The sequence below is a fragment of the Mobula birostris genome, chromosome 8, assembly GCF_030028105.1.
Source record: "Mobula birostris isolate sMobBir1 chromosome 8, sMobBir1.hap1, whole genome shotgun sequence".
Classification (NCBI taxonomy): domain Eukaryota; kingdom Metazoa; phylum Chordata; class Chondrichthyes; order Myliobatiformes; family Myliobatidae; genus Mobula; species Mobula birostris.
In genome coordinates this window covers 170100-305998 of record NC_092377.1, presented here as the reverse complement: position 1 = coordinate 305998, position 135899 = coordinate 170100, and the positions used below count along the sequence as shown (strand labels likewise).

At 45.2% G+C, this 135899-nt stretch overlaps 2 protein-coding genes and 1 non-coding gene across 5 annotated transcripts; all 3 read right to left on the bottom strand.

The window, feature by feature from the left end:
- Positions 1–20123: 20123 nt before the first annotated feature.
- Positions 20124–89435, bottom strand: preb (prolactin regulatory element binding). 2 transcript variants are annotated; one of them, XM_072264671.1, is made up of 10 exons: positions 89026–89435; positions 64045–64249; positions 63659–63873; positions 62392–62472; positions 53701–53825; positions 45634–45738; positions 36314–36487; positions 34020–34092; positions 21189–21348; positions 20124–20814 (listed from the first exon to the last, which is right to left on the bottom strand). In XM_072264671.1, the coding sequence occupies exons 1-10, from the start codon at positions 89155–89157 to the stop codon at positions 20720–20722; spliced, it is 1365 nt and encodes a 454-aa protein (XP_072120772.1). In that variant the 5' UTR covers positions 89158–89435; the 3' UTR covers positions 20124–20719. The 2 variants fall into 2 exon arrangements, with proteins under 2 accessions (XP_072120772.1, XP_072120773.1); XM_072264672.1 differs by lacking the exon at positions 45634–45738 and having other exon boundaries at positions 89026–89432.
- A 15461-nt stretch (positions 89436–104896) lies between these two features.
- On the bottom strand, positions 104897–129807 carry rpl7l1 (ribosomal protein L7-like 1). Of its 2 annotated transcripts, XM_072264669.1 has the most exons (7): positions 129759–129807; positions 124300–124408; positions 123086–123249; positions 122849–122986; positions 118237–118346; positions 114070–114280; positions 104897–105640 (listed from the first exon to the last, which is right to left on the bottom strand). In XM_072264669.1, exons 1-6 carry the CDS (start codon positions 129770–129772, stop codon positions 114072–114074), a joined length of 744 nt encoding a protein of 247 aa, XP_072120770.1. In that variant the 5' UTR covers positions 129773–129807; the 3' UTR covers positions 104897–105640; positions 114070–114071. The 2 variants fall into 2 exon arrangements, with proteins under 2 accessions (XP_072120770.1, XP_072120771.1); XM_072264670.1 differs by lacking the exon at positions 122849–122986.
- trnal-caa (transfer RNA leucine (anticodon CAA)) lies at positions 116914–116995 on the bottom strand. The gene has a single exon. It is a non-coding gene; the product is annotated as a tRNA-Leu (tRNA).
- Positions 129808–135899: the final 6092 nt, after the last annotated feature.

Genomic DNA, 135899 nt, shown 5'->3' with positions numbered 1-135899 from the left:
TGGAAATACCATAGGAAAATTTGGACTAGGGGAAAGAAATAAAGAGGTGAGAAATGGGTAGAATGGTGCAAGATGAATAATCAGGTCATTATGAACACCTACTTGAAAAACCATCCAAAACTCTTGTGGACCTGGAAAAGTCCAGGTGATAACACTAGAAATCAAATTGACTTTATTACTATAAACCAAAGATTTAGAAACTCAGTGACTCAATGCAAAACATATCCAGGTGCAGACTGTAATAGTGACTATAACCCAGTAGTATGTCATGTAAAAGTAAAACTAAAGAAGCAAAAACCTGAACAATCCCTTGACTACTTGCAATAAATTAAAGAAGATACTTCAGACAAGAATTCACAATTGAAGTAAGGAATAGATTTCAAAGTCTAGAAATAGAATCTGTTGAAGATGATAGCAATCATGTAGAAATGAAATTTAACTCTCTAAAGGATGCCTTGGTAGAATCAGTAAAGTCAGTGATTCCTAAAAAAAAGGAAGAAGCACAAAGAATTAATGGATGACAGATGAAATCAAAAATCTAATGGAAGAAAGGAGACAAAAGAAAGCAAATCTTATAGAATATAAGTCCTTAGATTAAAAAGTTAAAAGCTTATGTCAAAAAGCTAAACAAGAATGGTTAAACCAGGAATGTGAGCAAATAGAAAGAATCCTTATTATTGATCCAAAAAGGTTACATCAACAAATCAAGAATATCACTGGTAAAAAGCTCCCCTGTTCTTCAGGTGGATGTTTGAAAGCAAAGGACGATACCATTATCATGGAAAAAGATGAGATTATGAACAGATGGACTGAGTATATTCAGGAATTGTTTGAAGACGATCAAGGTGAAAAACCAGAAATTAAGAAAAACATTGAAGGTCCAAGTATTTTAAAATCTGAAGTTTGTAATGCAATAAATAAGATAAAGAAAGGAAAGGCAGCAAGTCCCGATGAATTAGTAATAGAACAAATTATTGCCCTTGAAGATTATGGAATTGAAAAACTTACTGATTTAATCAATGACATTTATGAGACCGGAATAATACCAGAAGAGATGAAAAAATCAGTGTTTATCACTCTTCCTAAGAAACCTGGAGCAAAAGAATATGTATTACATAGGACCGTAAGTTTAATGAGTCATATCACCAAAATACATCTAAGAATTTTGGTGACAAGAGCTAAAAGTAAGATACAAGCTGAAATAGGCAAAGAACAATGTGGTTTTGTGAAAGACAAAAGTACAAGAAACACAAGATTGATGTTAGGGATACTATCAGAATGAGCTACTCAAGTGCAAAAAAATGTGTTTGTTTTATTGACTGCACAAAAGCATTTGATAAAGTGATGTACAATAAGTTATTTGAAATATTACAGAAAACTCTAGATCTAGATTCAAAAGACCTCTGTCAATACTGGGAACAAACTGCCACTGTAAGAATAGATGGAGAAGTAGGCCAGTTTAAGAAAATCAAGAGAGGCATTAGACAAGGGTGTGTTTTCTCCCCTGATTTATTTAATGTGTACGAGACATCACGGGAATCAAAGTTGGCGGTGAAAACATCAATAATTTCAGATATGCAGATGACACTGTGTTAATTGCAAGAATGGAGGAAGAGCTACAAAACTTAATTGATATAATTGTTGAAGAACGTGCAAAAATGGATCTATATCAATTACAAAAAGACAGAATGTATGGTGATATCCAAAAAGAAGGAGAACCCTATCTGCAGGCAGAGAATAAACAGGGAAGACATAAAACAAGTACAGAACTTTTGCTACTTAGGAAGCTGGGTGACATCAGATGGCAGATGCGACTTGGACATCAAAAGAAGAATAGGGATGGCAAAAGACACCTTTATGAGAATGAAGAGTATACTGACCAACATTAAACTAGGCATGATAACCCGCCTCAGAGTACTGATATGTTATGTTTATCCAGTTATGTTATATGGCTCAGGATGTTGGACAATATCTAGTAACATGAGGAAATGAATTAAAGCAGCAGAGATGTGGCTTTTGAGGAGGATGGAAAGAATATCATGGACGAAATGAATATCTGACGAGGATGTCATGAACAGAGCAAGCACAAAAAGAGAAATAATGTATAAGATCATGAAAAGGCAACGTAAACTTCATTGGACATGTGATTAGGAAAGAGGAGTTAGAATGCATGGTAATTATGGGAAGAAAGCAAGAGGAAGACAAAGACAAATGACAGCAGCCAGAGAACTGGAAATGAATACCAATGGATTGATCTACTTGACCCAAAACAGAGTGTGTGGGCCATGGCAGTCAAAGATCAAACTGGGCGCGGCACCTGATGACGATGATGATGGTGATTTCCCTGAGAACATCTGTTCCCAATTTATGCTTCCAAGTTCCTGCCTGAGAGCTTCATATTTCCCCTTACTCCAATTAAACACTTTCCTAACATGTCTGTTCCTATCTCTCTCCAATGCTATGGTAAAGTGAGAGAATTATGATCACTATCTACAAAATGCTCTCCCACTGAGAGACCTGACACCTGACCAGGTTCATTTCCCAACACCAGATCAAGTACAGCCTCTCCTCTTGTAGGCTTATCTACATATTGTGTCAAGAAACCTTCCTGAACACACCTAACAAACTCCACCCCATCTAAACCCCTTGTTCCAGGGGCAATCAATATTTGGGCAGTTAAAATCTCCCACCACAACACCCTGTTATTATTACATCTTTCCAGAATCTGTCTCCCTATCTGCTCCTTAATGTCACCTTTCCTGCCAATCAGCCAACGCTCTATCCACATATGTAACTTTCCTGTAATTCCATGGGCTCTTATTAACCACCTGGATGTGGGGGTAGAAGGGTGGGTTGGCAAGTTTGCAGACGACACAAAGGTTGGTGGTATTGTAGATAGTGTAGAGGATTGTCAAAGATTGCAGAGAGACATTGATAGGATGCAGAAGTAGGCTGAGAAGTGGCAGATGGAGTTCAACCCAGAGAAGTGTGAGGTGGTACACTTTGGAAGGACAAACTCCAAAGCAGAGTATAAAGTATATGGCAGGATACTTGGTAGTGTGGAGGAGCAGAGGGATCTCAGGGTACATGTCCACAGATCCCTGAAAGTTGCCTCACAGGTGGATAGGGTAGTTAAGAAAGCTTATGGGGTGTTAGCTTTCATAAGTCGAGGGATAGAGTTTAAGAGTCGCGATGTAATGATGCAGCTTTATAAAACTCTGGTTAGGCCACACTTGCAGTACTGTGTCCAGTTCTGGTCACCTCACTATAGGAAGGATGTGGGAGCATTGGAAAAGGTACAGAGGAGATTTACCAGGATGCTGCCTGGTTTAGAGGGTATGCATTATGATCAGAGATTAAGGGAGCTAGGGCTTTACTCTTCGGAGAGAAGGAGGATGAGAGGAGACATGATAGAGGTGTACAAGATAATAAGAGGAATAGATAGAGTGGATAGCCAGTGCCTCTTCCACAGGACACCACTGCTCAATACAAGAGGACATGGCTTTAAGGTAAGGGATGGGAAGTTCAAGGGGGATATTAGAGGAAGGTTTTTTACTCAGAGAGTGGTTGGTGCATGGAATGCACTGCCTGAGTCAGTGGTGGAGGCAGATACACTAGTGAAGTTTAAGAGACTACTAGACAGGTATATGGAGGAATCTAAGGTGGGGTCTTATATGGGAGGCAGGGTTTGAGGGTCGGCACAACATTGTGGGCCGAAGGGCCTGTACTGTGCTGTACTATTCTATGTTCTATGTTCTTATCTTGTTTAGCAGCCTCACTTGTAGCACCTTGTCAAAGGCCTTCTGAAAATCCAAATACACCACATCCACTGCATCTTCCTTGTCTAGCCTACTGGTAATTTCCTCAAAAAATTGCAATAGGTTTGTCAGGCAGGATTTTCCTTTAAGGAATCCATGCTGAGTTCTGCCTATCTTGTCATATGCCTCCAGGTACTCCGTAACCTCATCCTTCACAACGGACTCCAACAACTTCCCAACCACTGATGTCAAGCTAACAAGTCTATAATTTCCTTTTGGCTTCCTTGCCCCCTTCTTAAAAAGCAAAGTGACATTTGCAATATTCCAGTCCTCTGGAACCATGCAGAATCTATTGACTTTTGAAAGATCATTGCTAATGCCTCCGCAATCTCCACAGCTACTTCCTTCAGAACACGAGGGTGCATTCCATCCAGTCTGGGAGATTTATCTACCCTTCCACTATTCAGCTTCCTGAGTACTTTCTCTGTCGTAATTGTGACTACGCACACTTCTCTTCCCTGACACCCTTGAGTATTTGGTATACTGCTGATGTCTTCCTCAGTGAAAACTGATGCAAAACACTCGTTCAGTTCCTCCACCATCTCCTTATCTCCCATTACAATTTCTCCAGCATTATTTTCTATCGGTCCTATATCTACTCTCACCTGCCTTTTACTCTTTATATACTTGATAAAGCTTTTAGTATCCTCTTCGATATTATTTGCTAGCTTCCTTTCATAGTTCATCTTTTCCCTCTTAATGACCTTCTTAGTTTCCTTTTGTAAGCTTTTAAAAACTTCCCAATCCTGTCTTCCCACTAATTTTTGCTTCCTTGTATGCCCTCTCCTTTTCTTTAACTTTGACTTCTCTTGTCAGCCACAGTTACATCCTTTTTCCACTGGAAAATTTCTTCTTTTTTGGAATATACCTGTTTTGCACATTCCTCATTTCTCGCATATGTTCCAGCCACTGTTGCTCTGCCGTCTTTCCCACCAGTGTTCCTTTCCAGTCAACTTTGGCCAGTTCCTCTCTCATGCTACTGTAATTTCCTTTACTCCACTGAAATACTGACACATCAGATTTCGGCTTCTCTTTCTCAAATTTCACAGTGAACTCAATCATGTTATGATCACTGCCTCCTAAGGGTTCCTTCACCTCAATCTCTCTAATCACCTACGGTTCATTACACAATACCCAATCCAGTACAGCCGATCCCCCAGTGGGCTCAACAACAAAAAGCCATCTCGCAGACATTCTACAAATTCTCTCTCTTGAGATCCAGTGCCGACCTGATTTTCCCAATCCACTCGCATGATAAAATCCCCCACAATTATCATAACACTGCCCTTCTGACAAGCCTTATCTATATCCTGTTGTAATTTGTAGTCCATATCACTGCAGCTGTTTGGAGGCCTGTATATAACTGCCATCAGGGTCCTTTTACCCCTGCGATTTCTTAGTTCAACCCATAAAGATTCTGCACCTTCCGATCCTATGTCACCTCTTTCTAATGATTTAATATCATTTCTTACCAATAAAGTCACGCCTCCCCCTCTGCCTACCTTCCTATCCTTCCGATACACTGTGTATCCTTAGACGTTCGGCTCCCAGAGACATGCATCCTTTAGCCAGGTCTCAGTGATGGTCACAATATCATACCTGCCAATCTGTAGCTGTACAACAAGATCATCCACCTTATTCCTTATGCTGTGTGCATTTAAATACACCTTAAGATCAGTATTTGATACTTTTTGCTTTCATTGCACTGCAACTTTATTGCACTGCAACTCATCCCAATGGCTGCAAATTTGCCCCATCACCTGCCTGTCCTTCCTGTCATCTTTACTGCTCACTATCTTAGATCTATTTCTGTTTTCCCCTTCCTCCGCTCTATCATTCCAGTTCCCATCCCCCTGCCAAATTAGTTTAAAACCTCCCTAACAGCTCTATTAAACCTTCCCGCCAGGATATTGGTCCCCTTCGGGTTCAGGTGTAACCTGTCCTTTTTGAACAGATCATACTTCCCCCAGAAGAGATCCCAATGATCCAAGAATCTGAAGCCCTGCCCCCTGCACCAGTCTCTCAGCCACGCATTCATCTGCCTGATCCTACTATTCTTGCCCTCGCTAGCACATGGCACAGGTAGTAATCCCGAAATTACTACCCTGGAGGTCCTGCTTCTCAGCTTCCTTCCTAACTCCTGGAAATCTCTCTTCAGGACCTCCTTCCTTGTCCTATCTATGTCATTGGTACCAACATGTACCAAGACAACTGACTGCTCACCCTCCCCCTTCAGAATATTCTGGACCCGATCTGAGACATCCCGTACCCTGGCACCTGGGAGGCAACACTCCATGCGGATATCTCTATAAGGCTCACAGAATCTCCTGTCTGTTCCCCTGACTATGGAATCCCCTACGACTACCGCATTCCTCTTCTCCCTCCTTCTCTCCTACACAACAGCACCAGGCTCAGTGCCAGAGACCCGGTCACCATGGCTGTCCCCTGTCAGGTCATCCCTCTCAACAGCATCCAGGACAAGATATTTGTTGCTGAGGGGGACAGCCACAGGTGTGCTCTCCACTATCCGGGCATTTCCCTTCCCTCTCCTGACAGTCACCCAGTTTTCTGACCCCTGTAGCCTAGGGATGACTACCTCCCTGTAGCTCCTGTTGATCACCTCTTCACTTTCCCTGATAAGCAGTAGGTCATCAAGCTGCAGCTCCAGATCCCTAACACGGTCTCTGAAGAGCTGCAACTCGGTGCACCTGGCACAGATCAGGGAGGCTGGAGGTCTCCCAGGATTCCCACATCTGACACCCTGAACAAAGCACTAACCCTGCAGGCATGCTATCTAATACTACAGGAATGAAACAGGAAAAATAAGTCTAGTCACCCACTTACCTCGCCAAACAGACAAACTTTTTAAAATGTTAGCTCATACCATTAGCTGTGTGAGTCCTGCTGTTCCTCTGTCTGTTCGGGCCGATTTGCCAAGGGGGAAAAAAAAGACTTCCTCCTTTTCTGCAGCCATGACATTATCCCTGATCAGCAGTGCCTCGTCCCCCCCCCCCCCTTTTGCCTCCCTCCCTCTCCTTTCTGAAACATCTAAGGCCCGGCAGTCTTATCCCTCTCAGCCACATTCTACTGCCTTCTCCCCATAACCTTTGACGTCCTGACTAATCAAGATCCTGTCCAACTCTGCTTTAAATTTGGTACATGGCACTTTGAAAAATAGAGGGCTATGTGCTGGGGAATTCTAGGCAGTTTCGAGAGTAGGTTACATTGTGGGCCAAAGAGCCTGTAATGTGCTGCAGTTTTCTATGTTCTGAGTTAAATATGACTAATGATAGCCTCTACAGCCATCTGTGGCAATAACTTCCACAGATTCTCCACCCTCTAGCTAAAGAAATTCCTCCTTGTCTCTGTTCTAAAAGGACATCCTGGTAGTCTAAGGCTGTGCTCTGCAGTCCTCAACTCTCCCACTATAGGAAACATCCTCTCCACATCCACTCCACATCTAGGCCTTCCAGAATTCGATAGGCTTCAATGAGATCCCCTCTCATTTTTCTACACTCCAGCGAGTACAGGCCCAGACCCATTAAATGCCCCTCATGTATTAACTCTTTCATTCCCAGAATCATTTTTGTGAGCTCTCTCTGAACTCCAGCACTGGCCTCTCTTCAATGCTAGTACATCTTTTCTTAAGTAAGGGGCCCAAAACTGCTCACAATATGCCAAAAGCATGCTGGGCAATGACTTATGAAGCCTCAGCATCACATCCTTGCTCTTAAATTCCAGTCCTCTTGAAATGAGTGCTAGGTTTGTACTTGCTTCATTACCACCAACTCAACTTGCAAGATAACCCTTATGGAAGGGGTTCCCAACCTGGGATCCACGGACCCCTCAGTTAATAGTAGGGGTTCAAGGCATAAAAACCACTGGGAATCCCACAAACTGACTCCCAAGTCCCATTGTACCTCTGATTTCTGAGTTTTTTCCCATTTTAGAAAATAGTCTGAGCCTTTATTCCTTCTACCAATGTGTAATACCATAAATTTGCCAACACTATCTTCCATCTGTTACTTCTTTGGCCTTTCTCCTAATCTGTCTAAGTCTTTTGTAGATTCCCTGGTAACACCCACTTATCTTCATATCATACGCTAACTTGGCCACAAAGCCATCAATTACATCATCCAAATCATTGACATATACTGTAACATGAAAAGAAGCGGTCCAAACTCCGACCCCTATGGAACACCACTAGTCACCAACAACCAAGCAGAAATGACTCCCTTTATTCCCATTCTTTGCCTCCTGTCCGTTAGCCAAATTTCTACCAGTTTCTGCTCAAGATAGCCAGCTCATTCTCTACTGTAATGTGAACCGTTCCCAAGATCTCCACATGACATTTCCTTCACTTTGATGTCTTGAAGTCCTCCATGGTAAAATCAAAATATTCATTGAGGACCTCCCCCATTTCCTGTGGCCCCATATATAAAATATCCGCGTTGGTCATCGCTGGACCCTCTACTCTCTCTAGTTACTATTTTTCCCTTAATATCAAATCTCTTTGGATTCTCCTTAATGGTCACTGTCAAAGCTATCTCAGGTCCCTCTTTACATTCCTGACTTTTCTTGAGTACACCTCTGTATTCCCTCTCCCCTCCAGGGATTCATTTCATCCCAGTTGTCTGTACCCGACTATTCCCTAGAACCTTGAGGGAAGTTAGTGTAGAAATAGCAGGGGCTCTGACAGAAATATTTCAAATGTCATTAGAAACAGGGATGGTGCCAGAGGATTGGCGTATTGCTCATGTTGTTCCATTGTTTAAAAAGGGTTCTAAGAGTAAACTTGGCAATTATCGGCCTGTGAGTTTGACATCAGTGGTGGGTAAATCAATGGAAAGTATTCTTAGAGATGGTATATATAATTATCTGGATAGACAGGGTCTGATTAGGAACAGTCAACATGGATTTGTACATGGGAAGTCATGTTTGACAAATCTTATTGAATTTTTTGAAGAGGTTACTAGGAAAGTTGAAGAGGGTAAAGTGGTGGATGATGTCTATGTGGACTTCAGTAAAGCCTTTGACAAGGTTCCACATGGAAGGTTAGTTAGGAAGGTTCAATCAGTGGGTATTAATATTAATTGTTGGGTATTAATATTAAAAGTATCCTTTTAACAGGTCAATTTTTGTAAGGTATTTAGTCTTCCCCTGCTGTATCAATACAGTCATTCATTCTCTTTCCTTGTTCCTTCTTGTTTCCAATTTCTTGTTTAACCATTTTACTTTCCTCTAAATTCATTCTATAAGGATGCTCATTGATGGGTCAGGCTGAATTTACAATGACTTCATGCATTTTAGCTGTACACTTTCTTGGAATGTCAGGGAATAAATCTTTATGCTTGCTAATTAATTTCTTCACTTGTTTTTGCAGTGTAGGTTCCAACTGATGGACCTTATCAGTAATATTTTTCAAAGGGTCAGTGCTGGGACCCCAGTTGTTTACAATATATATTAATGACTTGGATGAGGGAATTAAATGCAGCATCTCCAAGTTTGCGGATGACACAAAGCTGGGTGGCAGTGTTAGCTGTGAGGAGGATGCTAAGAGGATGCAGAGTGACTTGGATAGGTTGGGTGAGTGGGCAAATTCATGGCAGATGCAATTTAATGTGGATAAATGAGAAGTTATCCACTTTGGTGGCAAAAATAGGAAAACAGATTATTATCTGAATGGTGGCCAATTAGGAAAAGGGGAGGTGCAACGAGACCTGGGTGTCATTATACACCAGTCATTGAAAGTGAGCATGCAGGTACAGCAGGCGGTGAAAAAGGCGAATGGTATGCTGGCATTTATAGCGAGAGGATTCGAGTACAGGAGCAGGGAGGTACTACTGCAGTTGTACAAGGCCTTGGTGAGACCACACCTGGAGTATTGTGTGCAGTTTTGGTCCCCTAATCTGAGGAAAGACATCCTTGCCATAGAGGGAGTACAAAGAAGGTTCACCAGATTGATTCCTGGGATGGCAGGACTTTCATATGAAGAAAGACTGGATGAACTGGGCTTGTACTCGTTGGAATTTAGAAGATTGAGGGGGATCTGACTGAAACGTATAAAATCCTAAAGGGATTGGACAGGCTAGATACAGGAAGATTGTTCCCGATGTTGGGGAAGTCCAGAACGAGGGGTCACAGTTTGAGGATAAAGGGGAAGCCTTTTAGGACCGAGATTAGGAAAAACTTCTTCACACAGAGAGAGGTGAATCTGTGGAATTCTCTGCCACAGGAAACAGTTGAGGCCAGTTCATTGGCTATATTTAAGAGGGAGTTAGATATGGCCCTTGTGGCTACGGGGATCAGGGGGTATGGAGGGAAGGCTGGGGCAGGGTTCTGAGTTGGATGGTCAGTCATGATCATAATAAATGGCGGTGCAGGTTCGAAGGGCCGAATGGCCTACTCCTGCACCTATTTTCTATGTTTCTATAACAATGGAATTCTTAAATCTTGTTGATACTAGTTTCAGCGGGTTAAAATGATTTTTCACGTCATTTCCAGCCTTCACGACTCCATTTGTTTTCATAACAGTACCCATCCTATCAAACAAGTGTTTTATTTTAACTTGAACATTCTGCAAACTTTCCTTTGCAAGGTCACAAGCATTGTCAAGTCTCTCCCGCACATTGACCCATATTTCCAAATCAGACCACAATTCTCTGAGTAGGGTCAAAGGTCCTTTGGGCCTATGGCTGAAAATGAATTAAAATGGACTGAACCCCAGGGATTCTTGAATTAAGTTTCTAACAGTAAATAAGACTAGGGGAATCCCCTCATCCCAGTTTTTCCCATTTTCCATACAATGTGCTTTAATTACGGTCTTAATAATGGAGTTGAACCATTTCAAGGCTCCCTTGGACTCTGTGTGATATGCAGATGACCCAATGTACTTAGCTCCCAGTTCTCCAACTATCCCCTGGAATGTTCTCAAAGTAAAGTTACTACCCTGGTCAAATTGAATTTCTTTAGGCAGTGTGAAAAACTTACTGAATGCTTTTACCACAGTCTTGGCCTTGATGTTTCCGAGAGGCACGGCTTCAGGGAACCTGGACACAGTACACATAATTGTTAACACATACTGATGACCAGCTTCAGTCTTTGGCAATGGGCCAACACAATCCACTATGACCCTAGAAAAAGGTTCACCAAAAGCAGGTATTGGTTTAAGTGGTGCTACTTGAATGTCCTCATTAAGTTTCCCCTCAACCTGGCAGGTATGGCAAGTCCTGCAAAAATTTACAACATCTTTTCTTAAATTAGGCCAGTAGAATTCCTTCATAATTCTGTTCACTGTCTTTCTCACTCCAAAATGTCCACCTAAAGGCATACTGTAAGCCATGTTTAAAATTTCAGCCCTGTAAACTTTCAGAACCACTACCTGATGTTCAGTGGCCCAATCCTCACTTGCAGGCACAGTGGCTGGTCTCCACTTCCTCATCAACATCCCATCTTTAAGGTAATATCCCACTGACTCTCTCTGAACCTTCTCTTCTGTGAGAGCTGTTTCCTTTAAAGCCACTATTACTAAATCTCGCTTCTGTTGCTCTATAAGTTCCTTCTTTGATAAGGACAAGTCTTTCTCATGCACGTTACTCTCTTCAGCTTTACTACCCTCCAAGTCCTGCTGGAATATGGAAGTTAGAAAAGTCTGTGACACATCATCTTGGAGAGGTGTCAACCTCCCCCCATTGTTTACTAAACTTATCATTATCACTAGACTTATAAAAACCATGTGTCTATTGTGGAAGAGGCCAGACAATCCATTTATCTCATTCGTACGACCTTTCTTCTGACATGTCTCCATAGCAACATCTATGATAGTCCCTCCTGGTCACAACAACATTTCAAGTTTTGTTTCTCCACACCCCAAACTTGAACAACATCATAACCTTGAAGGTGTTTACTTCCAAATGTCAAAACAAAATTCAACAGACTGGCACATACTTCATCAGCAGGCCTTTGTCCTGCAAGCAGGGTCAAAGGTCGCAAAACCAATCCAACCTTCAAAAGTACTTTATTCAAAAGTCCAACACTTTTCTCAATACCTCCAGTAACACTTACCTCACTAATTTTTATCTCATCACTAACTTTTAAAACACTGTCTAATATAAATGACTGAGAATTCTCAATTTCCACTGGTACCAAGGTTAACCCCTTATTTAGTGAATCAAAACCATCTGACACAAAAGAACTGTAATCCTTTCCAACCAAGTCAGACACCTCAGACCTTAACTGAGCACAACACAAGGTTCAGTATCCTGTGAATCCACAGGTACTTCAACAATCTGAACACCGGCAATCAAGACAGCTGCCTCTTCTGGGTTTTCATCACTTGTCCCAGTTTCAAAATTCAAGGTCACCCCGAACCTCCCAGCTACTTTCTGGGTAACTCTCATCTGGAGTAAACTCAACCTCGTGGGTTAAAATAACTTTGTCTGCTGTCTTAGGTATCCTCTTCATTTAGGTATGCCCATACATCATAGGGGACACAACTTCTAAATTCTTCAATCAACACAAGCTCTTTCAAGCTGTAGAAAAACAGCAGGGTCTAACACTAAACCTCTCAGCTGCCACATCTCCCTCTTGAACTGTCTCTGTTTTGCTGCCTCTCCTCTCTGTCTTTCTGCCTCTTCTCTCTGCTTTGCTGCCTCTCCTCTCTGTTTTTCTGCCTCTTCTCTCTCGAGCTGTTTCAGTTGCAACTCATGCTCCATTTTTAATTTTTCCAACTGAAGCTGCAGCTCAGCCTCAGTAAGTACTTTATCTTCAGCAAACATTTTCAACACATCCTCAGTAAATTGCTTCGTCGAAATATAATGTTCAACTATTTTTCTTTGAATTTCTACCTTAGTTTACTGTCTTAACCTTTTTTTTGTTTACCCTTCTTTACTGTCTTAAGTTCCAGTTCCTCAACGATTTTCTGCAACTCATCCTTTTTAGCTCACTTCAAAACCACAGGGTTTGGCGATGTCAGAAATTTCCTAAATTCCATTTCTGCTGTTTTTCCAAATCAAAAGAGATTTTCCTCAATCAATTCAAACAAGCCTCCAGACAATTTTTAGAATGGCTCCCACCAATTTGTTCATATCTTGGACGCAGGCCCCAATTTTGATAGGGACCCAGGACAGGTTAAAGATCCAGCAGAAATGGAAAATACTTTGGAGTCCAGTATTGCTATTAACTAATGGTATTTATTAGTAACTATGCAATACAGTAATATAAATGCAGATATATCAAACAGGTTAGCAATGATTATATATAAGTAAGTTTTCTATGTTTCTATGTCTAAGTGTGGAAATATATGAAAACCAAGCTTCTTCGAGTCTAGGGGTAAATAGATAGTCTCATGATGATGAGTAAAGTTCAGTTCATGGCATTGAGTTGAGTAATGATGGATGGAGAGAGAGAGGGAGAGATTTGAGTCTTCAGGTGAGCTGACGCCGTCGATCTTCCTGTAGTCCTCCGAAATCCATTTGTAGTCACTAACTGTGACCACAACAAAGAGGACCATTCTTCTGTGGTAGAATTATCAACCCAGGCGAGGGTTGGAACACCAATAACTTCCCACCGGTCACACCCTTTTCACACTGCAAGAGCCACTGATCGATCCACCTGATCAATCCTCCAAAACCCACTTTTTCTGTGGGCACAAAAAAGCTCATTCAGTGTCCAAAACCATGTGCCTCCAGGTCTAACAGCTGACCGTCTATTTATCTCACCGTGCTGAATACCAACTGTCCATCAAGCAGCTCCTCCCTTCTCTCTCTGTAAGAACTTGGAAACTGCTAGTGTCCTTGTAGAAAGCATAAACATGCTGCTGAAAAGCCATAACACCATCTCAAAGCTGTCTTCGCCTCTCTCTCTCTTTCTTTCTCTCTCTTTTTAACAAAGTGTTTGTGTTCCACAACTCTCTCTCTCTCTCTTTTCAAAAGCACAATTCATAGGGGTAATTCAGGACCCCGTCACAATTGGGTCCCACTGGATTGAAGGTAATTAGGTCACACTGGGCTGAAGCTCATTTGGGTCTCACTGTGCCGAAACTAATGGGGTCCCACTGCACTGAAGATCATTGAGTCCCACTGGGCTGAAGCTCACTGGATCCCACTAGGCTGACGCTCATTGGGTTCCACAGGGCAGAAGCTAACTGGGTGTCACTGGGCTGAAACTCATTTGGGCCTCACTGGCTGAAGCTTATTTGGGCCTCACTGGACTGAAGCTAATGAGGTCCCACTGAGCTGAAACTAATGGGATCCCACTGAGCTGAAACTAATGGGATCCCACTGAGCTGAGGCTCACTGGGTCCCACTGGGCTGAGGCTCAATGGGTCTCACGGGCTGAAGCTCATTTGTTCCCACTGTACTGAGGCTCATTGGGGCCCACTGGACTGACACTCATTGGGTCTCGCCGGAATGATACTCATTGTGTGCTGCTGGGCTGAAGCTCACAGGATCTCACTGGGCTGAAGCACATTGGATTCCATCGGTTCTCAGTGGACTGAAGCTCATTGGGTCACACAGGGTCCCACTGGAATGAAGTTCATTGGATTCCACTGGGTCTTAATGGTCTGAAACTCATTGGGTTCCATTTGGGTCCCACTGGCTGAAGCTCATTGGGTCTCACTGGGCTGAAATTAATGCAGTCCCACTTGGCTGAAACTCTGGGTCTCACTGGGCCGAAGCTCATTAAGTGTCACAGGGCTGGAGCTCACTGGGTCCCACTGGGCTGATGCTGATCGGGATTCATTGGATCTGGTTGGGAGAATCTCATTGGGCCTCGCTGGGCTGAAGCTCATTGTGACCCGTTGGACTGCAGTTCGTTGGGTCCCACTGTACCTCACTGTGCCAAAGCACTTTGGATTCCATTGGGTATCGCCAGGCTGAAGCTCATTGGGTTCCACTGGGTCTCACTGGTCTGAAGCTCATTGGCAGTGTGGAGGATCAGAGGGATCTTGAGGTCCAAGTCCATAGGACACTCAAAGATGCTATGCAGGTTGACTCTGTGGTTAAGAAGGCATACAGTGCATTGGCCTTCATCAATCGTGGGATTGAGTATAAGAGTGGAGAGGTAATGTTGCAGCTGTATAGGACCCTGGTCAGACTCCACTTGGAGTACTGTGCTCAGTTCTGGTCACCTCACTACAGGAAGGATGTGGAAACCATAGAAATGGTGCAGGGATTTACAAGGATGTTGCCTGGATTGGGGAGCATGCCTTATGAGAATAGGTTGAGTGAACGCGGCCTTTTCTCCTTGGAGCAACGGAGGATGAGAGGTGACTTGATAAGGGGTGTACAAGATAATGAGAGGCATTGATCGTGTGGATAGTCAGAGGCTTTTCCCCAGGCCTGAATTGGCTAGCACGAGAGGGCATAGTTTTAAGGTGCTTGGAAGTAGGTACAGAGGAGATGTCAGGGTAAGTTTTTTACACGGAGAGTGGTGAGTGTGTGGAATGGGCTGCCGACAGCGGTGGCGGAAGTGGAAACGATAGAGTCTTTTAAGAGACTCCTGGATGGCTAAATGGAGCTTAGAAAAATAGAGGGCTATGGGTAAAGCCTAGGTAGTTCTAAGGTAGGGACATGTTCGACACACCTTTGTGGGCTGAAGGGCCTGTATTTTGCTGTATGTTTTCTATGTTTCTATGTTCTATGGGTCCCTCTGGATCTCAACAGACTGAACCTCATTGGGTCCTACTGGGTTCCACTGGGCTGAAGCTCACTGGGTCCATCCGGGCCGAAGCACACTGAGTACCATCAGGTCTCACTGGTCTGAAACTCATTGGGTCCCAGAGGACTGAAACTCATTGGGTTCCACTGGGTCTAACTGGGCTTAAACGGATTGGGTCCCACTGTATCTCACTGTGCCAAAACATATTGTGTTCCATTGGGCTGAAGCTGATGGTGCCTCAATGGACTGAAGCTCATTGGGTCTCACTGAGCCGAAGCCAATTGGGTCCTACTGGGCTGAAGCTTGTTAGATTCCACTAGGTCTCCCTGGACTGAAACTCATTGGCTCCCACTGGGCCGAAGCTCATTGGGTCCCACTAGATCTTATTGGGCTGAACGTCACTGGATCTCACTGTGCCAAAACTAATGTGGTCCCACTGGGTCTCGCTGGGCCGAAGCACACCGGGTCTCACTAGGCTAAAGCTCATTACGTCCCACTGGTCACGAGCACCTTGGGTCCCACTGGGACATCCTGGAATTAAGCTCATTGGGTCTCACTGTGCCGACGCTCATTAGGTCCCACAGTGTCTCTGGACTGAAGCTCATTGGGTCCCTCTGGGCCGAAGCTCACTGGGTTTCACTGGACTGAAGTTCATGGAGCCTCGCTGTGCCAAAACTCATTGGGTCCACAGGTCCCCACTGGACTGAAGCTCATTGTGTCCCACAGGCTTCCACTGGACTGAAGCTTGTTAGGTCCCACTGGGATGAAGCTGATTGGGTCTCACTGGTCTGAAGCTCATTGGGTCGCTCTGGATCTCAATAGGCTGAAACTCATTGGGTGTCACTGGCTGAAGCTTATTGGGTCCCACTGGGCTGATGTTCACTGTGTCTCGCTGCACTGAAGCTAATTGGATCCCGTTGGGCTGGAGCTCATTGGGCCCTACTTGTCTGAAGCTCATTGGGTCCCATAGCACTGAAGCTCATTAGGTTCCACTGGGTCTCACTGGTCTGAAGCTCATTGGGTCCAACTAGATCTCACTGGGTTGCACTATTCTGAAGCTCATTGGGTCCTACTGGTCGATGCACCTTGGGTCCACAGGGCTGAATCTCATTGGGTCCCACAGGATTGAAGCTCATTGGGTTCCACTCGGTCTCACTAGTCTGAAGCTCATTGGGTCTCTCTGGATCTCAATGGGCTGAAACTCATTGAGTCCTACTGGGTCTTACCAATCTGAAGCTCCTTGGCTCCCACTGGGCTGAAGCTCATTGGGTCCCACGAGGTCTTCCTGGACTGAAACCCATTGGGTCTCACTGTACCGAAACTAACAGGGTCCCACTTGGCTGAAGATCATTGGGTCCCACTGGGCTGAAGCTCTTTGGGTCCCACTGGATCTAATTGGGCTGAGGCTCACTGGATCCCACTGAACTGAAGATCATTAGGTCCCACTGTGCTGAAGATCATTGGGTCTCAGTGGGTTTCACTGGACTGAAGCTCAATGGGTCCCACTGGACTGATGATCATCCGGTCTCACAGGACTGAAGATCATTGGGTCTCACTGGACTGAAGCTCATTAGGTCCCACTGCATCTCACTGGATTGATGATCATCGGGTCTCACTGGACCGAAGATCATTGGGTCTCACTGGACTGAAGCTCATTAGGTCCCACTGCATCTCACTGGACTGAAGGTCATTGGGCCGAAGCTCATTGGGTTCCACAGTACAAAGCTAACTGCAAAGTGTTACATTTTGAAATGAGAAAAAGAATGTTGGCATTCAAAATTGAATGGAATGGCAGTGGGTACTTTTGTGGAACAGAGGGACCTTGGAGTACAGGTGTATAGTTCCTTTAAAATGGAGTCATGGGAAAACAGGGCAGTGAAGAAGTTTTTTGGCTTGCTGGCCTTCACCAGTCAGACCTTGAATATAGAAGAATGTAAGGTTATGTTGCGATTGTACAAGACGTTGGTAAACTAACAAACATGTCTGTGACCCAATGAGCAGCAGGCTTTCTCTGTACATCCTGCACACTTGGATTATTTTGTCAGTTTTGGTCCCACTGTTATAGAAGGGATGTGATTAAACTGAAAATGGATGTACAAGGATGTTGCTGGTTCTCAAGGGACTGAGCTATCGTGGGAGGTTAGGAAAGCTGAGCTTTTGTAGCTTGGCATGGAGGAGGCTGAGGAGTGATCTCATGGAGTTACACAAAATCAGGAGGGGTATAGACAGCATGAGCAGTTTTGGGGAATTGAAAACTACAGGGAGATGGTTTGATGGAAAGAGGTGAAAGGTTTAATAAGAACCTTAAGGGAATTGATATATTTTTTTAAACACACACACACACACAGCGAGTGTTAGATATCTGGAACCAGCTGCTAGAAGTGGCAGGCACATTCGATACATTTACGAAGTATGTGGCCAGGTCTATGGACGGTAAGAATTGAGAGCGAGGTTGACCAAGGGGACATGCCTCTACTTACCAAGTTAAGAGCTCGTGGTATTACATGAAAGTTACTAACATGGTTATAGCATTGGCTGATTGGCAGAAGCAGCAAGTAGGAATAAATAACCCTACTTGGAGAAGATGGTGCGACGGCAGCGCTCGTGGCCACTTCGGTGGTGATGTCTGTTATTTGTCAAGTAGGGGACCGTGCACAATTCTGATTTGATGGAAAGACGGACGTGAGAGTACGGAGGAACATCTGTAAACTTCTGAAATGCCCGCTTCGCTGCCGCTGCTACTGTGTGGTAACCGGAATCTCTGGAGCTGAAGACCCCGAAATCCTCGGCTTTGTGTGTTTCAGCAGCCAGGACGAGGTCGAAGGTGCTCAGCAGAGGATGGCGCTCGCGAGGCTGTATCGGAGGGTTGGTCGGAAGCTCGAAGTTTTCGGATGGATGGACTCAGTGTCGGCTGTGGTCGGCTGCTTCCAAGGCATCGGCAAGTTGACGGTGCCTGGAGGTTTATGGCAGGGAGTTTCTCCCTTTTGCCGCCTGATATCGGGGACTCGGGAGTCGATCGTCTCGGGGACTTTTGAGACTTTATTTACCGTGCCCATGGTTTATTCTTCATCAAATTATGGCATTGCTTTGCACTGCTGTAACTATACGTTATAATTATGTGGTTCTGTCAGTGTTAGTCTTTGGTTTGTCCTGTTTTCTGTGATATCACTCCGGAGAAACATTGTATCATTTCTTAATACATGTATGCATTTCTAAATGACAATAAAAGAGGACTGAGTGTTCTCATAATCTAAAAGGATCCTTTTCTGCTTGGCTGCCAGTGACTGGTGTTGTTCCGCAGGGGCCCACTTCTTTTTATGCTGTATATAAATGATTTAGATGATGGAATAGATGGTTTTGCTGGCAAATTTGAAGATGATGAGAAGATTGGTGGAGCAGCAAGTAGTTGAGGAAACAGGTAGGCTGCAAGTTTGGAAAATGGGCAAGAAAGTGGCAAATGAAATACAATGTTGGAAAATGCATGGTCATATACTTTGGTGGTAGAAATAAATATATAGACTATTTTCCAAACAGGGAGAAGATCCAAAAATCTGGGATGTAAAGGTATTTGGGAGTCCTTGTGCTGAAGAGCCTAAAGGTTAACTTGCAGGTGGAGTTGGTAGTGAGGAAGGCAAATGTTATGTTAGCATTCATTTCAAGAGGTCTAGAATACAAGAGCAGGGATGTGATGCTGAGGCTTTATAAGGCATTGGTAAGGCCTCACCTTGACTATTGTGAACAGTTTTGGGCTCCTTATCTAAGAAAAGATGTGCTGGCATTGGAGAGGGTCTAGAGGAGGTCACAAAGATGATTACGGGAATGAAAGGCCTTCAATAAGAGGAACACTTGAAGCTCTGGGTCTGTACTGACTGGAAATAAGAAGGATGGGGAGGATCTCTTTGAAACCTTTCAAATGTTGAGGGGTGGGGGAGTCTTGGATAAGAGGGCACAGCTTAAAACAGAGATGTGGAGAAATTTCTTTAGCCAGTGACTGGTGAATTTGTGGAATATATTACCACAGGCAGCTGTGGAGGCCAAGTCATTGGGTGTATTTAAGGCAGAGGTTGATAGGTCCTTGATTTGACATGGCATCAAAGGTTACAGGGAGAAGGCCGGGATGTGGGGTTGAGGAGGGGGAATAAAAGGATCAGCCACGATTGAATGGCGGAGCGGACTCGATGGGCCAAATTGCCTATATCTGCTCCTATGTCTTATGGTGTTAAGTTCTAAAAAATGAGACTACCTTGGATATACTTACTGGTTAGCATGGACACATATGGACTGAAGGGCTGTTTCCATTTTGTACAGTTTAACTGATTTTAACAGGTTTTTTAGATTTTCAGGCCACCTGCACTTTCAGTGCATATCAATTTGTATATAAAATGACAGCCCCCTTTGCACATTTTAAAGAGCTGTTCCTGTTCGGATTATGCCTCAGAGCCACACTGTTGATTTTTGAACAGCCAAGCTTGTTAAGGGACCTTCTGGTCAGTTTGGTCCTGGGCCTGAACAAAATGTCCAATCATCTCAATCTTGCCCCTCATTCAAGGTTACTTCCTTGCCCAGGTGCCCCTGGAGAAAGACATTAACTCCATAACTTGTGGTTGCCATGGGTGCTGAAGAGGAATTCAGACGAAGAAGAAATAGCATTTTAAGTTTTGTACTTTGTTGCATTTGTTGAAGTTATTTAAAGGAGGAATTCCAGCTCCTCATACTTTTTGCCATTAGTAGTTACATACTGGGGGAAGTAAAATGGACAGGATAAAGGGGACAGAAGGTGGGGGTAAGTGAATACAGTCTGTTCTGTGAACACTGCAATTCCACCTATATTAGTCAGATCAGTGGCTGCTGATGATCCAATACAACTCAGGACTTGCATGGAATTTCTCAACATATTTGCAAATGTGTCAGAATTCCAATGGCTCCATCAATGAATCCAAAATCTAGGACCGATTTAATGAGATTGAGAAAAATAAACAGAAATGATTATGGGGGGATTAACTGGTGAACAGATGCACAATATCAGAGGAAATGTAGTTACTGGTATCTGGAATTCACTGCCTGAGGAGCTATTGCGAATAGAAGGTCCTTGTGCATAGTGTGAAACATATCCCTGCACTATCTCACAGACATTTCATTTTACACAAGGAGTGTTGAGAAGCCCACAACATGGCTGTTCATTTCAGTCCAGTTCTACTAGGATCACGTTAACTGAACTAGCATCTTCCTGAGGAAGAAGATTACAGAAGTCCAGGAAACAGGTGCTGCAAAAGGACGATTGTGAGCACGATGATCAATCCGCACAGCAGCATCACCACCCAGACAGGGAACAGTTCTGTAAAACAAATTATTGTTGTTATCGGCCATCATTACAGTACAGTGCAATACATTCCCCACAATCATCACTCTTGAGCCCCCACTACAGGAATGCAGAGCCAACATGGGGCTAGGTGGCAGGCAGAGCGTGAAATGGCGACAGCTGAGACAATAAGACTCAGCATCATGCTTTAACTGATGTGGTGTTGTTAGGTAAACCAATACATGATGGGAAGTAAGCACACCTGAGACAGAAGAACAGCCTGGTGTCTGATGTTCTGTCTAAACCAGCTTTCTACATTAACATATGAGTTATAAACTTGGAGAAGAAAGCATCAATCAAACAGCTTGTTCTGAGGACGGATTAGAAAATTCCATAAATCTGGGACTTACGCCTGCTGGGAACCAGATGCAATTTACATCGGCTGTCTACAGCCACACTCAACAATGCAGCCTCACTCTCCCCAGTCATCTCCCTGGCTCGACGGACATCAGGTAGGAAGGCCAAGTCAGTCACCACAATCCCATGTGTTTCTCTCATGTAGTAAACTTGCTGTGTTCAGCAAAACAAAAAGGAACAGAGTAATTCAATTTTGTTTCCTCTTTACTTCATCAAAATACCATCAGTCTCTCCCATCTCCTCTCCACCACTTCAAAATTTCCCAGGTAACTCATCCCTCCTGCTTAGTATTACCAGTGACTCTTTCCAGCATCCTCCTGGACTTCACAATCTTTTTAAAGCACTTTGTGTGATTTTAAATCCTCCTTCAGCTAAGACCAACTGACCACCTGGTTCCCTGCTTCTTTCCAAAGGCCTTCTCAATGAACTTTGCCACATTCAAAGATTTTCACACTGAGGTCTCTCCTTTCATGCACGACTGATGACGTACTACCTAGGAGAGTTACAACCAGAAGGCAGGGGTGAGGACCTCTGACCAGAAATGAGGCAGTTGAGAAGTAGGGGACAAATGCTGTGAGTTTAGAAGTCAGGTCAGCCAAGAACACAGCAAAGAGAGAGTAAAGACTGGTGGCCTAAACTGCATCTTTTTCAAAGTAAGAGGCTTAAGGTGAACAATTCAGCCTGTGGTTTGGCTCAGGAACTGAAACATTACAGCATGAACAGGAATGTGGTTAAAGAAGAGATGGACTGGCAACCCCAAGTTCCAGGGCACAAATGCTACAGGTGCAATAGAAATACAGGTAACAGAGGAGGTGAAAATGTAAGGTTGTGGTGACCCACTTTCTGGCACCCACGAACCGGCTCACAACAGCGCGTGCAGGCAGAGGGCCGGCCCCAAAAAGGGCGCCAGGCCATCTTCACCAGCAGGGGGACAATCCCGCGCGCAGAAAGGGTCTGGGAATATGCATTCCCTACAGCAGTGCCGCCCCAGGGAGGGCGGGAATGGGAAGGCTTTAAAGCAGGCTGCGAAGTTTGAATAAATCTCTTTCATCGCAACTCTAACTCACCGACTCCGTGTGGTTATCCTAGTGCTGTGTGTAGCACACTGCTACAATTGGTGACCCCAACGGCCCAAACGATATTTGGACCAGAGATGACCGACGCTGCATCTGTTCACGCAGTTTCGTTAAAACTGCCAAGCTTCTGGACGCTGCGACCCCAATTATGGTTCGAACAAGCAGAAGCACAATTCCACATTCGGCAGGTAACCTCGGAGTCCACTCGCTACTACTACGTGCTGAGCTCACTCGACCAGGAGACAGCTGCACAAGTTGAGGAGTTTATACAGTCGCCCCCGGAGGACGGCAAATACACAGCATTCAAAGCCCTGCTCATAAGAACTTTCGGACTCTCACGGCGCAAACCAGCACGCCGCTTAATGCACCTGGACGGTTTGGGAGACAGGCCGCCGTCAGCATTAATGAACGAGATGCTGGCCCTGGCTGAAGGACACAAACCCTGCCTCATGTTTCAGCAGGCGTTCCTAGAGCAACTGCCCGAGGACATATGCCTGCTGCTGTCTGATGCAGATTTCAGCAACCCCCGGGAGGTGGCAGCCCGAGCAGATGTGCTGTGGAATGCCAGGAAAGAGAGAGGGGCATCCGTCACACAGATCACCAAGCCGCATGCCCAGCGGCAGACCAGACCAGGCCCGGCAACAGAGCCTACAAAACCCAGCGACGGGAGTGAGGAGCCCAACGAACAATGGTGTTTCTACCACCAGCGGTGGGGCACAGAGGCCCGCCGCTGCAGACCACCCTGCAAATTCCCGGGAAACGCCAGGGCCAGCCGCCGCTGATGGCTACGGCGGCTGGCCATCAGGACAGCCTCCTGTACGTCTGGGACAAGCAGTCGGGACACCGCTTTTTGGTCGACACCGGAGCGGAGATCAGCGTCTTACCTCCAACGAGTTATGACACCCGCAACAGAGAACCGGGCTGCAAATGGCAGCACAATACAAACCTACGGCACCCGCACGGTGCAGCTACAGTTCAGCTCCAGCCGGTTCACGTGGGACTTCACACTGGCCGCCGTGGCCCAACCACTCCTGGGGGCGGATTTTCTACGAGCCCACAGCCTGCTGGTCGACCTGCAAGGGAAGCGATTAGTCCACGCCAAGACTTTTCAAACGTTCTCCCTGGGTGAAGCACAGTTGCCAGCCCCACACCTGGACTCCATCACGTTGTCGGACGACGAATTCACCAGGGTCCTGGCGGATTTCCCATCAGTACTGACACCGCAGTTCACGGCAGCCATGCCCAGACACGGAGTACAGCACCACATCCTGACCCAGGGACCACCCCTCCACTCGAAGGCTTCCCCCGGACAAGCTCCGACTGGCGAAGGAGGAGTTCAAGAAGATGGAGGAATTTGGGATCATACAACGGTCTGACAGCCCATGGGCCTCCCACCTTCACATGGTGCCCAAGGCAACGGGGGGCTGGAGACCATGCGGTGACTACCGCAGACTGAACGAGGCTACAACGCCAGACCGCTACCCTGTGCCGCACATTCAAGACTTCGCAGCAAACCTACACGGCGCAAGGATCTTTTCCAAGATAGACCTCGTCCGGGGATACCATCAAATCCCTGTACATCCGGACGACATCCCCAAAACAGCACTTATCACCCCGTTCGGACTTTTCGAATTCCTCCGAATGCCGTTTGGTCTAAAGAATGCTGCACAGACTTTCCAGCAGTTAATGGACGCAGTGGGACGCGACCTGGACTTTACATTCATCTATTTGGACGACATCCTCATAGCCAGCAGTAGTCGGCAAGAGCATCTGTCCCACCTCCGCCAGCTCTACTCCCGCCTGAGCAAATTTGGCCTTACAATCAACCCAGCCAAATACCAGTTCGGACTCGACACCATCGACTTCCTGGGCCACAGGATTACTAAAGACGGGGCAACCCCGCTGCCCGCCAAGGTAGACGCGATCCGCAACTTCCCCCGATCCAACACAATCAAAGGCCTGCAGGAATTCGTGGGTATGGTGAATTTCTACCACCGTTTCCTCCCCTCAGCAGCCCGAACCATACGACCCCTGTTCACTCTAATGTTGGGTAAGGGCAAGGACATTACCTGGGACGAAGAGGCCGCAACCGCTTTCGTTAAAACCAAAGAAGCCTTGGCAAACGCCGCGATGCTAGCGCACCCCAGAACGGACGTTCCTACTGCCCTCACGGTGGACGCATCCAACACAGCGGTCGGTGGAGTGCTGGAACAACTCATCGAGGGCCGCTGGCAACCCCTGGCATTCTTCAGCAAACACCTACGACCACCTGAACTCAAATACAGTGCTTTCGACCGGGAGCTATTGGCACTATACCTGGCAATCCGGCATTTCAGGTACTTCTTAGAAGGTAGGCCCCTCACCGCGTTCACAGACCACAAACCGCTTACCTTTGCGTTCATGAAGGTGTCCGACCCCTGGTCGTCCCGCCAGCAGCGACATCTGTCCTACATCTCCGAGTACACGACGGACATCCGGCATGTCTCTGGAAAGGACAACGTTGTGGCGGACGCACTTTCCAGACCTACCATACAGGCCCTGTCCCGGGGGGGGGGGACTATGCAGCGCTGGCAGAGGCACAGCAGGCAGACGCTGAGATCCCCAGTTACAGGACTGCAGTCTCCAGTTTGCAGCTCCAAGACCTCCCCATAGGCCCAGGTGAGAGGACCCTACTATGTGACGTAGCTACCGTCCATCCCCGCCCCGTCGTCCCAGCAGCCTGGCGCCGGCAGGTTTTCGAGTCCATTCACAACTTAGCGCACCCCTCCATCAGGACAACCGTTCGGCTGGTCGCCAACAGGTTCGTGTGGCATGGACTGCGTAAACAGGTCACTGAATGGGCCAAAACGTGCATGCAGTGCCAAACGGCCAAGGTGCAGCGGCATACCAAGGCTCCGCCGCAGTGGTTCGAACCCACCCGCCGGAGGTTCGACCACATCCATGTGGATATCGTGGGGCCCCTGCCAGTGTCACGAGGAGCGCGGTACCTCCTAACTATGATAGACCGGTTCACCAGATGGCCAGAGGCAGTCCCGCTCACCGACACCACCTCCGAATCCTGCGCCCGAGCACTGATCGCAACCTGGGTAGCCCGCTTCGGGGTACCAGCCCACATTACCTCCAACAGGGGCGCCCAGTTCACCTCCAGCCTGTGGTCGGCTATGGCCAACCTTTTAGGATCTCAGCGACACCACACAACAGCCTACCACCCACAGTCGAACGGACTAGTGGAGCGCTTCCACCGTCACCTGAAATCGGCTCTCATGGCCCGCCTGGAGGGGCCTAACTGGGTGGACGAGTTTCCCTGGGTCCTGCTCGGAATCCGCACGAGGCCCAAAAGAGGATCTGCACACCTCGTCGGCTGAGTTGGTGTACGGCGCACCCCTGGTGGTCCCAGGAGAGTTCATACCAGCCCCAAGGGGGCAAGAGGAAGAACCCACAGCAGTCCTGGACAGACTACAGGAGAGGCTCAGTAACCTGGCTCCCATCCCCACTTCACAGCACGGACTGAGCCCGACCTGCGTACCCAAAGACCTGCAGAACTGTAAGTTTCTTTTTGTACGACGGGGCAGACACCGGGCACCACTACAGCGGCCCTACGAGGGGCCGTTTAAGGTGATCAGGAACAACGGGTCCACATTCGTGCTGGACATTGGGGGGAGAGAGGAGGTTTTCACAGTGGACCGACTCAAACCGGCCCATGTGGACTTGGCGCAGCCGGTCCAGGCTCAGGCACCGCGGCGCAGGGGCAGACCACCCAAACAGAGGCTGATCCAGACTGTGGACATTGGTGGAGGTATCACTGGTTCTGGGGGGGGGGGTTATGTGGCGACCCACTTTCTGGCACCCACGAACCGGCTCACAACAGCACGCGCAGGCAGAGGGCCGGCCCCAAAAAGGGCGCCAGGCCATCTTCACCAGCAGGGGGACAATCCCGCACGCAGAAAGGGTCTGGGAATATGCATCCCCCACAGCAGTCCCGCCCCAGGGAGGGCGGGAACGGGAAGGCTTTAAAGCAGGCCGCGAAGTTTGAATAAATCTCTTTCATCATAACTCTAACTCATCAACTCCGTGTGGTTATTCTAGCGCTGTGTGTAGCACACCGCTACAAGGTGTTACATTTTAGAAGGTCTAATGCAAGGGGTAAGTATACAGTTAATGGCAACACCTTAACAGTTTTCATGTGCAGAGAAATCTTGGGGTCTAAGACCATTGCTCACTAAAAGTAGCCACACAAGTAGATAGTGTACTAAAGAAGTAGTCAGAAAGTCATTTTGCAGCTGTATAAAACTTTGGCTAGGCTACACTTAGTATAAAGTAGGATCACCACAATGCTCCCTAGACTAGGGGACATAAGACACAGGGGCAGAATTAGGCCATTCAGCCCATCAAGTCTGCTCTGCTATTCCATCATGGCTGACTTACTATCCCTCTCAACCCCATTTTCCTGCATTCTCCCCATAACCCTTGATGCCCTCACCATTATGTGCAGTTTTGGGCTCCTTATTTTAGAGAGAATGTGCTGACATTGGAGACGGTTCAGAGAAGATTCACAAGAATGATTCCAGGAATGAAAGGGTTACCGTATGAGGAACCTCTGGCAGCTCTTGGGCTGTGTTCCCTGGAGTTCAGGAGGATGAGGGGAATCTCACAGAAACATTCTGAATGTTAAAAGGCCTGAACAGATTAGATATGGCCAAGTTATTTTCCATGGTAGGGGTCTAGGACAAGAGGGCACGACTTGGATTGAAGGACGTCCATTTAGAACAGAGATGCGGAGAAATTACTTTAGTCAGAGAGTGGTAAATCTGTGGAATTTGTTGTCATGAGCAGCTGTGGAGGCCATGTCTTCAGTGTATTTAAGGCATAAATAGATGGGTTCTTGATTAGCCAAGGCATCAAAGGGTATGGGGAGAAGGCAGGGGAGTGAGGATGACTGGAAGAATTGGATTAGCCCATGATTGAATGGCGGAGCAGACTCAATGGGCCGAATGGCCTACTTCTGCTCCTATATCTTATGGTCAGTCAAGAACCTATCAACCTCCGCTTTGAGCTATAATGAGAGGTTGGACGAACTTGAGTTATCTTCTCTGGAGCAGTGGAGACTGAGAGGAGATCCGAAGGGTATATAAGATTATGAGAAGTATAGATAGGGAAGACAAACTATCTTTTTCCTGGGGTAGAAGTATCAAGTACTAGAGAGCATACATTGAAAGTGAGAGGGAGTAGTTTGAAGAGATGTGTTGGACAAGTTTTGTTGTTTACACAGAGTGTGGTAGGTGCCTGGAATGTACCGCTGGCGAGCGGTGCAGCAAGATACAACAGTGCTATTTATAAGCTGTTGATAGACACATGAATATACCGGGAATAGAATAAGATGGATCACGCACAGGTGAAGAGAATTAGTTTCATCTGAGCTTGTTCAGGCACAAATGAGATTGAGGGTAACCTTACAGCAGTGTATAAAGTAAATCATGACATGAGAGTGGTGCGGACAGCCCAGCGCATCTGTAGTTGTGAACTTACCATGATTCAGGACATTTACAAGGACAGGTTGTAAAAAGGGCCAATAGAACTATTGGGGACCTGAGTCACCCCAACCACAATCTATTCCAGCTACTACCATCCAGGAAACGGTACCACAGCATAAAAGCCAGGACCAACAGGCTCCAGGATAGTTTCTTCCACCAGGCCATCAGACTGATGAACTCACGCTGATTTCAGTGTAGTCTATATTAGATTGACTGTTCTATTTATTATGAATTACTATGATTGCACATTGAGATGAAGACATAACGTAAAGATCCTCATGTCTGTGACGGATGTAAGAAATAAAGTCAATTCAATGTGGGCTGAAGGGCCTGTTCCTCTTCTGTATTGTTCTACGTTCTGTGGGGGTGATGGGGAAGGGGCTTTTCCCCTTCTGATGAGTGAGGATATAACAGCAGTGCTTAGAGGGGATTTTCTGGGGGATTGTTCCATGAGGACATGTGGACAGAAGGAAGAGTTAAACACTTTGATGGGTCTGTACTACAGGCCCGCAATAATCAGTGGGAATTAAGAGCCGAGATGGAGGGAGACTGTAGATAGCAGGAAGCAGAATAGGGTAGTGAGTGGGAGATTTTAACTTAACTACCCTAATATGGATCACGCATCATGCAAAGGGTTTGGATGGGGTGGAACTTGTTAAATGTGCCCAAAAAATCTTCCTTAATCAGGAAGATGGGCTGAAGACAACAACAACTGGCACAGCTGTTGTGTACAGCTTTGGTTAGAGGAAAGATGTGATCAAACTGGAAAGGGTGCAAAGAAGATTTACGAGAGTATTGTCAGGACTCCAGAACATGAACTATAAGGAGGGGTTAGGCAAGCAAATACTTTATTCTTTGGAAAGATGACCTTATAGAGGTGTATAAAATCACGAGGGGCGGCGAAGGACACAGCTTCAGAAAACAAAGACATCCCTTGAAGACCATGTTAGGGATCTGGAGCAGCAGCTGGATGATATTCGGCTTGTACGGGAGAGTGAGGAGATAATTGATAAGTTACAGAAGTAGTCACACCAAAGTTGCAGGAGGTGAGTAGCTGGGTGACTGTCAGGAGAAATGGAAATGTGAACAGGCCATTCGTGCAGGGCACCCCTGTGGCCATTCCCCTCAATAGGAAATCTCTAGAACTTACTAAAATCTCTGGTCATCTGTCCATATAAGAAAAACACTGAACAAGAATGGTGTTCATGGAAAGACACCACAGAGAAAACCACTGCTTTCCAAAAAAAAAACATTGCTGCACATCTCAAGTTTGCAGAAGACAACTAGGATGTTCTAAAACATTTCTGGGACAATGTTCTATGGCCTGATGAGAAAAACCTTCATCCCAACCGTGAAGCATGGTGGAAGGAACATCATGGTTTGGGGCTGTTTCACTGCCTCAGGGCCAAGAAAGCTTGCAACTATTGAGGGAACAATTCATTCAAAGTTCTATCAACACATTTTACAAGAGGATGTTAGGGTAGCAGTCCGTTACCTAGAGCTTAATAGAAGTTGGATAATGCAATAAGATAATGATCTGAAAGACAAGAGTAAATCAACAACAGAATGGTTTAAAAAGAAGAAAATTCGTGGTTTGGAGTGGCTGAGTCAAAGTCCTGACCCTAATCCTATTGAAATGTTGTGGAAGGACCTGAAGCAAGCAGTTCGTGCGAGGAAGCCCCCCAATTCCCAGAGTTGAAGCAGTTTTGTAAGGAGGAACGGCCCTCATCCTCCAAGGACTGATCAACAGTTACCGGAAATGTTTGGTTGAAGTGATTTCTGTACATGAGGGTCACACCAGTTACTGAAAGCAAAGGTTCACATAACTTTCCCAACAAATACATGTAATAGAAAACCTACAGCACAATACAGGCCCTCTGGCCCACAAAGCTGTGCTGAATATTAGATCATTTTTTTAAATAAATAAATGAACAAGTATAATGTTTTTGTGTTATTTATTTAATTGGTTTCTCTTAATCTAGTTTTAGGACGTGAGGATCTGATCACCTTTTTGGTTATACTTATGCAGAAAAAGAGAAAATTCTACAGGTTCACAGACTTTCTAGCACCACTGTATGCTGCAGTTCAAGGATAGATGGCTTTGTTGCCAAGTTTGAAGATGATACAAAGGTTGGTGGAGGGGGAAGTAATGTTGAAGAAACAGGTAGGCTGCAGAAGGACATAGACAAATTAGAAGAACGGGCAAGAAAGTGGCAAACGAAGTATATTGTTGGAAAATGCATGATCATGCACTTTGGTAGTAGAAATAAATGTGTGGACTATTTCCTAAGCGGGGAGAAAATCCAAAAATCTGAGATGCAAAGGGACTCGGGAGTCCTAGTGCAGAACACCCTAAAGGTTAACTTGCAGATTAAGTCAGTGTTGAGGAAGGCAAATGCAATGTTCGCTTCATTTCAAGAGGTCTGGAATAGAAGAGCAGGGATGTGATGCTGAGGCTTTATAAAGCACTGGTGAGGCCTCACCTTGAGTATTGTGAACAGTTTTGGGCTCCTCATCTTAAAAAAGATGTGCTGGCATTGGAAGGTGTCCAGAGGAGGTTCATAAGGATGATTCCAGGAATGAAAGGGTTTCATATGAGGAACATCTGACGGCTCTGGGGCTGTACTTGCTGGAATTTAGGATGAGGGGGAATTTCATTGAAACCTTTTGAATGTTGAAAGGCCTAGACAGAGTAGATGTGGAAATTATGTTTCCCATGGTGGGAGAGTCTAAGACAAGAGGACGCAGCCTCAGCATAGAGGGGTGTCCACTCAAAACAGAGATGCGGAGAAATTTCTTTAGCCAGAGTATGGTGAATCTGTGAAATTTGTTGCCACGTGCAACTGTGGAGACCAGATCTTTGGGTGCACTTAAGACAGAGATTGATAGTTTCTTTATTGGACATGGCATCAAGGGTTACGGTGAGATGGCCCGGAAATGGGGTTGAGGAAGGGAAAAAAGGATCAGCCATGACTGAATGATGGAGCAGACTCGATGGGCCAAAAGGCCTAATTCTGCTCCTATGTCTTATGGACTTACGGAAACCTTCCAGAACACACTTAACAAGCTCCACTACATAAAGGGCCCAAACCTGCTCACAATACTTCAAGTGAGGCTTCAGCAGTGTCTCAACATTACACTCTGCTTTTATATTCTAGTCCTCTTGAAATGAATGCTAATAATGCATTTGCCTACCTTACCACAGTATTTTCTCTCCATTTAGAAAATAATCAACGCTTTCATTTCTTCTACCGAAGTGCATGACCAAACACTTCCCGACAGTGTATTCCATCTGCCTCTTCTTTGCCCATTCTCCTCATCTGTCTAATTCCTTCTATAGCCTCTCTATGTCCTCAAGACGATATGCCCCTCCGCCTACCTTCATATTGTCTGCAAACTTTGCAACAAAGCAACATCATCCAAATCATTGACATATAACGTAAAGTGGTTCATTAAAGTGGCTATAGCGAGGGGTGGTAATGGCGACAAGTTCCCACTACCAATTAAATGTTCCCAATTGTATGTGCCTCAAATAGCCTCTGACAAGCAAGTCCAGCTCCTGGCCTTCATATGTGACTTAGCTACTAAGTCTGGTGGAACTGTTTCTACAGAGCCCTGTGAAACACCACTAATCACCAGCAGCCAACCAGAAGAGGCTCGCTTTCTTCCCACTCTTTGCCTCCAGCCAATCAGCCACTGCTTTATCCGTGCTAGAATCTTTCCCTAATACCATGGGCTCGTAGCTTGCTAAGCAGTCTCATGTGTGGCACCTTGTCAAAAGCCTTCTAAAAATCCAAGTACACATATCAACCAATTCTCCTTTGTCTATCCTGCTTGTTATTTCTTCAGGGAACTACAACAGATTTGTCAGCCAAGAGTTTCCCTTGAGGAACCATGATGTTTACGGCATATTTTATCATGTATCTTGAAACTACATCCTTATCAATCAACTCCAACCTCTTCCCAACCATTGAGGTCAGACTAACTGGTCTACAGTTTCCTCTTTTCTGCCTCGCCCTCTTCTTGGAGAGTGGAGTGACATTTGCAATTTTCCAGTTTTCAGGAGCCATTCCAGAATCTAGTGATCATTGAAAGTCATTACTAATGCCTCCACAATCTCTTCAGCCACCTCTTTCAGAACTCCGTGGTGCGCACCATCTGGTCCAGATGACTTATCTATCTTCAGACCTTTCAGTTTCCCAATAATCTTCTCTCTAGTTATGGTAACTTCTACACTTTATTACCCCTGACACCTGGAACTTCCACCGTGTCTGTTAGTGTCTAAGATACTGTTAATATCTTCCACCATGAAGACTGATGCAAAATTCTTATTCTATATGTCTGCCATTTCCTTGCCCCACTTATAACCTCTGCAGCTTCATCATTTTTCAGTGGTCCATATCCACTCTCGCCTGTCTTTTACACTTTATGTAGCTGAAGAAACATAGAAACATAGAAAACCTACAGCACAATACAGGCCTTTCGGCCCACAAAGTTGTGCCGAACATGTCCCTACCTTAGAAATTACTAGGCTTACCCATAGCCCTCTATTTTTCTAAGCTCCACGTACCTATCCAAAAGTCTCTTAAAAGACCCTATTGTATCCGCCTCCTTCACCGTTGCTGGCAGCGCATTCCACGCACTCACCACTCTCTCCATAAAATACTTACCCCTGACATCTCCTCTGTACTGACTCCCCAGCACCTTCAACCTGTGCTCTCTTGTGGCAGCCATTTCAGCCCTGAGAAAAAGCCTCTGACTATCCATACGATCAATGCCTCTCATTATCTTATACACCTCTATCAGGTCACCTCTCATCCTCCGTTGCTCCAAGGAGAAAAGGCCGAGTTCACTCAACCTGTCTTTATAAGGCATGCTCCCCAATCCAGGCAACATCCTTGTAAATCTCCTCTGCACCCTTTCTTTGGCTTCCACATCCTTCTCGTAGTGAGGCAACCAGAAATGAGCACAGTATTCCAAGTGGGGTCTGACCAGGGTCCTATATAGCTGCAACATTACCTCTCGGCTCCTAAGTTCAATTCCATGATTAATGAAGGCCAATACACCGTATGCCTTCTTAACCACAGAGTCAACCTGCACAGCTGCTTTGAGCGCCCTATGGACTCAGACCCCAAGATCCCTCTGATCCTCCACACTGCCAAGAGTTTTACCATTAATACTATATTCTGCCATCATATTTGACCTACCAAAATGAACCACTTCACACTTATCTGGGTTGAACTCCATCTGCCACTTCTCAGCCCATTTTTGCATCCTATCAATGTCCTGTTGTAACCTCTGACAGCCCTCCACACTATCCACAACACCCCCAACTTTTGTGTCATCAGCAAATTTACTAACCCATCCCTCCACTTCCTCATCCAGGTCATTTATAAAAATCACGAAGAGTAAAGGTCCCTTTTAATATAATATTGGATACTTTTAGTATTATTGGCAAGCTTACTTTCATATTCCACATTAATCTTCTTAATGACTTCTTAGTTGCCTTCTGTTGGTGCTTAAAAGCTCCCCAATCCTCTAACTTCCCACTAGCTTTTGCTCTATTACATGCCTTCTCTTTGACTTTTATGTTGGCTTTGACTTTCCTTGTTAGCCATGGCTGTGTCATCTTGCCTTTAGAATATGTCTTCATATTTGGGATGTGTATATCCTATGCATTCAGAAGTAATTCCAGAAATTCTAGCCTTTGCTGCTCTGTCCTCATCCTTGCCAGTGTACTTTCCAGTCAATTCTGGCCAACTCCTCTCTCATGTTGCTGTAATTTGCTTTACTCCACTGTAATACTGATACATCTGACTTTAGTTTCTCCTCAAATTTCAGGGTGAATTCGATCATATTATGATCACATGTTGCTAAGGTTCTTTAACCCAAAGGTCTCTGATCAATTCTGGTTCACTGCACAACACCCAATCTAGAATAGCTGATCCCCTAGTGGGCTCAACCATAGGCATCTCATAGGTATTCTAGAAAATGCCCCTCTTGGAATCCAGCACCAACCTGATTTTCCCAATCTACCTGCATACTGAGATCCCCGTGACTATTGTAACATTATCCTTCAATTTCTTGTGAAATCATTTATCTTTATTCTTTCCACCATTCTTGGTGGAAGCAAGTCTCACAGAATTCTATCAGAAGTCCAAAAGGGATCAAAAACAAAAGTGACAAGTATAGGCAAAAAAGAAGGTTGTTTTATTACCTGGAGAGAGAAGGCAATGTAGATAGCTACAGAGCCAGTCACAGTCCCAAGTCCTAGAAATGTTCCCAAATCACTGGAAGAAAAAGAGAGCATCTTACAAACAGCATGAGAGAGAGTATGATCAGAATGCTGTCACATTGAACAATGAATGGCAAATAACCTGTTCAATCTTTTACTTCACAAATGCATTGACTTTCTCTGGGTCAATATGCATTGTGATACAGGCTCCACAGATTTGGAATTTCATTGCAGAATGCGCCCCATACAATTTTCTCCCAACCGGGCAAAGACAATAAAAATATTAATTAAGCAACACATACAAAATGCTGGACGAACTCAGCAGGCCAGGCAGCATCTATGGTAAAAAGTACAGTCAATGTTTCGGGCCCAGAAGATTGACTCTACTCTTTTCCATAGAGGCTGCCTGGCCTGCTGAATTCCACCAGCATTTTGTTTGTGTTGCTTGGATTTCCAGCATTTTCTCTTGTTTTTAAAGATATTAACTACTACTGAGGTACAAGTCCTACAAACACTCTCACTGAGGTGTGGGTTCTCCAGACACTGACCTTCATTGGGGAATTGGTTTTACGCATACAGTACTGTGCAAAAGTCTTAGGCACATATATATATAGTTAGGGTGTCCAAGATTTTTGCACAGTAGTACAGTAATTGTGCCGGCTGGTGGCGCAGTGACATCAGCGCCGGACTCTGGAACGAAGGTTCCCGAGTTCGATTCCAGTCCGGCCGCTCCCCGGCACGCTTTCCATCCGTGCTGGGTTGAGTGTCGAGCTCGCAACTCGGCCTCGTAAAAAAAACTGCGCTGTGAGAAGGACGTGGGGGACCACTCACAGAACCTTTCCTCCAAGACAACCACTTTAAAAAGTGATCGCCGAGGCTCTAACAGAGTGTGGCACTTAAAAGAAAACAGTAATTGTATGTATTGCACTGTACAGCAACAAAAAACACATTTCATGACATGTGAGTGATGATAAACCTGATTCTGATATAGTGGAATGAGATGGGTTTGCTCTGACTGTGCACAGATGTACAGGTCAGTATTGAGTGTATTTGGGCTCGTTGGGTCAGAAGGGCCTGTTATTGTGCTATATCTCAAAATAATAAAAATAAATAACCACAAATGACCAAGAAAACCATTTCTCAGTGACATCCAGGTCCACACATACTGGGGAGTCTGTTTTTAATCACAGAGGAAGTGAACTCCTCAGACACAGACTCTCATAGGCACCAATCTTGCCTATGTTTAATAGGCACAAACACATAGTAATTTGGTGGGAATTTTTAATTCATTTTTTGGACTGTTGGATATCACTGACAAAGCTTCACGCTAGCCATCATCAAAAGGACACTGAAAGCCAATGGCAAAGACTTATACTAGAATACAGGGTCTACAGATGCCAGCCCTTATTGAGAATAATTCCTCACTGATTCGCACTGGGGTACCATTCCAGGCACCAATTCTCAGCTGGGTGCAGTTCTGAAGACAATGACATTCATAGAATCATAGAAACATATGGCAGTGACATGGGTTCGTTCAGCCCACCTTGGCCAAACCAGTTGTGATGCTTACCTACTCTAAACCTACCCACTTCCTGTCAGAGCTGCTTTTAGTATATAACTGCTAAGGTTCCTTAAGGTTGCTATAGCTTGAGTGGTAATGGGGACAAGCTCCCACTACCTATTAATGCTCCCAACGGCATGTGCCTCAAATAGCGTCTGACAACCAAGTCCAGCTCCTGGCCCTCACGTGTGGCTTAGCTACGAAGCCCAGTGGAACCATTTCTACTGACAGGAGAAGGGGCAAAGGTGGGTTACTGGCACCTTAAAACCAGCTGCTTCGGGCAGATGGGACTCGTCAGCTGTAGATGGCAGCTCATCTAGGAGAAGGAAAACTCTGATCTCAAACCTCCGCTGCCTTGTGGTCATATCTACTTATGGGGAAGACTTCAGGAGTAAACCCCAAGCTGGAGTCCCTAAGACAGTTGTATGTTGAGTTCACTGTTGTCTGACAACTCCTAAAATGCTGCTGGTACCAAACTGTACTGGTCTCGACGTTTCTTTGGATTCATCAGATGTGTGGAGATGGGGAGTTTGCTACACGGGCAACAGCTTGCTCTCCATATCATACCACCCAGGCTTGCGTATCTAGAGAGCAGGAATGCAATATCCGTGGTCAATTCTGCCCAATGAAGGCCTTCACCTCACTGTGGAATTGCTGAAAATCAAGGCTAGCTACTGAACTCAAAATAAACCACCATTCCCGAAAAAAGGTATACCTGACTGCCATTGCAGAGATCACCTCATTGCCACAGGGCCGAGTAAGAAGCGGCAGGAAATTATTCCCATCCCACTTGCTGACGTAGCACTGAAGGGGTTTCCGCTCTCGCTTATGTGGAATCTGCACAGTGTAGAGACGGAGAGCTTCCTTATTATCCTCAACCTTCCCAAACCTGCAAAACAATGACCCAGTGAGTAGCAATAAAGATGTGACAGAGACAGATAAACAACCAGAGAAAAATGAATATATCAGAGAGCTACTAATGTTCTGCCTTCCAGTCTCATGTGTCATTCCAGTCAGATTCTCTTGGGGCTGGAGCTCGAGTGATAGAGCACGGAAACAGGCCCTTCAGACCATTCATCAGTGCTTTCCTCAGTCAGCCCCATGTGCCTGCATTTGGCCCATATCTCTCTAAACCCTTGAAAGAACTCAGTGAGTTAAGCATCTGAGGAGTGGAAGACTTGTCCCAGGCAGCTCTTTCCATATACCTTCCCACCAGACCCCCAACTCTGGGTGAAAGAGTTTGCCCTTCACCTTGCCTTACTCCATCTGCCACTTCTCCACTGAACTCTGCATCCTATCTATCTCCCATTGTAACGCGGAAATTTACTAGAATGAATGCAAATGTGAAGGACTGGATATGTGCAGAGGATGCAGAGGTTTAAATTATTCTAGGAGCAGAGAAAGTCCTGAAATTACCAATGTTATGTTGTGGTTTTGAGATTAGATTAGATTCAACTTTATTGTCATTGTGCCGAGTACAGATACAAAGCCAATGAAGTACAGTTAGCATCTAATCAGAAATGCAAAGAATAGTGTTATTTACAAAATAACTGCAAATAAAAAGTAAGTGCTACAGCACACAAATATAAAAGTACTGAGACAGTACAATATGGGCGCAATACTGCTTAGCGCTGTGATGAGGTTCAGCAGGGTCACAGCCTCAGGGAAGATGATCTTCCTGTGCCTGCTGGTGCGGGAGCAGAGGCTCATGTAGCACCTACCGATGGGAGGAGAATAAAAAGTCTATGGTTAGGGTGAGATGCATCCTTGATAATGCTTTTCGCCCTGCCCACGCAGCGTTTATGGTAGATGTTCTCAATGGTGGGCAAGATCCAGAAAAACTTGGCTGTATGAATTCAGAATTGGTTTGCTCACAATAGGCAGACGGTGATAGAAGATGGAATGCATTTTGCATGGAGGTCAGTGACCTCCAGAGATTTCTTCTGGGACCCTGCCTTTTGTGATTTTTTTGTAAGTGACTTGGATGTGGAAATGAAAGAGTGGGTTAATAAGTTTGCAAATGACATAAAGATTAGTGGAGTTGTACAGAGCGTAGAAAGTTGTCATAGGTTACAATGACGCACTGCCAGGGTGAATACAGAAGTGGCAAATGGAGTTAAATCAAGAAAAGTGTGAAGTAATAAACTTTGGAAAGTTGAGTTCAAAGGCAGAGTCCAAGAGTTCAGGATCAATGGCAGGATTCTTAGCAGTTTTGAGGAACAGAAGGATCTTGGAGTTCACGTTCAAAGATTCCCTCGACGTTGCCAATCAAGAGGTGGTGTTATGGCACTACTAATCAGAGATAGTGTCACAGTTGCATAAGTTGTGGGTGCAAGTTAGAAACAGGAAGGGGGTCAATAATTCTACTGGGTGTTTTTTATAGACCACCCAACAGTAACAGAGACATCGAGGAGCAGATAGGGAGAAGGATTCTGGAACGGTGTAATAATAACAGGGTTGTGTTGGGAGACTTTAATTTTCCCCAATATTGATTGGCATCTCCCTAGAGAAAGGGGTTTAGGTGGAGTGGAGTTTGTTAGGTGTGTTCAGGAAGGTTTCCTGACACAATATGTTGATAAGCCTCGAGCAGAGGCTGTACTTGATTTGGTATTGGGAAATGAATCTGGTCAGGTGACAGGTCTCTCAGTGGGAGAGCATTTTGGAGATAGTGATCACAATTCTATCTCCTTTACCATAGCATTGGAGAGGGACAGGAGCATACAAGTCAGGAAAACGTTTAATTGGAGTAAGGGAAAACATGAAGCTATCACGCAGGAACTTAGAAGCATAAATTGGGAGCAGATGTTCTCAGGAAAATGTACAGCAGAAATGTGGCAAATGTTCAGGGGATATTTGCATGGCATTCTGCATAGGTACGTTCCAATGAGACAGGGAAAGGATGGTAGGGGACAGAAACCATGGTGTACAAAGGCTGTAGAAAATCTAGTGAAGAAGAAAAGCTTACAAAAGGTTCAAAAAACTAGGTAATGATAGAGAGCTAGAAAATTATAAGGCTAGCAGGAAGGAGCTTAAGAATGAAATTAGGAGAGCCAGAAGGGGCCATGAGAAAGCCTTGGTGAGCAGGATTAAGGAAAACCCCAAGGCATTCTACAAGTATGTGAAGAGTAAGAGGATAAGATGTGACAGAATAGGACTAATCAAGTGTGACAGTGGAAAAGTGTGTATGGAACCAGAGAAGGTAGTTGAGGTACTTAATGAATACTTTGCTTAGTATTCACTACAGAAAAGGATCTTGGCGATTGTAGGGATGACTTACAGTGGACTGAAAAGCTTGAGCATATAGACATTAAGAAAGAGGATGTGTTGGAGCTTTTGGAAAGCATCAAGTTGGATAAATCACCAGGACCAGACGTGATATACCCCAGGCTACTGTGGGAGGCAAGGGAGATTGATGAGCCTCTGGCAATGATCTTTGCATCATCAATAGGGATAGCGGAGGTTTCGGAGGATTGGAGGATTGCAGATGTTGTTCCCTTATTCGAGAAAGGGTGTAGAGATAGCCCAGGAAATTATAGACCAATGATTCTTACCTCAATGGCTGGTAAGTTGATGGAGAAGATCCTGACAGGCAGTATTTATGATTATTTGGAGAGGCATAATATGATTAGGAATAGTCAGCATGGCTTTGTCAAAGGCAGGTCGTGCCTTAAGAACCTGATTGAATTTTTTGAGGATGTGACTGAACACATTGATGAAGGAAGAGCAGTAGATGTAGTGTATATGGATTTCAGCGAGACATTTGACAAGGTACCCCATGCAAGGCTTATTGAGAAAGTAAGGAGGCATGGGATCCAAGGGGACCTTGTTTTGTGGAACCAGAATTCATTTGTATGAAACTCAGAACTAGGAAGGGTGCACTGATTGCCCACCGGGACATTGAGGAACAGATATGTAATCAGATTAAGGAAATGTGTAAAAATAATAGGGTATTGTCATGGGGGATTTCAGCATTCCTAATATAAAACGGGACCTGCTTAGTGTAAGGGGGAAAGAGATCAGTACCGAGAGTACATTACAACACTTAGAGATCAAGGAGTAGGAAGTTTTGGGTCTCCTAATGAGTATTAGGGTGGATAAGTCCCTAGGGCCTGATGGGATTTACCCCAAGTTATTAAAGGAGACAAGAGATGAGATTGCTGGGCCATTCACCAGTATCGTCATGTCCTCTCTAGACAGGGGCGATGTTCCAGAGGAATGGCAAGTGACTAATGTTGCATCTGTATTTAAGAAGGGAACAAGCAAAAATCCCGGGAACTATAGGAATCCCTGAATCTCACGTCAATTGTAGGGAAGTTGCTGGAGAAAATTCTTAAGAGCTAGAATATATGAGCTTTGGAAACCCATGGCTTAATTAGGGAAATTTAGTCTGGCTTTCTGCGTGGCAGGTTGTTCGAGTGATTTTTGGGTTTAGGTCATTTACATTTAGCAAATGGCTTTGGCCACCAGTCTTTTGTTCCTTGACAATGTACTTTGGATTTAGTTTGTAACAATGCTTTTCCTAAAAGCTGTGAATCCCAGTCCAGATGCTGATGGCACCGGTGGGATGGATGTAATCAGAAGGTGTGAAGTTTGTATGTAGCTTCAAAAGAAAGCATTGTCTATACTTTGTAAATATGGATTGCCCTTTGTATTTAGCGAATATCGAGCCCCACACTGAGCCAGCACACCTTTCCACCGAAAGCGTCTCCGTAAGATGCCTGCTATACCTTGTTTTGTTGAATAAAGAAGCGGCTTTGTATCTACCAGTAACTCTCTCTCCGGTGATTTCATTCACGCAACAACATTTGGTGTCAGAAGTGGGACACCTTCGTGACCCATCGTGTGGCCAGCGATCTTAGCAGTCTAAGTGGGTGAGTATTTTCTAAAATAGCACTCACACTTGGATCTGTTCAGGTCAGTGGTACATGGGAACACGAGGTACTACGAACGCGGAGAGCTGAACTGATAGATATAAAAGTGGTGTGTGTGCGTGCATGTGTGTTTATGTAAGTGAGGAAACTTGGCGTGTTAACTTAGTGAGACGGAGCCACCAGTTGCGAAGGGTGGTTACCGACGTTTCGGAATGCCAGAGCTGGGGCGTGTATACTCGTTCGGGGAGCTGCATTTTAGTGTATGTTTTGCAAGTGTGATGCAAAGGAATACAGCAGGCATCATGAGTTCAGGTGCTCAAAAGTGGCAGATTGTGGAGTACATACTTTGTGGTTTTAAGTATGTGCTGTTTAACTGGTACCCACCTTTTATATTTTGCATAGTATGGAAACTGGTGTGGAGATATCTCAGGGAGAAGTTTTACCCAGATATGTCTGCCAGGATGGCACCTATTGAGGTCAGGCAACGTCAGGCTGAGAACCCCGATGATCCAAGCCAGCCTTTGACAATGGTTACGACCATTCATAAGCCCTTCACCCCCAGGGAGAAATAGAGAATTTTGTCAGAGTTGCACTCAATTAAAGTCGCCTGTGGGAATTCAGAATTCTGCCATAAGCTTGAGGAAATGGTTGAAATTCACCAGATGCACCCTAAAGGTATACACGTGTTAGTAAAAGCGAAGTGCCTGAGGAATACGTGGGACAGGATGGCCCAGGGGGTGCAGGAAGGTACATGGGCAACTATCGGGAACGCCGGCAAAGAAAGATATCACTTTTTTAAAGGGGAAGTGAGGCAGTGACTGAGGGGAGGTGAGAGTAACTGGGGAACGATAATGGCAGTAAATCAAGAAGCTGATGAGACGGCCATGGATTATGCATAACGTAAATATCGAGCATACGAGGAGTATTCAGGGTTGGATAATCCAGGGAGGGACGACCCAGTCTTCCTGAAAATGCTGAAGGAAGGCCTGAGCTCAGCCCACCAGGAAGTTTTAGATTAAGGCATAATGGTGGGGTCGACCTACTCTGCGATAGTTTCCTGGGCCAGTGAGATAGACAGAAGAAAGTGCAAGAGAGATCGTAAAGTGGCTATAGTGGATGCAACTGCTGTGATGTCCCAGAGAGATTGTTTTGTTTGCCGGCAGCCAGAGCACGAAGTGAGGAATTACTGGAATAGACCTGGGAGGGTAAAGGAGTTGATATACTACAGGTGTGGCCTATTGGGAGATGGTTGGAGGCAGTGTCCAAAACAGAGGAAAGAAAAACAGGTGAATATCACAGCAGACACACAATCTCTCACCCCATCGGTGCCCAGTCTGACCAATCTGACTATCGATCAGATCAAAGAGCTAGTAAAGATGGCTCCTAGGTCAGAAAAAGATGTGGCGGCGGGCCTCACTGTCAGCACTGGTGACCCGTGGATGTACACAACAGCAACGTTAGGGGACAGCAATGCAATATGTTAGTGGACACAAGGGCATTGGTATCAATAACAGACCTACCCTTGCCAACAACCGGACAGGTAATTTATATTTGAAAGAAGTGAGTCACAAATACCAGAAATCGGGGGAGTGCAGCTTCCAGTGTATTTCTGGGTATGTCCAAATATCGAGGGCACTATCCTTGGAATAGACATCCTAAGGGAAGCAGGAATTGTACCAGATTCGGGAAAGGAAGAAGTAATATGGACGAGTCAGGGGCAGCGAACGCATACAACAAACAGTATACACAACCTGGCTAGCAAAGTCGCAGCTGCCCTGATCAGTCTCCAGAGACTGGAGCCAGGATGGTGCCCATGGGTTACTTTGTCAGCAGTTCCCAGCAGTGTAGGCTAGCCACAAGCCAGATTGTGGTCGAGTAAAGATAAACCCAGTTAAAATAAAGGAGAGTCTGTGTAAACCCCAGATGCAGTACCCTATAAAATCTGACGCACTGACCGCTGTGCAGGGTATAGCGAAGGAACAAAAACACCAGGGGATACTCAGAGAGACTGCGGCCACTACTAAATTGCCTGTATGGCCAGTGAAGCCCAGTGGATCATATCCATCAACAACAGGCTATACCACCCTTAAGACCAGGTCAAGATTGCATCCCACAGTGGCGGGCCCTGTAACAATCCTGAATGGCTTGTCTCCAGAACAAAGTTTTTCCAGTTGGAGTGAGCACCGCTGCATGGATCCTAATTCAGGAAATCCTCCCAAGGTGGGGAACCCCAGTTCAGGTGGACTCGGATCAGGGAGCACATTTCACGGGGAAAATGATGAAGGAAATGTGCCGACTGCTAGGGATTCGACAACGGTTCCACGTACCCTACCACCCCAGAGTTCAGGGATGGTAGAAAGGATGAACCGAACAATCAAGAATGCGTTAGCCAAAGCTATAACTGAGACAGGAAAGACACGGTTTAATGTATGACCAGGAATCCTGATGAGATTGCACGCAGCCCTGAACTGCACATTGGGTCTCAGCCCCTACGAATTATTGATGTGGCGAGCAATTCAACTTCTTTATGGGGTAATAACAGGTTGCAGGGAGCCTGGGGTTTACAGTGATAGAATAACAGAATATGTGAAAGACCTTTGTAACCAACTTAAAGTGTTTAAGGACCGAGCGAAACAACAGCAGTGAATCGCTGATCAGAGAGAGCCAGAGGGAAAGGAGATAGTCCTTCCACAGCCAGGCGACCAAGTTACGGTGAGGGTGCTGCTGGAAAGGCCAGGGTTTGTCCCCAGGAGGATTGGACCACAGATGGTACTCTTAACCAATGATACTTGTGTCTGTGTACAGACTCGGCGAGGTAGCCAATGGAAACACTGGACTCGGGTTAAAGCATATGACTCACCCTCTTGTTGCTCCCATAGACAGGACGGGGGACCAAGTGTACCCAGTAACCATGTAATTACAGAGAACCTAAGAGAGGAACACCAGCCGGCCATGCCAGACCTGACCACAGCTGATGAAAACATACCCAGAGGAAACGCAAAGGCAGAAAATGCCGAGAGCGTGGCTGAAGACACTGAGAGCGTGTTGGAAAACCATGAATAGCCTGTTAAAGTGTGATGATGATGGTACTCTGTAAAGAAGGCTGGTTGCTGAAGGTAGATGATTAGTTTAATAGCAGAAAACAGGAAAAGATATTGGAAAATAGATAGGGAGAGATTCTTAAGTTAAAGCAGAGACAGCAAGTTCCACAACTTTGATGGCATTTCAGACTGCACATGACATCTGAAGGCAGTTACCCTCAGTCTGAATGAAGAGCCTGGGCCCTTTCAGCAGCCGGGCCAGTGATCGACTGGACAATTCAGAAGGGGGTGCCACCGGGGAGAGGGTCTGTGGGTGCTCCTGGAAAGAGAGTTTCAGCGACCAGAGAATGAAGGGGTGAAGACACAGGAAATGTGATTAAGCTGCAATCAGCTTGCAGGGAAAGAGCCCACAGGCACATGAAAGAAATCACATTTCCAAAGACTTTTCAAATTTCTGGAACAGCCTCTCTGCTTAACATTTGGTAGGTAGCGATTAGGGAATGCTAAGGTAGATATTGAGGCACACAAAAATTGGGGGGGTGGGGGTTTTTCGAGGCAGGGGGCTTTTGCTGCCCTATTTGAGTAGATCCTCTTGGGTTGGCCTTTCCTGGTACAAATTTAAGAGTGATTAAGAGTGATTTTTGGGTTTAGGTCCTTGACATTTAGCAAATGGCTTTGGCCGCCAGTCTTCTGTTCCTTGACAATGTACTGTGGATTTAGTTTGTAACAATGCCTTTTTGACAAGGTGATGAGAGAGGTTGATGAGGGTCGGGCATAAACAGAGGGACAGAGGGATAAAAAGGAGAGAGAGAGAAAGAATGTGTGTATGAATGGGAATGGGATGTGGATTTACAGTAGAGGAGGCCATGGACAGACATATCAGAATGGGAATGGGATGTGGATTTATAGTAGAGGAGGCCGTGGATAGACATATCAGAATGGGAATGGGATGTGGATTTACAGTAGAGGAGACCGTGGATAGACATATCAGAATGGAATGGGCTGCGTCCGGTGCTCCCGATGTAGCCTTCTATATATTGGCAAGACCCAACGCAGACTGGAAGATCGTTTTGCTGAAACCTCCCCCCCTCCTCCATTCTCTCTGCTTTCTGCAGGGATCGCTCCCTACGCGACTCCCTTGTCAATTCATCCCCCCCCATCCCTTCCCACCGATCTCCCTCCTGGCACTTATCCTTGTAAGCAGAACAAGTGCTACACACGCCCTTACACTTCCTCCCTTACCACCATTCAGGGCCCCAGACAGTCCTTCCAGGTGAGGCGACACTTCACCTGTGAGTCGGCTGGGGTGATATACTGTGTCCGGTGCTCCCGATGTGGCCTTCTATATATTGGCTAGACCCGACACAGACTGGGAGATCGTTTTGCTGAACACCTACGCTCTGCCTGCCAGAGAAAGCAGGATCTCCCAGTGGCCACACATTTTAATTTGACATCCCATCCCCATTCTGATATGTCTATCCACGGCCTCCTCTACTGTAAAGATGAAGCCACACTCAGGTTGGAGGAACAACACCTTATATTCCATCTGGGTAGCCTCCAACCTGATGGCATGAACATTGACTTCTCTAACTTCCGCTAATGCCCCACCTCCCCCTCATACCCCATCCGTTATTTATTTATATACACACATTCTTTCTCTCTCTCTCTCTCTCTCTCTCTCCCTCTCTCTCTCCTTTTTCTCCCTCTGTCCCTCTGACTATACCCCTTGCCCATCCTCTGGGTTCACCCCCCTCGTCTTTCTCCCTGGGCTTACTGTCCCATGATCCTCTCATATCCCTTTTGCCTATCACCTGTCCAGCTCTTGGCTCTATCCCTCCCCCTCCTGTCTTCTCCTATCATTTTGGATCTCCCCCTCCCCCTCCCACTTTCAAATCCCTTACTCACTCTTCCTTCAGTTAGTCCTGACGAAGGGTCTCGGCCTGAAACGTCGACTGTACCTCTTCCTAGAGATGCTGCCTGGCCTGCTGCGTTCACCAGCAACTTTGATGTGTGTTGCTTGAATTTCCAGCATCTGCAGAATTCCTGTTGTTTGCTATTAAATTGGTCGCCTCTTTCGTTATCGTTAAATGATTGAATTACCTCTATCAAAATGAATATATTACCTAAATTTATATATCTTTTTCAGGCATTGCCAGTTTTCACTCCTAAATCCTTTTTTGATTCTCTTGACTCTATTGTATCTTCTTATATATGGAAGAATAAGCATTCTAGATAAAATAAAATTCATCTTCAGAAAGATAAGCAGAACGGTAGATCAGCCTTACCAAATTTTAAATTTTACTACTGGGCAGTTAATATAAGAAATCTTACATTTTGATTATATTATATAAATCGCGAGGATTGCCCGATGTGGGTTTTCTTAGAAGCTAATTCTGTTAATAAGTTCTCTATTATTTCTCTTCTTGGATCCTCACTTCATTTCTCTTTGGGTAATTTGGTAGTTGAACACACTATGAGGATTTGGATACAATTCTGAAAATATTTTGGCTTATTGAGATTTTCTCTTTCGAGTCGCAATTTTTCTAATTATTTTTTTAAACCCTCTATGATTGATGTGGCTTTTAAAGAATGGGATAGATTAGGTATTAAATGCTTTCAGGACTTGCCTGTAGAGGGAAGTCTTTTTTGTTTGAACAATTGCCAACTAAATATAGTTTGCCCAAAACTCTTTTTTTTCTCGATATCTACAAATAAGAGATTTTTTACGGTCTCAAATAAGTACATTTCCTAAAAGTCCTGATAAGAATCTACTGGATGTAATTTTTAATCTAAAACCTTTTATAATGGATCTATACCTAATATTTATAATATACTGTTGGGAATGAGAAGTGTTCCTTCAGGTAAAATTAAAAATCTTTGGGAACAAGATTTACAGACTTCAATTTCTGAGGAAACTTGGAATCAAATTTTTAAATTGGTCAACACTTCATCATTATATGCCCGTCACCCTCTCCTTCAATTTAAAGTGGTCCATAGGGCCCATGTGACTAAGGATAAGTTGTCTCATTTTTATTTACATATATCTCTGTACTGTGATCAATGTAGTAATGGAGAAGCTTCAATCATTCATAATTTTTTGGACATGTCCAAGTCTTGGAAAATATTGGAAAGAAGTATTTCAAAACTTTTCCATACTTTTTAAAGTAAATTTCAAGCCTAATCCTTTTACTGCTTTATTTGGTATTGTTGGAGGAAAGGATATTATTTTGGAGCCTTCTGATTTGCACATTTTGGCTTTTATGTCTCTTATGGCCAGAAGGACACTTTTGCTTAAATGGAAAGATGCGGCCCCTCCTATTCACACCCAATGGTTAGGTGATGTGATAGAAACATAGAAACATAGAAAATAGGTGCAGGAGTAGGTCATTCAGCCCTTCGAGCCTGCTATTCAGTATGATCATGGCTGATCACCCAACTCAGGACCCTGTATCTGCATTCTCTCCATACCCCCTGATTCCTTTAGCCACAAGGGCCATATCTAACTCCCTCTTAAATATAGCCAATGAACTGGCCTCAACTGTTCCCTGTGGCAGAGAATTCCACAGATTCACCACCCTGTGTGAAGAAGTTTTTCCTCATCTCGGTCCTAAAAGGTTTCCCCTTTATCCTCAAACTGTGGCCCCTCGTTCTGGACTTCCCCAACATCAGGAACTTCTAGCCTGTCCAATCCCTTTAGAATTTTATACGTTTCAATAAGATCCCCCCTCAATCTTCGAAATTCCAGACAGTATAAGCCTAGTCGATCCAGTCTTTCATTATATGAAAGCCCTGCCATCCCAAGAATCAATCTGGTGAACCTTCTTTGTACTCTCTCTATGGCAAGAATGTCTTTTCTCAAATTAGGGGACCAAAACTGCACACAATATTCCAGGTATGGTTATCATGGAAAAGGATAGAATCAGAGAGGACAAGAACATTTTTATTTGGGGAAGGGCAAATTATGAGGCTATCAGGCTAGAACTTGCGGTTGTGAATTGGGATGATGGTTTTGCAGGGAAATGTACTATAGACATGTGGTTGATGTTTAGAAATCTCCTGCAGGATGTTAGGGATAAATTTGTGCTGGTGAGGAAGATAAAGAATGGTAGGGTGAAGGAACCATGGGTGACAAGTGAGGTGGAAAATCTGGTCAGGTGGAAGAAGGCAGCATACATGAGGTTTAGGAAGCAGGGATCAGATGGGTCTATTGAGGAATATAGGGAAGCAAGAAAGGAGCTTAAGAAGGGGCTGAGAAGAGCAAGAAGGGGGCATGAGAAGGCCTTGGCGAGTAGGGTAAAGGAAAACCCGAAGGCATACTTCAATTATGTGAAGAAAAAAAGGATGACAGGAGTGAAGGTAGGACCGATCAGAGATAAAGGTGGGAAGATGTGCCTGGAGGCTGTGGAAGTGAGGGAGGTCCTCAATGAATACCTCTCTTCGGTATTCACCAATGAGAGGGAACTTGATGATGGTGAGGACAATATGAGTGAGGTTGATGTTCTGGAGCATGTTGATATTAAGGGAGAGGGGGTGTTGGAGTTGTTAAAATATATTAGGACGGATAAGTCCCCGGGGCCTGATGGAATATTCCCCAGGCTGCTCCACGAGGCGAGGGAAGAGATTGCTGATCCTCTGGCTAGAATCTTTATGTCCTCGTTGTCCACGGGAGTGGTACCAGAGGATTGGAGGGAGGCAAATGTTGTCCCCTTGTTCAAGAAAGGTAGTAGGGATAGTCCGGGTAATTATACACCAGTGAGCCTTACATCTGTGGTGGGAAAGCTGTTGGAAAAGATTCTTAGAGATAGGATCTCTGGGCATTTAGAGAATCGTGGTCTGATCAGGGACAGTCAGCATGGCTTTGTGAAGGGCAGATCCTGTCTAACAAGCCTGATAGAGCTCTTTGAGGAGGTGACCAGACATATAGATGAGGGTAGTGCAGTGGATGTGATCTATATGGATTTTAGTAAGGCACTTGACAAGGTTCCACATGGTAGGCTTATTCAGAAAGTCAGAAGGCATGGAATCCAGGGAAGTTTGGCCAGGTGGATTCAGAATTGGCTTGCCTGCAGAAGGCAGAGGGTGGTGGTGGAGGGAGCACATTCAGATTGGAGGATTGTGACTAGTGGTGTCCCACAAGGATCTGTTCTGGGACCTCTACTTTTTGTGATTTTTATTAAGAACCTGGATGTGGGGGTAGAAGGGTGGTTTGGCAAGTTTGCAGATGACACAAAGGTTGGTGGTGTTGTAGATAGTGTAGAGGATTGTCAAAGATTGCAGAGAGACATTGATAGGATGCAGAAGTGGGCTGAGAAGTGGCAGATGGCGTTCAACCCAGAGAAGTGTGAGGTGGTACATTTTGGAAGGACAAACTGCAAGGCAGAGTACAAAGTAAATGGCAGGATACTTGGTAGTGTGGAGGAGCAGAGGGATCTGGGGGTACATGTCCACACATCTCTGAAAGTTGCTTCACAGGTAGATAGGGTAGTTAAGAAAGCTTATGAAGTGTTAGCTTTCATAAGTTGAGGGACAGAGTTTAAGAGTCACAATGTAATGATGCAGCTCTATAAAACTCTGGTTAGGCCACACTTGGAGTACTGTGTCCAGTTCTGGTCGCCTCACTATAGGAAGCATGTGGAAGCATTAGAAAGGGTACAGGGGAGATTTACCAGGATGCTGCCTAGTTTAGAGAGTATGCATTATGATCAGAGATTAAGGGAGCTAGGGCTTTACTCTTTGGAGAGAACGAGGATGAGAGGAGACACAATAGAGGTGTACAAGTTAATAAGAGGAATAGATAGAGTGGATAGCCAGCGCCTCTTCCCCAGGGCAGCACTGCTCAATACAAGAGGACGTGGCTTTAAGGTAAGGGGTGGGAAGTTCAAGGGGGATATTAGAGGAAGGTTTTTTATTCAGAGAGTGGTCGGTGCATGGAATGCACTCCCTGAGTCAGTGGTGGAGGCAGATACACTAGTGAAGTTTAAGAGACTGCTAGACAGGTATATGGAGGAGTTTAAGGTGGGGGCTTATATGGAAGGCAGGGTTTGAGGGTCGGCACAACATTGTGGGCCGAAGCGCCTGTACTGTGCTGTACTATTCTATGTTCACCAAGGCCTTGTACAACTGCAGTAGTACCTCCCTGCTCCTGTACTTGAATCCTCTTGCTATATGAATGCCAGCATACCATTCACCTTTTTCACCACCTGCTGTACCTGCATGCCCACTTTCAATGACTGGTATACAATGTCACCCAGGTCTCGTTGCACCTCCCTTTTTCCAAATCGGCCACCATTCAGATAATAATCTGTTTTCCTGTTCTTGCCACCAAAGTGGATAACCTCACATTTATCCACATTAAATTGCATCTGCCATGAAATTGCCCACTCACTTAACCTATCCAAGTCACCCTGCACCCTCTCAGCATCCTCCTCACAGCTAACACTGCTGCCCAGCTTCGTGTCATCCGCAAGCTTGGAGATGCTGCATTTAATTCCCTCGTCTAAGTCAATAATATATATTGTAAACAACTGGGGTCCCAGCACTGAGCCTTGCGGTACCCCACTAGTCACTGCCTGCCATTCTGAAAAGGTCCCGTTTATTCCCACTCTTTTCTTCCTGTCTGCCAACCAATTCTCTATCCACATCAATACCATACCTCCAATACCGTGTGCTTTAAGTTTGCACTAATCTCCTGTGTGATGTCATTTTTAAATTTAGAGAAGATTCGATGTTCAATCTTTGAATCTAATCAAGACTGTCAAACATTGTGGGGACCTTTTCTGAATTATTTTAAAAACCTTGATTTGCTGTTAAAGCACAGATGATGACTAACAATCTTTTTTCTTTTTTATCTGCTAATCAGTTTCCGTCTTGGTAGTGGGTTAGATGTTTTTTATATAATAAAATTATCATTTTTCAATGGTACGAACTAATTGACTTGTACGAATATAGGGTAAGGAGTCTTTCTATGCAATTTAGCTTAACATATTGACATATATATTTTTTTCCTGTACTCTGTATTCTTATATATATATACATAAATTAATTAAAAATATTGAAAGAGACAGATTACAACAGGAAATAGAAAAGGTGAGTCAAAAGGGCAATGTCATGATAGTCATGGGAGATTTTAACATGCTGGTCGATTGGGAAATTCAGGATGGTAATGGATCTCAAGAGAGTGAGTTTGTTGAATGCCTAGGAGATGGCTCTTTAGAGAAGTTTGTTGTTAAGCCTACTAGGGGATCAGCTATACTGGATTGGGTGGTATGAGAGGAGTTGGCCAAAGTAAATTGGAAGGAGCTGTTGGCAGGGATGTCAGCAGAGCAGCAATAGCGCAAGTTTCTGGGGAAAATGAGGAAGGTGCAGGACAGATGTATTCCAAAAATGAAGAAATACTCAAATGGCAAAACAGCACAACTGTGGCTGACAAGGGAAATGAAAGCTATTGTAAAAACAGAAGAGGGAGGACATTCAACAAAGCAAAAATTAGCAGGAAGATAGAGGATTTGGTAGCTTTTAAAAACCTACAGAGAGTAACTAAAAGAATCATTAGAAGGGAAAAGATGAATTATGAAAGCAAGCTAGTAAACAATATCAAAGTGGATAGTAAAAGTTTTTTCCAGTAGGTTAAGAATAAGAGAAATGAGAGTGTATAATCGGACTGCTCGAAAATGAGGCAGGAGATATAATAACAAGGGACAAGGAGATGGCAGATGAGTATTTTGCATCAGTCTTCACTGTGGAAGACACTAGCAGTGTGGCAGATGTTGCAGTGAAGAAAGAGAAGTGGGTGCAGTTACTATTACAAGGGAGAAGGTGCTCAAAAAGCTGTAAGTCCTAGGGGTACATAAGTCACCTGGACCACATGAACTGCACCCGAGGGTTCTGAAAGAGGTAGTGTGAGAGATTGTGGAGGCCTTAGCAATGATATTTCAAAAATCACTGGATTCCAGCATGGTGCCAGAGGACTGGAAAATTGCAAATGTCACTCCACTCTTTAAAATCTGAGTTGCATAGGGACTTGGGAGTCCTTGTGCAGAACACCGTAAAGGTTAACTTGCAGGTAGAGTCAGTGGTGAGGAAAGCAAATGCTCTAGATTATCAAGAGCAGGTGATGCTGAGGCTTTATAAGGCACTGATGAGGCCTCACCTTGAGTATTCTATATAGTTTTGGATTCCTCATCTCAGAAAAGATGTGCTGGCATTGGAGAGGGTCCAGGGGAGGGTCAGAGGATGAATCTGACAATGAAAGGGTTATCATGTGAGGGACATATGATAGCTCTGAGTCCCTACTCGCTGGAATTCAGTAGGATGAGGGGGATCTCACTGAAACCTTTCAAATGTTGAAAGGCCTAGACAGAGTAGATGTGGAAAGAATGTTTACCATGGTGAAGGAGTCTAGGACAAGAGGTCACGGTCTCAGGATAGAGGGGCGTTCATTTAAAATCAAGATGTGAAGAAATTTCAAGTGACGAATTTGTACAATTTCTTACCACAGGCAGCTGCGAAGGCCAAGTCGTTGGCTGTATTTAAGGCGAGATGGATAAGTTCTTGATTAGACATGGCATCAAAGTTATGTGGAGAAGGCCGGTAAATTGGGGTTGAGGAGGGGAAAAGAGGATCAGCCATGATTGAATGGTGGAGCAGATTCGATGGACCAAATGGCCTAATTCTGCTGCTATGTCTAATATCAGAAAAGTTGAGGGTAATGAGTTGTGTAGGAGAGAATGGTTAGATTGATGGTGGAGTAATCAAGGCCAAGGAACCTATATTGTTCAATGCTGTATTTTATGCAAAGCCTGAACATTCCCTCCAAAATAAGCTCTCCACCGCTACAAACAGACGAAGGCCATTCTAGTCATAGTCACGAAACACTACAGCACAGAAGCAGGCAATTCAACCCATCTAATCTATGCCAAACTATCATTCTGCTTGGTACCATAGCCCTCCATACCCCTCCCATCAATGAACCTATCCAAACTTCTCTTAAACATTGAAATCGAACCTGCATCCACTTCCGCTGGTAGCTCATTGCACCACCACCACCTGCCTTGTTCCCCTTGAACTATAAGGCCATAAAATATAGGAGTAGAATTGGGCCACTTGGCCCATCAAGTCTGCTCCATCCTAATCTTGAGGCTATGTCCCCTAGTTCTAGTCTCAGCTACCAGTGGAACCAACTTTCCTGCCTCGATCTTATCTATCCCTTTCATAATTTTATATGTTACTATAAAATATCCTCTCATTCTCACACTTGTCTGCATTAAATTCCATTTGCCAGTATTCAGCACATTTCACAAGCTAGTCCAGATCCTGCTGTAAGCTTTGATAATCTTCCTACATCCCCAATTTTGCTGTCATCTGCAAATTTGCTGATCTGGTTTGCTACATTATCATCCAGATCATTGACAGATGACAAGCAACCACAGTCAGCACTGATCCCTACAGCACACAACTGATCTCAGGCCTCCAGTCAGAAGCAACCATCTAGGACCACTATTCGGCTTCTCCCACAAAGCCAATGTCAAATCCAATTAACCACCTCATCTTAAATGTCAAACGACTGATAATTCTTGACCAACCTCCAAGACATCACCACTAATGCTAGTATATACCTCAGTATCCACCAATGGCAATATTTACAATACCAATTACATTATTTACCCCAGTACCCACGAATGACAGTATTTACCCCAGTTCCCACCAATCAGAATATTTACCCCACTACCTACTGATGACAATATTTACCCCAGTACCCACCAATGACAATATTTAACCCAGTACCCCCAATGACAATATTTAACCCACTGATAACAGTATTTACCCCAGTATTCACCGACAACAGTATATGCCCCAGTACCCAATGACAATATTTACCCCAGTATCCACCGATGACAGTATATACCCCAGTACCCACCAATCACAATAGTTACCCCAGAATCCACCAATGACAACATTTAACCCGATGACAGTACTTACCCCAGTATCCACCAACAACAGTATATACCCCAGTACCCATCAATGACAATTTTTAACCCACCAATGACAGTATTTACCCCAGTAACCCAGCAATGGCAGTATTTACCCCACCAATGACATCATTTACCTGATCAATGACTGCATTTACCCCATCAATGCCAGTTTTTACTTTTTATGCAAAGGGATATAAAGTGCAAAGTAGAAATACAAACCTGCATGCTTGATATCGGTACATCTTGTCTGTAATCTGAGGCATGTTTTCATTCCAGCATAGTTCTGTCACTAACTGGTCATTTTTCCAAACGCAACACTTAAAGTCTCGTCCCACAGTCACTATCTGTCCAGAGAAATATCATTACCATCATTAATATTCACATAATAGTTATCTGATGCTGTCAGGTAAATGAATTGCACAATTCGGACCAAATGATGATGAAGAAATGGTGATTATTTTTACCCATCGGGTCACGAAAGTGGAGTCTGGTATCTCCTGTGGACACCTTCCCTTCCGGTTTAAGATGGTGCTACTGAACACAAGCGACAGCTCACTGGTAGTTCAAAAGGCAAGAAATCCAACTGAAAGCATTACTAATAACACCTTATTTGAAGTGAATTGTGGGAAACTATCACTGCAATGAAGAGGCGAGCGAAGGAGAAACCAGTTCAAGGGGTGAGTTGTGCAGAATCGATGCAGACAGAGTGAGCCATTCAGAGAGGAGAAGCTGAGGCTGGGGAGTCCTGATGTCCGTACAACTTGAACACATGTGAAGTTAGATCGTTCTGTTTGCCAAAACGATTTCAAGAATTTCAGAGCAGCTCTAGTCTGGGTGCTGAAACCGGGGCCCAGAGCAAGTCGCTGGGAGGTGTGGTCTAGCCCCAGAGCTTTGTACTGCAACAGTGCCCAGGTCCTAATAGATAGAAACATAGAAAACCTATAGCACAACACAGGCCCTTCGGCCCACAAAGCTGTGCCAAACAAGTCCTTACCTGAGAAATTACCTAGGGTTACCCATAGCCCTCTATTTTTCTAAACTCCATGTACCTATCCAGGAGTCTCTGGAAAGACCCTATCGTATCCACCTCTGCCACCATCGCCAGCAGCCCATTCCATGCATTCACCACTGACTGCATAAAAAATTACCCCTGATATCTCCTCCGTACCTACTTCTAAGCACCTTAAAACTGTGCCTTCTCATGATAGCCATTTCAGCCCTGGGAAAAAGCCTCTGACTATCCACATGATCAATGCCTCTCATCATCTTATACAACTCTATCAGGTTACCCCTCATCCTCTGTCGCACCAAGGAAAAAAAGCCGAGTTCACTCAACCTGTTTTCATAAGGCATGCTCCCCAATCCAGGCAACATCCTTGTAAATCTCCTCTGCACCCTTTCTATGGCTTCCACATCCTTCCTATAGTGAGGTGACCAGAACTGAGCACAGTACTCCAAGTGGGGTCTCGGCTCTTAAACTCAATCCCATGACTGATGAAGGCCAATGCGCCGTATGCTTTCTTAACCACAGTTCTTAAATTCTTAACAACTTTCTTAACCGACTGTACCTCTTCCTATAGATGCTGCCTGGCCTGCTGCGTTCACCAGCTTTTTTTGTGTGTTGCTTGAAATTCCAGCATCTGCAGGTTTCCTCGTGTTTGCGTTTTCACTTCACACTTATCTGGGTTGAACTCCATCTGCCACTTCTCAGCCCATTTTTGCATCCTATCCTGTAACCTCTGACAGCCCTCCATACTATCCACAACACCTCCAACCTTTGTGTCATCAGCAAGTTTACTAACCCATCCCTCCACTTCTTCATCCAGGTCACTTATAAAAATCACAAAGAATAGGTATCCTAGAACAGATCCCTGAGGCACACCACTGGTGACCGACCTCCATGCAGAATATGACCTGTCTACAACCACTCTTTGCCTTCTGTGGGCAAGCCAGTTCTGGATCCACAAAGCAATATCCCCTTGGATCTCATGCCTCCTTACTTTCTCAATAAGCCTGGCATGGGGTACCTGATCAAATTTGCTGAAAGCCATATACACTACATCTACTGCTCTTCCTTCATCAATGTGTTTAGTCACATCCTCAAAAAATTCAATCAGGCTCGTAAGGCATGACCTGTCTTTTAAAAAGCCATGCTGACTATTTCTAATCATATTATGCCTCTTCAAATGTTCATAAATCCTGCCTCTCAGGATCTTCTCCATCAACTTACCAACCACTGAAGTAAGATTCACTGGTCTATAATTTCCTGGGGCTACCTCTACTCCCTTTCTTGAATAAGGGAACAACATCTGCAACCCTCCAATCCTCCGGAACCTCCTCCGTCCCCATTGATGATGCAAGGATCATCGCCAGAGGCTCAGCAATCTCCTCCCTTGCCTCCCACAGTAGCCTGGGGTACACCTCACAAAATGCTGGAGGAATTCAGCGGTTAGACACCATCTATGGAAATGAAACATAGAAACATAGAAAACCTACTGAATATAGCATTTTTTGTGTGTTACAGCAGAAAATTGATCAGTTACAGATATGGGCAGAGAAATGGCAGAATTCTATCAAGTGTGCAGATCCAATATAAAGGGAGTACAGTTAACAGTATAACGAGCAGAGGTACTTTGAGGTCCACGTACCTAGCTCCCTGAAAGTGGCCTAATAGGGGGTAATGAAGGCATATGGCATGCTTACTTTTAATAATTGAGGCTAGTCTGAGTTGAAGAATCAGGAAATTATGTTGCAGCTTTATAAAACTCTGGTTAGACTACACTTGGAGTACTGTGTTCAGTTCTGGTCTCCTCATTACAGTATGTTGTGGGGGCTGGCACAGCACTGGCAGGGCCACTAACTCGGGTATTAGTGGGGAAGCACTTTGGAAACAGTGACCACAATTCCACTAGTTTTAAATAAGTAAAACACAAGACAGGATTGTTCAAATAAGATCTTAAATTGGGATGGCACAATCTTGGAAATATTAGAAGGGTACTTGCAAAGGTTGTTTGGGCGAGCCTGTTTGCAAAGAAACGGACATTTTATAAGTAGGAGGTTTTTAAAAGTGTGATAATTGGGAATTATCAAGTGAGATTCCAGGATTGAATGACTTGTCATGTGAAGAGCTTGTGATGGGTTTGGGCCTGTATTCGCTGGAATTCAAAAGAATAAAGGGTGACCTCATTGAATCCTATTGAAGGTGAAAGGCCTCGATAGAGTGGATGTGGAAAGGAGGCTTTATATGGTGGGAGAGTCTAAGACCAGAGGACACAACCTCAGAATAGAGGGGCTTCATTTTAGAACGGGACTGAGGAGGTATTTCTTTAGCCAGAGATTGGTGAATATGTGGAATTATTTGCCACAGGCAGCTGTGGAGACCAAGTCTTTGTGTATATTTAAGGTGGAGGCTGATCAATTCTTGATTGGTGAGGGCATGAAGGGATACGGGAAGAAAGCAGGAAATTGGGGCCCAAGAGGAAAATGCGACCAGCTGTGATGAAATGTCGGAGCAGACCCGATGGGCCAAATGGCCTAATTTGGTCCTATATCTTATTGTCTGAAGGGAAATCAGGAAGGCATAGAAGTGGGCCTGAGATACATCTAGCAGTCAGGGTTAAAGAAAATCCCAAGAGATTCTATAAAGATCTTCAGAATGAAAGAGAGAGAGAAGTTCTCCTTAAATATCAGCATGGCTGTTGGTGTGTGGGGCCACAGTGAGGTTTGAATGAATATTTCATATCAGTCTTTATTGTAGGGAAGATGACATAAGCTAAGGAATGGATGCAAATGAGTTATGATGACTTGGACCACATACAAATGACCAATGAAGAGGAATTAGTGGTCTTAAGCAACATTAAGGAAGATAAATCCCCGGGTCTTGACCAAGTATATCCGAAGACCTTGTGGGAAACTAGGGAAGAAATTAAATGGTCTTGCCTGAGACATTTTAATTATCGGTGAAACGCTGGAAAATTGGAGACTGGCTAGTGTTGTAGTGTTATCGAGAAGAACAGCAAAGACACGTCAGGGAATTACAGGCTATTGAGTCTGACATCAGTGGTGGGCAAGTTACTGGAGACAATTCTGAAGGTTAGAACCTGCTAGCATTTAGGTTCAAGTTCAAAGTAAAAGTTATTATCAGAGTATATATATGTTACCACATACAACCCTGAGATTGTTTTTCCTGTGGGGATTTTCAGCAAATCTATAGAATAGTAACTTTAACAGGATCAATGAAAGATCAACCAGAGTGCAGAAGACAACAAAATGTGCAATATAAGTACATAGCAATGAATAAAGAGATAAAGAGTCCTTAGTTATCTCCTTTAGGTCAACAGCCTGATGGTTGAGGGGTAGAAACTGTTCTTAAACCTGGTGCTGTGCATCCTGAGGCTCCTGTACATTCTACCTGATGGCAGCAGCAAGAGAAGAGCATTCTTCTTCTATATTATTGAAACACCTTGGCTTCTTGCATAACTCTAGGGAAGAAACTCTCAAGTCCCCCCAGACTTGGGAGATTGAGATGGCTCATCCCACCTCAAACCCCAGTTTGTGTGAATACTGTGTAATTTGCTACCCTGTTACAAATTAGTGACACGAAATAACAGACAGCACACTGCATACGATTAAAGGAAATATATTAATGAATCTAACTTAACTAAAGGGTTAGTAAAGAAAATCAAAAAGAACAGGGCCCAACAGTCAAATGTGCACAAGTTGGAGCTCATCTTGAACTTCACTGTCACGCACACGCTGGGCCCTTGGTCAGCGTGAAAGCACACACCACTTTCTGAGTGTCACCCGCAATCCGTCTCAGACAAACCAGTCTCCCACCAGGTCGTGTCCTACGACTGGTTCTCCCCAGTGTCTCCTCTTTTCATCTCTCGACAAACACAAGCCCAAGACTAACCTATTGTCCCTCACCAAGAAAAACCTCCCGCTAATTGGATGGCACACATTGCACATCATCCCTCATCTTCAACGATAACCCAAACAGGCTGAAAGCAGAGCAAATCACTCCCACAGAGCTGCCAGATCAAACGCCTACACCATAACAGTACAGATGTGAACCAGCGCATTACACTATGCATTGCATGGAACAGCTGCTGCTAAGTTAATAAATTTCACGACACATGCTGGTGATAATAAACCTGATTCTGATTCTGCCTGGGTGGTGGGGATCTCTGATAATGGATGCTGCTTTCCTATGACAGAGTTTCATGTAGGTGTGCTCAATGGTTGGGAGGGCTTTTCCCATAATGTACTGGGCTGAATCCACTACCTTTTGTAGAATTTTCCATTGAAATGTAGCGTGACAGTCAAGACCATAGACCATTCAGAGGAGCAGAATTAGGCCATTCAGCCCACTCAGTCTGCAATGCCATTCCATCATGGTTGATCCCCAATCCCACTCATACATCTGGCTTCTAGTCATATCCTTTGAGGTCCTGACCAATCAGGAATCTATCAACTTGATTGTTGATTAGAGTGCTGTACAGACGCAGCAGAATCATTCCCGTGCAGGTCCAGCGAACAGTTTTAAAAACCCAGTTTTCATAAAAGAGGGGTACCGAATAGCAGAGTGATTACTGTTAGAGCGGTCCGGGTCAGAATGGTAAGGCTTTGGCCTAACAGGGCTTCAGCGAGAACATGCAGAGGTTATCCCTTATTTCTTATTTAACTATTCAGAAAATATGGAATATATCTGCAGGGCCAGTGTTCTGTTCTGGGTCAAATGTGGGATTTCTGGGGGATCACCAGCCTCCCCAATGGCCACATCTGCACCAGATGCATCGAGATGCAGCTCCTTGAGACGGTGTTAAGGAACTGGAGCTGCAGCTCGATGACCTTTAGTTTGTTAGGGAAAGTGAAGAGGTGATAGACAGGAGCTACAGGGAGGTAGTCACCCCAAGGCTACAGGAGACAGATAAATGGGTGACTGTCAGGAGAGGAAATGAGGAATGTCAGATAGTGGAGAGCACCCCTGCGGCCGTCGGCTCAACAATAACAAAACACAGGTGTAAGGAGTGTTGTCATTCATCAACCATTGGAGTGAGTTCAAGAGCCATGAGGTAATGTTACGGCTATACAAGACCCTGGTCTTAAAATGGAGCACTTAAGTACGTACTGTTGAGGGGTGTAACCTACCTGGGGGAAGGGACAGTGGTCGTGTCTCTGGCACTGAGTCTGGCCCGATGGCTCAGAAGGGGAGGGAACTGAAGAGGAGGGCAGCATTAATAGGGACTCTATAACTAGAGGGACACATAGGTGATTCTGTGAACGTGGAAAAGAAACACGGATGGTAGTTTGCCTCCCAGGTGCCAGGGTCCGCAATAATTCTGTGCGTGTCCACAATATCCTGAAAAGGGAGGGTGAGCAGCCAGAAGTTATGGTACATATTGGTATCAACAACTTAGATAGAAAAAGGGAGGAGGGCCTGAGAGAAGAACACAGGGAGCCAGGAAGGAAGCTGAGAAGCACGACCTCAAGGGTAGTAATCTCAGGACTGCTGCCTGTGCCATGCAACAGTGAGGATAGGAATAGAATGAGGTAGCAGATAAGTACGTGGCTGAAGAATTGGAGCACAGGGCAGGGATTCAAATTTCTGGAAAATTGGGACCTGTACAAAAGGGAAGAGTTGCACTTGAATTTGAAGGGGCCTGAAATTCTTGCGAGCAGGTTTACAAGAGCTGTTAGGAGTGGTTCAAACTAATATGGAAGAGGGATGGGTATCAGGGCCCCAAACAGTCCTTCCAGGTGAGGCAACACTTCACTTGTGAGTCTGTTGGGGTCATCTATTGAATCCGTGCTCCCGGTGCGGCCTCCTCTACATCGGTGAAACCCGACGCAGATTGGGGGACCGCTTCGTTGAGCACCTCCGCTCCATCCGCCACAACAAACAGGATCTCCCGGTAACCACCCACTTCAACTCTGCTTCCCACTCCCATTCAGATATGTCCATACATGGCCTCCTCTACTGCCATGATGAGGCTAAACTCAGGTTGGAGGAGCAACACCTCATATACCGTCTGGATAGTCTGCAGCCCCTTGGTATGAACATTGAATTCTCCAACTTCCAGTAATTCCCTGCCCCTCCCTTCCTCTATTCCTGTGTCACTCTGCCCCCTCCCCCAGCTGCCTATCACTTCCCTCATGGTTCCGCCTCCTTCTACTACCCATTGTTCTTTCCTCTATTCTTTCTTCACCTTTCCTGCCTATCACCTCCCTGCTTCCCCTCCCCCACCCCTTTATCTTTCCCCTTACTGGCTTTTCACCTGGAACCTACCAGCCTTCTCCTTCCCACCCTCCTCCACCTTCTTTATAGGGCATCTGCCCCTTCCCTCTACAGTCCTGACAAAGGGTTCCAGCCCGAAACGTCGACCGATCTTTTCCACTGATGCTGCCCGACCTGCTGAGTTCCTCCAGCGTGTTGTGAGTGATGGGAACCAGAAAGATAGAGCTGAGGATGAGCCAGCAGGTTTACAAGTTGATGATGGGTGTAACATGAATGCAAGGAAGGACAAGACCATATGACATGGAGTAGAACCCTTGGACTGGATTTAAAGTAATTTGGCAGGGGGTGGGAACCGGAGTGAAGGGACTCAGAATAGGACGGATGGTAAAAAAGCAAAGATAGTGTGCAGTCATCTGTCAGGAAGGGCAGGCAGATGATAGGACAAAATTGCAGCCAGCAGGGTGAGTGTCAGTGCATTAGGGATGCAGAATCAAAAACGGTAGCAAATACAGTACTCAAAGTGTTATATCTCAATGCACAGAGTATAAGAAATAAGGTGGATGATGTTGCTCCAATATTACAGATTGTCAGGTATGATGTTGTGGCCATCACTGAATCATGGCTGAAGGATGGTTGTAGTTGGGAGCTGAATGTCCAAGGTTACATGTTGTATCAGAGAGATAGGAAGGTAGGCAGAGGGGATGGTATGGTTCTACTGGTAAAGAATGGCATCAAATCAGTAGAAAGATGTGACATAGGATCAGAAGACATTGAATCCTTGTGGGTTGAGTGAAGAAACTGCAAGGGTAAAAGGATGTTGATGGCAGTTACATACAGGCCTCCCAATAGTGGCTGGGATATGACCACAGATTACAACAGGAAATACAAAAAGTGGGTCAAAAGTGCAATGTTATGATAGTCATGGGAGATTTCAACATTGGGAAAATCAGGTTGGTAATGGATCTCAAGAGAGTGAGTCTGTTGAATGCCTAAGGTTTTACTGCTGTGTAACATGCTGCAAGGTTTCACTGATAATGTATTGGTTTCTCTGTAGCAACAATGTTTGGGTTATGACTAGAGATAACAGGGTTTGGAATGCTGTTGTTCTTTCTTATGAGTTTGGAAGAGATTTTCGTGGTCTTTTGCCGGGGAGAGATGAGGAGAGAAGAAGCGAATGGAAAGAGTTGGTAGACCACTGGACCAAGTGGACTTGGAGCAAGGGTCCGAAGGGCAGTGACGATCGGAAGAGGTTGATGGTGGATGACCGGCTTATCAGTGAGCTCCAACATTGCACAATAGACTGTTTCATAAGAATGGGCCCTTTTTTTTTACATTTTCTTTACTAACCATATTGTCAAAGTAAGAATTATAAAGCTTAATCGTTTAATCGCATATTGTGTACTGTTTGTTATTTCGGAGTACTGATTTGTAATAGGGGACAGATCGTGCAGCATCCACCCAAACGAGATTTCTTAAGTTTGGCCGGGCTGGCGGCTATCATCCCCTAGATTAAGCTGCTTCCCAAAGCGAGAGTTACATGTTGAACTGCACTGCTGTATGTCCTAACCCTTGGTCTCTTATTTCTAACTGACAAAGCAGCAAACCACATTAGACTCTTCCACTACCACACTTCAGTAAATTAACAAAATAGTGGAATCTATGGGAAATCAAACCTTATTGTCAGGGCTAATGTCCAAATCTTCAACCTCTCCTTCATGAGCTTGGAAGTCAAAACATTTCTTCATACTTGGGAACTGGAAGTAGAAATATACATGGTTCACATTGAAATCCCATTAACTAGTTTTTTTTAAAGTCCTATTCCTTGTTTAGACACTCCCTCAAAGCAAAACAGTCATTGAAGTCCACCCTGAGAGCTAGATGCATATCTGTGGGTATAATCTTCCACATGTGCAACATCTGCTCAGCTCACTGGCACCTTGGTGAATAGTCAGCTTTCAAATGAGGCCACAGATTGGTGACCAGCAACAGGGAACAAGGGATCCAGGAAATCAGTCAGAGAAACTCAGCTCACTGCTGCCTTGGTGAACAACCAGCTTTCAAATGAAGCCACAGAACGGTGACCAGCAGCAGGGAACCATTTTGATTTCACTTGAGTCAGGATACTAACTTGGTCTAATCCATACTTACCCCATTTGGCATCAATCCAGGGTAACCCAACGTTACTGAGATGTGGGGGCAAAGGGGAGAAATAGGTTGAGACAGGACTCTGGTACAAAGGGACACCTGTTTGGAGTTGATGTTCGGGCCCTTTGTGGTGCTGGAACTTTAAGACCTTGTTCCATGGAGGGAGGAGGAAGAGGCCACTGCAGTGGACCTGATCCGAGTTGTAAGAATGCAGAATGGAGGAAGTGAAACAGCGATGCCCTGATTTGAATCTGCCAGGAGATTTGATGACAGTCAGTGCTGTGTGCGGTTTGTAATTTTGAGTGGCACTGGACTTACTCTAGTTGTTACAGTCAGAGACAGCAGGCAGAAGCTCTCAGTGTAGGGGCTAGACTCTGACACACGTTGCGCACAAGCTAGTTAGAACACTTGCACTTAATTTACTGACGCAGGCACCACAACCACAATATTTTTTTTAGGCATCCGTTAGTCTCATGAGACCATGGATTTGCACCTTGGAAGGTTTCCAGGGCGCAGGCCTGGGCAAGGTTGTATGAACGACCAGCAGTTGCCCATGCTGCAAGTCTCCCCTCTCCACGCCACCAATGTTGTCCAAGGGAAGGGCACTAGGGCCAATACAGCTTGGCACCGGTGCCGTTGCAGAGCAATGTGTGATTAAGTGCCTTGCTCAAGGACACAACACGCTGCCTCAGCTGAGGCTCGAACTAGCGACCTTCAGATCACTAGACCAACACCTTAACCACTTGGCCACGTGCCAACAACAACCACAAATTAACACACACAAAATCTTTGTACCTCCCATAGCCGAATACATCCATCCACACCACCGGTTACGAGAATGGAGTGCTCCTGGTTAAAACGAACACTTTTCTGAAGGGCGTCTGAACTGAAGTCAGTGTGGACAACGTGAAGTGGTTCCACCACAATCTCCGCGCTCTCATTCCGCATGTCCCCACTTGCATTACTTGTTTTAGTGGCTTGTCTTCGCTTCTTTGTTTCCATCTTCTTCACTGCCCAGAGAAAACCAAACAGGAACTGAGACTGGAGACAGACAGACTGACCACAGTAGAAGGGGTAGAGCAGGGTGGATGGGTTGAAGGGAAGGAGGGGTGGGTGGGGAGGGGGTCAACAAGGGTTGATCAGGGTGGAGGTTCCAGCTGAAATCAGACTCTCATTGTTACCTGTTTCCTCTTTTTTGCTGTTTTTTGGCTCAACAGGTTTCCGTTTCTCTTCATGGATTTGGAGGATGTGACAAGTGGAGTCTTGTCCAATTGCCAGAATATCTCCGGCCACGGCCATGTTCATGGGGGCTCGGGTCTCCGTGTCATGGGAATGGAGGAGCGTTGCTGACAAGTTGCCAGCCACACGCTCCAATCGCAGGAAATGCTGCAGGAACATCAAACAAGGGAGAAGTCAAATCAGTGAATGTACGAAGCAAATGGATTTGGATGGAAAACTGTAGAATCACGTCATTCAGCTTAGGAGGAAGCCCTTCAGTCCATGGTGTACATAGAACATAGCCTTGTCGTGTTTAGAGTGGGTCATCGGAATACAGAGTTCAATCCCAGTATCATCTTTGAGGAGCCTGTCAGTCCTTTCCATAGCGTGTGGGTTTCCTCTGGGTGCTCCGTTTCCCTTCCACAGTCCAAAGACGTACCGGTTAATAGGTCAATAGGTCATTGCAAACTGTCCAGTGGTTAGGCTAGGGTTAAATAGGGGGATGCTGTGTGGCGCCGCTCAAAGTGCCACAAGTGCCTAATTGTTGCTGTAGCTCAATAAAATAAATAAATAAAAGTACAGCTCATTACAGGCCCTCAGCCCACAACGTTGTGCCAACCTTTTAACCTACTTCAAGATCAATCTAACCCTTCCCACCTACACACCCTATTATCCTCAATGTTTCTTCCACTAATGTGCCTATCTATGAGTCTCTGAAATGTCCCTAATATATCTGCCTTGACCATCACCTCTGGCAGAGCATTCCAAGCACCCAACCCTCTGTGTTAGAAAAAAAATATCTCTGACATCCCCTCTACACTTTCCTCCAATCACTGTAAAAGGATGTCCTCTAGAATTGGCGAGTGTTACCCTGGGAAAAAGGAGTTTGCTGTCCACTCTTTCTACACTTCTCATAATCTTATACACCTCTATCATCACTTCTTATCCTCTTTGCTCCAGAAAGAAAAGCCCTAGCTCAGTTGGCATATCCTCCTAAGACATGCTCTTCAATCCAGACAGGCATCCTGGCATATTTCCTCTACACCCTCTCTAAAGCTCCCATACCCTTCCAATAATGAAGTGACCAGAACAGAATACAATACTGTGAGTGTGGCCTAACCAGGGTTTTTTAGAGTTATAGAGACATAGAATAGTTCAGCATAGAAACAGACCCTTCAGCCCATCTAGTACATGCCAAAACCATTTAAACTGCCTACTTCCATTGACCTACACTGGGACCATAGCCCTCCATACCCCTACCATCCACGTACCTATCCAAACATCACTTAAACATTGAAATCGAGCTCGCACTTGTGCTGGCAGCTCATTCCATGCTCTCACAACCCTCTGACCAAAGAAGCGTCCCCCTCATGTTCCTCTTAAACTTCTCATCCTTCACCCTTAACCCATGACGACTGGTTGTAGTCCCATCTAACCTCAGTAGAAAAAGCCTGCTTGGATTTACCCTGCCTATAGCACTCACAATTGTGTATACCTCTATCAAATCTCCTTTCAACCTTCTATGTTCCAAGGAATAAAGTCTTAACCTATTCAATCTTTCCTTATAACTCAGGTCCTCCAGACCCAGCAACATCCTTGTAAATCTTCTCTGCACTCTTAAGATTTTGTTTACATCTTTCCTATAGATAGGTGACTAAAACTGTCCACAATACTCAAAATTAGGCCTCACCAACATCTTATACAACTTCAATGTAACATCCCATCTCCTGTGCTCAATAGTTTGATTTATGAAGGCCAATGTGCCAAAAGTTTTCTTTATGATCCTATCTACCTGTGATGCCACTTTCAATGAATTATGGGCCTGTATTCCCAGATCCCCTTGTTCTACCATACTGCTTAGTGCCCTACCATTCACTGTGCAAGACCTACCCTGACAGGTCCTACCAAAGGGTAATACTTTGCAATTGTCTGCATTAAATTCCATCTGCCATTTTCTAGCTGATCCAAATCCCTCTGCAAGCCATGATAACCTTCTTTGCTGTCCCTTTGGCCCAGTATATCACGGGTAAAATCTTCCCAACCATTTAGCACATCTACATGAAATGTTGCCGTAGAAAAACAGCATCAATCATCAAAGATCCTCACCACCCAGGCCATGCTCTTTTCTCACTGCTATTATAAAGCAGAAGGTACAGGTGCTTCATGATTCGCACCACCAGGTTCAGCTTCTACCATCAGGCTCTTGACAAAAGGGGACAGCTACATTCATTTAGGGACTCTGTTATATTCCTATTTCATGCTCATTATTTATTGCTATTTATTTCCATCTGCATTTACACAGTTTGCTTACAGTTAACAGTTCCTAATGGTGACAGTTACTGTTCTATAGATTTGCTAAGTTTGGCCTGCAGAAAAAGAATCTCAGGGTTGCATGTGGTAACTCTATGTACCCTGATAATAAATGTAATTTTAAACTTTGTCCACTACACCCCCATTCTTGGCGTCATCTGCAAATTTGCTGATCCAGTTAACCACATTGTCATCTTTATCAACGATCTGGATGGTAAACCACAATGGACCCAGTACTGATCCCTGTGGCACTCCGCTAGTGGCAACCATCTACTCCCACTCTCTGGCTTCTCCCACAAAGCCAATGTCTAATCCAATTTCCAACCTCAGCTTGAATGCTGAGCAACTGAACCTTCTTGACTAACCTCGTCAAATCCTTACTAAAGTCCATGTAGACAACATCCACTGCCTTGCCTTCATCCATTTTCCTGGTATCTTCCTCAAAAAACTTCAAAAGACTGGTTAGTCAGAGATTGCTGAGCCTCTGGCTAGGATCTTTATGTCCTCGTTGTCAAAGGGAATGGTACCAGAGGACTGGAGGGAGGCGAATGTTGTCCCTTTGTTCAAAAAAGGTAGTAGGAATAGTCCGGGTAATTATACACCAGTGAGCCTTACATCTGTGGTGGGAAAGCTGTTCGAAAAGATTCTTAGAGATAGGATCTATAGGCATTTAGAGAATCATGGTCTGATCAGGGACTGTCAGCATGGCTTTGTGAAGGGCAGATCCTGTCTAACAAGCCTGATAGAGTTCTTTGAGGAGGTGACCAGGCATATAGATGAGGGTAGTACAGTGGATGTGATCTATATGGATTTTAGTAAGGCATTTGACAAGGTTCCACACGGTAGGCTTATTCAGAAAGTTAGAAGGCATGGAATCCAGGGAAGTTTGGCGAGGTGGATTCAGAATTGGCTTACCTGCAGAAGGCAGAGGGTGGTGGTGGAGGGAGTACATTCAGATTGGAGGATTGTGACTAGTGGTGCCCCACAAGGATCTGTTCTGGGACCTCTACTTTTCGTGATTTTAATTAACGACCTGGATGTGGGGGTAGAAGGGTGGGTTAGCAAGTTTGCAGACAACACAAAGGTTGGTGGTGTTGTAGAGAGTGTAGAGGATTGTCAAAGATTGCAGAGAGACATTGATAGGATGCAGAAGTGGGCTGAGAAGTGGCAGATGGAGTTCAACCCAGAGAAGGTGAGGTGGTACACTTTGGAAGAACAAACTCCAAAGCAGGGTACAAAGTAAAAGGCAGGATACTTAGTAGTGTGGAGGAGCAGAGGGATCTCGGGGTACATGTCTACAGATCCCTGAAAGTTGCCTCACAGATGGATAGGGTAGTTAAGAAAGCTTATGGGGTGTTAGCTTTCACAAGTCGAGGGATAGAATTTAAGAGTCGCAATGTAATGATGCAGCTCTATAAAACTCTGGTTAGGCCACACTTGGAGTACTGTGTCCAGTTCTGGTCATCTCACTATAGGAAGGATGTGGAAGCATTGGAAAGGATACAGAGGAGATTTACCAGGATGCTGCCTGGTTTAGAAAGTATGCATTATGATCAGAGATTAAGGGAGCTAGGGCTTTACTCTTTGGAGAGAAGGAGGATGAGAGGAGACATGATAGAGGTGTACAAGATAATAAGAGGAATAGATAGAGTGGATAGACAGCGCCTCTTCCCCAGGGCACCACTGCTCAATACAAGAGGACATGGCTTTAAGGTAAGGGGTGGGAAGTTCAAGGGGGATATTAGAGGAAGGTCTTTTTTACTCAGAGAGTGGTTGGTGCGTGGAACGCACTGCCTGAGTCAGTGGTGGAGGCAGACACACTAGTGAAGTTTAAGAGAATACTAGACAGGTATATGGAGGAATTTAAGGTGGGGGGCTTATATGGGAGGCAGGGTTTGAGGGTTGACACAACATTGTGGGCCGAAGGGCCTGTACTGTGCTGTACTATTCTATGTCTATGTCTATTTTAGACATGACCTACCACACACAAAGCCATGCTGACTATCCTTAATCAGTCCAAGTCTATCCAAATACTCATATATTTGGTCCCTTAGAATATTTTCTAATAACTTTCCCACTACTGATGTCAGACTCACTGGCCTTTAATTTTTTTAACAGTGGAAGAACATTGGCTATCCTCCAACCCTCTGGTACTTCTCCTATTGCCAAGGATGATTCAAATGTCTCTGCCAGGGCCCCAGTAATTTCTGCACTTGCCTCCCATAGAGGCAGAGAGAACACCTTGTCAGCCCTTGGGGATATATTCACCCTGATTTGCCTCAGGATATCAAATACCTTCTCCTCTGTAATCTGTACAGGTTCCATGAAAGTTGATGCCACTTACCTCACTTTGATAGACTCCGTGTCCATCTTCTCAGTAAATACAGATGCAAAAAAATGCATTTAAAACCTCTTTTGTCTCCAAACATGGATTATCATTCTGATCTTCCAGAGTTGCAACATTATCTTGCAGCTCTTAAACTCAACTACCCAACTAATGAAGGCCAACAAGTCATACGTCTTCTTAACAATCCTATAACCTGCACAGAAACTTTGAAGAATCTATGGATCTGGACCCCAAGATCCCTCTGTTCCTCCACACTGCTAAGAGTCCTGTAATTGTCCCTATACTCTGCCTTTGGTTTGATCTTCTAAAGTGTGACTCATTTTCCGGATTGAACTCCATCTGGCATTTCTCTATCCTACCTGGAGCCTATCAATGCCCTGTTATAATCTACAACAACCTTCTATGCGATCCACAACACCACCAACCATCTGCAAACCGAGACATCCAAGATATTTATCAGGAGTGCTGCATACGCAGGGCCCTTAGCACTGTCAATGATCCCTCCCATCGGTCCAACAATCTCTGACTCCATACCATCATGCAGGAAGTACCGTAGCATTAGGAGAAGGACTGTTAGAATGGAAAACAGCTTCTTCCCCCAGGCCATATACTACTGAACTCCTTGTCACCACCCAAATCTCATAACACCATAGGACACAGGAGCAGGATTAGACCATTTGGCCCATTGAGTCTGCTCCAACATTCAATCATGGCTGATTGTTTCTCCCCCTCCGCAAACCAATTCCTCAGCCTTCTCCCTGTGACCTTTGATGCTGTGTCCAATCAAGAACATATCAATCTCCGCCTTAAGTACACCCAATGACCTGGCCTCCACAACTGTCTGTGGTAATAAATTCTGCAAATTTGCCACCCTCTGGCTAAAGAAATTTCTCCGCATCTGTTTTAAACAAGACATCCCTCTACCCTGAGGCTGTGCCCTGTTATCCTAGACTCCAGTAGGCATTGGCGGCAGACCAACTGATTCGGGGGGGGGGGGGGAGAGGGAGAGGGAGAGGGAGAGGGAGAGGGAGAGGGAGAGGGAGAGGGAGAGGGAGAGGGAGAGGGAGAGGGAGAGGGAGAGGGAGAGGGAGAGGGAGAGGGAGAGGGAGAGGGAGAGGGAGAGGGAGAGATTGATTCACACACATCGGGGAGAAGAGTTTAAAAAAGGAGCATATTAGTGGCGGACCAATCGATTTGCGATTCATTAGCAGGAGCAAATAAAAGTAAAGCAGGGTCAAAGCAAAGCGGCCATTGTGTGAGTGGACCAATGCAGGAGTGGGAACTTGAGGCTTTGGTGAGGAGACTCAGGCAAGTAGCAGGTAAGGTTTTTGTAGTGGTTGAATAAAAAGTCACTAAATCACAACTAATTAAATTAGGGGATGATTCAAGATCAGGTGATGTGCTGTAGCTGCATGATATGGGACCTGGTGGACCCCATTATGGTTTCTGGTGACCACATCTGCAGCAAGTGTTGGCTGCTCGAGGAACTCGGGCTCAAAGTTGATGACCTGGAATCTAAGCCTCAAACACTGCGACACATCAGGGAGGGGCAGAGTTACCTAGATTGTCTGTTTCAGGAGGTAGTCACACCTATTACATTAGCTGCCTCAAATTCGTTCTGTGGTCAGGGACAAGAGAGTGAGACTGTGAGTGAGGTGGGTAGTGGGATCCAAGAGATAGTGCTGGAGGCAGTGCTTGTCCAACAGGTCTGAGATTCTCACTCCCTGTGTTGCTGTAGGAAGGATGAGCAACATAACGGTGGCACTGTAGTTCAGCGAACCATTTGGGGGGGGGGGGAGAAAGAAGAGAAATCTAGAGATAACTGGGGATAGTACAGTCAGGGGAATAGTCAGAGTTCTCCCAGATGCTGTGTTACCTGCCTAGTGCCCAGGTTCGGGATATCTTATCTGACCTGCAGAGGAATTTGTAGTGGAAGGGGAAAGATCCAGTTGTCGTGGTCCATGTGGTACCAACGACATGGGTAGAATGAGGGAAGAGGTTCTGCTGAGGGAATTTGAGCAGCTAGGGACTAAATTAAAAAGCAGAACCAAAAAGGTTGTAATCTCTGGATTACTACCCGAGTGGCAATTTGGCATAGGATCAAGAAGATTAGAGAGTTAAATGTGTGGCTCAGAGATTGGTGTGGGAGAAGTGGGTTTGAGTTCATGGGAAACTGGCACCTGTATTGGGAAGGAGGGAGCTGTACCAATGGGACGGGCTCCACCTGAACTGTGATGGGACCTGGATCCTGGTGAATCACATTACTAGGGCTGTGGATAGGGCTTTAAACTAAATAGTAGGGGGGTCAGTTCAACAGATTGGAGAAGTATGGATAAAATAAAAAAGAGAAGTGTGGATAAAGGGTGGATAAAGTGTGGAAAAAGCAAAAGATAAAAAAAGAAAAGTAACAGTGGAGTGAAGAAAAGTCAAGTGCAAAAGAGTAAAAAATTACAACATTTTAAAAGCCCAATGAGTGAAAGGCAACTTTATCTTAATGCCCATAGTATTCAAAATAAGGTCAGTGAACTCGTGGCACAAATCAGTATAAAGGAGCATGACGCAAACACGAGGAAATCTGCAGATGCTGGAAATTCAAGCAACACACATCAAAGTTGCTGGTGAATGCAGCAGGAAAGGCAGCATCTCTACGAAGAGGTACAGTCGACGTTTCGGGCCGAGACCATTCATCAGGACTAACTGAAAGAAGAGCTAGTAAGAGATTTGAAAGTGGCAGGGGGAGGGGGAGATCTTTGGGATTATTCCAATCCCTGCTTCCGCTCCACGCACGATAGCTTTCTCAATTTTATTGGCTAGGAGAGCTATTCTATTGTACTGGAAGGATCCCAATCCACCTGTTTTTTTTTTGGCTTTCCTCCATTATGTCTTGTTTAAGTTTGGAGAAAATAAGGAGTTGGATGTTTGATAGATCTTTTAAATTTGAGCAAACTTGGCGACCTTTTATTCAATATTTTCATATGATCTAATTCCTTTCACTTTTCCAGTTATTTCTTTTTTCTTCTCCGCGAAGTTTTAGATTTGACCAGAAGGATTTTCCCTTTTTTTTTTAAACTGTATCCTCAAAATGGACTGCCCAGTCCCCCCTTTTATTTGTTTTAGGTTAGTTTAGTGGGGTTTTTTTTTCCTCAATAACAGGTAATATTGAGTCTTTTTTCCATGAACTGTTAAGAGGAGAAGTGGTTCTTTTCTCTCCTTATATTAGCTTAATACTATGTATGTTCCTTTCTTTGTTTGTACTATTATTTAAATATGTATTTGAGACAACCTCTCCTCTGGTTTGTATTTATCCTTATTCTTTTAAATCAATAAAAAAAAAGATTGAAAGAGAGATAGCTAGGGTATCAAAGGTTACAGAGAGAAGGCAACAGAGTGGGGTTGAGAGGGATAATAAATCAGCCATGATGGATTGGACACAATGGGCTGAATGCCCTAATTCTGTTCCTCTGTCTAAAGGTGTTATAACATTTAGAACATAGAACATAGAAATCTACAGCACAGTACAGGCCCTTCGGCCCACAATGTTGTGCTGACCATGTAACCTACTCTAGAAGCTGCCTAGAATTTCCTTACCACATAACCCTCTCTTTTTCTAAGCAAAATGTACCTATCGAAGAGTCTCTTAAAATACTCTATTGTATCCGCCTCAATCACTGTTGCTGGCAGTGCCTCCCACGCACCCACCACTCAGTGTGAAAAACTTAACTCTGACATCCCCCCTGTACCTTCTTCCAAACACCTTAAAACCACGCCCCCTTGTGTTAGCCGTTTCAGCCCTGGGGAAAGTCCACTCGATCAATGTCCCTCATCATCTTAGGCTAGGTCCACACTAGATCGGATAATTTTGAAAACGCCGGTTTCGCGTAAAAACGATAGGCGTCCACACCAGGCATTACTGAAAATACCTCCGTCCACATTAAAATGGGTATTTGGGCAAATCCTCTCCTACAGGGCATGCGCAGGACACATCTACAGAAAACAAGCAACATGTTTGCTGTCAAATCTCACTGTGAAAGTGCGCGTTTGTGCAGTTACAGACTAGAAAAACTTAAAAGGAAATTGCCAAACGAGGGACAGCTGTTGGCTCTCATGCAGCAGGACTCAAAACTAAAAAAAAACAAATACTGGAGCGTATGGAGGCAACCAACAGGGAGTTCACGGACAGTATGACCCAGCTGACGACGAACACTGAAAAACTGACTAACTCTGTTGCATTAATAAAGCACCTTGTTAAATGTATAAAACATGTCTGCATCAGTGTTATCTTGTATTTCCATACAATGTTACATTAGGCTGTTACACATCTACTGTCAGAGAAGTACTTGCATAAATAGGTAAACCACCTTCATACAAGCAAGGACAGAAAACAGGGCAAAGTGAGTATACTTATTTATTCAGTAAGTTATGGGTCAAAGTATTTGGTGAGTACATTTCTAACTCTTCTGGCTTCAGTCTCGTTGCTGTCTGTTCTGAAATTGTTAGGTTGTGTGGGGAGTTGTGTTCAAGAAAACAATGAAATGCCGCGCTGCCGCCACCATCTGTTCCGGCAAGTCATGACAGCGTTTTTAGAAATCTGTGGCTACCCCATCGACACTGGTCTGAACAATCAGCGTTTTCAAATTTACACACTCTGGAGGGCGTTTTAGAAAAGCTCCGTTTTCAGGGGATGAAAATGTTGTTTCAGTGTAGACAGAGGGTCAAAACGAAGAGAAAAAGCTTCGGTTACTGATTAATCCGGTCTAGTGTGGATGTAGCCTTATACACCTCCATCAGATCAGCTCTCATCCTCCGTCGCTCCAAGGAGAAAAGGCAAAGTTCCCTCAACCTATTCTTAAAAGGCACGCTCTCCAATCCAGGCAAGATCCTGATAAATCTCCTCTGCACTCTCTCTGTAATATTCACATCCTTCCTGTAGTGATATGACAAAGAACTGAACACTCCAAACGGGGTCTAACTAAAGTCTTATATCACTGTAACATTACCTCATGGCTCTTGAACTCAATCACTCTGTTGATGAAGACCATCACACCATGCACCTTCTTAACAACACTGTCAATCTGCGCAGCAGCTTTGAGTGATCTCTCTGATCCTCTACATTGCCAAGAATGTTATATTAATATTATATTCTGTCTTCAAATTTGACCTTCCAAAATGAACCACCTCACACTTACCTGGGTTGAACTCAATCTGCCACTTCTCAGCCCAGTTCTACATCCTATCGATGTCGCACTGTAACCTCTGACAACCCTCCACATGATCCAGAACACCCCAAACATTTGAGTCATCAACAAACTTACTAACCCCACCCTTCTACTTCCTCATTCAGGTCACTTATAAAAATCACAAAGAGGAGGGGTCCCAGAACAGATCCCTACGGAACACCACTGGTCACTGACCTCCGTGCAGAATACGAACCATCTACAACCACCCTTTGCCTTCTGTGGGCAAGCCAATTCTGGATCCACAAAGCAAGGTCCCCTTGGATCACATGCTTCAGTGCTTTCTGAATGAACTTTGCATGGGGAACCTTATTAAATCTTACTGAAATCCAGTGCTATGATGAAAGAGGTAAAGGTGTGGTCACTACCTCCAAAATGCTCTCCCACCGAGAGATCCGACACCTGACCAGATTCATTTCCCAATACCAGATCAAGTACAGCCTCTGCTCTAGTTGGCTTGTCTACATATTACGTCAGGAAACACTGAATCCTTGAGGGTTGAGTTAAGAAACTGCAAGGGTAAAAGTATCCTGATGGCAGTGGCTGAGAGGTGGACCACAGATTACAACAGGAAATAGGAAAGGGTAATGTTATAGTGGTCATGGGAGAGATTGCATCAGGAAACCTTCCTGAACACACTTAGCAAACTCCACCCCATCAAAACCCCTTGCTCCAAGGAGATGCCAGTCAATATTAGGAAAGTTAAAATCACCCATCACAACAACCCTATTATTATTGCACTGTTCCAGAATCTGCCTCCCTGTCTGCTCCTCGATATCTTTGTTACTACTTGGGGGGGTCTATAAAAAAACACTCAGTAGAGTTACTGTCCCCTTCCTGTTTTTGACTTCCATCCAATCTGATTCAGTAGACAACCCCTCCATGACTTCCTCCTTTTCTGCTGCTGCGATACTATCCCTGATTAGCAGTGCCACGCCCCCAAGGTTCTTTTAAGTCGTCCCTACAATTGCCACTCCCCCCACCTCTTTTGCCTCTCTGCCTGTCCCTTTTGACACATCTGAAGCCCAGCACACTCAGCAGCCTTTCCTGCCCCTGGGACGTCCAAGTCTCTATAATGACCACAATGTCATAATTCCCCGTATTGATCCACGCTCTAAGTTCGTCCGCTTTGCTTATGATACTTCTTGCCTTAAAATGGACACATCTCACACAATCAGGCTGAGTGCCTCCTTGCTCTACCATCTGTCTATCCTCCCTCACAAACTCCCTACAAACTGTCTCTACTTGTGCGCCAACTGCCCCATCCTCTGCCTCTTCAATTCAGTTCCCACCCCTCTGTAAATCTAGTTTAAACTTTCTGTGAACCTTTTCTCACCACGTATGTAGCCAAATATCTTTTAAGTGTGGTTTTTGCACTGTGTGAGCATGATGCCAACTTACACTAATCCCATCTGACTCAGCGTGATGCATGTCTCTCCAATCCTTGCTTAGAACATAAGACCACAAGACACCAGAGCAGAATGAAGCCTTTGGCCCATTGCGTCTGCTCTGCCATTTAATCATGGCTGATCTTTTTTTTCCTCTCATCTGCCCCACTCCCCAGCATTCTCCCCATAACCTTTGATGCCATGTCCAATCAAAAACCCATCAAGCTCTGCCTTAAATACCCCCAGTGACCTCCACAAATGCCTGTGGTAATAAATTCTAAAAATTCACCACACTCTGGCAAATGAAAGTTCTCTGAATCTCTGTTTTAACTAGACACCTCTCTGTCCTGAGGCTGTGCCCTCTTGACTCCCCCACCATGGGAAACATCCTTTCCACATCTACTCTGTCTAGGCCTTTCAACATTCGAAAGGTTTCAATGAGATTCCCTGACTCCATCCTTCTAAATTCCAGTGAGTACAAACCCAGAGCTATCAAACATGCATGTTGAAACCTCCCGTGACTATCACAACATTGTTCTTTCGACACACCTTTTCTATTTCCTATGGTAACCTGTGGTCCACATATGGAGGTTGAGGCCTGTATATAACTGCCATCAGGGTCCTTTTACCTTTGCAGTTTCTTAACTCAACCCATAAGGATTCAACATCTTACGATCCCACTCACATCTTTCTACCGATTTGACACCACCCCCTCTGCCTACCTTCCTCCTCCTCCTATACAACGTGTACCCTGGACATTCAGCTCCCAACTACAACCATCCTTCAGCCACGATTCAGTGATGGCCACAATATCATACCCGACAATCTGTAATAGTGCAACAAGATCATCCACCTCATTTCTGATCCTCTGTGCATTGAAACATAACATATTTGCTACCCTTTTTGATTTTACATCCTTAATGCACTGGTACTCACCCTGCTGGCTGCAATTATTCCCCATCATTTACCTGACAGTCTGACTGCATGCTTTCATTGCTTTTTTACCACCAGTCCTATCCTGAGTCTCTTCACTCAGGATCCTACCCCCCTGCCAAATTAGTTTAAACCCTCCCCAACATTTCTAACAAACCCACAAGAATATTAGTCCTTAAACACAAGGAATTCTGCAGATGCTGGAAATTCAAGCAATACACATCAAAGTTGCTGGTGAACGCAGCAGGCCAGGCAGCATCTCTAGGAAGAGGTACAGTCGACGTTTTGGGCTGAGACCCTTTGTCAGGACTAAGTCCAAAACGTCGACTGTACCTCTTCCTAGACATGCTGCCTGGCCTGCTGCGTTCACCAGCAACTTTGAAGATATTAGTCCTGCTTGGGTTCAGGTGCACCCCATCACTTTTGAGTAGGTCATACCTCATCCAGAAGAGATCCCAATGATCCAAAAACCTGAAGCCCTGCCCCCTGCTCCAGCTTCTCAACCACACATTAATTTACCAAATCATCTTGTTTCTACCCTCCCTGATGTGTGGCACATTGCTTGTTCATGTACCTGTCTAAATGCTTCTTAAAAATCTCGTGTTTGTTTCCACCAGCAATGCATTCCAGGTACCTTCCAATTTTTCCATTAAAAAATCCTTTGAAATTTCCTTAACCCTAAGTCCTCTAGCATTTGACATTTCCACCCTGGGAAAAAGACTTCAGCTGTCAAGTCTGTCTATAGTTCTCAACATTTTACAAATTTCTGTCAGTTGTCCTCTCACCCTTCAATGCACCAAACTCTCCTTAGGGTTAATAGTCTTTAAACAGGACCTGTCTGGTATAAAACAAGCTGCTGGAGGAAGGCTGCAGCCCTGGAGGGTCCACAGTGGCCACCATTCTGTGCCACTGGACTCCAACCCCATTCTGTCAAAGACCGTGCGTCAGCCTCCCCATGTTAAACAAAGTCACGCAAGGGCACTCTCCAGACAGGAAATAATCCCTCAGAAGAACATCATACTCGACTCGAGTGATCACATTACTACTGGAGGAATTCAGAGGGTCAGTTAGCATCTGTAAAGAAAATCAACAGACAATATTTCGGGTCATGACCCTTCATCCGGACGGAATCTCAACCCATTAAACCAATTACAAACAAGACAAAATATGCATATGAAACATATAGAAAAATAGAAAACATACAGCACAATACAGGCTTTTCAGCCCACAAAGCTGTGCCGAACATGTCCCTACCTTAGAACTACCTAGGCTTTACCCATAGCCCTCTATTTTTCTAAGCTCCATGTAGCCATCCAGGAGTCTCTTAAAAGACCCTATCATTTCCGCCTCCACCACTGCCATGGGCAGCCCATTCCACGCACTCACCACTCTCTGCGTTAAAAAAAACTTACCCCTGACATCTCCTCTGTACCTACTTCCAAGCACCTTAAAACTACTGTCGCATGCCCCGTCACGGGGATAAAGAAACCAGCAGAAATAGAAAACACTTTGGATGTCCAGTATTGCTATAAAGTACTAATATTTATTAGTAACTATGCAATACAGTAATATCAATGTAAATAAATCACACAGGTTAGCAATGATTATATGTAAAAGTAACTGTGGAATATATATGTATGAAAAAACAAGCTTCTTTAAGTCTAGGGGTAAAAAGATACAGTCTTACGATGTTGAGTAAAGTTCAGTTCAGTTCGTGGTACTTAGTTGAGTAGTGATGGGGAGAGAGAGCGAGAGAGAGCGAGAGCGAGAGCGAGAGAGAGAGAGAGAGAGAGAGAGAGAGAGAGAGAGAGAGAGAGAGAGAGAGAGTTAGTTGAGTCTTCAGGTGAGCTGTTGCCATCGATCTTCTCGTCGTCCTCCGAAATCCTTTACAAGTCACCGACTGTGACTTTAACCAGGGGGACCAGTTTTCCTGTGGTGGAGCTATCACCCAGGCGAGGGTGGACACATAGACAACTCCCCACCAGTCAACCCCTTCTTCACCGTTGGAATAGCAATTTGGATCGATCCTCCAAAACCCACTTTCTCTGCGGGCACAACAATGCTCATTCAGTGTCCAGATCATGTGTCTGAGGTCTGTGTCATCTGTGCTGTCATCTATTTCTCTGTGCTGAGCATCACTTGTCATTCAAAGAGCCCCTCCTTCTTTTGTCTGTAAAGGAGTGCACAAGCAGGCAACAAGTCCTTGAAGAAATATCAACAACCTGCTGAAAATCATAACATCGAGTGTCCATTAAATAACATCGCCTTCGGTCACCATAGCAACTTACGAGCTGCTTGGTGCTGTCTCCAACTCCAAACTCAGTAAAAATCCAAAGTTACTTCCAATGCCTTAAAGTGACAGTCCAACCGTTGATCTTCGTCTCTCTCTCTCTCTTTTCAAAAGCAACCTATCGGTGGTAAATAACTCTGTCTCTCTCTGCTTTCCAAACAAACCATCAATGATAAATGTCTCTCTCTGTCTCTCTTCAAACAGTTAATAGGGGCACTCCTGGATCCCCTCACACTCCCCTTCCTCAGAGGAAAAAAATTGTCAAAGACGAATTTTTTAAAATGTCCATCACAGGGTTTTAAACAATACAGGGGAAGACATCAGATGACAAAGCAAAAACGGTTACAGTTTTCAACTTAACATCTGGATAACTAATCAGCTATAACATTGTCAGTACCTTTCACATGTTTGATTTTTAAGTCACCTTCCTGCAATATTGGACTCCAATTGAACAACCTTCTATTCTTATCCTTCATCTTAGTTAGAAACATCAAAGGGTTACAACCCATGTAAACCACAAGTGGTCTCTGAGCAACAGAAAGGTTTTGAGGTCTCTGATCATAGGACTCAAAATGTTGTAAAGCCAGAATAAGTACTAGTAATTCCTTTTCAACAGTTGAATAATTTTTCTGGTTCACATTAAATTTCTTTGAGAAATAAGCTACTGGATGTTCAATGTTATCCACTCCCTTCTGTAACAGTACTGCCCCAGCAGCTTCGTCACTAACACCAGTTGTTATAGAAAATGGCTTTGAAAAATCAAGTGCGTTGAGCACAGGATGATAACACAGGATGGTTTCCAGACGTTCAAATGCCTCCTGGCAAAGGTCACTCCATTCAAATCTTTCACTCTTCCCGAGGAGTTTTGTTAGGGGGAGAGTGATGTCAGCAAAGTTCTTATGTAACTTTCTATAATACCCAACCATTCCTAAAACCCTTCTTAAAGCTTTTTTGTCGGTTAGAACAGGAACTTCAGCAATAGCTTGAACCTTGGCCTGTACAGGAGCCAGTTGGCCTTGGCCCACCACATAACTCAGATATGTGACAGTAGCATGGCCAAATTCACTTTTAGCAAGGTTCACCGTAAGAGTGGCCTTGGAAGGTCTGTCAAACCGTTTTCCCACAGCTGCAATATGCTCTTCCCACGTGTCATTCCAGACCACTAAATCATTGATATAAACCCCTGTGCTTTCTAACCCTCCAATCACAGAATTGATTATTCTTTGAAATGTTTAGACCATAAGACAAAGGAGAAGTAGGCCATTTGGCCCATCGAGTCTGCTCTGCCATTTTATCATGAGCTGATCCATTCTCCTACTTAGTCCCACTCCACCACCTTCTCACCATAACCTTTGATGCCCTGCCTACTCAGATACCTATCAATCTCTGCCTTAGATACACCCAATGACTTGGCCTCCACTGCTGCCCGTGGCAACAAATTCCATAGATTCACCACCCTCTGACTAAAAAATTTCTTCGCATTTCTGTTCTGAATGGGCGCCCTTCAATCCTTAAGTCATGTCCTCTTGTACTAGACTCCCCCATCATGGGAAACAACTTTGCTACATCCACTCTGTCCATGCCTTTTAACATTCAAAATGTTTCTATGAGGTCTCCCATTCTTCTAAACTCCAAGGAATACAGTCCAAGAGCGGACAAACGTTCCTCATATGTTAACCCCCTCATTCCTGGAATCATTCTAGTGAATCTTCTCTGTACCCTCTCCAATGTCAGCACATCCTTTCTTAAATAAGGAGATGAAAACTGCCCACAGTACTCCAAGTGAGGTCTCACCAGCGCCTTATAGAGCCTCAACATCACATCCCTGCTCCTATACTCTATTCCTCTAGAAATGAATGCCAACATTGCATTCACCTTCTTCACTACTGACTCAACCTGGAGGTTAACTTTAAGGGTATCCTGTATGAGGACTCCCAAGTCCCGTTGCATCTCAGAACTTCGAATTCTTTCCCCATTTAAATAATAGTCTGCCCGTTTATTTTTTCTGCCAAAGTGCATAACCATACACTTTCCAACATTGTACTTCATTTGCCACTTCTCTGCCCATTCTTCCAATCTATCCAAGTCTCTCTGCAGACTCTCCATTTCCTCAGCACTACCGGCCCCTCCACCTATCTTCGTATTGTCAGCAAACTTAGCCACAAAGCCATCTATTCCATAATCCAAATCATTGATGTACAATGTAAAAAGAAGCAGCCCCAACACTGATCCCTGTGGAACACCACTGGTAACTGGCAGCCAACCAGAATAGGATCCCTTTATTCCCACTCTCTGTTTCCTGCCAATCAGCCAACGCTCTATCCATGTATGTAACTTTTCTGTAATTCCATGGGCTCTTATCTTGTTAAGTAGCCTCATGTGTGGCACCTTGTCAAAGGCCTTCTGAAAATCCAAATATACAACATCCACTGCATCTCCCTTGTCTAGCCTACTGGTAATTTCCTCAAAAAATTGTAATAGGTTTGTCAGGCAGGATTTTCCTTTAAGGAATCCATGCTGAGTTCTGCCTATATAATCATATGCCTCCAGGTACTCTGTAACCTCATCCTTGACAATCAACTCCAACAACTTCCCAACCACTGATGTCAAGCTAACAGGTCTATAATTTCCTTTATGCTTCCTTGCCCCCTTCTTAAATAGCGGAGTGACATTTGCAATCTTCCAGTCTTCCGGGACCATGCCAGAATCTACCGACTTTTGAAAGATCATCGCTAATGCCTCCGCAATCTCCACAGCTACTTCCTTTAGAACACGAGGGTGCATTACATCTGGTCCAGAAGATTTATCTACCTTTAGCCTATTCAGCTTCCTGAGTACTTTCTCTGTCGTAATTGTGACTGCACACACTTCTCTTCCCTGCCACCCTTGAGTGTCCGGTATACTGCTGATGTCTTCCTCAGTGAAGACTGATGCAAAATACTCGTTCAGTTCCTCTGCCATCTCCTTATCTCCCATTACAATTTCTCCAGCATCATTTTCTATTGGTCCTATATCTACTCTCACCTGTCTTTTACTCTTTATATACTTGACAAAGCTTTTAGTATCCTCTTTGATATTATTTGCTAGCTTCCTTTCATAGTTAATCTTTTCTCTCTTAATGACCTTCTTGGTTTCCTTTTGTAAGCTTTCAAAAACTTCCCAATCCTCTGTCTTCCCACTAATTTTTGCTTCCTTGTATGCCCTCTCCTTTGTTTTAACTTTGGCTTTGACTTCTCTTGGCAACCACTATTGCATCCTTTTTCCACTCAAAAATTTCTTCTTTTTTGGAATATACCTGTCTTGCATATTCCTCATTTCTCACATAAACTCTAGCCACTGCTGCTCTGCTGTCTTTCCCGCCAGTGTCCCTTTCCAGTCAACTTTGGCCAGTTCCTCTCTCATGCCACTGTAATTTCCTTTACTCCACTGAAATACCGACACATCAGATTTCAACTTCTCTTTTTCAAATTTCACAGTGAACTCAATCATGTTATGATCACTGCCTCCTAACGGTTCCTTCACCTCAATCTCTCTAATCACCTCTGGTTCATTACACAATACCCAATCCAGTACAGCCGATCCCCTAGTGGGCTCAACAACAAGCTGTTCTAAAAAGCCATCTCGCAGACATTCTACAAATTCTCTCTCTTGAGATCCAGTGCTGACCTGATTTTCCCAATCCACTCGCATGTTAAAATCCCCCACAATTATCATAACACTGCCCTTCTGACAAGCCTTTTCTATTTCCAGTTGTAATTTGTAGTCCACATCCCTGCAGCTGTTTGGAGGCCTATAAATAACTGCCATCAGGGTCCTTTTACCCCTGCTATTTCTTAGCTCAACCCATGAAGATTCTGCACCTTCCGATCCTATATCACCTCTTTCTAATGATTTAATATCATTTCTTACCAATAAAGCCACGCCTCCCCCTCTGCCTACCTTCCTATCCTTCCGATACACTGTGTATCCTTCGATGTTCAGCTCCCAGAGACATGCATCCTTTAGCCAGGTCTCAGTGATGGCCACAATATCATACCTGCCAATCTGTAGCTGTACAACAAGATCATCCACCTTATTCCTTATGCTGCATGCATTTAAGTAAAACACCTTAAGACCAGTATTTGATACTTTTTGCTTTGATTTCACTGCAACTTTATTGCACTGCAACTCATCCCAATGGCTACAAATTTGCCCCATCACCCGCCTGTCCTTCCTGACATCTTTACTGCTCACTATCTTAGATTTATTTCTGTTTTCCCCTTCCTCCGCTCTATCATTCCGGTTCCCATCCCCCTGCCAAATTAGTTCAAACCCTCCCTAACAGTTCTATTAAACTTTCCCGCCAGGATATTGGTCCCCTTCGGGTTCAGGTGTAACCTGTCCTTTTTGAACAGATCATACTTCCCCCAGAAGAGATCCCAATTATCCAAGAATCTGAAGCCCTGCCCCCTACACCGGTCTCTCAGCCACGCATTCATCTGCCTGATCCAACTATTCTTGCCCTCGCTAGCACGTGGCACAGGTAGCAATCCTGAGATTACTACCCTGGAGGTCCTGCTTCTCAGCTTCCTTCCTAACTCCTGGAAATCTCTCTTCAGGACCTCCTCCTTTGTCCTATCTACGTCATTGGTACCAACCTGCACCAAGACAACTGGCTGCTCACCCTCCCCCTTTAGAATATTCAGGACCCGATCCGAGACATCCCATACCCTGGCACCTGGGAGGCAACACACCATGCGGGTATCTTTGTCAGGCTCACAGAATCTACTGTCCGTTCCCCTGACTATGGAATCCCCTACGACTACCGCATTTCTCTTCTCCCTCCTTCTCTCCTGCACAACAGCGCCAGGCTCAGTGCCAGAGACCCGGTCACCGTGGGCGTCCCCTGTCAGGTCATCCCCCTCAACAGCATCCAGAACAAGATATTTGTTGCTGAAGAGGACAGCCACAGGTGTGCTCTCCACTATCTGGGCATTTCCCTTCCCTCTCTTGACAGTGACCCAGTTTTCGGACCCCTGTAGCCTAGGGATGACTATTTCCCTGTAGCTCCTGTCGATCACCTCTTCACTTTCCCTGATAAGCAGTAGGTCATCAAGCTGCAGCTGCAGATCCCTAACACGGTCTCTGAGGAGCTGCAACTCGGTGCACCTGGCGCAGATGTGGCCATCAGGGAGGCTGGAGGTCTCCCAGGATTCCCACATCTGACACTCTGAACAAAGCACTAACCCTGCAGGCATGCTACCTAATTCTACAGGAATGAAACAGGAAAAATAAGTCTGCTCACCCACTTACCTCGCCAAAGAGACAAACTTTTTAAATCGTTAGCTCGTACCGTTAGCTGTGAGAGCCCTGCTGTTCCTGTCTGTCCGGGCTGATTCGCGAAAGGGGTGGGGGGGGGGGAGAAAAAAGGAGTTGGTGCCTCGCTCTTGCCTCTTCCCGTTTACCGCCGAAGCCCGTTGAAGCCAAAGTTCTACACTCTGCTCCCACTCACTCCACTGCCCGCTGTATAGGGTGGTCTTTTTAAACTCTCCGCGCGGTCCTGTTGATGTCACGTGCCTGCGCAGTCTCGTCCTTCTTGCACTCGAAGAAGTTTTAAAAAAAACTGCCTTCCTTCAGAATTCAGCTCCCACGACGTTTCTAAAGGATTTTTCATCCCGAAGTGTGAAACATTGTATTCATACAGTCGAGACGGTGTCACAAATGCTGATATCTCTTTAAAGGAACACCCTGGTATCCTGTTAACAAGTCAATCTTAAAAAGGTATTTAGCCTTCCCCACTCTATCAATACAGTCATCCATTCTCTTTCTTTGTTCTTTCTTGTTTCTAATTTCTTCTTCACCCATTTTACTTTCCTCAAAGCTCAATCTGCAAGGATACCATTTCGTAAGCTGGACTAAATTCATAATGACCCGTTGCACTGCACCTGTGCACCGTTTCAAAACACCAATTAGTCCTTTTACTTGTTTTTTCCACTTTGGGTCCAACTGGTGGACCTTATCAGTAATATTTTTCAAAATAATGGAATTCTGACATCTTGGTGAGTCTAGATTCAGTGGGTAAACATGCCTTTCCAGTCCATTATCAGATTTCACGATTCCATTTTGTTCTACAGCCATTCTCCCAGCTGCAATTCTAGTAAACAAGTGTCTTATTTTGACTCAACCATTTTGTAAACTTTCCTTGGCAAAGTCACGAAGCTTACTAAATCCCTTCCAGAGTTCTCTGAGTAGGGTCAAAGGTCCTTTTGGCCTGTAACTGAACACAGGTTCCAACAAATTACCCTTCACTGCCTTCTGAATCGAATCTCCACCACTAAATAAGAAGAGAGGAACCCCCTCATTCCCATTTTCCTCATTTCTCACACAATGGCATCCACCTAAAGGCATACTGTAAGCCATGTTTAAAATTTCAGCCTTGTAACCTTCCAGAACCACCACGTGACTTGCCGGCACTGTGGCTGGTTTCCATTTCCTCATCAACACCTCATCTTTAAGGTAACATCCCATTGACTCTCTCTGAACCTCCTCTCCTGTGACAGCCATCTCCCTTAAAGCCACCATTCCAGAATCTTGCTCTGTTCCTCTGTAAAATCCTTCCTCAATAAAGACAAACCTTTCTTATACACCTTACCCTTATCAATTGTACTACCCTCTAAGTCCTGCTGAAATCTGGAAGGTAGAAAAGTCTGTGACACCTCATAATTTAAACCTTTGGTTTTTCTATTGTAGGTCTCAATAGCAACTTTGCTCATTAGCTGAATTGCTGAAACACTCTTATCTTGGAGAGCTGTCAACATGCCTCCATTGTTTATTAAACTCAGTACCACCATCAGGCTGATCAGAATATAAAAGAGGCCAAACAATCTCTTTATCAACTTTCTCCGACCTTCACTACGCCTTGCCTCCATCACAGTACTCTGAATAACAGCATGACCTTGCAGGTGCTCACTTCCACATGTCCAAACAAAATCCAACAAACTAGCGCATCCTGTCTCAGCAGGCCTTTGTCCTGCAAGCAGGGTCAAAGGTCACACAACCAATCCAACCTTTTCCAGCACTTTATCCAAAAGTCCAGGAACAGCACTTTTCCCATTACTTCCAGCAACATTGACCTCACCAGTTTTTAAAACACGGTCTACTACAAATGACTGAGAATCCTCACATTCCACTGGTACTATATAATATTCAACTATTTTCCTTTTAATTTCTACCTTTGTCATACCTCTCTTTACCTCAACTTTCAATTCTTTAGCAATGTCCCGTAACTCATACTTTTTAGTTAACTTCAAAGTCACCAGGTCTGGTGATTTCAGAAAGTTCCTAACATCTATTTCTGCTGTTTTTCCACACAACCAAATCAAAAGGGATTTTCCCCAATCAATCAAACCAGCCTCCTGACCAATTTGTTCATATCGCGGACGCAGGCCCCAATTATGTCACCTACCCCGTGACGAGGATAAAGAAGCCAGCAGAAATAGAAACCACTTTGGAGTCTCGTATTGCTATAAACTACTAATATTTATTAGTAACTACCCAATACAGTAAATATAAATGTAGATAAATCAAACAGGTTAGCAATGATTATATATAAAAGTAAGTGTGGAATATATATGTATGAAAAACCAAGCTTCTTTAAGTCTAGGGGTAAAAAGATACAGCCTTACGATGTTGAGTAAAGTTCAGTTCAGTTCAGTTCGTGGTATTTAGTTGAGTAGTGATGGAGAGAGAAAGAGAGAGGGAGAGAGAGAGAGTGAGTTGAGTCTTCAGGTGAGCTGATGCCGTCGATCTTCTCGTCGTCCTCCGAAATCCTTTACAAGTCACCGACTGTGACTTTAACTGGGGGACCGGTCTTCCTGTGGTGGAGCTATCACCCAGGCGAGGGTGGACACATAGACAACTCCCCACCAGTCAACCCCTTCCTCACCGATAGAATAGCAATTTGGATCAATCCGCCTGATCGATCCTGCAAAAACCCACTTTCTCTGCGCGCACAACAATGCTCATTCAGTATCCAGATCATGTGTCTGAGGTCTGTATCATCTGACCTATTTATTTCTCTGTGCTGAGCATCACCTGTCATTCAAAGAGTTCCTCCTCCCTTTGTCTGTGAAGAAATGCACAAGCAGGCAACATGTCCTTGAAAGTAACATCAACAATCTGCCTTCAGTCACCATAGCAACCTTCAAGCTGCTCGGTGCTGTCTCCAAACCCAATTCAGTAGAAATCCAAAGTTACTTCCAATGCATCAAAGTGACAGTCCAACCGTTAATCTTTGTCTCTCTCTCTCTTCAACACAACATATCGGTGGTAAATAACTCTGTCTCTCTTCAAACAGTTAATAGGGGCACTCCTGGATCCCCTCACACTATGCCCTCTCATGCTAGCCATTTCAGCCCTGGGAAAAGCCTCTGAATATCCACACAATCAATGCCTCTCATTATCTTGTACACCTCTATCAGGTCACCTCTCATCCTCCGTCGCTCCAAGGAGAAAAGGCCGAGTTCACTCAACCTATTCTCATAAGGCATGCTCTCCAATCCAGGCAACATCCTTGTAGATCTCCTCTGCACCCTTTCTATGGTTTCCACGTTCCTTCTTGTAGTGAGGCAACCAGAATTGAGCACAGTACTCCAATTGGGGTCTGACCAGTGTCCTATATAGCTGCAACATTACCTCTCGGCTCTTAAACTCAATCCCACGATTGATAAAGGCCAATGCACCATGTCTTCTTAACCACAAAGTCAACCTGCATAGCAGCTTTGAGTGTCCTATGGATTCGGACCCCAAGATCCCTCTGATCCTCCACATTGCCAAGAGTCTTACCATTAATGCTATACTCTGCCATCATATTTGACCTACCAAAATGAACCACCTCACACTTATCTAGGTTAAACTCCATCTGCCACTTCTCAGCCCAGTTTTGTATCCTATCAATGCCCCGTTGTAACATCTGACAGTCCTCCACATTATCCACAACACCCCAACCTTCGTGTCATCAGCAAACTGACTAACCCATCCTTCCACTTCCTCATCTATTCTAGGTCATTTATAAAAATCACAAAGAGTAGGGGTCCCAAAACAGATCCCTGAGGCACACCACTGGTCACCGGTCTCCATGCAGAATATGACCTGTCTAAAACCACTCTTTGCTTTCTGTGGGCAAGCCAGTTCAAGATCCACAAAGCAATGTCTCCTTGGATCCCATGCCTCCTTACTTTCTCAATAAGTCTTGCATGGGGTACCTTATCATATGCTGGAAATCCAAAGCAACAGGCACAAAACGCTGGAGGAACTCAGCAGGCTAGGCAGCATCTATGGAAAAGAGTACAGTTGACGTTTCGGGTCAAGACCCTTCAGCAGGACTGCAGAATAAAAGATGAGGAGTCAGGATTAGAAGGTGGGGGGGGGGAGAAACACAGGGTGATAAGTGAAACTTGGGGGAGGGGTATAGTAAAGAGTTGGGAAGCTTATTGGTGAAAGATATAGAGGTGTCCACTTGCCTTCACGAGTGCTACCGAACTTACTGAGTTCCTTCAGCAGTTCGTTCATTTCCCTGCCACATCAGTTTCTGCAGAATCTTGTGTCTCCTTAATGATATTTAATCACTGGGATCACTTGTTCAAGGCATCAACTTGCTCATACATAAAATTACATGGAGATACACTTTATAATAGTAAACATTTTTGGGAGGGAGAAATAGGTAAAAGGTGAGATACGCGAGGCTTAGAGCTATTTTTGGAGTTATTTTTTCTCCACACAGAGCACATTTCAAATTTGGAACACAATTCTGAAGGAGGTGATGGAGGCAAGACTTTCATGCTATTTAAGAAGCATTTACACATGCATTTCAATTTCCAAGGTATAGACAGCTGTCATTCCCAGGACATCCAGACAACAAAGGTACCTAAAACAGACTATTATTTATTGACTTAGGCTCTGACTTCCAATACCATAATTCCAAACAAACTCATCTCCTTCATACTTCTTATTTTCTGTGCTGAACATTTAGTTGCCTTCGGTTCGTTTTTACAATCTTCCCACTATTTTTTGCCATATTGTATACTATCTCTTTTGATTTTAATGCTTTCGCTGACTCCCCTTTTCCCACATCATCCCTTTGGAATAGCTTCTTCTTTCCATAAACCCATCCTGCGCCTTCCGAATTACTCCGAGAAACTCTAGCCATTGCTGCTTTACTGCCATCTATGTTCGTGTCCCCTGTCAATCAAGTTTGGCCAGCTCCTCTCTCTTGCCTCTGTAATCACCTGAGCTATGACTATCCAAAAGTGCAGATATTCTCTGTTCGAGTGTTCCTGGCCATGGAGATCGTTCGGCCCATTAAGTACATGGCAGCTAGAGACGCGCCCGCCGTTTGGGCCAGACGGATGTCCCTTGGCCTGGGTCGTTCAGGGCTTGGAGCCGCTGAGCCTCGCTTCACTTACCACTCCATTGCTGATGCCGGTCTTAGAGGCGCCTCCTCCTCCCGCGGTCACCACCAGGTCGGCCCGCGGAACACTGACCGTGTAGAGCGGGAAAGGAGCGCGATACAACTCAGCGGCACCTCGGCGGCCCATTGCCGCCGGAGAGAAGCAGGCCCTGCCTCCGCCTCGTGGTCCTAGGCCTGCAGCTTCAACACTCGGGCTTCCTTCAAACCGGACAGCAGACACATCAGCATCGAGCGACAAAGGTGACAACCGGGAGGCGGAGTTCTTACCTGCTCCGCCTCAAAGGGCCACAGGGACGGGTGCCATGCTTGTGCGGGGCAGTGGGGAGGGGGTAATTCGATGCCATATCTAATCAGGGCACATGACTAGTACCATGACTGCGCGGGGCAGTGCGGAAGGGAGGAGATCGGGACCATGGCTAATCGGGGCACGTGACTGGTACCGTGATTTGCGGGGCAGTGGGGAGGAGGGAGATCGATGCCATGTCTAATCGGGGCACAGGACAGGTGCCATGATTGTGCGGGGCAGTGGGGAAGCGGGGAGATCGATGCCATGTCTAATCGGGGCACAAGGACGGGTGCCATGATTGTGCGGGGCAGTGGGGAATGGGGAGATCGATGCCATGTCTAATCGGGGCACATCACTGGTACCATGATTGTGCGGGGCAATGGGGAAGCGAGAGATCGATGCCATGTCTAATCGGGGCACATGACTGGTACCATGATTGTGCGGGGCAGTGGGGAAGGGGGGGATCGATGCCATGTCTAATCGGGGCACATGACTGGTACCATGATTGTGCGGGGCAGTGGGGAAGGGGGAGATCGATGCCATGTCTAATCGGGGCACATGACTGGTACCATGATTGTGCGGGGCAGTGGGGAAGGGGGAGATCGATGCCATGTCTAATCGGGGCACATGACTGGTACCATGATTGTGCGGGGCAGTGGGGAAGGGGGAGATCGATGCCATGTCTAATCGGGGCACATGACTGGTATCATGATTGTGCGGGGCAGTGGAGAACAGATGCCATGTCTGTGTGGGGTAGTGTCGGTGGGCATATGGCAGGAAATCAACAGGTCAGGCAGCATCTTTGGATAGGAATCATCAATCGATCTTTTGGGTCCGGACCCCATCAGGACTTAAAAAAAAAGGCAGAAACCAGCATCTCCAGATGCTGGAAATCCGAGCAACACACACAGCTCTGCCGAAGCGTCGAACCGACGCGAAACGTCGTCTTTTTTTCCCCACAGATGCTGTCTGGCCTGCTGAGTTCCTCCAGCATTTTGTGTGTGTTGCTTAGATTTTCTTTTATTTGTGATCTTGTGTCCATCTGTGCGAGGCGGGTGGGGTGGAATTGGTGACTGACACAGAGTAAGAGACTCGCCATAGATGCATGATATTGCAAACACGAAATTATTAGAAGAAAACAAAAAAAAATCACGCAGGAGGACCTGATGTATTTCTCCACTGCACAGGGAACTGGCGCCATGTTTGTGAGGGGAATAGCGGAAACGATCGCCATGTCTTTCCGGGGCACAGGGTCTGGGCGTAACGGGATGTCTGTGCCGAGTACGGGCAGGTCTGGTGCCACCAGGTCTGATACCCAAACTGGTAAAACGACCTCAGCAGGTCCGGTAGCATCAAAAGAGGGGAATAAACAGTCGAGGTTTCGGGCCAAGACCGTCATCAGCAGACTGAAAACATGTACCACCAGGCTTAAAGACAGCTTTTTTTTTCCCCACAGTCAAGAAAGCTCACCAATGCATCTATTTTCTAAGGATATCCAGATCATTCGACAGATACGTCGTGGAGAGCATCCTAAAGAGCTGTAACACTGCTTAGTATAGAAACTGCATTGTGGTGGACAGCAGGGTTCTGCAATGGGTAGTCAAAACTGCCCAACTCGTCATCTGCACCAACCTACCCACCATTGAGGACATTTATACAGAACGGTGCTGGGAAAAGACCAGCACCATCATGGAGGATCCCACCCACCCTGCTCATGGACTGTTTGTCTCACTCACTCCCATCTTTGAGGACACTATGCACCAGGACCACTAGGCTCCCCCAAGCCATCAGACTGGTCAACACCTCCATCAATGAATCCACCCCAATGAAATCCCCCATGACAAGCATAACATTGCCCTTTTTAACATGCCTTTTCTATCTGTCTCTATCATTTGTAGCCCACATCCTCACTTCTGTCTGGCAGCCTGTATACAACTCCCATCAGGGTCTTTTTACTCTTGCAGTTTTTTAACTCTACCCAAAAGAAATTCAGTATCTATAAATCCCATGTTACCTTTTCCTTTTGACTTCATTTTTTTAACCAACGGAGCCACTGTGCCCCTTCTGCCTACTTGCCTGTCTTTTTGATACAAAGTGTGTCATAGAAACATGGAAACCTACAGCACAATAAAGGCCCTTCGGCTCACAAAGCTGTGCCAAATATGTCCTTACCTGAGAAATTACCTAGGGTTACCCATAGCCCTCTATTTTTGTAAGCTTCATGTAATTACCCAGGAGTCTTTTAAAAGACCCTATTGTATCCGCCTCCACCACTGTCGCCGGCAGCCCATTCCCTGCACTCACCACTCTCTGCATAACAAAACTTACCCCTGCAATTTCCTCTGTATCTACTTCCAAGCACCTTAAAACTGTGCCCTCTCGTGCTAGCCATTTCAGCCCTGGGGAAAAGCCTCTGACTATCCACACGATCAATGCCTCTCATTATCTTGTACACCACTATCAGGTCACCTCTCATCCTCTGTCGCTCCAAGGAGAAAAGGCCGAGTTCACTCAACCTACCCTCATAAAGCATGCTCCCCAATCCAAGCAACATCCTTGTAAATCTCCTCTGCACCCTTTCTATGGTTTCCACATCCTTCCTGTAGTGAGGCAACCAGAACTGAGCACAGTACTCCAAGTGCAGTCTGACCAGGGTCCTATATAGCTGCAACATTACCTCTGGGTTCCTAAACTCAATCCCACAATTGATAAAGGCCAATTCACCGTATGCTTTCTTAACCACAGAGTCAACCTGCGCAGCAGCTTTGAGTGTCCTATGGACTCAGACGCTAAGATCCCTCTGATCTTCCACACTGCCAAGAGTCTCACCATTAATACTATATTCTGCCATCATATTTGACCTACCAAAATGAACCACCTCACATTTAACTGGGTTGAACTCCATCTGCCTCTTCTTAGCCCAGTTTTGTATCCTATCAATGCCCCGTTGTAACATCTGACAGTCCTCCACACTATCCACAACAAACCCAACCTTTGTGTCATCAGCAAACTTACTAACCCATCCCTCCACTTCCTCATCCAGGTCATTTATAAAAATCACAAAGAGTAGGAGGTCACAGAATAGATCCCTGAGGCACACCACTGGTCACTGATCTCCATGCAGAATATGACCCATCTAAAACTACTTTTTGTCTTCTGTGGACAAGACAGTTCTGGATCCACAAGCAATGTCCCCTCGGATCCCATGCCTCCTTACTTTCTCAATAACCCTTGCATGGGGTACCTTGTCAAAAGACTTGCTGAAATAAATATACACTACATCTACTGCTCTACCTTCATCAATGTGTTTAGTCACATCCTCAAAAAATTCAATCAGTCTCATAAGGCATGACCTGCTCTTGACAAAGCCATGCTGACTATTCCAATCATATTTTGCCTCTCCAAATATTCATGAATCCTACCTCTCAGAATCTTCTCCATCAATTTACTAACCATTGAAGTAAGACTCACTGGTCTATAATTCCCTGGGCTATCCCTTTCTTGAAAAATGGAACAACATCTGCAACCCTCCAATCCTCTGGAACCTCTCCTGTTCCCATTGATAATGCAAAGATCATAGCCAGAGGCTCAGCAATCTCCTCCCTCGCCTCCCACAGTAGCCTGGGGTACATCTTGTCCAGTCCTGGTGACTTATCCAACTTGATGCCTTCCAAAAGCTCCAGCACATCCTCTTTCTTAATATCTACATGATCAAGCTTTTCAGTCCGCTGTAAGTCATCCCCACAATTGCCAAGATCCTTTTCCATAGTGAATACTGAAGCAAAGCACTCAATAAGTACCTCTGCTATCTCCTCCAGTTCCATATACACCAGCGGTCCCCAACCACCGGTCCGCGGACCAGTACCGGGCCGCTAGGAAACGATATGATTTGGCGATAGGAGTCAGCTGCACCTTTCCTCATTCCCCACTGTTGAGTTTGAACGCACGCGAGGTCATGACCCGCGCGTCATCCATGTCAGCGCGGGAAGGAGATCAACTCCATGAGCTTGCAAATGACGACGGGCTGAAAGGTATGTTTGACATAACATCTCTGCCGGCATTCCGGATCCAAGTCAAGGCTAAATATCCTGAGATAGTCAGGAAAGCACTGAAAACGTTGCTTCCATTTCCAACATATCTCTGCAATCAATGCAACGAAAACTAAATTACGGAATAGACTGGACATAAGGAACCCCCTTCGAGTATCGCTGTCTCCCATCACATCTCGATAGGACCGTCTTGTTGCAGGAAAACAAGCCCAGGGCTCCCACTGATTCAGCGATATTGGTGCGTTGCAATGATTTTATATGTTCATACGAGGAAAATATGCGCTGTGTTTGATATCCAAACGTTACTTAAAATGTTATGATGCTATTATAAGTGACTTATATAACCATGTAACAATTACGGCATGGAAACAGGCGATCTCGCCCCTTCTAGTCCGTGCCGAACGCTACTCTCACCTACTCCCACCGACCTGCACTCAGCCCATAACCCTCCATTCCTTTCCTGTCCATATACCCTTCCAATTTTTCTTTGAATGATAATATCGAACCTGCCTCTACCACTTCTACTGAAAGTTCGTTCAACACTTCAAGCTTCCCCGTCCTCCCTTGATAATTGCCTTATCGCTATATTCATGCTAGGAAAATATGCGCTGTGTGTTTAATATTAAATTCGTTAGATAAACCCTTTTAGAAACGAAATTGAGTGTATAAGCCACTTATCACCTATATTCCGGTCGTGATTAACACACCCCACCACCCACCCCACCCCCCCGCCGCCGCCGCCGCCGCCAACTCGGCAAAAACAACTTTAAAAAAAATCGGCACGTATTACGCATGCGCACTGGTGCCCGCGCAAGGCTTCATGGTCATTGTAGTCTTTTTCGGGGTAAACCCAACGTATTTGACTGCTACTCTTGCACGTTGGCAACCCTACCCCCCCCCACCCCGCCGGTCCGCAAGAATATTGTCAATATGAAACCGGTCCGCAGTACGAAAAAGGTTGCGGACCCCTGATACACATTTCCACTGTCACACTTGTTTGGTCCTATTCTCTCATATCTTATCCTCTGGCTCTTCACATATTTGTAGAATGCCTTGTGGTTTCCCTTAATCCTGTCTGCCAAGGCCTTCTCATGCCCCTTCTGGCTCTCCTAATTTCATTCTTAAGCTCCTTCCTGCTAGCCTTATAATCTTCTAGATCTCTATCATTGCCTAATTTTTTGAACCTTTCATAAGGTCTTCTTTTCTTCTTGACTAGATGTACAACTGCCTTTGTACCCTACCATACCTTCCCTGTCTCATTGGAACACACCTGTGCAGAACAAATATCCCCTGAACATTTCCCTGAGAACATCTGTTCCCAATTCCCAAATGTGCTAGAAGTTCATCTACATTATTCCACAGAAATCTTCAGTCTTGTAGTCATCTCCCTTTTAAATTTTGCCCTATTTTACACTTCAAGAAAATGAATCTCAGGGTCGTAAATGGTGACATGTATGTACTTTGATGTACTTATCCCAGTAACTGCTATTTTGCCTTTTCATCTGCCTGTCCTTCCTCAAAGTCTCACGACACAGTCCGTCAAGTTGTATACCAACTACCCCGTTCTCAGCACTGTCAGTCTGGTTTCCATCCCACTACCAAATTAATTTCACCCCTCCCCAACTGTTCTCACAACCTGCCCACAAGGATAATGGCCCCCCTTGGGTTCATACCTTCCCCAGAAGTGATCCCAATGTTCCAGAAATCAAAAACCCTGCTCCTTGCACCAATTTCTCTGCCACATATTCACCTGCCAAAGCATCCTATTCTTACCCTCACTGGTGTGTGGCACAGGCAGCAATCCAGAGATTACCATCCTGGAGGTCCTGCTTTTCAGCTTCCTACCCAGATCCCAGACCCTGGCACTTGAGAATCAAAATACCACCTGGGTGTCTTTTTCACATCCACAGAATCTCCCATCACTGTTGCAGTCTTCTTCTCTTCCCATCCCTTCTGAATGATAGAATTAGACAGTGCCAAAAACCTCCTCATTTCAGCTTCTGGCAGGTCACCCCATCCCCACCCACCAGTAGTAACCAAAACAGTATTATTCAGGGGAACAGCCACAGGTGTGAGCTGTCTGCCTATTCCCTTCCATCTCCTGTCAGTCACCTACGTACCTGCCTCCTGCAACTTAGGGTGACGATCTCCCTGTAGCTCATATCTATCAGCTCCTCATTATCTGTCAAATATAACATCTTGTCCTATATATTTGACAGATAATATACCCTCCATCAGCGGGAGGAGGAGAAGATGGCGCAGCGCGACGCAGCGCACAGCGGCCACTCCGGTGATGAATATCTGTTATCTGTCAAATAGGGTCCATGCACAATCCTTAATGGTAATCTTACTTAATTAATGTATGTTCAAGTTATGTAAGCATTTTAACAAGATACTGAGCAGTTGATAAGCAGAAGGATCTCGGGGTGCACGTTTATCGTTCCCTGAAACTGACTACACAGGTTGGTGGGGTGGTTAGGAAAGCACATGACATGCTTGTTGTTATTAGTCAAGGCATTGAATTCAAGCCCATAAGATATAGTAGCAGAAGTAGGCCATTCGGCCCATCTAGTCTGTTCCGCCATTCAATCACGGCTGATCCAATTCTTCCAGTCATCCCAACTCCCTTGCCTTCTCCCCATACCCTTTGATACCCTGGCTAATCAAGAACCTATCTATCTCTGCCTTAAATGCACCCAATGACTTGGCCTCTACAGCCGCTCATGGCAACAAATTCCACAGATTTACCACCCTCTGACGAAAGTAATTTCTCTGCATCTCCATTTTAAATGGACGTCCTTTAATCCTGAAGCTGTGCCCTCTTGTCCTAGACTCCCTTACCATGGGAAATAACTTTGCCATATCCAATCTGTTCAGGCCTTTTAACATTCAGAATGTTTCTATTGGTTCCCCCTCATTCTCCTGGACTCCAGGGAATACAACCGAAGAGCTGCCAGACGTTTCTCATACGACAACCCTTTCATTCCTGGAATCATTGTTGTCTTCTCTTAACCCTCTCCAATGTCAGTATATCCTTTCTAAAATATGGAGCCCAAAACTGTACAAAATACTCCGTGTGGTCTCACGAGTGCCTTATAGAGCTTCAACATCACATCCCTGCTCTTATATTCTATACCTCTAGAAATGAATGCCAACATTGCATTCACCTTTTTCACTTCCAACTCAACCTGGATGTTAACCTTTAGGGTATCTTGCACAAGGACTCCGAAGTCCCTTTGCATCTCTGCATTTTGAATTCACTTTCCATCTAAATAATAGTCTGTCCGTTTATTTCTTCCACCAAAGTGCATAATCATACACTTTCCAACATTTTATTCCATTTTTCCACTTCTTTGCCCATTCCCCTAAACTATCTAAGTCTCTCTGCAGGCTCTCTGTTTCTTCAACGCTACTCGCTCCTCCACATATCTTCGTATCATCAGCAAATTTGGCCGCAAATCCATTAATACCGTAGTCCAAATCATTGACATACATCATAAAAAACAGCAGTCCCAACACTGACCCCTGTGGAACTCCACTGCTAACCGGCAGCCAGCCAGAATAGGATCCCTTTATTCCCACTCTGTTTTCTGCCAACCAGCCAATGCTCCACCCATGCTAGTAACTTCCCTGTGATTCTACGGACTCTTATCTTACTAAGCAGCCTCCTGTGCGACACCTTGTCAAAGGCCTTCTGAAAATCCAAGTACACCATATCCACTGCATCTCCTTCGTCTATCCTGCATGTAATTTTCTCAAAAAATTGCAGTAGGTTAGTCACAGCAACACACATCAAGGGTTGCTGGTGAATGCAGCAGGCCAGGCAGCATCTCTAGGAAGAGTGCAGTTGACGTTTCAGGCCGAGACCCTTCGTCAGGACTAACTGAAGGAAGAGTGAGTAAGGGATTTGAAAGTTGGAGGGGGAGGGGGAGATCCAAAATGATAGGAGAAGACAGGAGGGGGAGGGATGGAGCCAAGAGCTGGACAGGTGATTGGCAAAAGGGGATACGAGAGGATCATGGGACAGGAGGTCCGGGAAGAAAGACAAGGGGGAGGGGGAACCCAGAGGATGGGCAAGAGGTATATTCAGAGGGACAGAGGGAGAAAAAGGAGAGTGAGAGAAAGAATGTGTGCATAAAAATAAGTAACAGATAGGGTATGAGGGGGAGGTGGGACCTAGCGGAAGTTAGAGAAGTCGATGTTCATGCCATCAGGTTGGAGGCTACCCAGACGGAATATAAGGTGTTGTTCCTCCAACCTGAGTGTGGCTTCTTCTTTACAGTAGAGGAGGCCGTGGATAGACATATCAGAATGGGAATGGGATGTGGAATTAAAATGTGTGGCCACTGGGAGATCCTGCTTTCTCTGGCGGACAGAGCGTAGATGTTCAGCAAAGCGGTCTGCGTCGGGTCTCGCCAATATATAAAAGGCCACATCGGGAGCACCGGACGCAGTATATCACCCCAGTCGACTCACAGGTGAAGTGTTGCCTCACCTGGAAGGACTGTTTGGGGCCCTGAATGGTGGTAAGGGAGGAAGTGTAAGGGCATGTGTAGCACTTGTTCCGCTTACACGGATAACTGCCAGGAGGGAGATCAGTGGGGAGGTATGGGGGGGGACAAATGGGCAAGGGAGTTGTGTAGGGAGCGATCCCTGCGGAATGCAGAGAGAGGGGGGGAGGGAAAGATGTGCTTAGTGGTGGGATCCCGTTGGAGGTGGCGGAAGTTACAGAGAATAATATGTTGGACCCGGAGGCTGGTGGGGTGGTAGGTGAGGACCAGGGGAACCCTATTCCTAGTGGGGTGGCGGGAGGATGGAGTGAGAGCAGATGTACGTGAAATGGGGGAGATGCGTTTAAGAGCAGAGTTGATAGTGGAGGAAAGGAAGCCCCTTTCTTTAAAAAAGGAAGACATCTCCCTCGTCCTAGAATGAAAAGCCTCATCCTGAGAGCAGATGCGGCGGAGACGGAGGAATTGCGAGAAGGGGATGGCGTTTTTGCAAGAGACAGGGTGAGAAGAGGAATAGTCCAGATAGCTGTGAGAGTCAGTAAGCTTATAGTAGACATCAGTGGATAAGCTGTCTCCAGAGACAGAGACAGAAAGATCTAGAAAGGGGAGGGAGGTGTCGGAAATGGACCAGGTAAACTTGAGGGCAGGGTGAAAGTTGGAGGCAAAGTTAATGAAGTCAACGAGTTCTGCATGCCTGCAGGAAGCAGCGCCAATGCAGTCGTCGATGTAGCGAAGGAAAAGTGGGGGACAGATACCAGAATAGGCACGGAACATAGATTGTTCCACAAACCCAACAAAAAGGCAGGCATACGGGTGCCCATAGCTACACCTTTAGTTTGGAGGAAGTGGGAGGAGCCAAAGGAGAAATTATTAAGAGTAAGGACTAATTCCGCTAGACGGAGCAGAGTGGTGGTAGAGGGGAACTGATTGGGTCTGGAATCCAAAAAGAAGCGTAGAGCTTTGAGACCTTGGGGAATGGAAGTATATAAGGACTGGACGGACTGGACATCCAGGGTGAAAATAAAGCGGTGGGGGCCAAGGAACTTAAAATCATCGAAAAGTTTAAGAGCGTGAGAAGTGTCACGAACATAGGTCGGAAGGGATTGAACAAGGGGTGATAAGACCATGTCGAGGTATGCAGAAATGAGTTCGGTGGGGCAGGAGCAAGCTGAGACAATAGGTCGGCCAGGACAGGCAGGTTTGTGGATCTTGGGTAGGAGGTAGAAACGGGAAGTGCGGGGTGTGGGAACTATGAGGTTGGTAGCAGTGGATGGGAGATCCCCTGAGCGGATAAAGTCGGTGATGGTGTGGGAGACAATGGCCTGGTGCTCCTTAGTGGGGTCACGATCGAGGGGTAAATAAGAGGTATCCGCGAGTTGTCGCTGTGCCTCGGCAAGGTAGAGGTCAGTACGCCAGACTACAACAGCACCCCCCTTATCGGCGAGTTTAATAATAAGGTTAGGATTAGTGCAGAGGGAGTGGAGAGCAGAGCGTTCCGAAGGAGTGAGGTTGGAATGGGGACAAGGTGCGGTGAAGTCGAGACGGTTGATGTCCCGTCGGCAATTAGTGATAAAGAGATCCACAGCAGGCAGAAGACCAGAGCGGTGTGTCCATGAAGAAGAGGAGGGTTGAAGACGGGAGAAGGGGTCATCGGTGGGGGTGGAAGAGTCCTTGCCGAAGAAGTAGGCTCGGAGACGGCGGAAGAAAAGTTCCGCATCATGGTGAACACGGAACTCGCTGAGGTGTGGGCGAAGGGGGACAAACGTGAGGCCCTTACTGAGAACAGAGCATTCTGCCTCCGACAGTTGAAGGTCGGAGGGGATGGTAAAGACCTGGCACGGATGAGAGCTGGGATCAGAGGGGGGAGGGGGGAGGCTGGGGATGTCAGTGGAGAGGGGAGGGTTGGGGTGAGAGGAAGATGGAGAGCCTCCGAGGGCCCAGGAGCTGACGGTGAGATCTGAGGAAGACGGGGCTGCAGAGTATTGGTGGGGGAAGCGGAGACAGGAGGCACAACAGCAGCAAAAAGTCAGCATGGTTTCCTTCAAGGAAAATCCTGCCCGACAAACCTGTTGGAATTCTTTGAGATTACAAGGATAGATAGAGGGGATGTAGTGGATCTTGTATATTTGGATCTTCAGAAGGCCTTTGACGAGGTGCCACACATGCGGCTGTTTACCAAGTTAAGAGCCCATGCTATTACAGGCAAGTTACTAAGATAGAGCATTGGCTGATTGGTAGGAGACAACATGTGGGAATAAAAGGATCCTTTTCTGGTAGGCTGCCAGTGACTAGAGGTGTCGGTGTCATAGTCATAGTCATACTTTATTGATCCCGGGGGAAATTGGTTTTTGTTACAGTTGCACCATAAATAATAAATAGTAATAGAACCATAAATAGTTAAATAGTAATATGTAAATTATGAATTAAGTCCAGGACCAGCCTATCGGCTCAGGGTGTCTAACCCTCCAAGGGAGGAGTTGTAAAGTTTGATGGCCACAGGCAGGAATGACTTCCTATGATGCTCTGTGTTGCATCTCAGAGGAATGAGTCTCTGGCTGAATGTACTCCTGTGCCCACCCAGTACATTATGTAGTGGATGGGAGACATTGACCAAGATGGCATGCAACTTAGACAACATCCTCTTTTCAGACACCACCGTGAGAGAGTCCAGTTCCATCCCCACAACATCACTGGCCTTATGAATGAGTTTGTTGATTCTGTTGGTGTCTGCTACCCTCAGCCTGCTGCCCCAGCACACAACAGCAAACATGATCGCACTGGCCACCACAGACCCGTAGAACATCCTCAGCATCGTCCGGCAGATGTTAAAGGACCTCAGTCTCCTCAGGAAATAGAGACAGCTCTGACCCTTCTTGTAGACAGCCTCAGAGTTCTTAGACCAGTCCAGTTTATTGTCAATTCGTATCCCCAGGTATTTGTAATCCTCCACCATGTTCACACTGACCCCCTGGATGGAAACAGGGGTCACCGGTACCTTAGCTCTCCTCAGGTCTACCACCAGCTCCTTAGTCTTTTTCACATTGAGCTGCAGATAATTCTGCTCACACCATGTGACAAAGTTTCCTACCGTAGACCTGTACTCAACCTCATCTCCCTTGCTGATGCATCCAACTATGGCAGAGTCATCCGAAAACTTCTGAAGATGACAAGACTCTGTGCAGTCGTTGAAGTCCGAGGTATAAATGGTGAAGAGAAAAGGAGACAAGAGGGTCCCCTGTGGAGCCCCAATGCTGCTGATCACTCTGTCGGACACACAGTGTTGCAAGTACACGTACTGTGGTCTGCCAGTCAGGTAATCAAGAACCCATGATACCAGGGAAGCATCCACCTGCATCGCTGTCAGCTTCTCCCCCAGCAGAGCAGGGCGGATGGTGTTGAATGCACTGGAGAAGTCAAAAAACATGACCCTCACAGTGCTCGCTGGCTTGTCCAGGTGGGCGTAGACACGGTTCAGCAGGTAGACGATGGCATTCTCAACTCCTAGTCGGGGCTGGTAGGCGAACTGGAGGGGATCTAAGTGTGGCCAGACCATAGGCCAGAGCAGCTCCAGAACAAGTCTTTCCAGGGTCTTCATGATGTGGGAGGTCAATGCCACCAGTCTGTAGTCATTGAGGCCACTGGAGCGTGGCGTCTTTGGCACAGGGACGAGGCAGGACGTCTTCCACAGTACAGGAACCCTCCGGAGCCTCAGGCTCATGCGTACCGCAGGGGTTGGTGTTGGGACCACTTCTTTTCATGCTGTATAAAAATGATTTAGATGATGGAATAGTTGGCTTTATTGCCAAGTTTGCAGATGATACAAAGATTGGTGGAGGGTCAGTTAGTGTTGAGATAACAGGTAGGATGCAGAAGGACTGACGGGTTAGGAGAATGGGCAAGAAAGTGGCAAATGAAATACAAAGTTGGAAAATGCATGGTCATGCACTTTGGTAGTAGAAATAAATGTACGGACTACTTTCTAAATGGGGAGAAAATCCAGGAATCTGAGGTGCAGAGGGACTTGGGAGTCCTTGTGCAGAACACCTTGAAGGTTAACTTGCAGGTTGAGTCAGTGGTGAGGAAGGCAAGTGCCATGTTAGCATTCATTTCAAGAGGTCCAGAATACAAGAGCAGGGATATGATCCTGAGGCTTTATAAGACACTGGTGAGGCCTCACCGGGAATATTGTGAACAGTTTTGAGCCCCTCATCTTGGAAAAGATGTGCTGGCATTGGTCCAGAGTAGGTTCGCATGGATGATTCCAGGAATGCAAGGGTTATCATATGAGGAATGTTTGATGGCTCTGGGTCTGTACTCGCTGGAATTCAGATAGATGAGGGGGGGGATCTCACTGAAACCTTTCAAATGTTGAAAGGCCTGGACAGAGTAGATGTGGGAGAGTCTAGGACAAGAGGCCACAGCCTCAGGATAGAGGAGCACCCTGTCAAAACAGAAACATGGAGCAATTTCTTTAGCCAGAGGGTGGTGAATTTGTTACCACATGCAGCTGTGGAGGCCAGGTCATTGTGGGAGAGTCTAGGACAAGAGGCCACAGCCTCAGGATAGAGGAGCACCCTGTCAAAACAGAAACGTGGAGCAATTTCTTTAGCCAGAGGGTGGTGAATTTGTTACCACATGCAGCTGTGGAGGCCAGGTCATTGGGTGTACTGAAGGTGGCGATTGATAGGTTCTTGATTGGACACAGCATCAAAGGTTATGGGGAGAAGGCCGGGAACTGAGGAGGAGACAGGGAGAAAAAGGATAAGCCGTGATTGAATGGTGGAGCAAACTCGATAATGGGCTCCTATGTCTTATGGTGTTATGAAAAGGACAGCCAGGTCGGCTGATGGGGTGATATGACTTTGTAAGTAAAAAGAAATAAATCAAATCATTAGAAAGAGGTGACATAGGATTGGAAGGTGTTGAATCATTATGTATAGTCACAGGCTACGTTCCCTCTAAGCTGAGCGCGTGTGCGCGTGCACACACATTTTTCAACCAGCGCACAAAGGAAATTAATGTGCGCATTAATTACCTAAAATATTGTAGTAATTAATAATTATATTTATTGAAATTTATACTTATATTTAATTATACTTATCTAAGAAAGGATGTGCTGACATTGGAGAGGGTTCGAAGGATGTGCTGACATTGGAGACGGTTCGAAGGATGTTCACCAAAAATAATTTCAGGATTGACAGGCTTATTTTATAAAGAGAGTTTGATGGCTCTAGGACTCCAGTCATCGGAATTGAGAGAATCAGGGGAGATCTCACTGAAACCTATGGAACGTTGAAAGGCCTCAATAGAGTGGATGTGGAGATGGTGTTTTCTATGGTGTGAGAGTCTTAAGTCCATAAGACACAACCTCAGAAAAGAGGAACGTCCTTTTAGAACGAAGCTGAGGAGGCCAAGTCATTGGGTATATTTAAGGCAGAGGTTGATAGATTCTTGACTAGTCAGTGCTTGAACAGATATGGGGAGAAGGCAGGAGATTGGTGCTGAGAGGGAAGATGGGTCATCCATGATCAGTCACTAGACTTGAAAGCCTCTAATCCGGCCCTCAGCTGATTGCTCATCTCATGGTTCATTCAGGGCTTTTGGTTGGGGAAGACTTTGAATGAGTTGGTGGGGACAAATTCATCTAGATTGTTTTTATAAAGTCCATGACGACCTTGGTGTACTCATTCAAATCCAAAGCTCCTCATATGATCCAAACATGGCCCAGCACTCAAGACTTGAATCAATCCCGTAGCTGCTCCTCTGCCTTCTGCCACCCCTTAAGTCTCTGGACCTTGCTCTTTAGCCTCTACCTGTATGGACAGCCAAGTGATCAGATTTCCTGAAATGTCATCTGGTTACAGAACGATAGGCATTCCTTATCTTAGTAAAATAGTGGTGTATTGTGTTGGGACCTCTGGCGCTACAGGTTATATGCTGATGGTAATCGGACAGGATTTTCTTCAAACATGACCAGTTGAAGTCTCTGAGTCTATCATTTGAAACCCATTGGGGTGGACTTCAGGTCAACGTTGATGCTAAGATAGTGCTAGAGGGTGACTTCTCCCAGCCCATCTGCAAAACAGTTTAAATTCAATCTAATGCTTTTTTAAAGGTGGCTGGGACCCTGTCAGAGTCCATGATCTGCAACTGCATTCAAACTGTGGTTCTACATAGAGCTGGATTCACGCTCTTGGAGTGGTCATTTTTGATATCTCCAGGGGTGGCCTGAAAGATGTGCGCCTTTGGGCTTCAGCCTTATGGACGACTCAATTCCTTACTGGTGTCGTCAACTGAAGTGTCACAGATCGGAAGACCGAGACAGCAGATACAGCTATCGGAGGCCTCTGCACTCTCTCTCACTTCATATTGTGATACTCTTTTATCTCTCTCATTAATGAGCGAGAGCATGCTGGTGGCATGTCAAACTGTTGGGTGAACTGTGGTCTGATGGACTGTAGATCATGGTCTCTTTGGGGCTTTGCTATTGCTTGCAATGGTGGGTGATGAGAAGGAATAAGTGGGGGGGGGGAGGTTGTGCTGCTTGTGTATGGGAGGGGAAAAGAGGGCTCTGGGGTTCTAACATTTTCCTGTCATTCATTCTTTGGGGGTTTTCTTCTGTTTCGTGGAACCATTGAACAACTGGTTGAAAGGTTAACTTTCTTTCACTCACCACAAAGCCTGCATGGCCAACTAAATATTTTGTATATTTGAACATTTATTTTTAGATTTCCAGCATCTACAACATTTTGCCAACAAACAGAACATAAATCAGTTTTCCATCAATGTGCAGATTTACAAGGGCCAATTAGTTTCCAGACCTCTTCACCTGCTCAGTCCAAACATATGCAAAATGGGTGATTTCAGAGCTGAGTTGAGAGAAAACGTCCTTGATGTCAAGGCAGCATCTGATCAGATGTAGCACCAAGGGGTCCTGGTAAAACTGAACTCCACAGATATCAAGAACACACTCACGGGCCTGAAGTGAAGGTGGCTGAAAGGGATCACCTGACAGGTTTGTAAAAAAAAAAATAAGAGGCAGAGATAGAGTCAATCATTCAGGCTTAGGTCATTAACTCAGGGCTATTCCTGAGGTTCAGCTACTTCATCTGCGACCTTCTATCGACTATGTCAGAAGAGCAGATTGTGTGCATTTGATTCCACTTACTTTTCTCATCAAATGAAGCAACCAATTTTTCCAGAATGAAGTTCCAGCATAGGCCGGCTGATAAGTTCAACAAAATAGTTCCAGAGAATGACCATGTAATCAGCTCTCCTTGACATTCATTTGCATGATTCTATCAGACTCCTAACCATCAGTGTGCAGGGCGTCATTGCAGACCAGACAAACAGCAGGCCAGAGCTTGGTTTTCCAGTAAAAGTGACTGAACTCCATCTTCACAGTATGTCATGAGAGTGAAGGAATACTCTCCACTTCTATGATGAGTGCATTTTCAACAACTCAAGCTTGAAACCATCGAAAAAACAGCAACCACGTTACTGACAAATCATTCCTTCCCCTCACCAACCTGTAGTTCAGTTACAATGTGGAGTATTTACAAAATGCACTGCTGTTATTCTCACAGGTTCTTCCAAATTCATAACTTCTAACACCAAGGAGGACAGCAAAGGTAGTAGTTGCAAATCCCATCCAGGACGACCTAAAAATTTTTTTTTTTCCCTCTGTTGCTGATTTAAGTCATAGCATTCATCTCAATAGTGATGTGGAAGGTTCTTCAAGGCAGCTCACCACCATCTACTTGACAGCTATTGATGACAAAGAAAACCCAATGTTACCAGTGATGCATGTAACACAAACAAAAACTTCACACCATTAAATCATTGGATAAGCCCCAATGATTTATGAATATCAGTTTTTGTCAATAATCTGAAATACAGAAATTCAAATGCATTAACAAATTTGATGCAAGTCTTCAGTAAATAAAGTCCGCTTGCAACAATTTTAAAATGTTCCTATTCACTTCTGGTAGCTGCTCCCTACAACCAGAAGGCGATCTCCTTCCAGCCGGGGTCACCTGTGAGTCAAGGCATTAGACCGTCTCTGCTGATGACCTTGACAAGAACATTAAAATTCTGAATTATCAGTCAGTAGAGATTTACGATACACAGTATAGGTGAGCAAATCCCATACTCGCATTGATCTGCAAAGGACCTACAAAACAAAAGTGAGTAGCCAACTGGGTGATATAACAGCAAGATGGTATTCAATTTTTACTATGCCATAAGACCATAAGATATAGGAGCAGAAGTAGCTCATTCGGCCCATCGAGTGCTCTGCCATTCAATCATGGGCTGATCCAATTCTTCCAGTCACCTCCACTCCCCTGCTTTCACCCCATACCCTTTAATGCCCTGGCTAATCAAGAACCTATCTAACTCTGCCTTAAATACACCAATGACTTGGCCTCCACAGCTGCTCATGGCAACAGACTTATCCCCCCTTTGACTGAAGTAATCTCTCCGCATCTCTGTTCTAAATGGATGTCCTTCAATCCTGAAGTCGTGCCCTCCTGTCCTAGACTCCCCTACCATGGAAAATAACTTTGCTGTATCTAATCTGTTCAGGCCTTTTAACATTCGGAATGTTTCTATGAGATCCCCCCTCATTCTCCTGAACTCCAGGGAACACAGCCCAAGAGCTGCCAGACATTCCTCATACGGCAATCCTTTCATTTCTGGAATGATTCTCGTGAATCTTCTCTGAACCCTCTCCAATGTCAGTCCATCCCTTCTAAAATAAGGAGCCCAAAACTGCACAAAATACTCCCAAGTGTGGTCTCATGAGTGCCTTACAGAGCCTAAACATCACATCCCCGCTCTTATATTCTATACCTCTAGAAATGAATGTCAACATTGCAGTCACCTTCTTCACCACCATCTCAACCTGGAGGTTAACCTTTAGGGTATCTTGCACAAGGACTCCAAAGTCCCTTTGCATCTCTGCATTTTGAATTCTCTCCCCATCTAAATAATAGATTTATTTATTTCTTCCACCAAACTGCATGACCATAGACTTTCCAGATTGTATTTCATTTGCCACATCTATGCCCATTCCCCTAAACTATCTAAGTCTCTCTGCAGACTCTCTGTTTCCTCAACATTACCCACTCCTCCACCTACCTTTGTATCATTGGCAGAGTTAACCACAAACCTATTAATACTGCAGTCTAAATAATTAACATACATCATAAAAAGCAGCCGTCCCAACACCGGCCCCTGTGGAACTCCACTGGTAACCGGCAGCAAGCCAGAATAGGATCCCTTTATTCCCACTCTGTTTTCTGCCGACCAACCAATGCTCCACCCTCGCTAGTAACTTCCCTGTAATTCCATGGGCTCTTAAAGCAGCCCCATATGCGGCACTTTGTCAAAGGCCTTCTGTAAATCCAAGTACACCACATTCACTGCATCTCCTTTGTCTACCCTACTTGTAATTTCCTCAAAAGAGGTTTGTAATTGCCATTCTGGATGGGTGGCCAGTACTGCTAAGGCTGCCCAGGGAAGATGGTGACAAATCTGGAGCTGCTGTTGTCCTACTGTTTGATGTAATTGAGTAGTCAATCCCAAGGATCATGTGGAATTGGAAACAGGTACAGGTTAGAAATGAAGAGAAGACAACAGCTTTATAAGTTTCTGATGAAAACACAGGTGAACTTTCTAGTTTCTCACTGATCGACTGAAAATGGCCAGCCTTGTATTATTTAAAAGATCAGTTTTGTGTCTCGAAAACAGGTGAGCTGTCAGTTTTATCTTCATTGACTTTTACTTAATTAATGTATGTTCAAGTTATGTAAGCATTTTAACAAGATACTGAGCAGTTGATAAGCAGAAGGATCTCGGGGTGCACGTTTATCGTTCCCTGAAACTGACTACACAGGTTGGTGGGGTGGTTAGGAAAGCACATGACATGCTTGTTGTTATTAGTCAAGGCATTGAATTCAAGCCCATAAGATATAGTAGCAGAAGTAGGCCATTCGGCCCATCTAGTCTGTTCCGCCATTCAATCACGGCTGATCCAATTCTTCCAGTCATCCCAACTCCCTTGCCTTCTCCCCATACCCTTTGATACCCTGGCTAATCAAGAACCTATCTATCTCTGCCTTAAATGCACCCAATGACTTGGCCTCTACAGCCGCTCATGGCAACAAATTCCACAGATTTACCACCCTCTGACGAAAGTAATTTCTCTGCATCTCCATTTTAAATGGACGTCCTTTAATCCTGAAGCTGTGCCCTCTTGTCCTAGACTCCCTTACCATGGGAAATAACTTTGCCATATCCAATCTGTTCAGGCCTTTTAACATTCAGAATGTTTCTATTGGTTCCCCCTCATTCTCCTGGACTCCAGGGAATACAACCGAAGAGCTGCCAGACGTTTCTCATACGACAACCCTTTCATTCCTGGAATCATTGTTGTCTTCTCTTAACCCTCTCCAATGTCAGTATATCCTTTCTAAAATATGGAGCCCAAAACTGTACAAAATACTCCGTGTGGTCTCACGAGTGCCTTATAGAGCTTCAACATCACATCCCTGCTCTTATATTCTATACCTCTAGAAATGAATGCCAACATTGCATTCACCTTTTTCACTTCCAACTCAACCTGGATGTTAACCTTTAGGGTATCTTGCACAAGGACTCCGAAGTCCCTTTGCATCTCTGCATTTTGAATTCACTTTCCATCTAAATAATAGTCTGTCCGTTTATTTCTTCCACCAAAGTGCATAATCATACACTTTCCAACATTTTATTCCATTTTTCCGCTTCTTTGCCCATTCCCCTAAACTATCTAAGTCTCTCTGCAGGCTCTCTGTTTCTTCAAAGCTACCCGCTCCTCCACATATCTTCGTATCATCAGCAAATTTGGCCGCAAATCCATTAATACCGTAGTCCAAATCATTGACATACATCATAAAAAACAGCAGTCCCAACACTGACCCCTGTGGAACTCCACTGCTAACCGGCAGCCAGCCAGAATAGGATCCCTTTATTCCCACTCTGTTTTCTGCCAACCAGCCAATGCTCCACCCATGCTAGTAACTTCCCTGTGATTCTACGGACTCTTATCTTACTAAGCAGCCTCCTGTGCGACACCTTGTCAAAGGCCTTCTGAAAATCCAAGTACACCATATCCACTGCATCTCCTTCGTCTATCCTGCATGTAATTTTCTCAAAAAATTGCAGTAGGTTAGTCACAGCAACACACATCAAAGTTGCTGGTGAATGCAGCAGGCCAGGCAGCATCTCTAGGAAGAGTGCAGTTGACGTTTCAGGCCGAGACCCTTCGTCAGGACTAACTGAAGGAAGAGTGAGTAAGGGATTTGAAAGTTGGAGGGGGAGGGGGAGATCCAAAATGATAGGAGAAGACAGGAGGGGGAGGGATGGAGCCAAGAGCTGGACAGGTGATTGGCAAAAGGGGATACGAGAGGATCATGGGACAGGAGGTCCGGGAAGAAAGACAAGGGGGAGGGGGAACCCAGAGGATGGGCAAGAGGTATATTCAGAGGGACAGAGGGAGAAAAAGGAGAGTGAGAGAAAGAATGTGTGCATAAAAATAAGTAACAGATAGGGTACGAGGGGGAGGTGGGGCCTTGCGGAAGGTGGAGAAGTCGATGTTCATGCCATCAGGTTGGAGGCTACCCAGACAGAATATAAGGTGTTGTTCCTCCAACCTGAGTGTGGCTTCATCTTTACAGTAGAGGAGGCCATGGATAGACATATCAGAATGGGAATGGGATGTGGAATTAAAATGTGCGGCCACTGGGAGATCCTGCTTTCTCTGGCGGACAGAGCGTAGATGTTCAGCAAAGCGGTCTCCTAGTCTGCGTCGGGTCTCGCCAATATATAAAAGGCCACATCGGGAGCACCGGACGCAGTATATCACCCCAGTCGACTCACAGGTGAAGTGTTGCCTCACCTGGAAGGACTGTTTGGGGCCCTGAATGGTGGTAAGGGAGGAAGTGTAAGGGCATGTGTAGCACTTGTTCCGCTTACACGGATAACTGCCAGGAGGGAGATCAGTGGGGAGGGATGGGGGGGACAAATGGGCAAGGGAGTTGTGTAGGGAGCGATCCCTGCGGAATGCAGAGAGGGGGGGGAGGGAAAGATGTGCTTAGTGGTGGGATCCCGTTGGAGGTGGCGGAAGTTACAGAGAATAATATGTTGGACCCGGAGGCTGGTGGGGTGGTAGGTGAGGACCAGGGGAACCCTATTCCTAGTGGGGTGGCGGGAGGATGGAGTGAGAGCAGATGTACGTGAAATGGGGGAGATGCGTTTAAGAGCAGAGTTGATAGTGGAGGAAGGGAAGCCCCTTTCTTTAAAAAATGAAGACATCTCTCTCGTCAGTCATGCAGGATTTTCCTTCCAGGAAACCATGTTAGCTTTGGCCTATTTTTGCATGTGCCTCCAGGTACTCCATAATCTCATCCCTAACAATCGATTCCAACAACTTCCCAACCACTGATATCAGGCTAACAAGTCTAATGTTTCCTTTTGGCTGCCTCTCACCCTTCTTACATAGCAGAGTAACACTTCCAATTTTCCAGTCATCCGGTAAAATGCCAAAATCTATCAATTCTTGAAAGATCATTGTTAATGCCTTCGCAATCTCTCCAGCTACTTCCTTCAGAACACGAGGGTGCATTCCATGAGGTCCAGGAGATTTATCCACCCTCAGACCATTAAGCTTCCTGAGCACCCTCTCAGTTGTAATTTTCACTACACATACTTCACTTCCCTGACACTCTTGAATGTAGACTGCAGATGTCTTCCATCTCTGCGACTCTCATTACAGTATCTCCAGCGTGAATTTCTATTGGTCCTATACCCATCCTGAACTCTCTTTTACACTTAATATACTTAAAATAGCTTTTTAAGATTATGACGACACTCAGTCCTCGTTTATTGTCATTTAGAAATGCATGCATTAAGAAATGATATAATGTTCCTCCAGAATGATATCACAAAAAACACAAGACAAACCAAGACTAAAACTGACAAAACCACAAAATTATAACATATAGTTACAACAGTGCAAACCAATACTGTAATTTGATAAAGAGCAGACCATGGGCACAGTAAAAAAGTCTCAAAGTTCCAATAGCCTCATCATCTCACGCAGAGGGAAAAACTCTCCCTGCCATGAACCTCCAAGCACTGCAAACTTGCCGATGCCGCACCATTGGAAGCACCCAACCGCAGTGGACTTTCAGTCCATCTAAAAAGCCATCCCTTAGACATTCTACAAATTCTCTCTCGAGGTCCAGTACTGGCCTGGTTTTCCCAATCCACTTCCACGTTAAAATCCCCAACGATTATCATGACATTGCCTTTCCGACACGCCTTTTCTATCTCCTGCTGTAATTTGTAATCCACATCCCGGCTGCTGTTTGGAGGCCTCTATACAGCTGTCATTAGGGTGCTTTTACCCTTGCCATTTCTTAACTCAACTCATAGAGACTCTACATCTTCGGATCATATGCCATCCCTTTCTAATGATTTAATATGATTTCTTATACACAGGGCCACACCACCCCCTTTGCTTGCCTACTAACCTATCTTTCTGTTACACCGTATATCCTTGGACATTCAGCTCCCAATGGCAGCCATCCTTTAGCCAAGTTTCAAATGATGGCCACAACGTCATACTGACCAATCTGTAGCTGAATTTCAAGATCGTCCATTTCATTTCTTATGCCGCGTGCATTCAAACACTTTCAGTCCAGTATTTGTTGTTTTCTGTTTTAACTTACACCACACCTCTATTGCCCTGTAACTCACGCCATTAGCTGTGATTAAGCCTCACCTCCTGCCTGTTCTTTCCATATCTGTTGCATGCTATCTTTGATTTATTTCTGTTTTCCCTTTCCTCAGCCCTATCACTCCGTCCCCATCCTCTCGCCAAATTAGTCTAAACCCTCCCTGACAGCTCTATTAAAATCTGCCTGCTAGGATATTGGAACCCCTTGGGTTCAAGTGTAACCCATCCTTTTTGTACAGGTCATACCTCCCCCAGACAAGGCCCCAGTGATCCAGGAACCCGAAGCCCTGCCCCATACTCCACTCCCTCAGACATGTATTAACCACAGCCGTCCACTTTTCCAAGCTTCATGTACCTATCCAGGAGTCTCTAAAAAGCCTCTATCGTATCTGCCTCCACCACCATCGCCGGCAGTTCATTCCACACACTCCCCATGCTCTGCATAAAAAAACTTACCCGATGTACCTAGTTCCAAGCACCTTAAAACTGTGCCCTCTCATGTTAGCAATTTGAGCCCTAGGAAAAAGCTTCTGGCTATCCACAAAATCAATGCCTCTCATCACCTTATGCAGGTCACCTCTCATCCTCCATCACTCCAAGGAGAAAAGGCCAAGTTCACTCAACCTATTCTCATAAGGCATGCTCCCCAATCCAGGCAACACCCTTGTAAATCTCCTCTGCACCCTTTCTATAGTTTCCAAATCCTTCTTGTAGTGAGGTGACACAGTACTCCAAGTGGGGTCTGACCAGGGTCTCATATAGCTATAACATTACCTCTCACCTCTTGAACTCAATTCCTCCCAGGATTGGTGAAGGACAAAGCACCGAATGCCATCTACCCAGTCAACCTGCGCAGCAGACCAAGCTGAAGCAGCTTAGAGTGTCCTATGGACTCAGACCCCAAGAACCCTCTGATCCTCCACACTGCCAACAGTCTTACCATTAGTGCTATATTCTGCCATCATTTTTCACCAACCAAACTGAACCACCTCACACTTATCTGGGTTGAACTCCAACTGCCACTTCTCAGCCCAGTTTTGCATCCTGTTGTTGCGCCGTAATCTCCATACTATCCACAACACCTCCAACCTTTGGGCCATCAGCAAATTTACTACCCCATCCCTCCATTTCCTCATCCAGGTCATTTATAAAAATCACGAGGAGAAGGGGTCCCAGAACAGATCCCTGAGGCACACCACTGGTCACTGACCTCCATGCAGAATATAACCCGTCTACAACCACTCTTTGCATTCTGTTGGCAAGCCAATTCTGGATCCACGAAACAAGGTCCCCTTGGATCCCATGCCTCCTTACTTTCTTAATAAGCTTTGCATGGGGTACCTTATCAAACATCTTGCTGAAATCCATATACACTACATCTACTGCTCTACCTTCATCAATGTGTTTAGTCACATCCTCAAAAAACTCAATCAGGCTCCTAAGGCATGACCTGCCTTTCACAAAGCCATGCTAACTACTCCTAATCATATTATGCCTCTCCAAATGTTTATACATCCTGTCTCTCAGGATCTTCTCCATCAACTTACCAACTACTAAAGTAAGACTCACTGGTCTATAATTTCCTGGGCTACTCCTTTCCTGAATAAGGGAACAACATCTGCAACCCTCCAATCCTCTGGAACCTCTCCCATCCCCATTGATGATGTAAAGATCATTGCCAGAGGCTCAGCTATCTCCTCCCTCACCTCCCACAGTAGCCTGGGGTATATCTCATCTGGTCCCAGTGACTTGTCCAACTTGATGCTTTCTAAAGTCCGCTGTAAGTCATCCCTACAATCGCCAAGGTCCTTTTCCATATCTCATTGGAACATATTGAATATTGAAAAGCCTAAATAGAGTGAATGAGAGAAGATGTTTTCTGTAGTGAGGGAGTCTAAAACCAGTGGGCATAGCCTCTAAATTGAGGGTCATCCACTTAGAACAGAGACAAGGAAATATTTCCTTAGCCAGAGGCTGGTGAATCTGTGGAATTCATTGCCTCAGACAGATGTGTGGACCAAATCATTTTGGGTATATTAAAAGTAGAGGTTGACAGATTCTTGATTAATCAGGATGTCAAAGGTTAAAGGGAGAAGACAGCAGAATGGGTTTGAGAGGGATAATAAATCAGCCAGGATGGAATGTCAGAACAGACAGACGCATGATGGGCCAAATTGCGTAATTCTGCTCCTATGTTTTATTGATTCTTTTTATACACCTATGCTGAATGGCCTTAATAAGGCTAATGTAACAGTGTGGAATTTTCCAAAGGGAACAGTGGCAGTGATAATAATTTGTATTCACTTCTGTACAATCTGAAAATCAAACACATTTATCATAACACCGATCTTCTTGTCCATTAATACCACAGTAGGAAATCTCAGAGTTGTTCACAAAATCCTGCACTCTCAACTACCTTTAATTGAGCTGACGAATGAGTTTGTTGATTTCTATTCCACGGTGTCCAGTCTCTCCAAATTCATTCAGAAATCCCATCTTGTTCCTTGCTGCGTGTCTCGCTACCGACAGTCTGAAGGGATGGAGAAAATTGCTGGCCTCCTTAAAGTATTTTCCAACAGTATAGATCTCACATATCAAATCCTCAAGACAAATCAATCCACACTTTCCTGTAAAGAAAATGCAAGCAATAAATCACAACAAAACTGTTTTAGAAAACAACTCACCCCATCACAACTGTAATGTTAGTCTGCCCTTCTTTCAACCAAGTCTCTAATACAGTGTCCTCCCTCCTCCAAATCATTAACCATTGGAGTTGGTTTATCAATGACACATAGCAAGATACAGTGAAAGACTGATTGTGTACTTTTATACAGCTCAAATCATTACACAGTGCATTGAGGGTGAGGCTAACCCAAACCATGACCTAACAAGGCAAAATAACGAAGCAGAATGAAGTGTAAAAGTGTTTTGATAAATGATAAAGTGCAAAATGATAACAAGGTAAATGATGAGCTAGTCTCTTCAGCTTCTTGTATTAACGTAAGAAAACAGTTTCCATAACGGGATGTTATGCATCCAGATAGAACAGTGCATTGATAAGGGTTGACGGGCACATGCTAAGTGTCTTTATCCTCCTGTAGTACAAGTGTTGCTGAGCTTTCTTGGCCATGCTGTCAATGTGGTGGGATCCAGAAAGGCTATTAGTTATTTTCACATCTCAGAACTTGAAGCTGTCAACCTCAAACCTTTGATGTGTATCATTTTTCCTGAAGTCAATAACCAACTCTTTTATTTTATACATTCCCATTTTTTAAAGGTTTCCATTCTCTACAATCAGAGTTGATTTCTTGAATATCTTATGTAATTTTCTAACAGCCTCATACCACATCCATGAACACTGTAAACTTTGCACAAGTTTTCACCCCAAGGAAGTGGACAAGGCCCATCATAGTCGGCTGGACCAGAATGTTAACTCATGTGGGATCCAGTGAGTTGGATACAAAGCTGGCTTGTTACAGAAGACAGGGTAACAGTGGAAGAGCATTTCTCCGATTGGAGGTTTGCAACCAGTGGTGTTCTGCAAGGATCAGTGTTAGGACCTCTGTTGTTTATGATATACATCAATGATGGGCTGATTAGTAATTTTGCAGACGACGGACTTGTGGACAATGAGAAAGGTTGTTGAAGCATACAGCAGAATATGGACCGCTGCAAAGCGCAGATGCAGTTTAACCAGGATTTGTAGGAGGCATTGCATTTTGGGAGACAGAGTGGTAAAGAACGCATAGAACATACTTGCATTTCTTGTTCAGTTCAGAAGTCACGTTACAGCTGTATAAAACTATTAGGCCACATTTGGAGCACTATGAGCAGTTAGAGAACATAGAACAATACAGCACAAGAACATACCATTTGGCTCACTATGTCCCAGTTATGTTGATGTTTTGGAGAGGGTGCAGAAGTTCACTAGGATGTTGGCTGGACAAGATAGTATTTGCTACAAGGAGGAGTTGGACAAATGGATTGTTTGCTCAGGAGTATCAGAGGGTGAGGGGTGATCTGAAAGGAGGTCATAAAATCATGAGAGCAAAGAGGGAGAAGCTTAAAAAATTTACATTGCAAGTTTCTTTTTACAGAGTAAAACGTTGCCTGGAGCATACTGCTGGGGGGGAGGTGGGGTGCATTGGAAGCAAATAAAAAAGCAACATTTCTGAGGCATTTAAACGGTACACGTACAGACCACGGTGGCCATGTGTGCAGCTTTAACTGGTCAGCACCAACTCTGTGTACCAAAAAGCCTGTTCTTGTGCTGTATTGCTCAATGCTCTATGTCAAATCCAAGAGAAAATGGTAGGAGCTCTGACGTACAGAGGTGGTCAAGTGCATAGCTCCTTCAACGTAGCAAAACAAGTGGACATGGTGATAAATGCTTGCCTTCATTGGCTGGGAAATTATGCTGCTGTATGAAACATTGGTTAAGCTGCATTTAAAGTATTGTGCGCAGTTCTGTTCAGTACTCTATAGGAAGATGTAGAAATTTTAGAGTGGGTACTGCAATGTTGCCTGCAGTAGAGGACATTTAACTATAAGAAGGTTGAACAAACCTAAATTGTTTTCTCTGGAACACTGGAGGCTGGAATGACCTAGAGGCTTATAAGAGTCTAGACACAGAGGGACACTAAAGTTAGGGGGCATTGGTTTAAAGTGCAATGGAAAAAGATGTGAGGGAATAATGAGGTTGGATCCCCCACACACACAGCAGAAACAATTATGGTTTTTAAAAGACATCTGAACAAGTGCTTGGATAGGAATGAAGACACACAAGCCTAACAGGGGCAAGTGGGATAACTGTAAGTTGACATCATGGTCAGCAGAGACAGGGTGGGCCAAAGGGTACACATGTGCAGCAGAACTCTGAGCGCACTGAAACCCTGCAATTTGAGCCCCGTCTTCCTTCCACAACCTGAGATGCATGCACATATCTGCACTGAATGACTTGTTAACTTACTAAGTCTGCTCCAGCATTGCAGATTTATGAGCCCTCTCAATCCCATTCTCCTGCCTTCTCTCTGTAACCTTTGACACCATGACTAATCAAGAGTCTGGCAACAACTGCTTTAAATACACACAATAACTTGGCCTCCGCAGCCATCTGTGACATTGAATTCCACACATTGTCTCTTGTCCGAAACACCACCTCACTATAGAAAACATTCTTTCCACATCCTTTGATAGCTTTTCAATATCTGATAAAAGCTGATGTTTTTCAGCAGTGTAACAGCTCCAGTCAATGTAAACCTGCTGCAAGCAGGGTTCGAACCTGCATGGGGCACCCCCATTGAATCTTGAATCCAACATCTTAACCACTTGGCCATCGCAACTTTCTGATGTTTGACATAGAAGTGGTTTAAATGGATGGCAGAAGGCCAACAAAGATTTGATGGGCTGAAGGATAACGAAATTGATGGCCTTGTGGCAAAGTTTTTGGAAGATACAAAGACAGGGAGAGGGGGCACGTAGTTTGGAGTAGAGGGACTTAAAACAGTTTAGGAGAATAGGCAAAGTGGCAGATGAAATAGTGTCAAAAAGTTTATAGTCATGCACTAAAAGGGCGGACAATTATTTAAATAGAGAGAAAATTTAAAAATCTGAAGTGCAGCAGGACTTGTGCAAGATTCCCTGAAGATTAATCTGCAGGTTGAGTTGGTGGGGAGGAAGGCAAATGCAACGTGCGTATTAATTTCCAGAGGACTAGAATATAACAGCAAGGATGTAATGTTGAAGTTTTATAAGGCACTGGTGAGGCCACACTTAGGGGTACTGCAAGCAGCTTTCAGCCCCTTATCCAAGAGAGATTGGAGAGGGTTCAAAAGAGGTTCACAAACATGATTCCAGGATTGAAACACTTGTCATATGAAGAGCGTTTGATGGCTGTGGGCCTGTACTCACTGGAATTCTGAAGAATTGAGGGGTGACTGCATTGAAACCTATCAAAAGTTGAAGAGCCTCGATACAGTGGATGTGGAGAGGATGTTTCCTATGGTGGGGGAGATCAAGAGCAGAGGACACAACCTCAGAATAGAGGGATGTACTTTAGAACGGCGATGACAAGGATTTTATTTTTAGCCAGGGAGTGGTGAATCTGTGGAATTCATTGCCATAGGCAGCTGTGGACACCAAGTCCTTATGCATAGTTAAGGCAGAGGTTGATAGATTCTTGATTAGTCAAAGTGTGAAGGGATACCGGTGGGGGTGATGGAAGGCAGGAGATTGGGACTGAGGGGGAAATGGATCAGTCCTGATGAAATTGCGCAGGACTCGATGGGCCAAATGGCCTACCTCTGCTCCTATATGTTATGCATCTGGTTCCCCTTTCTGCTTCCCTTGATATATCATTGTATCATTTCTTAATGCATGCATTACTAAATGGCAATAAAAGAAGTCTGCGTGTCCTTATAATCTAATCTAATCATAAACTCATGACAGCATCTGGAGAAATCCCTATTGCACTCTCTAAATTGGAAGTCTATGTACATTGAGCACAACTTCCTCACGGGTAATTTCTGTTATCCCCTGCTCATGTTTTGTTATCTTCTGATAATGTAAGTTTTGTCTGTGTTACCTAGGTGTCCCTCGATAATCGAGTTGTCAGTTAGCGGTATGCGTTTCTTATTCACTTTTGCTTGACCTCGTTTCAAAATCAGTTCACGGATGGACTTTAAATTAGGAAATCTGCAAAGAAAAATTAAGATGTGTAAACACATTAATGAAGTGACACAGGACACAGACAGTAGCATGAACACTACTCTTCACAAAATTGCACAAATCTTCACACCCTTCCTCCTAGCAGTGATCTCACACTACTTAGCCCACCTGAGCTGTTCTTTGGCTGTACACTTGCGAAGGAATTTATTGCTCAAATAGTGATGTCCAACTCTCCTTCAATTTGACCATGTCTCCTTCCAATGATCATGCTATGACTTTGAAATTCAGGTGTCTGAATACTGCATCATTTCAGCCAAAAAGGAAGCGTATGTTCTGCTTAGAAAGCAGAAATCAGACGGTAACGTTGCTAGAGTTGGGATGGAAGAGGAGGATTAGCAGAGCCACAAGGGTTAAGGAACTACAGCCAGAAAGATAAAGGATGGAAGAGGGGAATTAGAACCACGAGAGATAGAGATGGAAGAGGGGAACTGGAACATCAAGGGATAGGGATTGAAGAGGGGAATTAGAGCATCAAGGAACAGAGATGAAAGATGGGAATTAAGAGTGTCAAGGGATAGGGATGGAAGAGGGGAACTAGAGCCAGAAGGGATAGGAATGCAAGAAGGGAATTAGACCCATATGTGATAGGGGCGGTAGAGGGGACCCAAATGGATCTATTGTGAATTGGTTCTTGCCCAAAACAGAGGGTAGTGTCCAATAGAGTTATTCTGGATGGAAACCTGTGTTCTGCAAGGACCCACACCGGGCCCTCTGTTGTTGTTTTTCGATATACACTGAGTGGCTACTTTATCAGGTATACCTGCTTCTTAATGCAAATACTGTATCAGCCAATCATGTGGCAGCAATTCAATGCAAGAAAACATACAGATATGGTCAAGAGGTTCAGTTGTTGCTCAGACCAAACAGCCAAATAGGAAAGAAATATGTTCCAAGTGACTCCGACTGGGGAATGATTATTGGTGCCAGACTGGGTGGCTTTAGTATCTTTAGAAACTGCTGATCTTCTAGGATTTTCACACACATTGGTCTCTGAAGTTTACACCAAATGGTGTGTAAAGCAAAAAGCCAGTGAGCAGTAGCTTTGTGGGTGAAAATGCCTTACTCATGAGAGAGGTCAGAGGAGAATAGCCAGACTGGATCAAGCTGACAGGTGGCAGTAACTCAAATAACCATGCGTAACAACGGTGGTGTGTAGAAGAGCATCTCTGAATGCACAGCACATTGAACCTTGAAGTGGATGGACTACAGCAGAAGACCACATCAGGTTTCAAGTTGTACCTAATAAAGTGGCCACTGAGTGTATATAAATGACCAGGATGAAAATGTAGATAGATAGGTTAGTAAGCTCGTAGATGATAGAAACATAGAAAACCTACAGCACAATACAGGCCCTTCGTCCCACAAAGCTGTGCCCAACATATCCCTACCTTAGAACTACCGAGGCTTTACCCATAGCCCTCTATTTTTCTAAGCTCCATGTAGCCATCCAGGAGTCTCATAAAACGCCCTACCGTTTCCGCCTCCACCACCGCAGCCAGCAGCCCATTCCACGCACTCAGCACTCTCTGCGTAATAATCTTACCCGACGTCTCCTCTGTATCTACTTCCAAGCACCTTAAAAGTATGCCCTCTCATGCTAGCCATTTCAGCCCCGGGGAAAAGCCTCTGACTATCCACACAATCAATGCCTGTCATCATCCTGAACACCTCTATCAGGTCACCTCTCATCCTCCATCACTCCAAGGAGAAAAGGCCCAGTTCACTCAACCTATCCTCATAAAGCATGCTCCCCAATTCAAGCAACATCCTTGTAAATCTCCTCTGTACCCTTTCTATGGTTTCCACGTCCTTCCTGTACTGAGGCGATCAGAATTGAGCACAGTATTCCAAGTGGGGTCTGACCAGGGTCCTACATAGCTGCAACATTACCTCTCAGCTCTTAAATTCAATCCCACGATTGATGAAGGATAATGCACCGTATGTCTTCTTAACCACAGAGTCAACCTGCGCAGCAGCTTTGACTGTCCCATGGATTCAGACCCCAAGATCCCTCTGATCCTCCACACTGCCAAGAGTCTTACCATTAGTGCTATATTCTGCCATCATATTTAACCTACCAAAATGAACCACCTCACACGCAAATATCCCCTGAACATTTGCCATATTTCTTCCGTACGTTTCCCTGAGAACATCTGTTTCCAACTTATGCTTCCAAGTCCCTGCCTGAAAGCCTCATATTTCCCCTTACTCCAATTAAACGTTTCCCTAACTTGTCTGTTCCTATCCCTCTCCAATGCTATGGTAAGGGAGATAGAATTGTGATCACTATCTCCCAAATGCTCTCCCACTGAGAGATCTGACACCTGACCAGGTTCATTTCCCAGTACCAGATCAAGTACAGCCTCTCCTCTTGTAGGCTTATCTACATATTGTGTCAAGAAACCTTCCTGAACACACCTCACAAACTCCACCCCATCTCAACCCCTCACTCTAGGGAGATGCCAATCAATATTTTAGAAATTAAAATCTCCCACCACAACAACCCTGTTATTATTACATCTTTCCAGAATCTGTCTCCCTATCCGCTCCTTGATGTCCCTGTTACTATTGGATGGTCTATCAGAAACATCCAGTAGAGTTATTGACCCTGTTTCTAACTTCCACCCACAGAAACTCCGTAGACAATCCCTCCATAACTTCCTCCTTCTCTGCAGCCGTGACACTATCTCTGATCAAGTCCCTCCTTTGCCTCCCTCCCAAACAGAATACGAAGATCGGTAGCATTGTAGATAGTGTAGAAGATTGCCAAATGATAGACTGGGATATTGGACAGTTAGATGTAAGTATGAGCAGAGAAATGGCAGATGGATTTTAATCTAGTGTGAGGTGCTGCACTTTGGGAGATGAAATGTAAAAAGACGGTATGGAGTTAGTGAAGGATCCTTAACAGCATTTATGTACAGAGAGGTCTTGGAGTCCAAGTCCATAGCACCCTCAAAGTGGCTGTACAAATTGATAGGATTGCACAGAAGATCATAGTATGCTTTATTAGTTGAAGCACTGACTTCAAAAGTCAGAAGGTTATGTTGCAGCTTTATAAAGCTCTAGTTAGTCCACATCCAGAGTACTGCATTCCAACTAAAGGAAGAGTACTGCATTCCCACTAAAGGAAGGATTTCGAGGCTTTGCGAAGGTGCAGTAGTTTACCAGTATGCAGCCTGAATTAGAGAGGGCATGCGCGCTGGACAAACTTGGATTGTTTTATCTTGAGCAGCAGAAACTGAAGAAACCTGACAGAAGTTTAAAGATTATGCAAGGCATAGATAGATAGCCAGTTTCTTTCCCCCAAAGTTAAAATGTCTAAAACTAGAGAGCATGCCTGTATTCTGAAAATGGATGATTCAAAGGAGCCATGTGGAGAAAGTCTATTTTCTCCCCCACAGACTGCGCTACCAGATGTGGTTGTGGAGGGAAATAAGATAGAGGCATTTAAGAAGCTCTTAGATAGACACATGAATGTGAAGAAAATGGAAGAATATGAACATTTGGTGTTTAGGCATTTCACTTGTTTAATCAGTTCAGGCATACTGTGGGCTGAAGGGCCTGGTTCTGTGTGGAGAGCCAGAGTAGAGATAACTCCAATGATGTTAGTCTGATAATTCAGACTAACATTCAATCAAATCTGTCTCCCTTTCCAAGTGTACACAAAGCTATTGCATTATTCAAAACCATGTAATAAATCACTGTTTGTGTGCAAATTAACCCGAGTTAAATTAATCACTCTAGTGATTATATAGTCAATAAGGTGCTTCACAAGTATAATGACTTGGAGCATCCTGAGATGGTGTATAGCAGAATATGGTAACGGTGAGCACTCTCGTGTACCACGCTGATATCTCCCTAACATCACAGATAACACCTGGTCTACAGAATCTCTTCCCCTCAAGATACAGTTCTCAATACTAGCCTCATTTGTGTTCCTTTGGACATTGTTCCTCAGTCTTTAAGTAGCTTTCTTTATTTTCCTGTAAATGCTCACGAGAAAATCTCAAGGAGGTATGTGGTAACTACAAGAACTTTGATAATCCATTTAGCCTCGACTGATTGAATCTTTTGAGGATTTTACAAAACACATTCATGAAGGTACAACAGCAGATGTAGTGATGAGTGCATGGAATAGGCTGCCGGCAACGGTGGTGGAGGCAGATAGGATAGGGTCTTTTAAGACTCCTGGATAGGTACATGGAGTTTAAAAAAGTAGAGGGATATGGGTATCCCTAGGTCATTTCTATAGTAAGGACATGTTCGGCATAGCTTTGTGGGCTGAAAGGTCTGTATTGTGCTGTATGCTTTCTATTTCTATGACACCGAATCTCTGCCTCATCACCATAGCTTCCCAAACCCTGCAGTTTCATATTTATCTGTAAACAGCAATTTTGTCCTTAAGAATTATTTTGTTCTCCCACACTTGTGTACTGGAAATGACATCAAAGGATCTTGATTCTTACCCCCAAGCAACATAGGGCTCCACCACCTTCAACATCTTCAATGATGTCTGATTCAATTTCACAAATGTCCCACTGTATAGCTTTCGAAGTCGCAACATTTGAACAACTTTCCGCACCTTGGGACTGACCCCGTGAATCCTGCAACATTTTTGATGCATTTAAAGATTGAGCATTCCTCATCTCAGTTCAGAATAAACATGCAGTCCCAGCAGAGATGACTGCAGCTGTGATACTTACGGTCTGAGCCGCACTGCAAACGCCAGCTTCTGCCCTTCAGGCACATCATTCTTAACTGCCTTCTTTGCCATCCGAACAAATCGAGCCTCATCCCGGAATTTCCGCCTAGAATCTTTTATAAAATTCTCAACTCGCTTAAAACGAATCTGCTTCCCCTTCTGAAGCTGCAATGAAAAAGCAATTGCACTTCAGATCTAGATCAGTATGAACCCAGATATTCAGCACCCCACTTTCGTACTGGGGTCAAAACAAAATTATAATTAACCCTCCTAACTCAACCGGTTGACATTTAATTATTTTGTTTAGGAAGTTCTGTAATGTTTAAAAGGCCACATTTTTCATAATTTTTCTATTTATGCCTCATAAAAAATACTCCACAAGGAAAGTGAGTGACACCTTTCCAGTATCTCTGGCACAGAATTGGCAACCCTCACATACGGCCAGACTAGGTGGAACTGAAAATTAGCACCTCAAACGCTACAGTTTCCATAAAATTGAGCTGATATCAACCACAACATGTTTGAGGCAAGTAAACTCTCCACTCTATACTGGTAACCTTGATCCATCATATGATGTAGAAAATTAACACTGTACAAAATTCAATGTGCAGAATTTGCTGGAATGCTCAGAAGGAAGCCATGAAGCCCCTCATGTTTCTAGTCTATCAAGTAAAGAGACGGTGTGACAAAGTACTAGAAGTAAATATGATAGTTGACATTCAAAAGGCTTTTAGATAGGTACATGCAAGGAAGGGAGGGACATCAGGAAGAAAGGATTAGTTTAATTAGGCATCTTGCTCAGCAAACACTGTGGGCTGAAGGGCGTGTCTGTGTACCGTTCTAACATAGCTTGACTTTGATCCAGAAAACAAAGTATGGCAGGTGAATGGACTAAGGCAAATGCTTTTCCAGAGAAAGAGCAAAGCTACAAGGATGAGGTCTGGAACATGGGAGAAGCTCTCATTCAGGCTGGGTTGGAGTACTTAAGGTAAGTGGACTTTCTTCTTGAAATGTCATTAAGAACCAAGAGAATATAAAGATTTGGGTCGTAACTGGAGCACTCAATCGATCAGCAGTTCCCGCTCTGCAGTAGATACTCGGAGAGATAACTGTATCCGAATTCGGATTCTATCACAGCCAAGCAAACTGCAAAAACGGACAGAGAATTCTGAAAATGGTATAACACATTATCAATGCAGTGAAAGTCCTTCAGACCTTTCGCTTTTCCTGTAAAGCTTGTTTGGCCTGGGTAGCCTTAATAGCCTGATAAGCTTTCCTCCTCTTCAGCAGGTTCTCTGGGACACGTGGCAGCTTTCTCCTCTCTCTGAAAAAATAACAAGATCATGTTTAATATCACTGGCATGTCATGAAGTACGTTGTTGATCAAGCAGAGTTCAGCTGCAATTATAAAACTGCAATTGCTCTCCAAAGAATCATTTATTGAAAGAGCGGTACTGAAGGCATTGTGTAATTGTCAACAAGAGCAGAAGAATGCAAAGGCATCTAGAACTTATTGTATGTATTAAATGTTTACACAGTGGAAATATTTATAATGAAGGATAAGGTCGGTCTGCAGAATCGCTCACTGGATTGGTAAAGGACGAAGTCACATGATTAAATGGGACATGCCAGATGTAAAATTGGAAACAGCAATGGGCTGCTAAATCTACTGCTGGAAAGCGGGAGTCGTTCAAAATTAAACGGTGAGAACTTGTACAAAGAGAAATGGGCCCTTTTGACCCAGCTGCCATGCCGACCATGACACTTGGAGTTCTGCAGCTTGAAACAGGCCCTTCACCTTATTACTGCTATGACATTCTCCATTATTTCTTCAGTGGTTTGAACAGGGCATGACTGCGCAGTCACGTGGAGGTCGGCCAGTGACAACAGCGGGAAGAGATTAAAAAGAAGACAGCTTTACAGAGCAGGCGTCAGAGTAGAGGGAGACAGAGTAGGAAGGCTTTGGCTCAACGGTGCTTAGGCGAGGAATGTTATCTGTTTAGAATACAGACAGAAAGAATGTGTGTGAGGCCGGTTCTCTGTGCTCGGTGCCAGACGTGCGAGGTCCTGGAGACTACCAGCCCCCAGGACGGCTACATCTGCGCTAGGTGCGTCAAGCTGCAGCGCCTTAGGAACTGGAGATGCAGCTCGATGACCTTCGTCTGGTCAGGGAGAGTGAGGAGGTGATAGCGAGGAGCTATAGGCAGGAAGTCACCCCAGGGCCTGGGGAGACAGATAACTGGATGACAGTCAGGAGAGGGAAAGGCAAGAGTCAGATACTAGAGAGTACCGCTGTGGCCGTCCCCCTTAACAATAAGTACTGCTGTTTGAGTACTGTTGGGGGAGATGGCCTACCTGGGGGAAGTAACCGTGGTCACGCCTCTGGCACAGAGTCTGGCCCTGTGGCTCAGAAGGGTAGGGAAAGGAAGTGGATGGCAGCAGTGATAGAGGACTCTATAGTTAGGGGGTCAGACAGGAGATTCTGTGGTCGCAGGAAAGAAACGCAGCTGGTAGTTTGCCTCCCAGGTGCAAGGGTCCGGGATGTTTCTGATCACGTCCACGATACCCTGAAGTGTGAAGGAGAACAGCCAGAGGTCATGGTACCTATTGGTAGCGCTCTTGGCTGTGTGGAGGATCAGAGGGACCTTGGGGTCTGAGTCCATAGGATACTCAGAGCTGCTACGCAGGTTGACTCTGTGGTTAAGAAAGCATACGGCGCATTGGCCTTCATCAATCGTGGGATTGAGTTTAAGAGCCAAGAGGTAAACTATGCAGGACTCTGGTCAGACCCCACTTGGAGTACTCTGCTCAATTCTGGTTGCCTCACTATAGGAAGGACGTGGAAACCATAGAAAGGGTGCAGAAGAGATTTACAAGGATGTTGCCTGGATCAGGGAGCATGCCTTATTTGAATAGGCTGAGTGAACTCGGCCTTTTCTCCTTGGAGCGACAGAGGATGACAGCTGACCTGATAGAGGTGTACAAGATAATGAGAGGCATTGATCATGTGGAGAGTCAGAGGCTTTTTCCCAGGGCTGACATAGCTGGCACGAGAGGGCATAGTTTTAAGGTGCTTGGAAGTAGGTACAGAGGACATGTCAGGGGTAAATTTTTAATGCAAAGAGTGGTGAGTGTGTGGAATGGGCTGCCGGCGGCGGTGGTGGAGGTGCAAACGACAGAGACTCCTGGATGGATACATGGAGAGGGCTACGGGTAAGCCTAGGCAGTTCTAAGGTAAGGACATTTTCGGCACAGCTTTGTGGGCCGAAGGGCCTGTATTGTGCTGTAGGGTTTCTATGTTTATCAGAAATGTTACTCTCCCCCCTCCCTTTCTTCCACCTATACCCTGGAACCTTTAGCTGCCAGTCTTGTCCCTCCCTCAAACATACTTTAGTCATTAATATACTAATCCCACATAGATATCCATGCCCCAAATTCATCCATCTGAACTGTCAGACCTCTTGCATTGCAATAAATGATATTTAATCCAACAGTCTCTCCTCGCTCCCTACCACACTATTGATCTGTTCACTTTCTCACACAAACCTGCATCGTCTAATTTAAAAACTGCTACCTTGAAGGAAATAGATTGTGTATATGTCTGAGGGGTTCCCTTTTAACCCAATTATAGTCAACACCTGGAATACGCTCCCTCAGACTGAAGTCATTGACAGCATCTAATAAGTGTTCTAAATCATGGAATCGTGGAAAGGTACGGTCATCTCCATGTTGCCACCTGTCGTTAATAGTCATAGTCATACTTTATTGATCCCGGGGGAAATTGGTTTTCGTTAGTTGCACCATAAATAATAAATAGTAAAACCATAAATAGTTAAATAGTAATAGAACCATAGAACCATAGAAACTACAGCACAGAAACAGGCCTTTTGGCCCTTCTTGGCTGTGCCGAAACATTTTCTGCCTAGTCCCACTGACCTGCACATGGACCATATCCCTCCATATACCTCCCAGCCACGTATCTGTCCAATTTATTTTTAAATGTTAAAAAAGAACCCGCATTTACCACCTCGTCTGGCAGCTCATTCCATACTCTCACCACTCTCTGTGTGAAGAAGCCCCCGCTAATGTTCCCTTTAAACTTTTCCCCCCTCACCCTTAACCCATGTCCTTTGGTTTTTTTCTCCCCTTGCTTCAGTGGAAAAAGCCTGCTTGCATTCACTCTATCTATACCCATCATAATTTTATATACCTCTATCAAATCTCCCCTCATTCTTCTATGCTCCAGGGAATAAAGTCCTAACATATTCAACCTTTCTCTGTAACTGAGTTTCTCAAGTCCCGGCAACATCCTTGTAAACATTCTGTGCACTCTTTCAACCTTATTTATATCCTTCCTGTAATTTGGTGACCAAAACTGAACACAATACTCCAGATTCAGCCTCACCAATGCCTTATACAACCTCATCATAACATTCCAGCTCTTATACTCAATACTTTGATTAATAAAGGCCAATGTACCAAAAGCTCTCTTTACGACCTTATCTACCTGTGACGCCACTTTTAGGGAATTTTGTATCTGTATTCCCAGATCCCTCTGTTCCACTGCACTCCTCAGTGCCTTACCATTAACCCTGTATGTTCTACGTTGGTTTGTCCTTCCAACGTGCAATACCTCACACTTGTCTGTATTAAACTCCATCTGCCATTTTTCAGCCCATTTTTCCAGCTGGTCCAAGTCCCTCAGCAGGCTCTGAAAACCTTCCTCACTGTCTACTACACCTCCAATCTTTGTATCATCAGCAAATTTGCTGATCCAATTTACCACATTATCATCCAGATCATTGATATAGATGACAAATAACAATGGACCCAGCACTGATCCCTGTGGCACACCACTAGTCACGGGCCTCCACTCGGAGAAGCAATTCTCTACTACCACTCTTTGGCTTCTTCCATTGAGCCAATGTCAAATCCAATTTACCACCTCTCCATGTATACCTAGCGACTGAATTTTCCTAACTAACCTCCCATGCGGGACCTTGTCAAAGGCCCAGAATATGTAAATTATGCCAGGAAATAAGTCCAGGACCAGCCTATTGGCTCAGGGTGTCTGACCCTCCAAGGGAGGAGTTGTAAAGTTTGATGGCCACAGGCAGGAATGACTTCCTATGACGCTCTGTCTTGCATCTCGGTGGAATGAGTCTGGCTGAATGTACTCCTGTGCCCAACCAGTACATTATGTAGTGGATGGGAGACATTGAGCAAGATGGCATGCAACTTCGACAGCATCCTCTTTTCAGACACCACCGTCAGAGAATCTAGTACCATCTCCACAACATCACTGGCCTTACGAATGAGTTTGTTGATTCTGTTGGTGTCTGCTACCCTCAGCCTGCTGCCCCAGCACACAACAGCAAACGTGACAGTACTGACCACCACAGACTAGTAGAACATCCTCAGCATCATCCGGCAGATGTTAAAGGACCTCAGTCTCCTCAGGAAATAGAGACAGCTCTCACCCTTCTTGTAGACAGCCTCAGTGTTCTTAGACCAGTCCAGTTTATTGTCAATTCGTATCCCCAGGTATCTGTAATCCTCCACCATGTCCACACTGACCCCCTGGATGGAAACAGAGGTCACCGGTACCTTAGCTCTCCTCAGGTCTACCACCAGCTCCTTAGTCTTTTTCACATTAAGCTGCAGATAATTCTGCTCATACCACGTGACAAAGTTTCCTACCACAGCCCTGTACTCAGCCTCATCTCCCTTGCTGACCTCCTTGGCATCCAACAAATATCAACATCAACCACCATTTCAGCTGCTCAATCTCCCTTCCAGATATCCTGTGCTTGCCCAGAGACGTCCTTGAACTTCATGAAGGAACAAACCATCATGGAGCCTCGCTCCCATCCACAGTTCATGTTTATTGTCATTCAGCCACATTATATGTCACCAAACAAGGCAATGTGCCCACCTTGATCCTGAGTAACATAGTACACAACACAGAAATCAGAATCACTTCATGTGAAACATACCAATCTTCATTGAAATAAAGTATTAACACAAATAGTTAACAAATCATGTGCACCTTTCTGTGTCTGACTCGCCTCGACTGTTGCTGCTGTAGTCCTACTGATCTGGCTCATTAGAGAGACTATAAAACCCTCACAACAGCATCCAACCAACCTGGTATGCTTGTCTGAGACGTTGAGCTGTGTAACCATCCCCGATTATAAAAACAATTCTTCACCATCAGTCGCTAAGCCACATTACTAAACCAATTTTGGATCCAATCATTCTAGGAATGTTTCAACTCATGGCCCATCTCAAAACCATGTGCCAGGTGAGGAAATGGCACTGAGATAAAAGATGACCTATAAAATTCATGATCTATATCTCAAGTAAATAGGCTGATGATACTAAGCTCAACCACACCATGATGTTTGAGATGGTGCAAAAAGCTTTCTCGGTCAAAGTGAGGAGAAGGAAGGGGACGTGGTGAGAGGGGCAGGGGTTTGATCCTTATGAAGGTTGGTCACGCGATCGAGACCCAAGTTTTTCAACCACAGATAACCTGGTACCCAGCGACACCCACCACACCACCAATAACACTGATCCCCCACCCACACTCCCCGATGGCGACACCGACCCCTGTCCACCCCCACAGACAGCGGATGGCACCGGATTGTCGCAGCTCCCACCTCCCCACTTACCCGAGTTCCGCCATGTTCCTCCGTTTACACCACGCGCATGTGCAAAAAGTCCCCGTTAGTGCGCAGGCGCGGCGCAGCTTCTGTCACCGACTACGGCGCAAGCCACGCGTCGCCGTAAGGTCTGCGTCGCCGCAACCCTACGCAAAGCCGACGCGGAACCCCACGCGAGAGCTTGCGTTGCTGCTTCGCGCACCTCTCCCAAAATGTAATCGCGCGTCGCGACAACGCAGACCGCAACAGCTGTGAGTGTTCCGCCTGGTAGCATCGCATGTCATCCTACGCTGCAGTAGCTTCCCATTGGGCGACTGAAGGGCAGGGAAAGAAATCTGGCTGCAATACTTTCCATAAAGCTTTACAGACCTCTGAAATTATGGAGGACACATTTCGCTTTTACGAAAAAAGACGCTCGCTTTTTGTTTACCCTGAGAAAAACTACCATGACCATGAAGCCTTGCGCGGGCAGGTGAGTGCGCATGCGTAACGTGTGTGTGTGTGTGTGTGTGTGTGTGTGTGTGTGTGTGTGTGTGTGTGTGTGTGTGTGTGTGTGTGTGTGTGTGTGTGTGTGTGTGTGTGTGTGTGTGTGTGTGTGTGTGTGTGTGTGTGTGTGTGTGTGTGTGTGTGTGTGTGTGTCAGTCAGTCAGTCAGTGATGGAGACACACCAACGCTCAAGTATAAATGCTCACAACGCCCGTAAGTCACTTGTGTAGGTAACGGGGTCCAGTTAACGCAGAAGTATAAATCAGGCCACCTGCAAAACTTGTTGAAGGTCTCGGCCGCAAATAGTTGCTCTCCGTTCCTCTCCGTTTCTGCTGCACGATCTGTGAACTTTGTCCCGCACTTTCTGCGTTGCTTTTATATGTTTAGCATCTGCAGCCTCTCCTGTCTCCAGTAGTTAAATTATTTTCTTTAAAATGATAGCATCATGCCACTTAGGTGGACCCCCGGGGGATTGATCCTTTAATTGCGTCAGTGTCTTCCCACTCAGCTCAGTCGCTCCCTCCATGCGCAGTGCCAGAAGAAGCAAATACTGTGGGCCTTCCTTTAATCCTTCCTTCATACCTTTGTTAGATAAAGGCATAGGCTGTTTTCTAAATGGGGAGAAATTTCAAAGATCCCATGTGCAAAGGGACTGGGGATCCGTCCTGCAGGATCAGAATGAGTTTCAGGTTTAATATCACCTGCATAAGTCATGAAAATATTTAACTTAGCAGGAGCAATGCAATACATGATAATATGGGGAAAGGTCAATTATAGTGCACTCAGTATATTGTGATGAGTATTTGGTCCATGATAGGCGAGAAAAGCTCATCTATCTCAGCGAAGTCCTGATGAAGGGTCTCGGCCCGAGATGTCGACTGTACCTCTTCCTGTAGATGCTGCCTGGCCTGCTGTGTTCACCAGCAACTTTTATGTGTGTTGCTTGAATTTCCAGCATCTGCAGATTTCCTCATGTTTACGTTTTTATATCTCAACTGATGTCTTTATTGCGACAAGCATAAAAATAGACCAAGCTCTATGACTCTGAGAGCTCTGAGAGAACCTCCTCAGTCACAGACAGATGGAGGACATGATTATTTCACGCCCCGGTTACAGTCAGGGTGACTCACAAACACACAAGCAAAGAACTGTATAACCCGACCTAAAATGTAACAATTAATGAACTGGAACATCGCAGCATAATCCCACAAAACCAATTTAACACAAGAACAATTAGTAGCTCTGGCTGCCAGGAATGCTAGTGTGAGCTGTCAACCACCCCACCTCCCAGAACGCCACACTGCCCCCACCTGAGGGGTCAGCCATCCCCAGCAACCCCAGGGTCCACAACAAAGTCCAAGAGTTCCGGTGGTGGTCAACACTGCTGCCTGGGGTGAGGTGCTGGATAGTGTCTGGTTTTCCCCTCCCCAGGGGAGGCACTGGTTGCTGAGGCAGGGCATCCAGAGTGTCACTTCCTTCCTTCAGCTTTGCTGGGTCGGTGGTGGCTGAAGGCTGATATGCTGCCATTGGTCCCAGTGCAGTAAAGATCCAAAGGTTCAAACGTTCAATTTCATGTCAGAGAAATGCATACAATATTTATCCTGAAATGATTTTTCTTCGCAAACATCCACAAAAACGGAGAAGTGCCCCAAAGAATGAAGGACAGTTAAACGTGAGAACCCCAAAGTCCCCCCCAACTCCTCCATCCCGCGCGTAAGTGGCAGCGAGCAAGAATCCCCCCTCCCCCCACTGGCAAAAAAAAGCATCGGCACCTTCCACCGAGCACTCAAGCTGAGCAAAGCAACAGCAAAGACACAGACTTGCAGTTACCCCAAAGCATTTCATCCAGCATTCAACGTACCACAGGTTCTCTCTCTCCCTAATACGGGAGAGGGAGGTGTCTCCATTTTCCCAGTGCGTGGGGAGACATAACAAACAACTCGCTGGTTTATGATGTTAAAAGCCTGTTACGTCGCTTTTTTCGAGCTGTGTGCCTGAAGATTGCAAAGATCTGATGTCTTAGGGCCCACAGCAGTAGATTTTCAGAATCCCCCCAATGACACACGGGTCTCCTGCCATGACACCGACCCTCGATCTGCCCATCTCCAGAGCCCCAAGATCTTAGGCTTCCAAATACGAGCCGGACTGTCAGGCCGGACCCTTGACGTGCTGAACAATGGCCGGTTCTGAAACCCTGAGAATGGTCCCATTCCTGCAAAACACGACGACAGAACAGAGGAAGCTAACGTTTCTGGGAATAGTTCACAAGGTGCAGGATAGATATGTCTCACAGAGGAAGAAGTTCTCAAATTGCAGGGGTAGGTAACTGTGGCTGACAAGGGAAGTTAAAGACTGGATAAAAGCTAAGGAAAGAGCATGCATTTTGGTAAAAGAAACAATTAAGTGCACTACTATCTAAATGGGGAGAAGGTTCAAACATCAGAGGTGCAGAGGGACTTAGGAATCCTCATACAAGATTCCCAGAAGGTTAATTTACAGGTTAAGTCCGTGGTAAAGAAGGCGTGAAATGTTGGGATTTATTTCAAAGGAAATAGAATATAAAAACAAGGAGATAATGCTGAGCCTTTAGAAGTCACTAGTCAGGCTGCACTTGGAGTATTGTCAACAGGTTTGGACCCCATATCTCAGAAAGAATGTGTTGTCATTGGATAGAGTCCAGAGGAGGTTCACAAGGATGATTCTCCGAACGAAGGGGTTAACATATGAGGAGTGTTTGGCAGCTTTGGGCCTGTACTCACTAGAATTTAGAAGAATCCAGGGGATCTCATTCAAACCTACCGAATGTTGAACGGACTAGATAGGGTGGATGTGGAGAGCTTGTTTTCTTTGATGGGAATATCCAGAACTAGAGGGCACAGTCTCAAAACTGGGGAGTGACCTTTTAGAAAAGAGGTAAGGAGGAATTTTTTTCGCCAGTGTGCAGTGAATCTGTGGAATGTTCTCTCACAGACTGCGGTGGAGGCCAAGTCCATGGGTATATTTAAGGCAGCTGTTGATAGTTTCCTGATCAGTCAGGGCATCGAAGGATATGGCAAGAAGGCAGATGTATGGGGTTGAGTGGGATCCAGGATCAGTCATGATAGAATCTCGGAGCAGACTCGATGGGCTGAATGGCCTAATTCTGCTCCCATGTCTTATGCTCTTACGTTGCTGGAGACACTCCAGCGTCAGCACCTTTACAAAGGCGTGGTGGGCAAACTCTTCTTGGGCTGTGGGAGGGAACTTGGGGTAGCCATGCTGAGCACAGTGGCGGAGATCTGCTGCGAACAGCCCCAGTCTTTTTTCCACACGGCACCATATGCTGCCCAGTTCTTCCCTTTTTGCTTCCTCCAATGGCCTCTGCCCAAAGCACCACTACGAGTGACCTATAGTCACGCTGCTCAGCCGGTGTCAGGTTGAGGAGATCCCTCTCCAGTGCCAGGGCAAGATGCACCACTGTTTCAGTGGGGATCCCGGCTGAAGCGCCACAATATTGTGATGCTCTTGGGGGAGGGAGGGGTGTCGTGGTCGACAACCTGCCCCCACATTTCTAATGACCAGAACTGATTATGTTATAGGTGGTGGCTGGGAATGGACCCAAGTGCAAGACACAGACACTGAAGTACTAGGGACAGGACTAGGATACAGGGTGAGGGCTAGGACATGGGCACAAAAACCAGGAGCCTGGAACAGGACAAGAGAGCTAGGAGCCCAGGCTTGGACTCCGAGCCAGAGACTGGACAAGGACCCAGAACCTGGGTTTTGCCTCTGGCTCGGACCCCAGAACTAGGCAAGGACGTGACTTGGCTGGCAGGCAGGACAAGGCTGGAGTCTTCAGGCTTGAGGCAAGGCTTGGCTGGGGACTTGAGGCGAGGCTGGAGACTAGAGGCTTGGGGCTTGGGGTCTTGAAGCTTGGCTTGAGGCGAGGCTCGAGGCTTGGGGTCTTGAAGCTTCTGCTGGGCAGGGCGCAGATCACCTGGGCAGGCCGCGAATCTCCACCTGACGGAGGCGAGGGAGAGGACCCACCTCAGGGTAACAGCAATCTGGCCTGGCTTACCCGACTGAGGCAAGGGACAGGAAGGAAGCTAGGTTCAAGGTGGCTTCAAGACAAGACTTCAGGCGAGACGAGGCGAGAGTTACCAGCAAGACAAGACAAGGCTTCAATATGTTGATAAGCCTACAAGAGGAGAGGCTATACCTGATCTGGTATTGGGAAATGAACCTGGTCAGGTGTCAGATTTCTCAATGGGAGAGCATTTTGGACATAGTGATCACAACTCTATCTCCTTTACTATAGAATTTGAGAGGGATAGGGACAGCCAAGTTCGGAAAGCGTTTAATTGGAGGAAGGGAAAATATGAAGCTATCAGGCAGGAACTTGGAAGCATAAATTGGGAACAGATGTTCTCAGGGAAATGTACGGAAGAAATGTGGCAAATGTTCAGGGGATATTTGCGTCACATTCTGTATAGGTACGTTCAAATCAGACAAGGAAAGGATGGTAGGGTACAGGAACTGTGGTGTACAAAGGCTGTTGTAAATCTAGTCAAGAGGAAAAGAAGAGCTTACAAAAGGTTCAAAAAGCTAGGTAATGATAGAGAACTAGAAGATTATAAGGCTAGCAGGAAGGAGCTCAAGAAAGAAGCTAAGAGAGCCAGAATGGGCTATGAGAAGGCTTTCGCAGACAGGATTAAGAAAAACCCCAAAGCATTCTCCAAGTATGTTAAGAGCAAGAGGATAAGACGTGAGGGAATAGGACCAATCAAGTGTGACAGTGGAAAAGTGTGTATGGAACTGGAGGAGATAGCAGAGGTACTTAATGAGTACTTTGCTTCACTATTCACTACGGAAAAGGATCTTGGCGATTGTAGGGATGACTTACAGCGGACTGAAAAGCTTGAGTGTGTAGATATTAAGAAAGAGGATGTGCAGGAGCTCTTAGAAAGCATCACGTTGGATAAGTCACCAGGACCAGATGAGATGTACCACAGGCTACTGTGGGATTAGAGGAAGGAAATTGCTGAGCCTCTGGTGATGACCTTTGCATTATCAATGGGGATGGGAGAGGTTCTGGAGGATTGGAGGGTTGTGCATGTTGTTCCATTATTCAAGAAAAGTAGTAGAGATAGCCCAGGAAATTATAGACCAGTGAGTCTTACTTCATTGGTTGGTAAGCTGATGGAGAAGATCCTGAGAAGCAGGATTTATGAACATTTGGAGAGGTATAATATGAATAGGAATAGTCAGCATGGCTTTGTCAAAGGCAGGTCGTGCCTTACAAGCCTGATTGAAATTTTTGAGGATGTGACTAAACACATTGATGAAGCGAGAGCAGTAGATGTAGTGAATATGGATTTCAGCAAGACATTTGGCAAGGTACCCCATGCAAGGCTTATTGAGAAAGTAAGGAGGGATGAGATCCAAGAAGAAATTGCTTTGTGGATCCAGAACTGGCTTGCCCACAGAAGACAAACAGTGGTTGTAGACAGGTCATATTCTGCATGGAGGTCGGTGACCAGTGGTGTGCCTCAGGGATCTGTTTTGGGACCCCTACCTTTCGTGATTTTTATCAATGACCTGGATGTGGAAGTGGAGGGATGGGTTCGTAAATTTGCTGATGACACAAAGGTTGGAGGTGTTGTGGATAGTGTGGAGGGCTGTCAG

Excerpts from the sequence above, each read along its gene's own strand:
- preb (XM_072264671.1), bottom strand. The coding sequence starts at position 89,157 with ATGGGCCGCCGAGGTGCCGCTGAGTTGTATCGCGCTCCTTTCCCGCTC. Across the intron at positions 36,488-45,633 it reads AAAAAGATATATAAATTTAG|GTTTGGGAAGGTTGAGGATA; the intron begins GTAATATATTCA and ends ATTGTTTTGCAG. Across the intron at positions 34,093-36,313 it reads ATCTCTGCAATGGCAGTCAG|TGATTTGGGAACATTTCTAG; the intron begins GTATACCTTTTT and ends TTTTTCTTCCAG.
- rpl7l1 (XM_072264669.1), bottom strand. Across the intron at positions 123,250-124,299 it reads CTTTACAGGAAAAGCGAAAG|CTTCAGAAGGGGAAGCAGAT; the intron begins GTCTGAAGGACT and ends TTTTCATTGCAG. Across the intron at positions 118,347-122,848 it reads GAGCCCTATGTTGCTTGGGG|ATTTCCTAATTTAAAGTCCA; the intron begins GTAAGAATCAAG and ends TTTTCTTTGCAG.